The 110,835-nt window shown below is 46.5% G+C and overlaps 3 protein-coding genes across 3 annotated transcripts; 2 read left to right on the plus strand and 1 right to left on the minus strand.

The window, feature by feature from the left end:
- The first annotated feature begins 6,608 nt into the window (after window positions 1-6,608).
- On the plus strand, window positions 6,609-8,806 carry TEX55 (testis expressed 55). The gene is made up of 4 exons (XM_030471492.1): window positions 6,609-6,650; window positions 7,372-7,605; window positions 7,877-7,939; window positions 8,629-8,806. Exons 2-4 carry the CDS (start codon window positions 7,393-7,395, stop codon window positions 8,719-8,721), a joined length of 369 nt encoding a protein of 122 aa, XP_030327352.1. The 5' UTR covers window positions 6,609-6,650; window positions 7,372-7,392; the 3' UTR covers window positions 8,722-8,806.
- Window positions 8,807-19,621: 10,815 nt separating this feature from the next.
- Window positions 19,622-31,485, plus strand: UPK1B (uroplakin 1B). The gene is made up of 8 exons (XM_030471493.1): window positions 19,622-19,682; window positions 24,927-25,014; window positions 25,561-25,761; window positions 27,293-27,367; window positions 28,113-28,235; window positions 28,518-28,697; window positions 29,441-29,524; window positions 30,157-31,485. Exons 2-8 carry the CDS (start codon window positions 24,946-24,948, stop codon window positions 30,205-30,207), a joined length of 783 nt encoding a protein of 260 aa, XP_030327353.1. The 5' UTR covers window positions 19,622-19,682; window positions 24,927-24,945; the 3' UTR covers window positions 30,208-31,485.
- Window positions 31,486-36,698: 5,213 nt separating this feature from the next.
- On the minus strand, window positions 36,699-97,836 carry ARHGAP31 (Rho GTPase activating protein 31). The gene is made up of 12 exons (XM_030471494.1): window positions 97,182-97,836; window positions 61,022-61,124; window positions 60,349-60,493; window positions 55,589-55,671; window positions 54,968-55,075; window positions 53,129-53,274; window positions 51,175-51,373; window positions 49,311-49,435; window positions 47,230-47,289; window positions 45,946-46,572; window positions 45,226-45,539; window positions 36,699-44,321 (listed from the first exon to the last, which is right to left on the minus strand). The coding sequence occupies exons 1-12, from the start codon at window positions 97,279-97,281 to the stop codon at window positions 41,853-41,855; spliced, it is 4,479 nt and encodes a 1,492-aa protein (XP_030327354.1). The 5' UTR covers window positions 97,282-97,836; the 3' UTR covers window positions 36,699-41,852.
- Between the last annotated feature and the right edge of the window lie 12,999 nt (window positions 97,837-110,835).

A 110,835-nucleotide genomic window follows, 5' to 3' on the forward strand; every position in this document is an offset into this window, starting at 1 on the left:
TTGTGTGGGAAAGAAAAAAGAGAAAAATCACTGCCATCTGCATGCCTCCCATGCAGGGACAAATCTTTCCCTGTTTTCCTCCACACTCCCTCCCCTTTTTACTTAAGAGCAGTAGGAGACCTTCACATTAAGATACTGAACCCATCACAGTTGGAACAGACAAAGCCAGAGTGAGGAGGGAGGTGATGGAGGCTGAGACAATGTATTTTTAGTCATTTCAATGAATTATGGAGACGTGAAGTTGATAATTTATTGAAGAAGGGAAATGGGGGACTCTATGTAAATGTTTTCAGATGAATAATTAATGTGCCTCTCTAGCATCAGGGGGTCTTTAATTAAAGCCTCTGTTAAAGAAGGCAAGGCAGACGGGCCCGGCTCCTTGCAGCAGCTAATTGCACCTTTCCTATGTACAGCTACGATTCCAAGATGAAGCATCATTTGCATCAATAAAGAAGGACAGATCCCACCTAAGGTGAGTGGCAGGAGGCTGCGGAGACCTGCCCGGTGACCCCAGGACCGAGGTGGTTTGCATTACATTTTCAATCAGCTTGGCATACAGGCCAAATAGGGGGTGTAGGGAAGTGAGGACAGAGGGGGCACTTCAGCCACAAGGCTTTGAGGAATGCAGAGGACCTCTCACAACCATCTGTGGATTACAGCCTCTTCAAGGGGACCTACTGACAGGGTTATCCAGGGTCTTGCTGTATCTTGTGTGATACATTTGCCTTCCAAAAGCCTGCCCCATACCATGCTTGCCTCCCCATCCCATGGTGAAAGATGGGTTTGCAGCAGAGGCGAGCACAGCAAAAAGTGTCCTTATCCCCAGCATCCTATATAGGCACCACCGCCTCAGGTTAACATCACGCCTGGTGTCTTCCTTCCTTCAGGGATCTCACAGCTGATGGGGAGAGGATTGGATGAAGGCTCGCTATGGACTCAGTCAGAACAGAGCTTCCCTTCCTTCTCATGCTATGTGACGGTGAGAGCCAGCTGAAGCCTTCTCCCCCACAAGGACTGGGCCTCCTAGGAGGTCTATGGTTATTTCCCAAGGGAATATATAAAACCGTAATAGTTTCAGGAATTAGCATGGGACAATCAAGGAATGACAGAAGTTGCCCCCGTTAATGCCACTGAGGAGCGTCAAGTATAATCCCAAATTCGGCTTATTTAAACTCCCAGGGAACAGCAGGTAAGTTTCCAAACAGGGGACTAAGTCTTGTTTTTCTGGAGAATGCTGTCTAAATTAGACACAGATTAATTAGTTTTGACACCTTGGCAAAGCAGCAGTATCTCACATTTCCATTCACCATCAGTAACATTTGTGATAATGTTATAAAGTGAGGGAACAAGAAAGGGACAGCTGGAAGTTTATTTTTAATAGGAAGGGTTAAATCTAAAGTAGGCTAAACAGGTTCCCAAAGCAAATCTGTCCAAGCACAGAAGCTAATAACATGTTCCTTTCCTGCCTTGCCAAAGATGTGGCTGAAGGAGACCTCAAGGGGTTATCTAGCCCATGCCAGGCATCTGTGAAAGAGGTTTGCTTAACCTGCTACAGGTATCTCCCCACTTTCTGAAGTCATACCTGAAGCACTCCCTTTTGGCACTGAGCACAAAGATAATCTGGAGAGCATTCCCTCAAGAAAGATCACTCTGATTTCTGCAAGCACCTTGGTTCCCAGGAAAGCCTGAATCTTTGGGGTTGTGAGCGTGTGTTTTCTGTTTGCTCTGAACAGGTCTGACATGCTCCTGCGAGCTCAGTGATGGTTTGCTGCTGTGTTTTGTGGAGGCGAGCGCTGCCGGAAGGTCTTAGAGGATACACTGGGAGCCCTTGCGAGCACCTACGAGGTTCTGCTGCTCTCTGCTGGGAGATGCGGGCAGAGCCCTTGCAAGAGGCCGTACTGAGGGAATAGCTGGATTTGGCTTGGTCTCTGCACACCAACACTCAAAGCAGTCTATACAAGAGCAGACACCTGAGTGCTCCTATATATCACTGTCAGAAGTGGGCGCCCATCAAAGGCTGCTGGTGTGGGAGCAGTCTGGGTGCAAGCCAGCAGCCCTGGCCACCTCTCTTCCCCTCTCACGCAGCATTCCACCTCTACCTCATGCAGGAGCTGGCTTCCTCACATTGCTCTGATGCACTTACATCTGCTCTCCTCCCAGCCTGTAATGCAGTTCACATTCTCAGGAACAGAGGGCAGGGAAGCCACCCCATCATACAGGTAAGGAACCAACATGCAGGGCAACCACACACGCCTTCCAGAGTCATAGGTTGGCACGTGAATGAAGCAAGACGTCTCAGCATCTCCCTCACACCCTGTCTTTTTGATCATTGCTCTGTGCCACAAAGCTTCTCTTTGCTCACTGAACCTCAAGAAGGCTTTAACTACATCTGCAAACTGTGCAAAACCACAGGCCCGAGGTTCTCGGAGCCACTGCATGGAGGGAACCATGTGGCCATGGATCTATCCTCATGGATCGCATAGCAGGTGAGCTACCTGCTCACCAGTCTGCTCCAGCAACCTCAGCCTGGGAGAAAACTCAAGCCCTGGCAACAGCTCCAGCACAAAGGAAGGGGACTGGTGCTGACCAAGGCCCTCTGCCCCTTTAAGCAATGATGTTTGATTTTCCAGTGTGTTTCATCTCATGCATCCCATTAGGATTTTCAAGTACTGGATGAGGTGACAGGAGTTTAAGATTTGGCTATTAGATAGATATATATATTTACAGTTCAATAAGATGAGAAGAAATATTCAAAGTGAACAGACTGCAGAAAGTGATTTGTTCCAACTCTTCACTGCAGACTTGCAAGAAACCAATCAAAGAGGCTCAGGAGTGGTTTGAGTGTAATTTATTAACCCAAAAGGGGCCGCATTGTTAACCAACATTATTTATAGTGAACAGCTCAACCATCTCTACTGAACAACTGCGTGATACTGCAGGAACAAATGCAATGAGTTACTACACAGATAGGACATAACCAGCAGCAGATCTTTGTTACAGCTGTTAGAAAAAGTGTCCCCAGGAGACAGACACTGAATCTCTAATGGCTATCTTATTTCTCTGACAATTTATGTAAGTTTTAACTTAACAGCAGGAATGATAGCCACCGTTACACAGTGACTCCCAATAAAGGAGCGTATTGCTGATCTGCAGCTGGTGTTTTCTTATTTATTTCAAAGTCTTTAAGTTCCAGACTTAGCATATGGTGCCATATAAATAATGATATAATAATACGGTTTTGCTTTCCATGTGCCTGGCTAGAAAAAAAAGCCATGTGATTTATGTTACATGAGCATTGTATTTAAGGCATTATTTTGCTCCGAATTTTTAATGCATTTAAAACGCATCTTCTGCTTTTTGTAATCTGTTCTTTTGAAAGAATAAACAGAGCAGTGATGCTTATTTAATGGAGTCATTCATCTTACTTTCTTGTACAAAATCCTAGCTTTCCAGCCCCAGCAGCCAGAATCCTGCAGTAGGCAATGGGATTGGAAATGGAGAGATCTGCTGTTTACCAATGAGGCACAGATGAAAGGAAGACATAGGGCTCAAGATTTACCCACAGCAGGACACTATTTGAAGCCAGCAGGCAGCTGAGAACTGCTTAGTCCTGTCCAATAAAGGGTAGAGAGGAGAAACCCATGGGAGAAGTTCTGCAGGGAGTCATGCTGTGGAGAAAACATCACCGGGATGGTTCAGCACACTCAACTGAAAGCAAATGCCTACTTCAGTTAAAACTAACTGCAGTTACTGGAGCAAACATCACCCCCTTGAAGTATGACAGGGATGTAACAGTTTACAGCTTTCCTTTCAGAAATATCTGGGAATTTCCCTGGATTAGGGAAGGGAACATCTCCTAACTCACACCTCAGCTGTTTCTCGACACTGCTGTCTTAGTTTCCGGACTGTCTGGCAGAAAGACCTCATCAAGCAAGAACTTCTTCACAGCTTCAAGGATTGCAAATGTGAGTTTAAATGTGCACAGATCACTGCAGAGCAACAGAGTATTTCTAAGGGGTTACAAGACAAACCAGTGAATATTTTGCCTACAGACTTAAGCCTGCTCCATTGGTCCGCAGCTCCTAAAAGAAATATGTCAGGGTCCACAAATCAAAGACTCACAATCCCAAACACCATGCAGTATACTGTACCCTCTCCCATCATTTGAGGATGGGGATAATCAGTGGAGGTTGAAGAAGCTGGAACCTGAAATTTCCCCAACAATCCACCCAGCCAACTGCCTGAGACCCTTCAATGATTTTACAGATTTCACCCAGCATCTTTCAAGATCTTTCCAAGTGAACACAGACTAAATAAACCCCAAAACAACCCACACTCAAAAAGCCAGCAGTCCCATGCTGTCCAGAACCATTGCAGTGACATGGGAAAGTGGGAAAGGCAAGATGGGCTCAGAGGAGTTGAGGAATAACCTGGCATCCCATGAGTGCAAACAGCAGTGCTCCAGTGCAAGATGATCTGAGTGGTCAGCCCAGCTGAGGATACAGACAACACTGTCATGAACCTACTATTGGGGAAGCTGTTTCTCTTAAAAGGTAAACAGCATAACCTGAAAAACACACACAAACTGAGCTGCTCTGAATGGAAGTGACATCTGTTAGTTCAGCACAGGGTTCGAAGAAATCCTGTATCTCCCTCTCTTTCACCCCCCATGGCAGTTTCAGCCACTCATGTTTCAATCCCAGCTCTTGTCACACTAGAGGCATGAACCAGAGTATTTCAGAAGCTGGTTACTGTGGAAACCCAGTGCAGCTTTTATCCTTATTCCTTTCATCTCCTCTTTGGGGGAAACTGGCAACGTGTTTATTTGCTTTTTCTGATGAAGTTCATCACACCAGCACACCAACTGTCAAGGTCTACGGAGAAGTGAGGACAGAAAAAAGTGCTTCTCACATGGACATGTATGTAAATATTTCTCTCAGTACTCTATCACCCTACCTCTGGCTTCTCCGCTTCTCTTTACAAGCTAATAGACCTATCCTTTTCCAACTGACCCAACACATACAGCTTGTCTCAGCTCTTCCCCTACAAGCTGAGAAAGTTGGGGCTGTTCAGCCTGGAGAAGAGAAGCTGCATAGAGACCTCAGAGCAGCTTCCAGTGTCTGAAGGGGGCTACAAGGATGCTGGGGAGGGACTCTGCATCAGGGACTGTAGCGATAGGACAAGGGGGAATGGGTTTAAACTGAAACAGGGGAAGTTCAGGTTGGATATAAGGAAGAAATTCTTTACAATGAGGGTGCTGAGGCGCTGGCACAGGGTGCCCAGAGAAGCTGTGGCTGCCCCATCCCTGGCAGTGTTCAAGGCCGGGTTGGACACAGGGGCTTGGAGCAACCTGCTCTAGTGGAAGGTGTCCCTGCCCATGGCAGGGGGTTGGATCTAGATGAGCTTAAAGTCCCTTCAACCCAAACCAGTTGGGATTCTATGATTCTAAGCCTCCTCACTACCATGGAACTACTAACAGGTCCAACATGGGCAAAATGCTCCCCTGTGTCCTCCACAGAGCGTGGTAAGGCTGAAAGGATCCTGGAGCTCACAGTGAAGTGACTCAACTCCCTGCAGAACCAAAGGCCAGCGCAGGCTGAGCTATGGGCGACCCTCCATGGCAGCCCTCGCTTGCACCAGCCCACAGGCAGCCGGAGGCACCCGCAGAGGGCTCGCTGGCTGCTGACACGCACCGGGAGACCTCTGTAACTGCTGCAGGGGGGAATAACACCAGTGGCGGCCAGTACCGAGACCAGGACCAAGACCAGGACTAGGACCAGGGCCAGGATCAGGATCAAGACCAGGACCAGGGCCAGGATCAGGATCAGGATCACGGGCAGGGGCAGGGGCAGGGGCAGGACCAGGGCCAGGATCAAGATCAGGACCAGGACCAGGGGCAGGGCCAGGACAAGGATCAGGACCAGGATCAGGACCAGGACCAGGACTGGGACCACCAGGATCAGGACCAGAACCAGGATCAGCACCAAAACCAGGACCAGGACCAGAACCAGGATCAGCACCAAAACCAGGACCAGGATCAGGATCAGGACCAGGACCAGGATCAGGACCAGGATCAGGATCAGGACCAGGACCAAGATCAGGACCAGGGCTAGGACCAGGACCAGAACAGGGACCAGGACCGGGACCAGGATCAGGACCAGGACCAGGATCAGGACCAGGACAAGGATCAGGACCAGGACCAGGATCAGCACCAAGACCAGGGCCAGGATCAGGATCAGGACCAGGGCCAGGACCGGGATCAGGACCAGGACCGGGATCAGTACCAAGACCAGGACCAGGACCAGGATCAGGACCAGGACAAGGACCAGGACCAGAAGGACCAGGACCAGCATCAGGACCAGGATCAGGACCACGGCCAGGACCAGGACCAAGATCAGGACCAGGACCAGCACCAAAACAGGGACCATGACCGCGACCAGGACCAGGACCGTGCTCACGTGACCCCGCGCCACCCCGCCGCCACTCCCGCCCTGCCCCATGATGGCCGCGCTGCCCACGTGACCCCGGCAGCACCCCGGCTGCCGGCGACAAAGGCTGGCGGTTTCCCTGGCAACCGCTCCGGCGTCTTCCGCCTCCTCCGCCGCCTACGGCGAGCGACGAGCGGCACAAGAGTCCGGCGCCGGGGCAAGGTGAAGCGCAAACCCTGCCCTGCCCTGCAGAGCCTCGGGGATGGGGAGGGCGGGCGGCGGCGGACCCGGGCCCGGGGAGCTCTTCCCCAGGCATAACACCCCCCTTCCTGGTAACAGGGAAGGGTGCAGGGCGCGCTGCCTCCGCACAGCGCCGTGCTGCAGGTGATGCAGCCGCACCCGGGAACCCCAAAAGCAGCGAGTGGCTGATGTGGCTCCTGCCTCCTGTGCCCCAGGGAGGATGCAATATACACACAAAGTGCCCCCAGGGCAAGAGGAAACAGCCTCAAGCTGCGCCAGGGGAGGTTTAGGTGGAGATGAGGAACAATTCCTTCCCCAGGGGGTGCTCAGGCATTGGAACAGGCTGCCCAGGGCAGTGCTGGAGTCACCGTCCCTGCAAGTGTTCACACGCCGTGTAGCCGAGGCCCTCAGTGCCATGGGTTAGTGGTGGCCTTGGGAGTGCTGGGGAACGGTTGGACTTGATGATCTTAAAGATCTTTTCCAACCTGGTTGATTCTAAGTAAAGCAGTCAGCAGGCGAGGGCTTCAGTGAGATTAAATGGAGCTCCGAGGCTCATGGGCAGAGGGCAGGCACTGAAATTAAAGGCTATTAGTGCTTGCTCTAAGAAGGGCTGCAATAGAAGGGTGAAGTAATGGGATGTGTCCAGCCTGTGGGGCTACACGTTTAAAACACTTTTCTGTTCTTTATTTGTTAAATATTTCAGCAAGATCATGCAGAATCTGAAATGGAGCAATCTAACACACCACCAGCTGCTGAACCATCTGTGGATAAGACACTTATAGTCAAATCCCCATCTTCACTACCAGGTTCTCAGGACCAGTCACCTGTCACTGAATTTCCTACATCCTCTCCATCGGAACAGCCAAAGGTGTATGAAGACCCCTTTGAAATCTCTGCTAAGTACATGGAGAAACACAAAATCCTGAACATATTTCAGGTGAAATTTCTCTTTCCCTTCTCCTCTTTCCAGAGGCTGGCTTGAGAAGTTTAGCCTAATGTTAGCTTGGACTAAATTATCCCTTCCCCGGATCCCTCCTTGTCCTGTGCTTTCTTATGCGTAAACTGAAGAAAAACAGTAGAAAAAGGACTCCTCATCTCTGGGGACTGAAAGAGATGCTTGCGTTTTAAAACGCAGCTAGTGTTGAAGCAGAAAGTGCAGCCAGCCATCTGCTCAAGGATCAATGCTTCTTTCCTTCTGTCTGTCTCAGGAGATCACAGAAAAACTGGTGTATGAGAAGCCCGATGACCCCTTGCAGTTCATGTTGGTCCAGGTATGGTGCCTTGCTGAGGCTCGGTGAGGACTGTCGTTAAGGCTACAGGAGAAAGCCACTGGAAACATGGTCAAGCCATGACTATTTGTCTCACTCCATGTCTGACCTGTCTGGGAAGAGGAGAAGCACAGGGCAGGAGTAGCCTGGGTGCAAAGGACCACAGGGTGCAAAGGACCACATGTGCTCTAAAAGGAGAGGGAGGAGAGGTATGGGAGGGTGGCTGTATGGAAGAGTCTGGTGGGGGGTTATATGGATGATTGTTATCTGAGAGGTGAAGGAAGTTTAGGGACAGATAGGGCCCCTCTGTGTCGCTGGTGACCCTTCTTCAGCTCCCTCTATCCCACACTTCTCCTGTGCACACATCCCTGTTAAGGAGAGCTGTCTCTGCTGATCCTGCAGGGTATTAAACCAGGAAATTCAAAGTCAGTGGAGTGAGGCAGTAATATGAGAGTTAGTTAGAATTGTGGGGAGCTGCATGGGGAAAGGAGGAGGTTAGAGGAAAGAGAGCAGAGAAAGAGAGTCTTTTCCTTCACTGCCCTCTAATTAGTCAGGGGGAGCACCAGCTTCATGATTTGCTGCTGGGGTTCATGCTGTACTGAATGCAGAACCTGCAGGGGAATGACAAGGTCAGTTCTGGGCATCAGTGGTAAGGAAACAGGCTCCCAAATAACCCTTTTCCTTTTGCTCAGGTGCAGTCTATGATAAATGCCAGGGAGGCAGGCACGTCGGAGGGAATGTTGGAGGAGGACGAAGATGAGATGTTTCTGGAAGAGGTCCTATGAGCTTCTTTTGGCCACTACTGAACCTTGCTATTGCGGTATTGCATGGGACCTTCACATCACCTTGCTCCTATAATCATTGGCAGTAACTTGGAATAGGTCTACTTGTGTCTCTGACTCCTGATTTTTCTGTTCTGCGTGCTTGTGCTTCCCTTTGGGTTTAAATCCTGAAACCAAGTATTGGTTTGGAAGCGCAAACCCAAATCTTACAGCGTGCATGGACCTGTATGCACGTATCTTGAAGAGGCAGGTCTGCTGAACTCCTATGCAGTCTCTGCATGCAAATACATAAATTCCACATTTGGGGCACCCCCAGGCTTTGCTTTTCCGTGCAGAGAAGCCTCACAGCACAGACAATGGAAGCACAAAAGCCAGTAGAATTAAAAAGCAGCCCTGGCTGACCCACAGTCCTCTCCTTTTTCATGCTGCATTGGTGGTTTACTGTCTCCAGCTATGCAGCAGCGCCGGTGCCCATCTAATACTTTGGGAGGCTGGGTCTGTGGCTTTCCCACTGCCCCCAAAGTTCCTCTAATGCAGAAAGCTGTCTCTCTGCCTCTTCCACACACTGGGCGCAACTGCCTCACCCTTAACCGTCCCTGCTGGGTTCCAAAGCTCTGCTTTTTGGGGTTACCTTGCTCGTATCATTGCAAGTACAGTGTCTATTTTGATAACCAGAACAGTCAAGCAACAGTTGCCTGCACCCTCTGTGGCTTCAGAAGACATTACCGCTCAGGAATGTGGGAGGTGAATAAAACTAAACAAACCAAAACCAAGTGCTGGCAGCCCAGAGAATTCAGAGTCAAGGTACACTTTGCAAACATGCCATCTGAACGGCTTTGGAGCCTCAAAACACAGTCTTCATTTTCATACTACCCAAGTGTCTGTTTCTACCCTGTAAAGAAACTCTGTTTTTCTTGTCTCTTGAAAATTATTGAAAATGTGCAACAGAGCATACTGTTATTTTGGCTTCGTTTAATGTGTATGTGCAGTAGATGCCAGGAAGTCTTTTGTCACTCCAGACTTTTCTCTTTTTTAGGCAAGTGCTCTAATTTCATGACGGATGGTAGTGTATTCCCAAATGACTGTCTCTATGGCTATGAAGAGAGCACCATAGAAACTTATCTTCCATCTAGCTATTTTCAGCTAAAAGTCTGATGATGAGGTTGTGTGATACTCCAAGGCAGAGCTTGGGCCCAAAAAGTCTGGGAAAAAGAGAGGCAAGGATTTGGCACACAAATTCTGTGGCTGAGAAGTGTTGCCTTTCTGTCTAAGGTTCTCAAACAGGATCAGTTAACTCATGTGTTTCCAGGTTAGAGGCAGGTAAGCATCCCTGTCACTCATAGGGCAAGAAGGTTTTCAAGGTTATTGTGAGCCTAAAGGTTCAGTTAAGATCTTCATGGGTTTCATAAGAGATCTGATGGAGACTTAGGCATCTGGAGCAGTGAGATGCTTTTGAAAGCCCTACTTCAGCAACTGGAAGAATTGAACACTGAATGAAACAGAGAGACTGGTTCTTTTTCAGCCTGATATATTTTTGATCAGGAATTTATAGGCAGCCATGTGCATACATGCACCGTGAATGCAAGGGAAGTGCTATTTCAGGTCTGTAAAACAGGAAATGCATGGAAGATGAAGATAGTGGCTGAAGCCTTTTCATTTGTATGGTCACCTGTCAGCATGTTCTCACAAGAGATGGAGAAGTTGGCATGTCTGAATTTTGTGCTGGAACAGGATTAGGGTGCTTTGGGGTACAGGCTTAGCTGTGAATTTCCTGCTTCTATCATTGGTGTACTGTATTTTATGTATTATATGTACTGAGAACTGTCGTTCTCTTTTACTTATGAAAACCTGCTGACTTGTAATATGTTCTGGGACTATAGGTGTATGCCCTCAATGTTCTGTCAGCATTAAGGGAGTTATGCAAGGAAAGAGCCTTAATTTCCCTGTCAGATAAGTTGAAGTGAGCTGCAAACAGTCTTCTTTCACAAGAGACGCCCTACCCAGTGCTCCTCAGCAATCTCAGGACCAAAATCTTCCTTTGGTGGGCTGACCACCTTATCTCACGCTGACAAAGTTGCTGAGTGGTAGCAAGAGGTCCTCCCAGTGCATGTAAGAGAGAGCAACTGTCGTTCATGTTTCTCAAGCCTCTCAGAGGATTTGATTGTATTTTGAAGTGCCTTTTTTTTTTTTCAAGGAAAAAGTCCAGGAACTCAGTTTTATGAAAACTAAAAAGCATCCTGCAGAAGGCGTGCAGATTATTGTGTTTAAGCCAGTGCTGCAGAGCTGTCCTTGTTGATTTGCTTCAGAGTTTTGCTGAAAAATACACCTTAGAATCACAGAATCAACTCAGGTGGAAAAGACCTTTAAGATCATCAAGTCCAACCAATACCCCAGGACTGCCAAGGCCACCACTAACCCTTGGCACTGAGGGCCTCTCTAGAAAAATTCTACCTCACATTAAGGCACTAATGCACCACACTGTTGGTGTGTATGAAGGCTTTTCTGTGGTGAAGAAAAGGAGAGAAGTTAGATTTTAAGAGGAGACATTTATCGTAGTCTTCATTTCAGAGTGACGGTGCCTTTTCCATAATTTCTTTCCCAAACCGCTGGATCCATGTGTCTTCTTCGTAAGTGGACATTTATCAACATGACATTAAACTGTCATTAAATTTCTTGCCTTGGGTGCTCCAAAGGAATTAACAGTTCATTGTGTGTAACTGAGACTATTCCATATAAGTCCTTATAGCACACTAGTCACAGTATATTTGAATGCCCTCCAGTAGTGTGCTAAGCAACGTGACTAACATCTGTTGTTTGTTCTTTCTCCTCTCCACCAGGGAGATGCCTGTGCACTGAAGTGCATTCTTTTTAAAAGGCTGGTTTGTGTTTCTTACCCACACCTGTGTATTGCTGCATGCTTCTAATGGACAGGGGTACGTCATGGAGTGGAAGTTAGGGACGTTGGAGGTAGTTAATAACTCCCAAGGCTGTTTCCTCCGTAGTTTGAACTGGGCAACTGAGAAAGTGCAGTATTTTCACAGACAAGATTATTTTGTTGATCCATGGACTGGCACAGAAGCGTGACGTCCAGTTCAGCTGCCAAAGAGCATGATCTGTGGTGCACAGGCCCTTTGTGTTGTACTCACCCACAAGCAGGGTGCGGAAGGGCCAACCAGAAGAAAAGTGTAGTCACCGTGTCTTGGATCAAAACATCCATTTCTTTTTCTGCCATCTCTATATGGAGCTTAAAATGTCTCAGATGCCCCAAGCAATACTAAAGTTGCCTGTGTACTGCTGCTAACCAATGAAAAACAAAATGATGTTGTAACTGCTGATTAAAGATCCTTTGAAAAGTTCACACAGACCCTGCTCTGCTTCTTAGTTAGGCGGAGGACACAAGCAAGGTAGCTCTTCAATGGCCAGCTACTTATAGCATGAGACATTTCATTGTGACTCACTGGGTATGAATCATTGCTAAATAACACCAACTTGAAGTTAGTTTAATGCCATTGATTTCAAAGTTTCACAAGCATGTGAAACTCAAAGCAGGCAGCAACAACTATTTAGGGCTTCCATGTCTGAAATGGAAGAAGTTAACCACTGGTTAACTCTGACAAAGAGCTTAGCTCAAGAAAGAGCTCAAGCTGATGACTGGAGAATGTGGCAGTGCTTAGACAGGGAATATATCAGGGCAAATTGATCAAATCCTGTCTGACACGCCTTCAGTTTTATTCAAGGGAAAGCTTCTCTTGACCATTCTTTCAGCCAGATGAAATACAGAAGAAAAAGAAGAAACATTCCCTTAAGGTCAGGTATCAATACCCATGGCTGCATTCTTGTTTTGGGATTGCCTTCATGGAAAACATTGATGTAGCAGCATCAAAAAGGCACTAGGAAGGTTATCTCCATGGCATATTTATCCAAGAGTCTGGGGTGAACTTTCTATCTTCCAGCACAGAAAACAGGAGAAACTGCTGGTGTCACTTCCCAAATTGCAGTGAAATAATACCAGAGAAGAAACACACTATGAGATGGGCTCACTTGGGTTTTTGTGTTGTTACTTACTTTGAGACCAAAATTGTTCATTGTCACTCATTAAAGCGGCAAGCAATGGAGAAACATGGGGCTACATAGAGACAGTCATATGAAAGTACACAGCTATCTAGCACAGTTCACGAGTAAAAAGGTAGGCAATGTAGCTAAGGGAGTGCAACACCTAGTTTACACTGGCCATAAAAACTTCACTATAAACCTACAAGCTGTTAAGGCAAATCTCTTATTTGGAATCACACTTAAAAATTCTTATGAACTAGGAGGCAGGATCTGTGTTAGGCTTAGGGAGTTTGTAAGAGCAAGAGGTCACCTCTGACTTTCCTCCTTCCCATCCTTCAGTTTATCTTCTAGTGTAAAACAGGAAACAGAAGTGGATAAAGACGTGTAGAACAGCACAATTGTTTGTTACTAGGAAAAAGGCCTGTCATACCAGCCTTTGAAGAAAACCACTTCCCACCTTGAGGAGCTTTTGGTGTTGGACAGGAGTAGACATTAGGGAGAAGGCTATATTAAATGTAGGCAAGTGGTCAGTGAGCCAACAACTTTTAACAGTGACTCCAAGTTGCGCAAACACCACGAACACCACAGGAGTCTCACTTTGAAGAGCAGAGCGATGCCTGCTCTATCCCACTGCTCTTTAAGCATGCCCTTGGGTCTAGCATAATATCCTGCCTCTTTGCAAGGACATGCAGGGAAGGGCAGTGTGCTGGATCCCCACAGTACTGAAAGCAAGTACTGCCCATTGGAGAACCCAGCGTTTGGTCCTCTTGTTTGAATCCATGGTAACACAACAAAGCTATCTTGAGAGACGCCTTGACCATGGTATGATGCCATGATGCTGATATATGTTTGACGTGGCAGATAGGAGTACATACAGGAGAAGCTCAGCCTGTTGCTGGGAGCAACAGCTCCCTACTTTTTGCCCTGTTAGATGTCTAAATGTTTTCAAATGAAGAGCAAAGCTCTTCGGAAAAGTAAGAGATGAGCAGGCTCCAGCACAGCTATAGAAAGAATTACTTTTCTAAGACACCCTTCACAGGTATCTTAGAAGTTGTTCATAAGCCTTCCTGCCTTTTCAGAAATCGTGTGTTGATAAACGGCGCTGGAGTAGTAGGTTAAAAAGCATCTTGAAGAAGGGTGAAACTTAACCTTTCCCATGTGTGCCCATGAGAGGGCAGCACAGACCGGCTGAGCCTTCGCTAAAGGCTAGTAAGAGGCAGGGAGATTAACTCAGACGAGTGTATGTCCAGCCATGGAGTTGAGGAGAAAAGATCCATGTAAAAGGGCTGGATGTCCCAAAGCACCGCTCCATCCATCACCTACCTGAAACCAAAACCCATTTACGGATGGGTACAGGGGTGAGTGCGTCAAACCCCAGGTACATGACAGGGTCCGAGTTTCACGGGCTTCTGAAGAGTTTCCAGGTCTTTATTGCGACCTTAGAAGATAGTTTCAGAGGAAGAACATCAGACAGTGCCTACAGTTCTATCAAAGCAATGAGTCATGTGTGTGAGACATCAACCACACCCTTCCCAAAGCACACGCTGTCACCCCACGGGTACTATAAACTTGCCCAAAGCACACATGCTACTTATTTCCATCTCAGTGCCCCTAAACACTGCACCAGCCAACACCCCTTTGCTATTCCCCTTTCCTCCGGCTGCTGAGGCTCTTGCAATGCAGCTCGAGCTTGACTGTCCTCCTTCTTTCTCTTGGGTGCTCCAGCCCTCTGGCAAGATGGGTGGTGAAGATAAATGAGACATATGCTTGCAGCACTTGGCTTGCAGCATGTTGGAAACTGGATAGTGACAGGCAAGCCTATGTAGAAGGCTCCACTGCCAGCCTGCTACAGCCTCCCACACCAGAAGCAGCTAATGCAGAGGAGGCAAGCAGGATGGATTTGGGAGGGATGAGTTATCCCCAAATGCCCTTCAATAATGAGCTGGAACAATCAATGTGAACAAATTTCGTTGCCCCCTTGCAAACAAGAAGTAAAGGTCCCCAAACAAGACCTCTTCTTTCTAGCAAGTTGTGGCTTGTGACTGACACACGGGATTTTGGAGGAGAGGTTTTTAACCATCAGCAAGAGCAATGCAGTCACTAGGTCCAGACAGAACAGCTTGTTCCCAGTATGTTAGATGAAATTCAACTGAACCACCAGTACCAAAAGTCCATCACAGTGCCAAGGCCATTCAGGAGATGGGACCACATCCTAGTAAATATATTGACACTGACATATGCAGTCTTTCAGAGGCCAGAAAGCTCTCAAATTCACAACTAAGAGCAATACAGAGACACTTTCTAAGCAGACCTTCCCTGCACATTGTCAGCCTTTTAAAGAAGCTATCTAAAACACAAGCAGAAAGTTTCTGTCTTCCCAAAGGTCTTATCTCCTGCTATGTATTTTGTAAGATCTCAGGCAACGTGGCATTTCTAGCCTCCTGTGAGCTTTCCGTGTGGTCAGGCTCCCATTCAGAGTAAGCTGCCCTCATCTGATGATGAGATTCAAAAGGAAGCCACGTCCCATTTACTGACCCTTTTTACGCCATCAAGGGTGTTGGCTGGGCAACGCCACTCTTGAAGGGCTTGGCTCCCCTTCCCCGCCTGGAGAACGTCCATGGTGGGAGGGGAGCCAGAGCAGGACTTGACGTCCAGCTCCCCCACGCTCCTCCATGCTTGTCTTTTCTTCTGGTCTCTTCACGTACAAATACATGATCAATGGGTTGCTGAAAGGCCAAGGTGAGATCAGCTCAAAGATGCAGATCTTTTGGTCTAGGTTTTCCTTTGCAGAAGTTAGCCTCAGGCCTGTGAGGAAGCTCTCTTATGAGTTTCCTTCATAGTCAGCAAAGGAAAAGAGGCATCCTCAGGGTGAGATTTAGAGCCTAAATCTCTCTCAATGCGTACAAGAAGGCAGCCTGAGGGTCTTCTTTATTTAACAGTAGTAGCAGCCAGTAGAGGTTAACCTTTACGAACATCCACTATTTCTCTAAGCTATTGGGTTGAGACCTCTGAGGAAGGGAGCCACAGCAGTGGCCTGATTGTTAACAGTGGGGTACTGAGATTTCATTTGTTACTGCCTTTACCACATGTGCAAATTCCACTATGAGCACAAACTCCCTGGGGAAGCAGTTCCCTGCCTGAACCCAGTTCTTTACCAGCCAGAGCAGCTTTTTCCAAGTTCTTCGTCCTTTCTGCTTGTGAAGAGAAGAAACAGTCCCTTCTGAAAGGCTGAAAGTACAGATTTTCATGCAGTCACATGATTCCGGTAGCTTGGGCTTTATGGAAACACCCAAAATTGCAAGTCTTAACAATACCCAACTACAGCCATGGTTACAAGCTCATGAATAAAAGCTCCCTACAAAACTAGGATAAAAAAAGGTGTATCCCTCTCCTTCCCCAAAATATTAAGAAACCCCAATCTTTGAGCGAATCATAGAAAGTGAGCTTTATGGCACTCGTCTTAGGAATGAAGAGTGCAATGCCATATTCAAGGGTGGATTATGTATTGCCAAATGCAAAATTCCAGGATTACCAGCATCACAAAGATGCCTGTATCTGAGTTTTCTGTACTGCTCTTCACCAAGGTACCTGAGGTTTTAGAATGAAGTTACTTACTGCATTCCACGTTATACTAAATATATACATACAGTCTCGCTTTTCAGTCTATATGTTTGCAGACCTAGCCCAGGGACCCTGTGGTTTATCCTAACCCACTATAATTAGCCCATGGTTGTTGCTAACGGTATGCCATTTGTCTCCCCACACTCAGCACTGTTTGGTAAACAATTTCAGGCGCAGAGTTGCTCTCCCCTGATCTCCCTAGGTGGTGTTCACTTGTTTATCCTGCACACCCTGCAGTTACTCCTCTCTCTTGAGGCTGAGAGGTATAGAAGTGGCAAAGAAAGGGCAAAAATGCTGTAGAAAGGGGGAGGCAGCTGTAGCAAAAGCCAGGACGCGGCTGGGGAGGCAGGAGGCAAGGCTGGCTTGAGGCCAGGCCAGCTGCAAACCTAAGGGACATCTGTCCCCCACGGCTCACATCCTCACCCCCCCAGTGTGGATGCACTGAGACGGAAGAGAAGGCATCTGTGAGGAATTCCCTTCTCCCTCACGGAGGAGCTGGCTCCAGTCCATGGCACATGGAGGGCTTGGGTGGCAGGCACGAGCCTGAGACCCAAATCTGGCCAAGGGAAGGAAGGTTGGACTGCAGACCAGGAAGCAGCTGTTTGCAGCCCTCCCGGGAATGCAGGAGCGAAGCCGGGGGGCAGGAATTGGGGCTGGTCAAGGGGAGGTCACTGGCCCAGGCGGTGAGGATAGGACTCTGCCATGAAAGGTGCCCTTATGGGCATCGCCTGTGCAGCACACTGCAGCAGGGATGCTCGGATGCATTCCCGGCAGTGATGCTCCGCACTGCTGCCATGCACTGCAAGCACCATCATCAAAAAAGCCCTCTCCCCTGGACCAGACAATGTGCATCATGCTGGACCTGTACATGGGTGCACGGGCTCTGTCAGCACTACAGCCACACTGCTGGGATGTGGGATTTCCTACCTGTGAGATCTGATCTTCCCATGCAACATCGCAAATGCAGTTAGGAGCCTCCTATTCATGGATGGGAGTGGTTGAGATGCTGGTATGAGGTGGTCACAAGAATGACACCTGGGACTCTGCTGCTTTGTCCGTGACCTCCTTTTCCTTCCTGTGTGCTCTCTCCCTCCCTAATTCCTCCCTCTCACATTCTGAAATCATTATTTCCATGCTATGTAGAAAAAACCCAAAGTATGTAGGAAGGGTATTCTTAGAGTAGGAGCAGGGCCAGCCCATTGGAATTACCCACAGCATCTCGTCAGCCCTTTTCAGCATCTTTGTTCTCACTTTGGGCATCCTCCAGCATCCCCAACCTGCCAATTTTGAGAAAGCACAGCATACTTTGTGACAGGCGTGTTCTCACATTGCCCTGTCATACACAGAGTACGTTGCTATAGTCAAGTGATAAATCTCCTGAGAAATCTCATTTTCCACCCCCATCTGAAAATGGGCCAGGCTGTGGCCTCAACATCTGACTGTCCCTCCAGTGAAACCCCAGATTGCAGTGTGCCTTCAGTCCCAAGCCCCCACTTTGCCTTTAACTCACATGCAAACAGAGGTGCATGTGGACCTATGTAGGGATACATGTGAGGAAAGCACATACATTAATGGGTTTGTATATGTACATGTGTGTGTATGTACATATGGCTCTGTGAGGGGGAATGGGTGTGCACTCCTGAGTCTGTAGCTTTTGGAAGTGCAAGAGCTTGCACAAATGTATGGGTCTGGTTATATAGAGGTGTTGGCACTGGTCATCTGAAGTATGCCAGCACAGACACAGACCTACAGGGGAAGCTAAAGCAGCCACAGGCACCTCACTGGGAGTACCCATGGTGGCACTTGGGCTTCCCGCTGCATGGTTTGTCACCCCACTGCACGCCCTTGCTCAGGACGCTGATGCTCTGCTCTGCACATGTATTCATGCAAGCTCATAGTCTCAGCCACACCAGGGCTGCCAAAAGGTGGGGTGGTGACTGCACCGAAAGAGACTTCACATGTTGTAGGGAGCACAAATAATGGGCAAGCAGGTCTGAGTTAGTTATGTCCAGACAAATCTTCATCCTTACTCTTGAGCACCCAAATGACAAACTTATTGTCCCTGTCTACTAGATCAGGCTGGATGCAATGGCTGTATCTTCCTTTGCTTACTGCTGTGATACCTCATAGAGCTGGAAATGCCAAAAGCACAGGGTGAAATCTCATGGGAATCTCATGGGAGAGCTGGATCTCTCTTCAGTTGTCTCCAAATACCAAGGGGATCCATAAAAAGCTACAGCTATTGCAGTTCTCACTAATTTCCCACAAGATAGTTGCAAGGCTGGCTACCAAGGAGATATACAGATATTCTTCAGACGTTTGCTTTTGACTCATGAAGGGCTCTAAAAACACAGAGCTCCCATCACCCTTCCCAAGGCCATTGTTCATTTGGCTGTTTTTGCACCAGCAGATCAAGAACCCCAAGCACAAGTATCTGCACTTCTGCCAGAGATGTGCTCAAGGCTCCAGTAATGTGAATTATGGCTTTTGGCAGACCTGTAGTGGAACCAGTGAGGGAGAAGAAGGTGAGAAACATTCCTTTTTGCTGCATGCCTCAGCCTTAGCCCCTCTCAGTTCATTACAGGCCGATTAATGTATGACATATATTAAATATGTCTATGCTTGACTTTATCTTAGGAAGCCTGAATGTGTTAAAAATCCAGAGGGCCCAAGGAAACGCCATAGTCTCCCCACTTTCCATGTTACCCACAGTGTCTTGCAGGGTAGCCAACGCCTACACTTCTGTTTCCAAAGAAAATCCCAAGCTAAATGAAATGAAAATGGATCCAACCCAAACCACTGGATTTTCCCCATGCAACGTAATGGAATGAAAACACTGACATTATTTTACACTTTCTTTTTTCCTAGTCAGCCCATTCTTCTTATACCCACATTCAAGCAGCACGCCAGCAATCCTAATATTTGCACTTACGTCCTTCCAACTTGCCCATCCTCTTTAAAGTTCAAGTATCTCGTACAGGTGAGTCACTCACCCACCCTTTGGAGAGTGTAATAATAGACATTTTTTGGAGCTTTGTGCTTTCGGCATGACGGCATTCCGATACGATCTAAGAATCACAGAGACACCCTCCGGTCCCAGAGGCACTGGTGAACAGGTTTGGCTAGAAAAAAATAGTTTTCCTCATGTGATGGGCACCCTACCAATCACACAGCGCTTTCCTCAAGCCATCCGGGCTCTTTAAAGCCCAGTGGAGGTGTGAGAAAAGGGGCTTTTTCAGCTTTGGAGGTGGGTCAGGATTGCTGCTGGGAGGCATTACATGAAGAGAGGGGTGAGTGCTTTGCTTTGGTCATCATCTTCCTCTCAATGAGTGATAAGTGTCTGTTAGGAGGAAAGGAAGCTTCTAGGTTTAATGTTTGCTATTTTAGCCCCTGGGCTGTGTTTACTATGTGGGAGTCTGATACCTGTATAAGGTTAACTGCAGAAGATAATATTAAGTATTTCATTCTTCTTACCTCAGGCTTTGTCTTCTCTATGGCTCTTTTAATGGGTTTCATATTTTCTCTCCTAAAGACTGGGGAGAAGCAAATGGGAAAATTAAATGTATTGTAAAGATATCTGAGTGTAAAGAAGCAGAAATTGTTGCAGGAAAAGATGAATCCTGTAATTCCCCCTCACTTGTGAAAATAGGAAAGGCAAAAAAAAAACCCACCCCGCTTGTTTTGGCTGTGCTGATCTAATGAGAGAGAGAGGAAAAACCTACCTCCCAGCCCTATTTCCCAAGTAATTATGCTTGATGATGATTTACCAGCCACTCCACCATTCACACAGGCTTCATTTCATAGCAATCTCTCTCGAAAGGAAACTTAATTAGTCTCTGACCCCTGCTTGATGCTGAGCTTTGTTTTTGCTTTGTTTTTCTCCCCTGGTAGCACAAAATAATTGGCTAGCTCTTCCTTTCCTGAGTGTGCTTGACTCCTGGTGCACAAGCCCTTCTCTGTCAGAGGTGGCTGCATTTTGAGGCAGGTGGAGCGATGGGGGAAGTCCAGCAGGGCAGAAGGAATGTGTGCGGTTGTGTGCTCTGGAGCTGTTTGCTTTCAAATAAGTAAACAAGTGATGAATTGACTCTTGTAAAGCATTTGGCTTCTTACAGCAGTGTCTAAGCAACTCGTCAATAACGTATTTAATTGCATCCTCTTTAAAACTGTGTAACTCTGAAGATGGCCCAAGCACTTGGAAATTGTCTTCTTTTTAAGCCCCTTAGGGGATACATTTTCTGCTAAGACAATCAGGGGAAAAAAGGAAGGTTTTATTGCTGTTTGGTGCCTCAGGCCTCGGTGCATCAGAGCCTAGAGCAGGTCAGGTCTGTGTCTCACAGAGGCTTCCCATGGCACTGGCACCAGTGCTGGCACAGCACCTCTGGCAGCAGTTCTACCCCGCTGGCTTCCCTCCATCAGTGCCCCAGCCTCAGCCCAGGCATCCTGCTCCTGCCTGTAGAGACATGCTCTGCAGCCGAGCACAAGGGGCAGGAGATGTGGGGCCCAGGGGGGTATGGGATGAGGTATCTGCCATTGGATGGCTGGGTTTGTTTAGTTGCGCTCGAGTGGTGCAGAGCCCGTCAGCCAAGGTGTGTGGAGCACATGAGTGATAAAACAAATGTGGCCCTTGTCTCTGCCTCCTTACACAAGGAGATGAGTGCAACGCCCTGCACAGGGGTGCTGAAGCAAAAGGGGGATAGCAAGGGGTTAGGTGGAGCTGCTGTAAGCCCCTTCGATGTGCTGTGACCTCCATAAGCAGGGTGTAGAAACAATTGATGCTCACAGGAGTGTTTCTGGACACCCCTTGGTCACAGTACTGTGACACCACCATGAAAACTGGTACAAAACACAAGGTAATCAAAATGCGACCCGCTTCTGCGTGGGACAATGCCAAACCAGTTCTTTCCCACTGGCGTTTTTTGTTTGGAGATGGAGTAGGACTGAGCTAAGCAGGGGGCATTCATCTCTAAGGCTACTGAAATCCTGTCCCAATCTACAGAAAGAGTGTGGAAGCTTCAAAAGATCAACCATCCCAAAGCGTGTGAGGGATGCACAACAGAGACTGAATCCTGCTTGGATCCAGGAGCTGCTGTATGCAGGGCTTCCTTTGAGAGCTTGCATAGGGTTGTCGTCTAAGATACAAGGGCAGAAGCCAGTATCTGCAGAAAGGAGCGTCCTTTTCAGCTCCCAAAGTTGTGCTGCATGTCTTGCAGAGCCACTCTGAGTAGAGGAAGGGAGGAGAGGTCAAGAAAGCTCCTCTGCAACTTGTGGAGGAACAGGGGGAGGCAGGGCTTCCCAGCTCTGATGAGCTCAGCTGGACCCCTACAAGCATCAAGAGTGCATTCAGGGTTTGAGGGGAGCGGAGAGGGGAGAAGTTGGAGCCTGAGTTGTGACCAGGGCATTGGGAAGAGAAAGAACTATGTGCTTCAGGATGGACATAGGTTTTTCTGGTACAATGAGAGCAATAGACATCTTTCCAAAGCTGATTGTATCATGGAGCAAAGTCTGTGGCAGTGATAACTGAATACCTGGGACCTAGACGGGTTATGACTATATTACAAGGTACACAAGATGTGCTGAGGAACACCAGGTCCATGCAAGTTCAAGGCTGAAATCCCAGGAACTGGCCACCTTCTTGAGTGCGGATTCTGGATAACAACTTCATCTGAAGCTCCGGTTTCCTCAGGTGTTTCCCTGAATCCCCAGGAAACTGTATTTGAGTTGTAAAACTGGTATTAACCAGCCTGCAAGGAATGCTCCTGCACCTCCCAACCGAGCAGTGTCCACAGGCAGGAGCTGCTGGCGCCGCTCTCTTTGGGGCTGGGAGGAGGACTTCAACTCGTGTCACACCCAAGAGTGGTTGAGAGGCATACCTGCATGCAGCTCGCCTTGGGCAAGCCGGCCAGGGTTTGCCTCATCACCAAGTGCTGTCCAAGATGTTCTTGCTTAACACAGCTTAGCTCTGAGGCATAAGGATCAGGCGACAAGTGGAAAGGCCCTGATCCCCTGCGGCTTTTCCTCTGGGGTAAGCTGGAGGGTTGGCTCTCTAGCTGCCCAACTGTTGTCACAGCCTTGGAGCACCTCCTCAGCTTCTGGCCAGTGATGCTGATCCCTCTACAATGGAGAAGGGTCCCTTACACCCATGCAAGGGGCTACCACATGTGGGAACATAGTGGACACTGAGGAACAGACCCCTTCAGTGCCAATCACTTGGAGGTAGAGGGAGAATTCGTAGTAATGTGGCAACACCATTACAGTGTGTGTTTTTAGGTCTACATTAAAGGCTCTTCCCTTTTCCTCTTCTTGGACACTCTGCTTCTCCTGCTCTGCAATCCCATTGGATTTAAGTAAAGTACTTGAGTACCTTAGGTTCCTTAGAAGCTTGTCACCATCCAGCTAATACTTCTGTGGTGGTGACTGTGTGCAGCTTTCCTCCCAGCTACAGTAGCCTAGGAGATGGGCTTGCCCTAGGAGAAGAGGCTTGCTAACTCAGGCTGGTGTGACTGCATTGATACCTGCCCAAGGAAAGGCAAGAGTGAGCCAGGTCCTGCCTGCCAGGGAGGAGAAAAAAGCCAGCCTGTGGGGAGGAAAGCACATGGGCTGGGTGGACAGCCCACATACAAGGTGTTGCTACACTTCAGGAGGCTCTGTAGGAGAAAAGGGAAGGGAGAAAGAGCTTTCTGCAACGTTAAGGAAAGAGTTGTGGGTTTGTTAATCACACTTGGTGTGATCTGTCATGCTTGCCACATGGCACACTCCATTCTGCTATCTTCACCTGCTTTTCCATGTAGTGGTCAGAGTTCACATGCCTGCATACAAGCAGGGAAGATTTCCTTGCTTTTTGGACTGCGCCCTGACATGTGGTGTCTCTTAGCAATAAATAAAGGCTTTTTGAAATTCTCTTGAGTTTGTAGCACAAAGATCCATGAGCCAGGCAGTGGTCTCTCCAGCTTTAAGATGAGTAGAGGACTACTGGCCATCTCAGGTTTGGCAGACTCCACAGTGTTGTGTTGTAGATCACAGGTAACCAAACATTGCCCAGACCCAGATTTGACCTGCAAGGCTGCTCTGTGTGCCCCCCCACCCCAGGCATGCTGGCTGGTGAACAAGTTTGTTAGGGACAAAGCTTCAGGTTGACCTCGTAAGCCTATCATTTTCAAATACAGAGCAATACAGCTTCAGGTATCTTAGGCTGGCCTCCAAAGGCCTGGCTGGGAATAAAAACATCTCACCTTGAAAACAATGGCCATTCCCAGTCACATTATCACAGGAAAACATTGATGTGGTCTGCTGTTAGCATAATGGTGAGAGCACTGGAGATGTCTCCATGCCTAACCCTTAAACCACTGCAGAAAGGGTGGTAGGAAATCCTGATTTTCCCTCTGTCACTGTTGGAAGTCCTGCCTACCCTAAAGGGCAGCTGCTGAGGAGGCTGAAGATGGCATTGTTGGAAGGATCCCACTTCCCTTCATTGACAGCTACTCTTATTTTCCAACAACTTCTTTGTAAGAACCACTGAGTCAGTAACCCCAGCAATCACTTACATTAGTGCAGATATTCTGTCTGTTCAAGCTGCTTGTCCTGTTGTCTGCTCAAGTTGAGCCCATCTCAGGCTTTCTTTCACAGCTTGTATTTTCTTAACCACCCAGCAAATGCAACTGTCTTGGGATTGGGTTTCCCCTCCTGCCTCCATGCACACGTGTTCCATCCCTTTGAAAGAAGGACTTGGTTGGCGCTGGCATCTGGGCTTGTTTCTCCAAGAGGTCTCACACCTCTGACTGGTGCCTTTATGCTGCTGTCTGTGGAAGGGGGTGAATTCAATGCAGGGTGCCTGGCCGCAGGCTGCAGGATATAGCACTCCCAGGAATTTGCTGGGAATGCTGCTTGGCCTGGGTCCCATGAGCCAGCTGCAGCCTGAGCTGCTCCTTCACTCCCTTGCACCTGGCTGGGGATGGGGTGCTCAGCTTTAGTTCCCGGCATGGGTGGGAGATGGGGCTACTCTTACACTAAGGTGCTGCCAAGCTGTGTGCCGTAGGTATGTGTGTGTGGTACTGCTAAAGCACTGTGGTTACCACCTTAGTCCTGTGGTAGTGCTGGCCAAAATGAAGAGCCAGCAGGGTGTACAGCATACCCTTGAGTAAAGCCAGCTCCTTTGGAAGAGGAGCAAGGTGAGGGCACTGAACTTGTCCACTGCCCATCTGGGTGTAGCTGGTGTCTCTAACCAGGTGGGAATGCAACACCATGAGCTGATGTTTGCATAGGTGCTGTTGTGATGATGAAAACCCTGCCCAAAAGGGAGCCAAAGATACTGCCCCTGAGTGGTCCCCATATTCTGTAGCTCAAGTATCAAGGGGAGTTTGAGTTACCAGCTTCACACCTGGGGAAGTTTCTCCTCTGAAACTACTACGAAGCAAGAGGTGGGAGGTGTACAGAAAGGCTGGCAGGTTCTGCCCATCCTTCTCCTTAGGGATAATATCTATTTCTGAGTGAAGCCTATTATACTGGTCTAACTGAAGACTGTCTTTGGATTTTCCCAGGTTGCATGAAGAATTGAAGATGGCAAAAAGTGATGGTGGCATACGCATCTTGCAGGGTCTATTAGTCTTTGGGAATGTTGTCATTGGGGTAAGTGAAGTGGAACAGCTATGGGTGGAGGCTTCCTGCTAGTATGACACTTCTTAAAACAGCAGTTCACAGCTATGAAATCCTTCTTCATGCGTGAAGTCCATGCATAAATACACCAGTAAAGCATGAGAGGAGAGGTAAAGGAGAGCTGTGCTAGCTGATCGGTTGAGTGGTAAGGGGACAGCAAGGAACAGCAGGGGCTGATCCACAAGACCAACATGAATTCTAGGGGAAAAGTCCTTGCTGCTGACCAACATCTTCCCAGCCACCTCCCTCCATATAGTGATAGGAAAGGTTCTGTTAATTCTTTGTTAACAGCCTCCAATCCTAGGTCTGGTCTCTCAGGTCTAGGCTGAGTAAGTTTTGCCTGCAATTCTTCTGTGAAGGCCCAATACAAGAGGTTGTAGAGTTGGGCAGAGGAGGAGTTGAGTAGGTCCTGTTTGGCAGGAAGTTGAATGAAAGAAAAGCAGTCTCCAACTTTTTCTCTCTCTTCTGTTTCTTTGGGGAAGTTTGACCTAATGAATTTCCTGAACTTGCACTTTTCAGTTGTGCGGCATTGCCCTGACAGCAGAGTGCATCTTCTTTGTGACCGATCCCCATGGTCTCTACCCTCTGCTGGAAGCCACAGAAAACGATGACATCTATGCTGCTGCCTGGATTGGCATCTTTGTTGGCTTTGTGCTCTTTGCTCTGTCTATCCTTGGTATCGTTGGAGTCATTAAGTCCAACAAGACCTTGCTGCTGGTGGTAAGTGTAGCAATGTTTGCCTACCTATTGCTGCCAAACTGACAAAATGCTGCCTTAGTTTCCCTGCCCACGTTAGTAATCACCCACCAAGCAAAGACAGCTCTTATTAGCGATAAGGAGCCAAAAGTTCGGCTTGATCATGGCTGTGGTGTCCCACCTGGTGAGGACACATGTGTGAGAAGCTCCCAAATCAGGCTGAGGAAACTAATGGTGATAGCCACAATGGAGGTTTAAGCTGACTGGCTTAGCCCTGATCTTGCCCCAAAGCAATGCAGAAGCACTTGTGCAATCAGATGTAGCTGGGATGTGGTTTACATCCTTGTTTCTTCCCACCCCTTACTGCCTTTTGGCTGTCCTACACCATTCAGCGGAGGTGCTGATAAGTAATCACTTCTGTACAAGGCATTATGTATTAGTATACCAAATATGGGTGCAATTGAGAACATTAGACATCAGCAGGCAGGCAGAAATTACAGGGGTGGGGACAGAGAGCTTTGGCTAAGCCAAGGACAATGTTAAGGTGTGAACAAATCTCTGTACAATTTCTCTCTTAGTCTCTTAGGTTGGCAGTAATTGGTGTTTTCATTAATGAAGGGTAGAGCTGAAACCTCTGGAATCAGCTCTCTCTTGGATTAATGTGGGATGGCAGGCTGCCTGTTTTAACCAAGAGACACTTAGAGACATGAACTCTTGTGCCATGAAATGGCCAGCAAGCAACTGAGAGAAGAGAATGCCCTTAACTCTGAATTTTGGTGTCTTGTCTGAAACCCAAGGCTGTGGTACAGGAGAGACTACAAGGGGCAGAAGCTGGGGTAAGAAGGAAACAAATGCCTTGAATCCAAGAAGAACATTGTAAAATGTGGGAGGAGAAATAGAGACATGAGAACACCAAGGGGAATATTGGAAAGGTTAAAGGGATTGTTCTGAGAAGGGAAGAGAAACAGAGAAATAAACTCTGAGTTGATCCACAGGATCTTTTTTCATGAAGGATCTTTGCTCACAAAGTACCAATGCTGAGGAAATCTCATGATTCAAAATCAGGAGGATCTGAAAGACACCCTAAATTGCACCTTCTGCTTCTCAAAAGCACAAGCTCTCCTGCTAGGAGTGAACAGCTTCTTGCTAAAAATCTTATAGCTGGCAAGTGGAAGAGGAAGGAGGAGACATCGCGCAAGCATAAGCTGCTAATGAGATGCAACAAAGAAAAGGGCAAATGTTATTCTAGGACATATCAGACAAAATATTTTCCATGAAGGCAGGCTGGTATTAATGCCATGAGGTGCTGGTGAGATCTTGCCTGTGAGAGGGAGACCAATTCCAGTCATACACCTTCAAGAAAGCTGAAGGGAACGGCTACGTGAGTGTTCCGGGGCATACAGAGGACTGAGAATAGGATAGCCTGGCCTCCTTTGCTTTAAATCATAGAATCAACTAGGTTGGAAAAGACTTTTAAGATCAGTTTCAGCCTTAATCTTGAAAAGACTGCTTAGCTGTTTCTCCAAGAGCTAACTCTGCTGTCTGTCTCCCACAGTATATTATTCTCATGCTGATCACTTACGCATTTGAAATGGCTTCTTGCATCACAGCAGCGACTCACAGGGACTTTGTGAGTATTTCTTTCCTCAAGCATTCTTGCAATCACATTGGGAAACGTTTCAGTTCCAGGGCACACTGTGGTCCTGTTCAGTGTAGTAAATGGCTGGTGTGGTGGTACAATGTAAACTCAAACAACTACTGCTGAGTTAGAGTAAGACCCCACAAGGAAAGTCTCCAACATCATTATTCTAATCAAGAAAATATCTTTGCTCTTTTAAAAACAGCTTTGTTATTTTTAACATTTTAAAATGTTTACTTAACTAACCTTGTAGTTAAGGAAATACTAGTGTGAGCTGAATCATCAATGCAGTGTTTAGTCTTTCAGCTACAGACTGATTATCATACATGCAGAAGACAAATCTTCAGCTTTGCCGTAGGCAGTGTTACTGGTGAGGGAAAGATTACATGGGTTATTGGAGATATTGGTAGGGAGGGAAATGACTTGTGGTGCTTTTGAGTTCCAAGCAACATATCAGATGTAACCCCTAGATTTTGCACATCTGCTGTGATCTAACATCTGGTAAAGCCTCTTTAAGAGTCATGCTCAAGATCTGTGTCTTTGTTGCTCGTCTGCTTCAAATCCTGCTCTTTATTCTCCTGTGTGTAAAACTGGGGGAGAAGCAGCATTCCTGTTCTCCAGGAAGACACTGAAACAAGCAAACAAACCCACCCCAAATAACCCTATATTTGCTTTACATGGCCACTTATTAAGATAGTTTCTGCATTCTTCACCATTTGGGGTTTTTTTTCTATAGCTCACTCCAAATCTCTTCCTGAAGCAAATGCTGGAGAGGTATAAGAAGTCAGAGCCAGACAATAACAATGACAAATGGATGATTGATGGAGTCACAAATACATGGGATAAGCTCATGGTTCAGGTAATAATAACACAGAAATGTCTCACTAATTACTAAATGCTCTGCAGCCCTGGAATTTCAAGTCCTCCTTGGGGCCACTCGGTAATAAAGAGGACGGCATCTGCCTTGAACCTTAGAGAAAGTCCTGCCACACTCCCCACTTTGCTTGTTTATCAGATGGCAGACTGTCAAACGCAGGCACTTCAGAAATCTCCCCTATAAATCTGTGGTTAATGCCTAACCTGCCATGTGGAGGGCTCTGACCTGGGCCCATAAAGACCATTCCCTTCTCTTCCCCTGCAGAACCGGTGCTGTGGGGTGCACGGCCCCTCCGACTGGCAGAAGTACACGTCCGCCTTCCGCGCCACTCACAACGATGCTGACTACCCTTGGCCACACAACTGCTGTGTTTTGGATGCCCAAGGGTCCCCCACCAACCTAGACGGCTGCAAGCTCGGGGTCCCTGGCTACTATAACAGCAATGTAAGATCCTCTCAGCTTTTCCCAGTTAACATATGTTGGTCAAAAGCACCTTGCTGGAAGGGAAGGTATTCAAAAGCTTTCTGGAGGAGAAGCAACGCCTGTAGAGTCCTGGCCATGTTGCTGAACACAGGATAGGTTGTGAAAAGGCTTTCCTGATGGAGAGAGAACTGTTAAGAAAACTTGCCTAATGTCACCTGTAAGAACTGACATCTCCAACATGTAGATGGACAGTAGCTAAATCAAACTTAGCCCAGAGATGAGTGCATACAATATGAGTGAGCAAGTCAATAGTTCTCCTCCTCAAGGTAGAACTTTTCAGTAGACCAGCTTGTCCTATTCAGTCTGATGGGTCACGAGCCTCAACTTCTGCACTAGCAAGCATTTCTAGAAGGTGTTCAAGCTTCCAAATTTGGTTACAGCTTCTGCATTCTGGAGGTCAGCTCTGTGTTGGCTATGTTTGGTTATACATGTATACTCGACAAGTGCATGGCACAGGAGTGCCAGTCCTTGAAGAGTCTGAAATGGGTCTACTTTATATTTGGAACTAGAAACAGGAAGTCTATCTGCAAGTTATCCATAAGCAGTGTAGCTCCAGCTTGTCTTCTTGAGATCCTGCGAGCTACCCAAGTTGCAGTAGGAGAGAAGCCTGGCACCTCAGTCTCTCTCAGAGGTGGATAAGCTCATCTCCCTGTGATACAAGCTCAAAGCTGCTGCTGATTCATTCATTCACGGTTGTCTTACAGGGTTGTTATGACGCTATTTCTGGGCCAGCAAACACACAAGCCTGGGCTGTTGCCTGGTTTGGTTTTGCCATCCTCTGCTGGACTGTGAGTACTTAATATTTGCCTTTATTTCCGCTTCTCTTTTCTTTCTAACCCACACCCAGTTGGGTGGAGGCGGATGACAGGGCTGACGCATTTAAAGGGTCAGTAGATTATAGTTATTCATTCGTCACCAATATGCCTGTAGCCTGTTTCACTGACAGGGCTACATTTACAAGTTCCACTCCATTCTGGCTTCAACAGGTGAGGAGCTAGATGGCCTTCCAGCCTGTTGTGGCCTGCTGCCATCTCGGTAATACAACACAACCAACACAGCTTGCAGATACTTGTTTGTGAAGGGTATTGGATAATCTGAACAGCAATCATGACAGATAATTCAGTTTGTAGTTCAAAGACTTTGTATGAGTGTTAAAAGTACTCAGGGTTCAGCAGCTTCATGAAGGATAATCCCCAGCGAGCTGAGTGATCCACTCAAGTAGTTATGGCTGCACATAACTTCTTTCTTCACTGTGCAGCTTCTGTGCAGATAAAAAGCTTTAAGCTTCGTCTGCCTGAACAGACTTGGCTTACCAAGAATTTCTGTTGCTTTCTCCTATCAGTAGGACTAAATGGAGCTGGGGGAGAGGTGGAGAGAAGGAAAAGGGGAACAGAGAAACTCAGGAGTCTTGTCATTTCAGTTCTTCGTCCTCCTTGGTACCATGTTCTTCTGGAGCAGAATTGAATACTGAAGGCCCGGTAACCTCAGCGCTGCCCTGAAGCACCGTGTGAAACTGCGTTCGTTTGTCTCCTGCTCCATTCTCCTTCTGCCATGGAGGATTTGAAGTTTTCCCGCTACCTCTCCCATACATACTTTTCCCCCTCCAAAAACTTGACACACAGAGCTGATAACTCCAGGAAAGAATCTTCTTGTCCCTTATTTGCCCCTTGTTCTGCAGCCTTAATGCCTCCCGGCTGAGGCACAATCCTTCTTTCGCTGTGCAAGAAATCCTTGGAGCATAAGATTAAGAAGTGATCTGATTTGTTCTGTGATACCATCAGAAAGGAAAATGTCCATATACATTTGCTTCAGAAAAATCTCTCTCTAAAACTATGTTGAATGTAAATCATAATGCTAAAGGCTTCAGCAAGGGCTATGTGAGCAAAGCTGTAACCTCCTGTGACCAATAAAGATAGATGCTGCAAGGGAGAAGACTGCAGACCTCTCTAATCTATTTTGTTGTTCAGATTCTGTTCCTGGTCTCTGTCACCCCTTGCCTTAGAATAAGGCAGATTCTCAAAGAGTTTAAGTGTGTCAGCAGTAAAGACATGTCACAGATAAAAAGTCTGCTGCTAGTCAAGCCCAATAAAAGGCTAGCTCACTCTTCAGCAATATGCTGCCTAAATCCAAGCCTACCTCCTGTCACTGATGGAACTACTGCATGTGCTCCTACCTTCAGAAGTGCCAGTCCAGGAAAAGCTACACTTGCTAACAAGCAACTGCTTCAAAAAGCTGTTATGTACTTCACACAAGATTTGTGCAGAATAAGTGGGGTCCTGTGCTGGAGTTGGCTTTGTGAAAGTGGCTGTCTCAAGCCCTTAGATTACCGTGCTTCTTGTATCAGCTACCTGCATGTATATGGTTACTTCCCCTAAGTACTTCCCCTTTCCACATACCCGGATCAGGTAGGACAAAAGGCAAATAACGACAAGGAATAACTCCTGTGAATAATGCAAGCAAGGAGCTAACTGAACCAAATCCAGTCCTTGCATCAGCAGTTACAGTTCTCGTTCTGCTCAACAGAGGCGGTTTACTTTGGCCCAGACTGATCTGGTGTCTTTCCTAGTGAACACTTCAGTAGTTATACATGTGTCATGTGAAATAATATGCTCCTGTATAGAGCGTTTTAAGGTGAAGCCTCTTCCAAAGGTGCACTGGTTCAGGTCCTCACACTGGCCAGCGGCCTTGATTCTTTGTTTTTGTATATTCACCAAAATACCAATTAAAAAGAAGTGGAAGTGAAATCTTTTTCTTGTTTTAGATTGTGTATTTGGGAAGGTGAAATGGTAAATGTCTGTATCTGGGACATGTGGGGCAGTGCAAAGGCAGGCTTTAAAGTCCTGTATCCCCATCCTGAAGATCAGAGTGATGCATGGTGCTACAGAACCTCTTTAGCTGAATAGTCCCTTGCTGGGGTGCTGGGGAGAGAGAAAGAGGCAGCTATCAGGGTGAATAGCTTGAGGAAGAAACTAGGCCCCTGCAACATAGAAGGGTTTTTCTGTATGAGTGTGCCTTCAGAAAGGAAAATCCCCATGGATCAGCCACTTCACTGGTTCAGTGGGGTGGTGACTGTCCTAGAGATGCTCCACTGTTAGCAATTTCCATAAGGAAGTTAGTCTTCAACACTGTTTTGTGAGACCCAAGGCATGGATAGAGTGTGTGGGCTGTGTATGTCAGTGGTCTGGGGATCTTGGGAGGGAGTTTGGTGGTAGGGTTTTTTGTGTGTATGTTGCTGAAAGCTACAGTAATACCTAGTCCTAAAGAAGTCTAAAGAGAACCACTGTCTGCCTAAGTTAGACAGCAATAGCAAAGACTGGCTTCTCTGCTACTTGCCATGAACTCCAAATCCCCACCAACCACAACAGCAGAGAGGAGAGAAATGGGGAAGGAAGGACAGTGCAGGCACACAGCCTCTGTCCTTGCTTGACCAAACCCCTCCAATAACTCCTCAATCATGGCACCCTTCATGGATAGCTGCATTCCTGTGTAAAGGTCTCTTGCTCAAGTTATTTCTGGAGCTCAGGTGGGTGCAATAACTGGCTATGGGACTAGTAAGGCCTTCTGCAGATGGCTGGAGATAGGACTTTAGGACCATAGAAGAAGGTAATGTCAAATACTATTTTCCTTCTACGGTCTTTTGCTTCAGACCCAGAGGTCACTTCCTTCCTTCTGCATCGAACTGTGGTATGATTATAGCACTGCTCTCAATGTAGAGAAAATGCTGCAAGACTTTGCAGGAGAAGAGGAACTCAGCTAATTTTTTTGCGCTGCTTTGCAAGAAGGTTTTGCGCTATTAACTGCAAAAAGTTGCCATATTAACTGCTCCAACCAGTTGCAAATGATACCATTGACCTATTGCATAAACAGCAGCTTAAGCTAATGAAGTTTCGGTTCCTCACTTTGCTTTCTGCTTCTTAAGTCTTTCCCTCACGTTGCACTTTGTAATTTATGTTCTTAAAACACAAAAGCTGTGACTGACCCGGGCAATGGTGAATTTACGGAGGCGTGCCAAGCATGCCCCAGTGCATCCAGAAAAATCCAGTTTTATCCACCTGAAAAAAGGAGGAAGAAAAGGACTGGATTGATGGCAGAATGATGCTGAGCATACTCGTGAAAACTCCTGCACAGCTTTGTCAGGTTTTTCAGCTTCTGAAGGTTGATTCCAATCTCTGCAACTTCCCTACCTGGGATGCCAGGGGAAGGGTGAGGAAGGGATGGAGTCTGTGATAGGAGTGGTGGTGAACTGGTTTATGTGTTCGCTGAGGCTTGTGAAGAAATCCTGGTCATTCTCAGCTATTTGGATTGCTGCTCAAAGGTATGGATGTATGTTTTATGGTCCTCAAAACAGGCAATATATGCATACGTGCGTGTAAACTGCTGGACTAAGACAGGATAAACTTCTCCAGGTGGAAGCTGTGCGGTTTGTTTGCAGATTTGTTCTGTGCATTTCTTCTCTGTAGGTGTGAATATTCACAGCTCTCTCCTGGCAAAAAAAAAGCATGTTTTGATTCTCCCATGGAGTTACCAACTGTATTTTTAGATTATTAATTTATTGTAACGATCCCAGCTCTGAGAAATGGGAGTCTTGCTGAGAAACATCCTCTGTTCAGACTTGACAGAGCAGCATGGCCTCCAAGCCAACAAGAATCCCAAGTCCTCAGCTGCTCCCCTCCTGTACACACACAGACATAACCTGGTGTCTTTCACATTGCTGAATGTTTGTGGCTGGCAATACTGAATGTGTCTGTTCCTTCAGGCAATGGGGCTGCCTCTGTGTATTTTTCCAACAAGATTTCCTACTGCTTCCTCCTTTGCCCTCACTACTTCTTCTTCTGCATGAGATCTCTTTACACAGACTCTCTCAGGCCCCATTTCTCCTTACCTTACTAGTTCATATACGACATACTATCTCCACTATATACTATATATGACATACTATCTCTATGCTTGCATCTGGCTATCCACCTCACTGCGAAAACCATCAACCAGGCTGGTGGTGGCATTTGGTATCCTCTGACTCAGATGATTTATCCCTCATTCTGCTCGCTGCCCTGGCATCTTAGTTTTTCATATTCCTTAACAGGGACTTGTGCCAAGCAAATGTTTATTGGGACCAAGTATGACCTAAAACTAGCTCATAAATGAAGCTTCCTTCTCCCACCCTTTGGCAGCCCTGCCCTCTTTGGCAACTGGGGAAAGCCTCTGCAACGTGTGGTATGCTGGGAACCTCCTGCAAGAACTCTCCCTGTAATCTCAGGCATCTATCTTGAGGAGATCCTGCTGCTTGAGGAGTTGAGGATGAGTGGTGAGGGTTCATCCTCAAGAGGAATAAAAGGTGAGGGTGTTTCTGGCTGTGTTAGCTTGCACGCGAGGTGAAATTCCAGCATGGGCAAGGTTATCTGCGGTTCTTGCACATTCACTAGTTGAGATGAGATAAGCTCTGCCAGAGAGCTAAGTGATGAGCAGTGAGCTGCTCTGGCTACCCAGGGCTGTTACTGACCATGAGTGAATGCAGGACTGACAACCTTCCCTGTCTGTATATTTTCCAAAGCAATACTCACCTTCAGCAGGGTTCTGTGACTGGCACGGGGGCTGGAGAAGGTAAAGCCATGACACTAAAGCCATGACACTTCAAATAATCCCTGCAAATAACCAGCCTAGTCTTTTTACATCTCTCTTCTGCCTCCACTGTCTTACCCTTAGTCTTTAAAGCAAATTATCTCACAATACAATAAAAAAGGTGAGTAAAACAGTTTGTGAGCAGCTATTCTTTCTGAGGTAAACTATTATTTCTATGAAGGAGAAGGGAAAGAAGTTATCTGGTATTTTTCAGGCTGGTTCAAATCTGTCTTATTGGCTGGGTTTTGGAGTTGTTTTGTTCTTTGGTTGTGGGTTTTTCTTCCCTTTTTGGGTTTTACATATCTGGAAACTTTCCCTGTTTAATAATCATCATGTGTGTTATTTTCCTTTTTCTCCAGCTCTGGTTGTTCCCATATTTCTGTTCCTTGTGGTTCATTCTTAAGCAGCTATTAAGTTTTCTTTGAAGCCATTTCCTCTCACTGAATTCAGATATTTCCTGTTCTTTTCAGATAAGGGATTTAAATGATAGAGAGATATGTGCCCCCTGTAACAGAAGTGCTATGGAAGAAAACAGGTTCAGTTTTAAGATGGATCTGGACCCAAAGTGCACAACGTAATTCCTATGAATTTTCTAAGTTTGCAAAACATCGTTCATCTCTCATTGCAGTTCGCAACTAAGACATGAGAAAATAGCTACCTTCTTTTGTTAGGGAGTCAACCAAATGTTCTTGTTTTAACACTCCTACTGTATCTAACTCTTGGGGGCATCAGGACTTGGCCATGTCTGAGCTTTACAGCTCCCATTCATTTCTAACCCTTAACTCTGAAACAGTTCATCTTTTACCCTTGTAGAGAGACTTACTCTTCATTCCTTGTAGTTTATTCAGCTCTGACAGAAAATGAACTTGTGGAGCTCACTGTCTTTATCATTTTGGCCATTATGATCCTTTTTGCTGTTGTTGATGCCTTGTGCCAGCTTGGCCGAAGTCTCCTTCACTGGGCTCTATTCCCTTCCCTGCACTGCCTTCCCTTTGCTGCCAGTTGACCTTTAGCTCCATCCAGTGGGATACCAGCTAGATGTCTTGTTGCCCATAGCTGGATTCCTGTGTTGCAAGGAGGATGCATGAGACACCGGTATCAAATGCTTTTTGGCACTGGGTTAGCTTGTTTCCTGGTTCACAGCCAGTTTGGGAACTTGCTTAATCGTGGTTTTGGCTCAGCTGAAAGTATCCAAGATGTTATAGCTGTTGCTTCCAATACAACATACACAAAGGATTGTCTTGAGTCAGACTTTCACACTTACGGTGATGGGAAAGCAGGCAAAAGGAATTGGCTGGAATTGTGTTCAAACACTTCCATGTGTTCAAGCACCCTGATTTAGGGAATAGTGCTGACTTGATTTTCATAACCGTGGGAATGCATGGGGAGCAGTTTGAGATTCCGCTCTTGTCTTATGGCCAAGTCATTGCTAGACTCTGTGGCACAAGGAGTACAAAAACAGTGTTTTTCATACAGCACTAATAGTTGGTTATGACTAACAACAATTCCAGAGTTCAACAGACACAAGGTTTTCTCTCTCACTTTGTGTGTCAGTTGCCATGGTAAGCAGGAAGCACAACCCAGGCATTTTCCTAAAGGGAAATTGAAGTCAAGAAAGAGGTAGGAAGGGGAGTCAAGCCCTGAATTCAGCTGCTGAGGAGGAACAAGAAGTATTCCATGTAACCTAATGATTCATGTGGCTTTTAAGGAGAACAAAGAGCAGGCTGAACTGCAGGTATGCCCACTGTGGCTACAACCCCAGGGTAGAATAACAGATAGATACTAATACTATTCACTTGCAGGCTACAGCTCAGAGATTGGGTCAACAAGGGCGCTGCAAGAATCCAGAGAACTAGGGAACTTAATTCATATTTGAGTTCTTGCTTGTCCTTTACAAGCCAACACAAATGCCTACACCAGAGGCTTCATAGTAGCTTCTCTTGCTCCATCTTGGCTTCCCCTCTACAAGAACTGGGATCCCAAAGTATTTCTGTACTCAGTGCTGTTCTACGTTATCACAGGCAAGGCAGAATTCTGCAGGAGATGTGCCAAATAGGAGGATGTGGTTGTGCATCACTGAAACTTCAGCCTGGTAGAGCTAGAAATGGTAAGAAGAAAGGTGAACTCTACCCTTGGAAATTTTAAAGCATTTCAGATGCTTTGGTCATTCTACAGCAAGAAAAGTTTGTGATCAGGCTCTAACCTTCATCCACACAGCCAAACACAGCTTAGTGCCACTCACACGAAAAAAGAAGGGCTCAAACTCTATGTCAGAGACAAATGTGTTTGCACTGCACTCGTAAACCAAATCCAAAGGAAAAAGAAAGTGTTCCAACACATCACTAGGGCACAGGTCTGTTTTTATAAAAACTCCAGTTTAATCTCATGGCTGAGACCTGGCAAAACATCTTTCTTTTGTGGCTGTTGTTTTTCTTTCTTTTTAAAAGCAATAAGGCACAAAGGCAGGCAAGTCCACACAGAGAACAAAGCTTAACAAAAATACAATCCATCAGGGCTAGCAGGAGAAGTAATCACAAACCAGGGCCAGTGGGATGGGGACAGTCCTTTTCACAGTGTCTGACTTCCAGCCCTTCCCTTGACCTGGCAGCAAATAATATTCCAAATGGGACCAGTGCCTGCAAGAACAAGATCTAAGGCCTGGGCTGCTGCATGGAGCCCTCAGGAAGCTCTTGCCTCCTGCCACCTTTCCTTTCCAGGGCTGTTGAAGTCCTGCTCCAGCTCCAGTTGAGCTCCATGGCGAGCTTTCCATTCCTTGCTTGGAGCAGAATTAGTTATCACCAAGCCTTTACATCAATTAGGAGCAAGCCAAAGCTAAACCAAATAGGCATCAGCTACAGCTTCTCCCCTCCCCTAGAGATTATTTTTCCCTAGAGATGGAGAGAACCAAAAGGGACAACTGCAAAACCTGGGCATGCCTGAAGGGTAATACATGCTCTGGTAGATTGTTTGCATTTCCAAGGACTGGCGAGATGTTTGTGGTGGCGAGTTAAATCAGTCCTTGCACTCTTGTCTGCCGTGATCTCATTCCTTCTCTCTCAGGGCAAGATCCTGCTCAGGAAGGCAGATTCAGGCCTTTTGCCCACCACAGGTTAGCTTCTCCTCTGTGGGCAAAAAGCCAGTTGATCTCACACCCTCAGTACTACAAAAGTTGCAGCAGAAACCAGTTCCATGCATCAGCTCATTTCACAGATGTGCAGGATTCTATTTAGGCAATTCCTTCATTTTAATTACATTTCCATTTTAATATATATAGAATGTTCTTTTATATATATATATATAAATTCAACACAATATTCACCACTACAGGCATTTCAGAAATCATAAAGAAAGAAACAATACTTTGATTGCACCATTTGGACTCTGGATGAGGGAAAACGTTGCAGGGTTTTATGGATGCTCTCTAATACAGACCAAAATTCCTCTGAAGCAATAAAGGTGAAAAAAAGAAGTGCTTCAGTCTTTCTGAAGTGATAGCATGGGATGGACAGCCCAGAGGAATGTGCTTCATAAGGTAAAATACAATCCTCCTTTCTGTTTACTCTCCTGCCAATAAAGCAGCTCCCACGTGAGATAACATTCTCCATGTTCCTCCTTTCCATCAGGGGATTCTCATCTTTGACAGCCCAGCCATTTCACTCTGAGTTACTCTTAACAGAAGCTGCACAAACTCCCAGACTACATGGGAAGAATAAGTGTCTCTTGTCTCCCATCGGTGAAAGTCCCCGAGCAACACATGCTGGTGATAACATATCATGACAGACTGGGGCCATCTGCAACCTTGGCAATAGCCTTGACACTCTTCACAGCCTCAGGAGAATCAAAACGTACTGCAAGGTCCCTGAAATGATCCTTGTAGAGCTGCAAATGATGTGCCAGTTTGTTTAGGAAGGTCCTTTCTGTAATGCCAAGAACAACCGACTTACTTAACTCTCCTGCACCCAAAACCTCAAATTCTGGGCAGACTCATCTCCCATAAAATAATCTGTCCCTCTCCATAATACTTCATACACAATAAACGCCCAAACAAACCCAAAATCAAGCAAAAGAACCCAAATCCTTTCTTAAAGGCTCTTGTGTTGCAGGGTTGTGCTGGAGGACAGGAGTTTGGAACCCAGGAAGTACCACTGCAAAACCCTGAACTTCAGGATGGCTTCCAGTCACAAGTTCAGTCTGCTGCTGCAGGACGGCAAAAAGCAACCTGAGGGCTCTGAAGCAAAGATGAGATCGGATCTGACCCTGAAGCTGACCTCAGGAATCAGTAAGGTTGTAAGTAAGGAAGTAAGGTTGGATCTCAGGAAGCTCCAACTACACAGTCAGCATCATTCAATGGGAGATGGCTCCTGTCTTCTGGTTCTCTCCAACTATCAAGTTCTGGTCCTGCAACTATCAGTATTAACATGAACCCACCATTAAGCATTACAAAGTCTGCAGAAGTCTGGGTTTGGAGTTGGGAATGGTGACCTTGGTGCAGTGGTGCACCTTGCACAGTATTCTGAGCAAGCACTCTCTCAGCTTTGCAGGAAACCGTAGATAGAGATGGGATCGAGCTACAACATAGAGATGTCATTGCAGAATCTCTGCTTCATTAAAATCCATGACCTGGCTCTGAGTTCAAATTCTGAAACACCCTCAAAAAGTATAGTCTGGATACGGATTTTAGCTGAGGCTGATCTTTAATATTAAGTAAAGATTTAGAATCACTTTCTCTTGCAGGAATTTCACCACTTATGCCAAAAGCGCAATTACTTACTGGAATGCTGTTAAGAATTGAGACAGTGTATTATATACAAATTGCCAGACCTCATTTCTTGTTCACAGATCAGCTTATATGAGAATAAGAAGGGGGGAAAAAAAAGAAAAAAGAACTGTTTTAAGGTGCCAAGGTTTCATCACATTTTCTTTTCCTTTCCACATTACTCCGTGAGCTTCGCTGGCCCCACTCCAAATGCCTTGGCAGATAAAACTTCTAGGAACTGAGAGAATATAAATCCCTGTCCAAAGTAAACTGTTCTGTTGATGCCAAAAAAACCTGTGCATCATTTCCATACTTTTTACTTTCTCTATATATTACCACAATACCTTGTATCACATCTTCCCAAGTCATTTGCAAGTAACTCAGCCATGGTGATTGAAAGCTTTCCCATGAGGCAGTAAAAAAGGCATTTGGGTGCCATGTAAATGCCACACAGAGCTGTGCTATGAGGAGCATGGAGGACTGGCAACCTCCTAGTTTTAATGGGAGGCTTATGGTCAGGGAGAAGGATAACACGATTGTCATGAAGCTGATTATTCTGGACCTGCCGTCCACGGCTTGCCCAGGTTAAAGCATAGGCTGACCTCTGTGACAGAACATGGACCTGAACAAGAACTCCAGGCTCTTGTCTGGTGTAATATCCTCCCTCCATGACACTGAAAGTATGGGCTTCATTCTCTGCTCTGTTCCTTCTCATATGGCACTATGCACAAGTGAGGAGTACAGCAGGGAGAATCAAAGGCTGCAAGTAGTGACAGGGAAAAGCCCTCCTGTTTTTTCACACTGCCTTTAGATTCTAGGAGAAAATTCTGTTGGAGATATATTCCTTGCATTTGTGGGACCAGAACTTCTCAAAAGTACTCTGGCATCTCTCTCCTTTAGCAATGGAAGAGTGCAGAGAAAGCACCGTACAGGCTCTGGGCCCTCCAGTCACAATGACACATGAAGTAACACATTCAGTACACACCAGAAGCTTATGGGTTTGCTAACAATTTGAAAATGCCAGTACTTCACAAAAAAAGCCCTAAAACATACATCCCTCAGGAAATCCTGACTGACACTCATTGTGGTGGCTATAGCACTTCCTACAAGATGCTCAGTTATTTCATAAACTATAGCCCATAATACCCACCCAAGGGCCTACAGACGCACACCTCCCCATGAATGATGGCCACTGCAAGCACCTTTACAGGGACAATCTCAGTGCTGGCAGCAACACCTAAGTTTCCATCTCCTCTGTAGTCTCCTGTGGCACTTAAATTGCAGAGATAGCACAGGCTGTACCTGCCTCTGCAATCACCCCCAGTCACATACCAGGCAATAGATGAGCCTGCTGTGAACAGAGAGTTAGAGGCTTTATAAAGGAACCTTTAATTCTATTTCTGTGGCATCTGTTGCTTATGTGAACGTGTATTTGCCTGTAACAATAATAATCCTTCAGGAGAGAGTTTAATTCACTTCAAATCCCCCTCTCATTATATTGTTCATTATGTATTCTGCAGTCCTAAACATCATCCTCTTTGCCATAATCTTAACCAATCTGAAAGCAGTGAAGGCCAGGGAGGTGACAACCAGCTGTGGTCTCAAAGAAACAGTGTAAAACCACAAGGAGAGGAAGTTTAAAGGAAGAAGAAGCACCTGGGGACATGCCACACAGTGGCAATGAAAGACCAAGGGTCAAAGATACGTCAGTCAGGGTTAGAGAGGGCAATAGCCCAAGGCCATGCAGATCAGAAGATGCTCTTGCTTTTCCCTGCTGTTGGCAGTGTGAAGCACAGCTGGAGATAGTTGCAGAGGTGTCATCTGGCTTTAAGCAATGATGGAAACAGTTGATTCTGGCTTTTGTTATGATTGTGTCTTTGCTTTCACTGACATCAGCCTGAGAAGTCACTACCTCTGGGCAGTCAGCTTCACACTCATTCCCCAGCCACATGGACCTTGTCTGCCCAAGGGAGGTGTGGTTGAGCACAAAAAATACAACTCATGAGCTGGACTTGGGAGATTAAAACTAGGTGTTTCCTGGCCAACTGCTTCCATTCCAGCCCTTGCACATGCTGGGAAGAGCACATCTCTGATGCAAGGACAGAGATGGAGGCAGCGCCTTCAGGTTGTATGTTTGTCCTTGGGTGTCTTATACCCTGTGTGACTTGCTTGTGCCAGCTTCACCTTCCTCTTCAGCTACGCCCAGTCTCCAGCACTGTTGATTTACACTGTCTAAATCAGACAAGAGGGATGGGGAGGCATTGTTCTTCCCAGCCCTGGTGGCTGGGAAACAATGGAAGGAGGTCCCAAACATCTGGACTTACCTCTTCAGCAGATGTTGTGCCCCTGCACTCTGGGCTGCAGTGCTTTGGAACAATGTTTCCCCCCAGCCCTATTTTCTAATTATGCCAAGATTTATTTTTCTTTTTCTGTTTTTTTCACAGGGAGGATGAGACTTTCACAGGGCTTTGTTAGACAATAGGTATGAGGAAATGCAAGTTCCCTAGGACTGGCTTGCAAAAAAGAAGCAGACAGTGAGGGACTAGGCAGGGGCGAGAAAGGGAAGGAAAATGCAAGACAAAAAGACTATGAACCTCCATAGCAAAATGCTTTGCAGGAAACCCTAAAAGATGTGGGTCCATCTTGCACAAAATAGTTCTAACAACAGCAAAATGGCAACAGAGTTGGTCATGGACACTCCTATCCCATCCACCACGGGAAAGGAATATGAGAGACAGTTGCTATTCGATCTGCCTCACACTTCGTCCATCCAGAATCACAGAGCGCCTCTGGGGCTGGTAAAAGCAGCTGGTGGAGGTCTCCAGTCTCTGGCCATTCTTGGGGATGGTCATTTTGTTCCGCAGCGTCACCCCCTCAGGCGTTGTCCGCGAAGGCTCGGACAGATCGCCACAAATGGGGCTCGAAGAGGTGGTCTGAGTAGGGCTCCGTATGGGTGATAGCAACACCCTGGAGTCTGCTGAAGAGGAGGGGTGGTCCATAATGGGGAAAGGGGGACTGAAGAGAATCAGACTCTGGGGCCTCCCGGGCCTAGACCTATAGGAAGGCTTGGAGAACCCTGATGGCCTCTCCATCTTTGAGGACTGTGGGTTATCTCCAGCTGTCTCCCCCTCGGAGGTGCGTTTTCGGCGCAGAACGGGGGCATCCATAGCAGGATAATGGCTGGACTGAGATGGCTCCATCGGAGAGCCAAGGCTGCTGTGCCAAGGGCAGGCTGAGTCCTTTTGAGCTGGGTCACTGTTTTCTTTCTCTGCTTTGGCTTTCTTCTCTGTCAGGGGGCTCTTGGGGGTCTCCAAGTGGCTCCATGCCACCCGTTGAGTCTGCCTGACTGCCTGCTTGGCTTCTGCTTCCTTCTTCTCAGCTGGAGGAGCAGCATTCTGAGCCTGCAGGGGCTGGGGGATCTGGGTGTACTGAATCTTGGGCGGTATCACAGGAACCGCTCTAGCCTGGCACATCTTAATCATAAAGGAGGTCCTGACTGCCGACACGCTGACAGGGGCAGAGTTACGACGGCCAGTGGTGGCATGGGCTACCGCTAGGTAATCCAAGTCTAGATCCACATGGGCATTGAAATGAGACCCCCAGGTAATGCCTTTACTGGCAGCAGGGCAGGCAGTTGGCAGGGATGGGACAGAATCACTGCTTTTTACTTCCTTCTGCCCGCACAGGAGGTTCCCAGGGGCAGAGGGCATGGACAGGCTTTCAAATGTGAAGAAATCTGGGGTTGGAAGGAGTGAATCCAAGTTGAGTGATGATGGCCGAGTCTTCACTTTACGAGGTGTTTCTTCACCTTTACTACTCAGTTGTGGCTCAGTGGCAGAGCACAATGCTTTAGTAACAGTCTCTCCTCCCAGGGCAGTGTCCTGAGACACAGATAACTTCTCCTCTATCTTCTTTGCCTGTGAAGAGCTGCCTGAGCTATTTTGGTATGGTAAAGACAGCTCAACCTTTGAGCTCCAAGGGTTTTCTTTGCTCACATCCGCTTTCTTTTCCTCTGGCTCTGAAACAAGGATTCTGGAAGGTGCTGCTTTCTCAGCTGGTGCTTCCTCCCTGCTGAGGGGGTACCTCAGCTCATCAGTTTTGGCAGGTTCTTCTGGAGGTCTTGTGCCATTCTCATCTTGCTTAACTTTGCTTGAACTAGAGGGGGAGGTGAGTTTTGTCTTGGGCAGCTCACACGTCACCGGCAGAATGTCACTGCATGGTTGCTGTTGGTCAGTGGCATCTATGAAAGAGAAGGGGATAGTCCACAGACTCATCACTGTGTCTTTACTGTCCAGGGAGAGGCTGCGACTGAATCGTGGTCTAAGAGAAAGGCCTGTCTCTGCTCTCTGGCTCTGTGGCTGAAACTCCTGTATCATCTTCTCCTGAATGTCCTTAAAGGTGGGGGAATGGAGAGGGCTTGTAACCCACTGGTGATCCTCCCATGGCTCCACAAGTTCTAAGCTCTGCACATTATCTGTCCAGGTATCCTCATCATCCTGGTCACCAGCATCATGGGTTCTGCTAACTGCATTGCCGTCCTTCAGCTCCTGGATTCCAGCTCTACTCAGCACCTTAGAGCAGAATGTGTCCCTTTCATCAGCAGTCATGATTTCAGGTTTCTCCTTCTGAGTCTTGCCCCTGGTAAGACCATCCTTGTCCCTCTGCAGCTGGCAAGTGCTATCTTTTTCTCTCCCTGACTCTGGACATGCTCCTTTGGAACAAGAAAACCCATCACTTGGAGCAACCTCATTAAATTCTGATTGACTACAGAGCTTCCAGTCCAGGGGAGGAGTGAGACATTCACTCGGGCTGTCCACCCCTGTGTGGTGGTTCTTTGGAGTGGCTGTGGCAGTTGGAGAAGTACCCAGTTTGGGGAGGGCTGAAGCACAGCTCTGCTGTGCAACCACATCAGACTGACCTCTGTGGAGGCTGTCTTCTTGTTCCATGCTGGTGGCACCAAATAAAGGCACCTGAGGTGTTATCTGCGGTGTTCTGCTTGCAGATTTCTGCTCAGACAGGGCTGGACTCTGTCCTGGGCCAGAGGAAGAACTATCTGTTTGTATTAAAGAAGAGGTTTCAGAAGTCAGGCCCATCTTGGGGACAGTGGCTGGCAAGAGCATAAGCTCCTCTTCAGGTTCAATGATTTTCAGTTCCTGTTGTATCTCTGGCCACAGCGGTTCTAGAAGGGCATTGGCAGAGTCCTCCTCGGTCTGAAAAACAGAAGAAATGCCATGAGCTGACAGCTCACATCTTACCAACCAATACCCCTCCATCTTCCTCAAACAGCTCTCTTAGAATAGGCAGGCTCCTAGATGAGCACTCTTACAGGTACAGAAACACAGACGTGCATAGCGCTACCAGTTCAGGGAAGGAAACACATCTATAAACAAGTGGATTTATAGAGGGGAAGATGTGAGGTGCAGCCAAAATGAGGCCTGGACAGATGTACTGAAAGAGTGAGGTGAATGAGTAGCTGGAATGTCTCAGCTCTTCCCATTCAGGCTCTCTTGGCCTTGCCAGAGGATCTGCATTCCCAAATCGCACACAAACTGGAATGAATAATCTATTCACAGAGCTATGCCAACAGATCTTTAAATAGCTGTCCAGAGACGAGTATCGCTGTAAGGAACCTGGTGAAAAAGCTCTGCTAGAGATACAGAGGAGGTAATATAATAATAATAGTAGTAATAATAATAATAATAATAATGAATAGTGTGTATAGAATGGAAGAGAAAAGGACTGTTCAGGCTGTCCAAGACAAATGGGACAGCAAAAATAGAAGGGGAATTCAGAGACGATGGGTCAAAATGCTCAGACATCCAGACAGTCTCACATCTGGAGAGTTTCAGAGCAGACAGATTGCACTGACTGCAATCATACAGTTACAGAAAAAGAAGACAAGAAGGGGACAGAAGGTAGCTGTGTGAAGGTAAATTGCCTCATGGTGATGTGGACAGAAGGGAAATCGCTACATGGTCAATTCTTGACCCTGCTTAGTCTAGGTCATAGACTTGAGTTTTCGAGACTAGGGACACACAGTGAAAACCTAAGCAACCTCCCAGTCACCACCATGACATTGTTCCCCATATTTTTTCCTCATGCCTTCTTCCTTACCACATGTCTAAAGTGTGACCCTTCTTCCGACTTAGTTGTCTTGATCTCCTGCTGACCACAGCTGCCTTCTGAGGAGACATCCTTTGTCTTGAGCTGTCCTTGCTCTGTCTTGTCTGCAGGCAGCGGCCCCTTGTGAACCTCTGAGGCTGGTGTTTGCTCCGAGGGGGGACTCTGCTCTGAGGACTGCTGGAACATACTGGTGCTGCTGGTGCAGCTGCTTTGCCCACACAACATCTCCTCATTTTCTGCTGCTGGCTGTGGAGTTTCTGAGCACTCGGGTTTCCTGGCTGCCACCAGCTCCTCAGGGGGAGAGCCTGGATCAGAAACACAAATTAATGATGTAACTACTTAGAATCACAGAATCAGCTTAGTTGGAAAACACTTTTAAGACCATCAAGTCCAACCGTTACCCTGGGACTGCCAAGTCCACCACTAACCCATGTCATTAAGACTTGTGACTGAGACTAAGCGGTGCTGTTTCAACCAAATGCCAACTAACAAAGCTAAAGAGCTCCTTCTGGGTGCAACAAGACATTGCCAGGAGGCCACCCATCTCCCCAGTCTCATTACTGCAACAAGCACCAACCTGACCTGCTACCATCAACACCCACACTGCTACAGCTTGGTCTCTTATGACAAGAGCAGGCTGGAGCAACCTCCACACCATCAGGGCACCTCCAGAAGCCCAACAGAGGCTCCACATTCCCTTCCTTAACACACCTCTGGATGCTGCCACTGGCAGAGTGGTTCCCGGGTGCTTCTCCTTCCTCTCCAGTGCCTGCTCTGTCCTTGTGTGGGTCCCTGCTTCCAAGGCAGAGGGGCTCGTGCTCTCGGCCACCAGGGAAGACAGCTCCTCTAGGCTGGAGAGGGAAAGCTTCTCCTTGGTGGGCACACGGCACGGGGTGCTGTTGGTGCTGATGACTGCAGATACCCGCAGCGGGACGGAGACAGCAAAAGGCTCTGAAATGTTCAGGGCTTTCCTCTGGTGGCGAGGGGAGGCCTCCAAGGGGAAGAGGCTGCTTGGGAAGCCTGACTTGGTGGCTGTTTCACAAGTGTAGAACATGCGACCGCCTTTTGGGGAAGTCTGCTCGCTCTCAGCATCCTCTGATGCCCGGAAGACCTTCAGTTGCTCAGGAGGTGACTTTGCCTGTGGTGTCCGAGGAGGACCTTTCTCCCCACTCAGCTCTGTGCTTCCTCTGGCCCCCATGGCTGATCCTTCCCGCTCCCACTCATTCTCCTTGCTGAGGTCATACGAGCTGCCTGTGCCTCCTGTCCGTATCTTCATCACCGGAACAAAAAACCCTCCAGTCGTCACTGCCCGTTTGAACCTGCTCTTCTCATCCTCCCCTAGGGATGGGAAGAGAGGAGGAAGTCAGTGGGAAGCAAAGAACTAGCAAATAACCTTCCCCTGTAAGGAGCCCTCCTCAATCCCTCCAGGGATGAGTCCTGCCCTGGTGAACACCAAGATCAACCCAAAGAGATGGGGACAGAAGGTATTGAAGACCTTCCAGGCTCCAGCCCTCGGATCTCCTTCAAACTGGGCAGGCAGGGCTGGATAGGATGCCCTCCAGTGGAAATCACCTAAGACTTCTATTAGAAGGCCCTGCCAATCAGATGCAGTCAAGTCTTGGGCTAGCTCGCATTGCCCACAAAGGTCACAGCTCTAGGCTTTGTTGGCTTATTACAAGCACTTTTGGGAATGGGAATTCTGTGCCCAGAGTAACCAAGAATGAAATCGAAGCAATCTCATTGCTAATAGAGATGCAGCCAAGCACAGTGGTAACTCTCAGGTGCATGCACCAACGTAAAAGACATAGAAAAGGGCTAAAAATGTATGTACACAAAGGTGAGGGCACGTGTCAGCAGCCATGGCATGAGCATACAAAGATACACAACATGGTGAGATAGGCAAAGAGACCACTTCAGCTGTGCAGGCATGGGGGAAAGCTGAGAATGCAGAGGTGCAATCCTTCACCCTTACAGTACAGGCTCTTGACGTCTCACCTTCCACTGGCAGGGAACACAGCGAGTCCATGCTCTTCGCGGGCCGAATAGTTGCTTTTTCTGTGGAAAATGAGTTTTAGAAGCAGGTTTCAGACCCTGCAACTTTGCCCATAAAGACCAAAGGCCACATATAGATGGGCATGCAGGGCAGACATCAAAGTTATTTTCCATTCCCAAGCATTCCCCCTCTGTATCCACACCACGCGGCTTATTACCCACAACACTTGTGCTCACAGATGGGGATCTCTTAGTGCTAACAACAGCTTTGCACCTGCCGGACATGTGGAGAGCTATACTTAACCCAGCCAGTCAACACCAGCTCCGCTGTGAAGCAGTTCAGCATCCCCAAATCTGTTATGTGCCACTGCCCTTCCCGATCGAGTCAGGCTATTGGTCATGGGGGCTTTCTTACTAAACTGACATAAATGCCTTCTCACCTCTCATTCCTGATAGCAAATGGTAGGTTATTTTTACGTTGCATTCCCAGGCTCTTTTGCTGGCATGAGCAAGCACCCTGTGAAGTGTATGAGGGCAGTAAGCAACCTATTTTCCTGGTCATCCTCGTTGGATTTGCTTGCCCAGCAAAAAAGCTGCCATTTGTCGCCAGGCACTCTACAGGTCTGTTTGGGGGGGTTTTGGAAGTGTGTAGCTGTTACCACTCTGAAAAGGGGAGACTGGGGGGGGAAAGTAGCTGGCAAGGAAGACAAGTTAGTCTCTGGGAGACTAAAAAGGGTCTGAGGAGCTCTGGAAAATGTCTGGGAGCAAAGTCTGCTGTTCATGATGTTGCACATAGTGGGTAAGGCAGAAAGTGAGCAGGCTTATTGGGCTTCACTTGTTTATATAATTAAGGCTTCTGGAACTGACTCTCACATGAGCATAGGAGAAGCTCCAGCTACTCTTTGCATTTATATGGAGTCCTGGCTACCTTTTATGTTCATATGGCATGATGTCTTGAGCATTGGCTCCGCTTTCCCGGAGGAACAGAATTCAAGCTGTGGAGCTCATGCTTTATGTGACTTGCAGACTTGTGCGCACGGACACAAACCGTGTTAAAGCATGTGCTGAGTTTCAACACCAAGTTCATCTGTTTCCTCACATTAGGCTGTAAGCTGGCAGCACACAAAAAATACAACATGGCAGCACTAAAGCACTGCTTCTCCAAGGCACGACTTCAGTGCCTAAATCTCTGTGCACAGTTGAGCACTTCTATGGCCTGCTGGTGAAAATGTACAACCTCCTGTCACTCAGTACTGTGCTTGGAATAAGGCTCAGCACCCACCATCGCTGGGCTCCAGTCATTCCTGGGCATCCTTGGGTTAGCACTATTTTGGGACAGAGTGTTCCTTATCAAAGTGAGAAGGTGATCCCATGATCAAAATAGGATGGAGAGCTATTTTTAGGTCTGCCACGAGCACCCTTTGCGAGGCCATCTGTACATGTAAAACATGGGGGAAGGCAGGGGTCCAAAAAGAGCTGGATCCAGCATTTGGCTTCACACTCACTTCTGATCCAAATACAGCCTCTCTTATATGTGGTGATAGGTAATGTTGCCAACATTAACTGTTTTACTTTAAGTCTTGCAATGTTTGGTAGCGCTTTTCCAAACACCAGTTCCAAAAGTAATAGTTTTCTTCAAAGTCCGGAGAGCCAGGAGCCATAGGAACTCCTGGTGCCTGGTTTTTCACAAAGAGACTGAACACAGTTGATTCTTTAATGCCCTTTAGTGGAAGGACAGCCACTGACCCATAGCCGTGTAAGGAGCCAGGGGCTGGTTGGGCTGGAAAAGTAGACTAATCCAAACCTACATAGATTTTCCTAGTCCCCAAGCTTGATAGCTGAGTTACAGGAGCCTGTTTATCACATGCCAAAATGGAATATTTACTATGGCTGTCTGGCATCTCCTCCTGAAAGAGTACTTCTCACCATCATGTGGAAATGAGATGTGCATGAACCCAGGCAACCCATTAGACTGTCTCAAGTCTAATGGTATTAGCGTCATGTGGATACAGGTCGTCCCATGCTATCACTGCTGCAGGAGAACGCTGCAGAGAGAAATACTTAACTGAAAAGTGTGTTCTTACCAGAAAGCTTCTGTGCCCTTACGAAGACACTCCCGTTTCGACTCAGTTTAGACTTTGATTCTGAGCCAGAACGGCCCAAGTTAAATATTGACTTCCATTTCTTGGACTTGGTAGATAATTTTCTCCTGGAAGGAAAAAGGGCTCAGGAGGTTACCAAACCCTAGAGACTCTTATCTTTTTAATATCCCACAAAAGCCTCTGAGCTATCTCGCGTCGATGTTGTCCTTCTTTTCTTCTCACATCTCCTTTAATTCTAATGCTTGCAGGGCATAGCTACACAACCAAGTCTTGCTTTTCTGGAAGTGATTTATCTGTATTGATGCTTAAACCATGTCATGGATGGAAAGACACCTAAGCCAGCTCTTCAGGGAGTTGACTCTGGCATCATCTACATCAACTGTGATTAACTGAGCGATCAACCATGCTTGTCTCCAGAAGAGAGGCTTCTGAAGCTCAAACTACCTTGCAACACAGTAAAGAAAAACTACCTTTTTAACAGGTTTTAATGACAGAATGCAAGATAAATTCCAGAGAAGCGATGGAACTGGTGCTATCGCTCAGTGCACAAAGCTATCCTTTAAAGTCAATGTGTCTCATAGTTCTTACAAACTTGTGAAAATAGAAGGATCCCTTACTGCAAACTAGCTACTAATGCTTCTTAGACCAACATTCATTTAATCATAGGTGTTATATGATCATATGCAAGTGTAATGTACTAAAAGGAAGAGGCTTAAAGGAATTAAACCAATTTCTCACAAATGTCAGAGGAAGTGGGACACCAGTTCCCTGTGTCTCTTTGGAAATCCCAGCTTTAAACAGAAACTGCTACTTCTGAAACCTGTTTTCTTCTATATGCTTTACTTCATGACACTCTGTTTCAGTTCCTTCACATACCCATTCTGACTCCTTCTTCAATCTCCTCTTTTCCAGAACAAGAGCCCTCTTACCTACCTGTCTTGTTCTCCATAATGGGCTTTCTACCCCTGTAGTTCCACTTTTTTTCAGATCAGTACTCAGCACAAATCAGCCCTACAGAAAGGATTAATATCTTGGGGATAGGACTGTTCGCTTCAAGTGAGGAAGGAAAATGAACTCTAGAGGGGCAATACACCCTTTGTCTTAAGCTGGTTATTCTCTAGCTAGTACTGTTAGATGGCTCCTTTTTGCTTTAATATATCAAGTGCAAATAAATATCTTTGCTCCAGTGCTTTATGGGTCTGTAGATTTATAAGCCTCCTGCTGCAGAGGCTATAATCTCTCAGAACCAGGCAGTAGACTAGCCATACATTAACAGATAGATAGATCAAATAGATAAATACTTATGCTGGGCAGCAGTCCCAACAACTGCAGCAACCTCAGCTGAAATTAGACCCTTCTCCTGGCATAGCTGCCACTATGTAAGTATCTCTCTATGCTAGGGGTGAAAATCTGCCTTACTGCTCAGCTATGAGTGCAGAGGAACGTGGAGAACGATGAAGCTGAGCAGGTCAATGCCACCAGGCGCACCGTGGACCAGCTGCCAGCAGGTGGAACTCATAGGAGAGATGTGGCTGGACCTGCTCCACGTTTAGCCCATGTTTAGCCAGATCCTGAGCTTACACAAGGATGCAAAGACAATTAATTCCTCCTGCAGGAGGTTCTGGCCCATTGGAGGGATGAGGACTAATGGAGCTACGAACTCAGCAACTGCAGTGCTTCTGTGCCTCTTTTGAGAAGGGCACAGTGTTTTGTCTCGATGGCTGTAGGTGGCTGTAGGTTCATGCGTGCCGGTGGGGGGGTATCACACTAACAAAAGGCTCATTCCCGATCACCCTGGGGAACCTGCACTTTTCTCTTTGCACTTTACACTCCTCTTGGCACTTACTTGCTGTCGGGGAGGTCAACGACTGTGTGGAAGAGGGACCCGGTTACAGGCACAATTTCAGGCAAGCTGTTCTCCCTCCTCTCCTTCCGAGCAGGGTGGGATGCAGACAGGCTCCGTGCCTGCGCTTCTTCCAGGCTCACCAGTTTCATGGGCAGGGAGGCCGAGGGGAGGGTCAGGCTTTTCACCACCGATGCGCTCTCTGGAAAGCAAGGAAATACGTTCCAGCCTGGGGTGAGGAGAGAAGGGAGCGAGAGCTTCGCATTGTTATTTGACTGGAATATCTCCTGCAGAGGGGGGAAAGGAGTGGCACGTGCAGGGAGAGAGGCTTTTTGTCAGATAAGCCTTCCAGCTCCCCAGCAACCTTATCCATCCGAGTGCATTCCCAGCAGGGGCCATGCTTGCCAGCCAAAGGCTGAGTTGCATAGAGTTGCTGCCTCTGCTGTCAATGCTTCAGTGTGAAAGAGGCATTGCTGAAAACCACCAGGATTCACACACATTCCCCCTTCTCCTTCCTCTCTGGATTCTGGAGCACTTCAGTCCCCGATCCAAACCCGGTGACTAATTTTTTCTCTCATTTCCACATCTTTCTCCTTGTCTTGTTCCAGGACAGGGGACTGTTCTAAAAAACAGCATTACTTTTATCCTCCTAATGCATTTCAGGGCTATGGAAAGCAGCGTGGCCAATAGTCCTCTCTGTTTACACGAGCACTGGCAAAGCCAACTTCCCATATGCCACCCCAATAACAGCCCTGCCCTAAACAGACTACCTCAAGGTGTATGAAGGAAGCACAGTGGGCTTGAATCTATCTAGTACTTAGCCCTACTGCTAAAAAACAGTGCAAACTACTGCCTGTGCAGAGGGTCTGAGTGAAGGGGCACTTTCCCACTAAGAAATCAACTGGGACCATCAGCATGTTCCTTTCTTGGCTCCATACTGCTGTTAAAGGCCAGCAGTGTTCTGCACTTAGCAAACTTGGGCATGTTTTGGGCCAGTGACCCGCAGTACAACTGGAAGACTTGGAATTTACTAGCCAGTGTTTCGCTACGGTGCTTAAGGCAGTAAAAGAGCAGTTCTTCACGCCACGCCTTCTGCCAGGGCATAAATAAGGGCATAGGAATGGCACCAGCAGAGAAAGATCCAGCAGGGGACCACACTAGAAATGCAGGCAACAGAGAAACAGTAGCAGAGAATGCCACATGTTAAGGGCAAGGTGGATGGAATGAGCTGACACAGGGCTGTAAAGCAGAAAGGTGGCTAATCCCTCGCTTCTGAAGGTATTGCAAGTCTTCCCAGTGCATAAAACTGCAAGACAGAAAGGTGCATATTTCTGAAATGGTATGAGGTCACGGTGGATCCAAGCCCTCTCATTTCCCAGACTTAAAAGCATTCTAACAAACCTGTCACTAAGCAACAAAATCAACATCTCTGAACACTGTTGATGTCCCAGGAAAAAAAATAAATCTCTTTCATAAAATTTCCCCAGGTACAAAACATAACTTTTAAGAACAAAAGCTTCAGTTTTATCCTGGGAGTGTGGCCTCTGACTTGGGTAGGTAATGGTGGCTTCAGGTCAGGTATTCTTGGTATGAGCAATTATAACTGGGGAAGCCTGAAAGAAAAACTGAGACTGTGGTTAATGGACTTAGAGAGAAAGCTTAGACCAGGGATTGAGAAGCAATCCTTCCTTTTGTGGAAATGGTTGAGTGAGATCATGCAAAAAACGAGCCGTAGAGCAAAATGGGAGCACGCTGGAGGAGGCTAGTATTCAAAAAGAAAATGCTGGAGATAGGGATGAAGAGGACAAGAGTAATGGGGGATTGGGCTCAAGGTGTCTTAGGGGGAGTCTGTGAAGATAGTAAGGGTTGATGTGCCTGAGATATTAGTTGAAGGGGATACAGTTAAAGCTGGAGTACATGGCAAGAGACACATGGAGTGGTTCAGGGAGGTTGTTACCAATGTTCTCTGCAGAGCTGGCTTTCCTGTTGTTGTTGAAGATCTGATCCACATGATTCAAGATGAACTCGATCACCAACTGCTGCACTCGCACCTCCAGGAAAGCTGCATCCCCATTGCAGCCAACTGCCTCAATCTCCTTTGACCTGAATGAGGAAAGAGGTAGACTAGTACCCAGCATTGCCACACACAGCCCCTGGGAAGGAAAGACCAGCTTTCTTCCTGCAAGGTTTGGAACAAGGATGTTTGCCCCAGTCTTGCTGCACCTCTTGCTCTCCTTCCCTCGCAAGCCCTCATCCTCATTCTGCCTTTTAACTCTTGTAAAAACGATTTTCCCTCTTTTCTCTGCCATCTCTGTTATTTTTCTTCCCGCCTGTGTTATTTCCCCTACTCAGCTTTTACGTTCTTCAGTGGCAGATAAAGCTGTGACTCTCAAACTCCATTCTTTTCCCTCTTTGCTCTTCTTCTAGCTATTTCAAAGTTGAGCTTGAAAGACAACACAGGAGCCTTCAAACACTCTTTCCAGATCGCTACTCAATGCTTCAATCATCTCTCAGTGAAATCCCTTAGAACCTTGCTCAGGTCTTCCCCATGCCAATTTTGTCAATGCTTTGCCATGTGCCCCAGTAGTCTATTCTCTCCCCTCCTGCACTCCTACATTCTCGCTCTTGCTCTCAGCAAAGAAACATTCCTTATCTTGACATGCCAAAGTGTTGCTGAAGAAATTATCTCTGGGCAATGGATCCTTTGTAAAGTTAATGACTGGTGTGTTAGATAATAGCTTGGGGCATTGCCAAGAGGAGAACCCTGTAAAGAGACTGAAGTTGTATTTGTTGCTTCTTTCTTTTCCTCCCTGGGTCTTGTACTTATAAAAGATCGCAAAAGGAAACAGGCTTCAGGGGTTTTTTTTGACAAGGACGGATGCTAGAATGAAAATACCTCAGCAGTAAAGGTCCACTTTGTGATATTCAATAGAGTCAACATTTGATTAATTTTCAGAACCTGGTTTTGTGTGATTTGTGATTTAGAATGAGATAACTCTTTAGGGAATGCATTTCAGGCCTGCACCTCTCCAGCCATTGTCCCTCCTGCCCTCTCCCAGCCCAGGATTCCCCGACCAGCTCTGCCATTGTCCTTCTGCCCAGCTACAGTCCTGGACTCTCCCTCAATACATGGGTATGGGATGAACAGGGAAAGGAATTTCAACAAGATACGAAATATTTCTTTCTCTTTTTTTCTCCAATATACTATTTTTTCTCATTCTGCTTACCTCTACAGCCTATCAGCCCAACCTCTGCCTGCATCTTATCTGGGCCTCTTCCCAGCAGACTGCCAGGCATAGCAAACACCACAAACCAGCTGACAGTCTTGAGATCTGACACTATATGCCATCTCGAGCCCACCAACCTTATCACACGTCTTCTCAAGCAGATTTGGGCACAGGCCTGTGTTATTATGGCCCTGTTGCTCTCCCTTCCAAGCCTTGCTGTCTCTCACCACCCCACTGCAGAAGCACTGGCGCTGTCAGAAATGTCATCTCCGTTCCACAGTGATGAGCTAACTCCTCGTTTTTAAATCAATGATGTGCTTAACTTGCAAATAACAGCTTTTTTATTATAAGCACACAAACCCACAAGCTTCCTTGGATGCTTCAGTAAAACCTCAGATTATTCAACCTGGAAGAATTTTTTTCTCCTTTAAAAGCTGTTTGTTCTACTGTTCCCTTTAGTTGTTCTGCTTTTCTCTGTCTTTGTACTTCCCTCAGGGGATGGGTCTCCAGACTCAGGTGCTGATGCTCCCACTGGAGCTCAGCATGGTGCTCTGGGCTTTATACTGTACCTGAGGAGATTGGGAGCCCACACCAAGGCCAGGTTTCTGGTATGCATGTTGGTCATGTTGCTGAAGGAGGCCAAGTGAGTCAGGTGCTTGATCAGGTATTCCAGCGTTCTGCAGTGGTTTCACATGAAGGAAGAAAAGTGTGTCAAGTGTCTGCAATGGCATGACAGGCCATTGGATGGGACAGAGGATTTACAGCACTAGTATTTACGAGGGATGGCAGTGAACACCGGCACAACTCTGCTCTGGAGTGGCCAAGGATGGAGCATGAACCAAACAATCCTTAGCATGATGGATGTGAAGAAGATGGAAGATGGATGGGAGACACAATGGGATGCTGCAGAGGTTGACGGCTTAGCTCTTGCTCAAGCACCTCCACAGGGGTCATACACAGGGAAGGAAGGTGATTGATTGATAGACTGAAGCAGGGAGAGTTTGTTTGGTCTCTAACAATGGTTTGTTCAGTGATATGTAAATGCGAGATAAATGGTCAGGTTTGGAAATGGTGAGTCAGCTTTTGGGAATTGACTCCTGGAAATGAACTCCAGTGCCGTTTCAGGCAATGTTCCCTGATGGTGGGGGTCACCACACTGTTCCTTAGCACCTCGGAGGGCACATTCTCACCTGTAATGTGATGGTGGGAGCTCCTGGATGACATTCTGAATCCGTGCCAACTGCTCGTCCTCAGGGAAGCGGGATACTGCTTCCTGTGGAGATAAAGGAAACAGTCCGCCCTGGCAATGCACTCAAGGGAAAAGGAAGAGAGATAAGGAGGGTCACACGAGACAGCCTGTCTCAGAGGTAACGCTCTCTTGTTATCTTACAGAACTATTGGTAGAAGTTAGTTTGTGAGAGATTTGCTGTGCTGTTATTTCATGCCTCAGTACATCCTTCCCAGACATTGGGGCATGGTGGTCAGCGTTCTGGGGAGAGGGGCATTTAAGGACTGAGCTTCAATTGGGAGTTATATTTCTTTTCTTTCTTTCTTTCTTTTTTCTTGTTCTTTTCTCCCTTTTCAACTTGGGCAGGGATGGGTGGAATAGAAGGAAAGAGAGAAGTGAAAATAATGGAAAAAAATGAAAAATTGTGACCCCTTCCTCCCTGAAACTGTGTTAAAAATAAAGAAGACCTTTCAAGCCCAGTGTTATGAAAACAGCTTGAATATACACGTTTCATATCCTTCAAAAGAAGCAATATTTTGGCTGTCATATGAAGATAGCTATAGGGATTGTTTGTGTGAGTTTACATCTTTTACAATGGGTGAAGCCTTAGAAAAATCACTGTCCAGGAGGATTAACAAATTCTTACACTCAGGGTTAGACTAGGTTAGACAGAATCAAGGTTATACATCACTGAGTAAGTGTCTAAGGACCAAGAGCTTAGAGAGCTGCGATAAGCTTTGGTCTGCATTCCTAGAAGTTTACTGCATTGGTATTCATCTGCTCAGCTATTCCCTTGCAATATTTGTGCTGGGGAAGGACAAACCACCAGTGAGTTCAAACAATGCATGACTGTCTGGAAGCTCCTGCCTACCCTACTGCAACTGGAGTTTGGAGCTAGTTCAAAGAAAGATGCTGGGACCCACGCTGCAAACAGAAGCTTTGCCTACAGACAGACGTCAGCACTGCTAGGACAGGAAAGGAAGGAAATAACCCGTCCCAAACCACCCGCTGCTTAAACATTATGAACCTGAAATTACCAGCCACAATGAGAGAAGCATCTTCTTGTAGCAGTCACTACAACATCCACAGTGATGAGGCTGCCATCTCTGTTCTGGTCACTGTCTTTTTCTCAGCAGACCACTTCTTATGTACAACCACCAGCAAACCAAACATTGCCAGTTGCAAGCCCAGAGATGGATATGAATCATGTTTTGTTTCCTAACACTGGGAATTGAGAACTACGACCTCTGGTTTGAACTCCTCACTGGTATGCTGGCAAAAGAAAATAAGTGAGCTCACTGGTTTGGTGTACATGACATGTGGATGCACTTGTTTTGCCCAAATTAAAGGTAGGTTAACTCCTTCTAGTATTTTTACCTGTAACTACAGCTGCTTTTTCAAAGCAAAACAAAACCAAAAACAAAACCAAAAACTATTAAAATCAGCCCAGAAATCCTAAGCATAAGAACTCTTGTGATCTCCATACAAAGTTTCCAGATGAATGGCGTTGCCCAAACATGGGGATGAACAGAAACATGAACTTTAACTGGTGCATCTAAAACATTAAATTTCAACTGGATTGTAAATGATATTTTCTCCCCCAGTGCTAATTTTCATTCTCATACTTATCTTCCAGGTCCCAAAGACCTAATGCTTAGACAGCAAGTGAATACCAGCTTCTTTGAGGTCACGACCCATTCAAACCTCTGAGACACATTTCGAACCCATACATGTTGTTGTGCGTTTGAAAGCTGAGCCCCTTCCAAAACTCAGGATTACAGCAGAACATAGAATTCCGGGAAGAACCAACAACTCCATTTATTACATGTCTGTTAATCAGACTATGAATTTGTGTAATTTGAGATTTTTTTTACTCCACTGGTGATGCTGGGAGTGCACAATTCATAAGCACTGGTTTAGTCCAGAAAGAGAAGGTAGGCTTGGCCTCCTACAGCTGATTTGCTCAGGGAGTACTTGGTCCCTTTATGCCCAGGCTAGAACAAGCTATGCAGAATCAACTTGTCTCTCCTGTGAAACAAGCGCCCATCACTAGAATGGCAAGCTGGAGAGCATGAGAGGCCATCATTTTGCAAAAGTTAATAGCCAGTGAGGTCGTGTCCGGGATGTTACATCCATGAGCTTGGCACAGTGATGACCACAAGGCCAACCCCTCCCGAGTCATTAAGAACTTGACTTTCCTTAGCCACAAATGTCTGAATCACTCCGGTGACTCAAAGTGGAGCCTATCCCATCTCGGAGACAGCTCCGACTGAGTCAGGCTGGGATTAGCATACATCCTTTACTCCTACCAGTGCTCTTCTGCCAAAGCACAGCTGCCACCGTTCCCTGTTCAGACACCCCACGCATATACACGCTCCTAGCAGGTTTGCTGCTCCTTGGGGAATTGGTCTTTTTTCTTTCTTTCCTGCTGGTATCTGACTGTGCTTCCTGTCAGCTGGGTTACCCATTATAAATCCCTACTGAGCAGACTTAGTGAATAATGGATTTCGTGGCCGAGTGGACAAACTGAAAAGCCAGAGATTGAAAAAAAACCACCCTTTTAGGTCAATCCAAAGTGATAACATTTTGGGGAGCTGGCACAAGATGTTAAAACCCAATTGTTCCAGATTGACCAAAGCATCACACTCAAACATGAGTGTAAGAAATACTCATTTAAATTTGGGGCCGTTTAACCCTTTTCTGAAAGACATTTTCTTTAAGAGCTAGATGTGTTGATTTAATGTTGAAACATTTCCTTTAGAAAGCATTTGCAAAAGAAACATTTGGACAGCTACAGAAATGTCTTCCCTTTTGTTTTTGAACAAAGCTATTTACCAAATGTATCTACCGAAAATCTGCAAGTCATCATCCCCAAACTGCACTTTTCAGCAAACATTCTTTCCTAAAAAAGTTTCCATCTAAATCTTCATGTTTCCTTTCGAGCATTTCTCTTTCATAAATCAGTAGCGATAGCCAGAAAGACAGCAGCCAAATAGCTTCAACAAGAATGAGACTCATCAGTAACTGTGAATGGTTGAATAATACCCTGTGTTTTCAAGATCCTATTCATCCTGAATGTCTCTAGGTTAGAGATCCTATATGATATCCTTTGGATCTCTATATCCTAAGGATATAGGTGAATTGTTCATATCTGCTCAGAATTTTGACTGGAGTTTCGTCTATACATCACCTTGAAACACAGACCAATCTTACTTAAATTTTGGCATTGAATCAGCAAGATGTCTAACACTATTGCATATCTGTCAGGAAGCACAGTGAGCCAATTCCCAGCCCATGTTCCCCAGCTCAGCTGAGTCCCTAACAGCTACCTGACTTCTTATAGTAGGTTGCCGCTTGGCTCATCCCATCTGGCTTTGCCCTTCAGCGAGCCCCCTTGCACAGATTTGCCTGCCTCTTCCCATAGCAGGCAACAGGGAGCTTTTGGAGAATGCCTTCTTTTTGTGAGGATCCCATGGATCTCTCCCAGTGCCTCCTGTGCCGTAGCAGTGCCACTTGTAAGCACTTGATTCTGGATAGAGGCGGTGCAGACAGCAATACCTGAAGCTAAGGTTGGTTGCCACTTCCCTTTTCATTCGGACATGAGTTTGCAAAACTCCTCTGCAACATCATTGGTGATGTCTGTCCTCTCTCAGCAAATGGGAAAAAGTAGGATGACAGAAATCCCTAACAAAGGACGGATGTTTCTAACACTGAGGAAACAATCTTTCCCATCCCCCCCAGACCAGTTGTTTTAAAAAGTTGGTGGATTCTCATAGCTGAAAATACACTCTTCTGGCACGAAAGATTTCAGCCTGAATGACTGGAATTAGATTTGCTGGTACCATAAACTACTGAGGGTGGATTTAGAGCAATAAGAAGCAGGCGACTGTAACAACGAGCATAACTTGCTGCGCCACCTTTGCAGAAAATACTATCTGTCATCAAAATTAGCCAACTCTCTGAAAAACTCAGGCTTTATGCTCTTATTTTTCAGCTCCCCCGCAGTCTGCTCCTAGGCTCCAACTGTATCCATGCATAATCTTGTTGTTTTGCAGAATTGAGTAACTACTCTTTGAATTATAATCTCTTTAAACAAGGTTAGAGATGTCTGCTTGGCCAGCTGCCACTTTCCTCTGCCATTTGTACTTATGACATGATCATGATGGTCCTGATATGCTGTAGCTGGCATAACCCATGTCATCATTTGTACTCTGAGAAACTGTGTGGAAAATGCTACAGATGCAGAAAAGTTGGTGCTTTACACATGGGCTGAGCAATTAGTTTGTGCAGGCATCAGGGACTGTTGGAAGGACAGGGAGGAGGAAAGCTCACCCCTGTGATTAAGATAATAAGCCCCAGGTGATCCAGAAGCCTCTCAGTGATGGACAGTAATGAGGAAAAGAAAGAGAATGAGTAATTCTGGGAGGAGATGTGCAGTGGGGAGAAAGAGTAGCAGCAGGGAAGCAATGCAGTGGAAAAATGAGCAAAATGAAGTAGAGGAAACAGCAGAGAAACTGAGAAATAAACATGTAATGGTGGAAAGAAACAAGGATGGGGAAAGAGAGCCAGCACAAGACAAGAAGGGAAAAGCACTGAGGAGAAGTGTTTATACAGATGCACCAGAAGCCAGGACACTGGAGTGAATCCCAAACAGCTATCACGGAGGAACCTGCAGCACATCCACACTGCTGGAGAGGAATGAGAACAGCAAAAGGGTCTCACCGTGAATTTCTTGTAGAGCTCATAAGTGAGGAGAGGGTTGGGCAGTTCCCTGAAGTACAGCTTGCAGAGTGACCCCACGCAGTGGATGTCCTGGAGGTAAACTTCCCTTGTCAGATCCGGGCATTGATCAGAAACAAACTCTTGTCTGAAACAATACGGAAACATAACAATGTAGGCAATACGAGCTGTAGCATCCCACTATTCCGCCCTAAGTCCCCTTATGCAGCTAGAAGAAAAATCAATATGGAGAGCAGAGATGTTTCTGCAGCCTGGCCCAGGTTGTCTCCTGGGATCAGGTCCTGAGGTTTCAACTAGCCTCTGGTTTCCCTAACATAGTCCCATGAGTACACCCCGAATGATATAAAGACATTGCTTTGTCTTGAAGTGAGAGAGAACAACTCAGCATTTGTGCTGAGACCCTCTATGCCTTTCCCATTAATAGATGCAGAGGGAGATACTTCTCTGTCATGGACTAATCCTTGAAATGTTGTATTTCCCTGTTACCAGTTTCAGAGGCAGTTTTTCTTCTGCATCAGTGCAGAGATCTGTTGGCCTCAGTGTATGCCTGAGGGACTATGTCATGGTTTAAACCCAGCTGGCAACTAGGTACCACATGGAAAGGTACCAAGCAATGCGACTGAATCCTTCTGGCACGCAGACAGGTTGCCGTTACCTCAGCTTTTGTATGTTGGATGTCACTCCTGAGAGGCGGTAGATCCCATCCACAATGCCATGAGTCTCAATGAACTCCGCACAGCTCTTCAGCACGTAGGGGACTAGGAGAGGAAAGCAAAACAAGATGCCCAATGAATACACACTGAGAACTTCCACGAGTCACCACAGCAGAGACAGTTTGATGGAACAACAGCAGAGGTTCTCTGCAATGGGAGAAATACAGGGCAAACCAAAAATAAACCCCACAAACTGCCCATAGCCAACTTGCAAAGTAAGGATACGCTATGGTTGTGCCGTGCCATGCTCATTGGCACGGCACGACTAACCCTGAAGTCACAGAAACCTGTGGGAAGAAAGGTAGGGTTTCTCTCTCTCGGTTTTCCTTCCAGAAGAAGTAATTTCATTCTAATTGAAAGCATGAGGTAAAGCATGAAGTCCTGAGAACCTTCCCCCTCCCCAAAATAGAGTTCCAGCCTCGCTGGATTGTGCCAAAAGGTCTGATTGGCTTGGATAAAAATCAGAGAAGCATTCACACTTCCATATAAGCCTACAAACCCACAGTTTAGTGCTCATAAACCCTCACAGAGGGGGTATAAAGTTCAAATATTGACGAGATCTGCACACAGACAAAATCTGACATTAACTTCAAATGAACTTCATCAGCATAACCAGCCAAAGACTTTACCAGTCTTGAAGCTGAGAGGAGCCTGGGCACAACATTTACATCCAGGCCTGGACCCAAAGCATATGTATATTTTTTCCTTATTATAAAGGTGTAGGAAACCCTCATGTCTTGGTCAGACCAAGCCTCTCTGTCCCCAGTACTATAACAACCCTAGCTATAACAATAACACTAAGAGAGCCCTTCCTTATTAGGTGCTAGAAACTACTGTGTATTTAATGCAATGCTTCACACAGCCGTAAGCACAAAAGTCAGTAAATGCAATAGTTAAAGTTCCCTGCTGTAAAGCTGACTCTGCTGCACTGCGCATTCAGAAAGCTGTATGGAAGAACACAGGCTGAGCCATACATTTGGAAAGCCAGGCATAGCAATTGCTGCATCTTTGTGACACCATAAAGATAATGCCTCTGGCTGGACCTTCCCTGAGTTCTTCTGCTCAAAGTTCAGGACCACACTGACATATTAACATGTGCTTCATGAGGCGGCATGCAAAGACAGCACTCCAAGGACAGCCTGAACAAAAACCAGCTGGTACATCATTGTATTTCTCTTGGATGCCACTGAAGCCAGAGCAAGCTCAAGAGTGTACTTGCCCCTACCAAGCAGTCCAGGGCACAGGCTCTGGTGAGGAGGGCTCCCAAGCAGGTGCCTGCCTATTGATACACTATTACTGAGCCCAGTCAGTCAGGGAAGTGCTACCTTCTGCTCCTGGCTCTTACCAAGGGAGGTCCTTCTTGTGTGTCGCTTCTATTTTGGCAGGGATACATAAGATGACAGTGATTACTTGGAAGCCTGAATGATCCAAGCAGACTAATAATCCTCAGTTAAAGCAGCCTCTCCAAAACAACAGGGAAAATTTGAGTTTATGGTTTCTTGAACAGGGACTCATAATGCAGGTACATCAGTCATCCTGTGTCACACTCAAAGCCTTGGGCTGATTTTTAAGACCCTCAACTTGTTGGTCTAAGACTAACAGGACCCAGCCTACAACAGCAATGTTCATGGGAAACCATGAAATCACCAAGAGAACAGGTGAAGTCTACACAGTCAAAGCTTTGTCCACAGCAATCACATAGCTTATGATCATCTCCTCAAGGACATTTGAAAAGGCACTTCAGTGCCTTCCAAAAGGAACATGGGAAGTATCCCTTTCAGTGCCTAGAGCTCCTACTTCCTAAGAGGACTAGATGATGTGGAAGGATACACAGCAAAATAAAAGCATGACATTTCCTTAAAATCCTACCAAGAAAAGCCCAAGTTTCACATCAAGAAAAAGGACCTTCCTATTTCTGAGAAAGACCTGATTGTAACGGCAGTAGGGAACTCAGACCCATATGATGATGAGTAAAATACATAACGAAAATAGAAAGGCAAATGACTTCAGGCTACTTCTTCAATTCTGGGTGGTCAGGCTGTACCATCTTTGTGGCAGGAGCTATACATACATGGCATGTTAATATCTCTTTCTTGGTAGGGGTATCTGGGAATAAATCTAATGTAAACAGCAAAAAATAAAGCTAGGCAGATCCAAGTTCACTTCAGATCTGTTTGGGTGGGAGAATGGGTGAACCACACTATGCTACCTTGGAAAAGAAGATATAATTGAACAGGAAACCTATTTGATAAGGACAGCCACATGAAAAAGTTTGTCTTTATACTGACAAAGTTCATATGATGCTGCTGCAAAAATGGGGTCCCCGCCCACAGTGTCCTTTATTAGATAGAAACCTCGATGTTAAGAATAAGCACACTGACTAAAACTGTATAGACTGATGTTTGTTGTGACCGACTTGACCTCTTGAAAGTAAGACCTGTTAAATCACACTGGGTTTTTTGCTGAGTTTGAAGTTTCCTTGGGATAAATGAGGTCAAGAGGCCTCAGGCAGGTAAGCAAACCTCTTCCACACGAAGCAGAGAAGGGTAGATCCATCTGTTGAGGACTGGTAAGCAAAAAAAGGGGGCCTGAGGGGAATAATCTGTAGCAAATATTTAAGATTCATCCCATTTTTAAAAGTGGGTGAAGACTCCACAGTAGAGACAACCTATAGACTGCAGATATGCACTGAGCTCTGCCGGTATCTCTTACTCCAGCCCTGCATTTTTCACTACTTTTCCAGCCCTGAGCTTCTCACCTGCCTCTGCCAGTGCTCTTCACTCATCATATATGAAGCCACAGAGCCAGATACACCAAAATGTGTGGCGCTTTTTTGATGTCAAAACCAAATCCCACATAGGACACACTTCACTTGGAACTGAAAATCACAGGCTTTGACCTCAGATCCCTGGAGGTGAAGGGACTGCGTCGGCTTCCTGCAAAGTGAGCCCCTAAATGCAGCGCTTGTATGAAACTGGAGCACAATAAATGTTTTCTTTGAGCAGGACCTGCAGCTCTGAAATTCCTGAGCAGCTCTGATCTCCTACAAAGCTGAGTCTTTCAGGTACTTGGGGGAAGGTGAGGTCAGAGCAGCAGTGAGCAGCTCCTTCCCGTTTCCAGGGGGTTTCTGAGGTGGTTTGGTTATTTCAGACATGGCTTTTGATGAACCGGAACAAAGGCTGTGGTCAACCCTGAATGTGGGGAGGTACAGATTCAAGTATGTGCTTTACAACGGGATTCTATCAGTGTTACACATGTAAATCACAGAGCTAGGTCTCTCCTGAAGGAAGATTGGGCATGGATGGGGGTTATAGCAGGGACTCTGTGTGTCCGTGCAGGCACAGAAAGGGGTGGGTCGGGGGGTGTCCAATCTTAACACTTCTATAATTAAAACTGTACTGGAGGCTTAAGAGTTGGAAGAGGCAGCTGGTGTCACACAGACCCTGCTTGTTCTGCCAGACAGCCAAACTGTCCTCATTTAAAAATACAATAGAAACCAGATGGAGGAGGAGAAGAGAGCACAGAGCAAGGCATCAGTCAGAAGGGAAACTGAGTTATAAACACACTGCACACAAAAGACAATACTTCTCTTCCCCTAGACAAAAATAAACCAGAAGGGCAGTCACAGTAACTCGTTCCACTCTCGCTGGATAGCACCTCAGTGTACACAGACATTCACCTTCCCCAGAGTCTTTTCCATGACTGCAGCTCATGCCACCTTCTTTACATGTGTGTGCTACTCCTGCTAGGTCAGGTATTGTGACTCATTCCCCTTACCAATTCCTCCAGCTTCCAGTGCCAGCAATGGGCACTGATTATCTCTCCTCCTAGCATTACAGGAGGGAGAGGGAGGGCCGTCCCTTCTCCTGTCCTTCCCAGCCATGGTGCTACCACCCAGCAAACCTCCCCACCAGCAAACAAGGTGCTCACTCTTTGCCTGCCTGACAAAGGCTTCATCTGGCACAAGATTGAGTGGTTTGGATCAAAGCTTTAAGCATGTACCTAACTAAACCACCAAGCAGCCCAAGTAGGAGGGAGTCCCACCATCTAATGACCAGTGGGAGGATGGTCTCTGGGTGTCCCACCAGAGCATCAAAGCACGAGAAAGACCCTGGTCTAGCAGGAGGTGCAAGCAATGCCCTATGGCTTTCAGTGTTGCCTTCTAGAGCAAACTGAGTCTCCATGGGCTACAGAAGGAACCTAGGGAGGAGGTTGCAAAGTCAGCTACCATAACTAGCCAACGTGAATACTGCCTAGTAAGACTGAGCTTAAAGTTAGGTAACCTGGACTGGGCCATGTGTTCAGGGTGCACTGGTCTGAACTGGACTGAATAGCAGCAGGATCGATTTGTTTTACTTTACCCTTCTGTTGTTCTCCCAGAGGGCTCCTCACAAGGATAAAAATGAGTGGCAGAGCTACTCAGGTCCTACTTAGTGGTTGGTTTATGCCACATGGAGGATATTTCACATCCTCTCTAATTTTGTTTTAATTTTAGGTCAAGTAAAGGGAGGATAAAAGCAGACCTTTCATTTCACCTGAAATACCAGCTTTTTGATGTTTGACTTGCAGGAAATAGTTTGGTTGTTGGTTGGTTTTTTTATTTCTTAAAAAAATGAATCCTGTGCCATAAAAAAAATAAGTGAGCATTTGGTTTTGTTACATATTAGTATTTTTTAAACTATCATCTCCCATTGCCGTCAATAGCAGTACACACTTCCTCTCACGCTATGTCAATAGCATGACAATAAAGGTCAAAATAGTCTCTTGTTTCAATTTAAATGACTAAATTAGGAAATACTTTTTCCTAAAAATGTTTCAGTCTGTACCAAACAAGAGTTGTTATTTTGTACAAACAAATCCAACCAGACAGTACACATTATAGAACATACTGACAGATCGACTTGGCCTTCTAATCACAGGAAAGGAACAGCATTGTATAAATGGCAACATACTTGAGAGTCAGCATCTCTGATAGGACATTTTTCTGTATTTCCTGATGCTTCCTACTTTAAATCACGAGCTTTGATGCTGATTCACTAGATTTACTTCATTATTTTTTTTTTGCTGATCTTGTCTGATTTTCATTAGGCAAAAGGTAGGATGAGAAAGATTCCAGAGAAGATCAAACCATGCTCTCCTTCCTGCAGCAGTCACAATTCCAGTTTGCCTCCCAATGCATAGCCTTAATTCATGGCAGCTAAAGGTAAACCCTGCCTTGCCCCCAGGTGTCATCTCCTTTGCCTTCCACCTCCTCTTTTTCAGCAGTGGCCAGGGATGGAAGGGACCACAGCATTCCAAAATCACTGCAGAGGATCTCTCCTGCTCAGAGATGAAGTTGGCAGAGGTGGGGAAGGGGAGGGTTTGCCCTGCCTGGACGTAACTGCTACAAGGACAAACAGAGGGCTTCAACCTCCAGGATGTCTACACAAACTTTTCACCAGCACTAAATTCATTTCACAGAAGAATAAAAAATAAACTGTCGCACCACCAGATTCCAGTGTTTAGTTTGGCTGTTAATGCTGAGCTACCACAACCCCCTATGCACACACACACACACCTGTGTTTGAGTAGCGTAAGATGGCTAAACAATACCAAACAGGTTTAAAAACAACTCCTTTTCTCCTCGTCCCCCTTAGCTGCCATAAACACAGTTAAAAAGAGAGGAATAGCAGGCGCCAAGGTGATCCTGTCTGCATGGACAGCACAACTGAATCACCATGTAAGTTACACGCTTCATATTTGTTTTCCCCTCTGCTTCTGTGGGAAATGTCTCTGCAGTGTCACAAAGGTTAGCACAACAGTGCCATTCCCTGCGATGAAAGCGCTGTCCTGAACGCATTGTGATTCTGGTTAGCGAAAGCATAGGAAAAATGGATTTCAGATCTGCCAGATGCTGTGAACCATCACTCTCCATGGCCTGGCTGGGAAGTGGAAATGCTGAGCACACTGGGATGTGGCACGCTGATGCATTTCAACATAGCCTGCAGGCCCAGCCTGAGTTTGAATGAAGTCAGTGGCACCATATCAGGGGGTTTATTTCCCACTGATGTAATACCCAGCTTACATCTCACATACCTAAATAAAACACAAAGGAACACCCAATTTTCCAAAGCAGATCTGACAGCTGTGATGTTCCAGGGAGAAATGAAAGAGCCCATGGCAGACCTGGCCAGCTCAACAGCAACACACATCAAATTAAACTTATGAGAAAGCACTGCACAAGCAGGCGTTGAATGCTGACTCTCAACCCCAGTGGTCATCATGCCTCTCTGAAACCTCACTAGTACCTTGACATAGCTGGCAAATTCTGTCATGCAGGCACTTTTGAAAAGAGGTTGTACTAAATAAGAGAATAGTTTTGTTAGGAAAACATCCTGCTGTGGGTTTCCTGCAAAAAAAGACCAGATAACCGAATAGGATATCTCCACTCCTAACTTTTATGACTCTGGTACAGCCACCGCAGAAGACAGTGAATTAGGTTCTGCAGGGCAGGTCAATGGGCTGTGCATGTCCTCAGCTAACCATTGGAATCGTAACAGCTCTGATCCACAGCATATTGTACAGCATCTTGTTCACCACAGCACAAGCAATTGAGGTAATTCATCCTGGAGGTAGGAGAAATGGAACAATTTATGCTGTCTCAGAAAAGGGACTTGGGTATAAGTATAGAAAAGATCAGAATAGTTTTGAAGCTGCATATAGCAAACTGACCTGTGTCTTGGTAAATGACTAGAGACTATGAGGATAAGCAGGCTGTGAGACAGAATTCTGCTGCTAACCTCATTTCTGATGACACATACAAAAACCACTACCAAATCCAAAGGCTGCATCAGCGCTGATAAAGCACAGGAATGAGCAGGGCAATGCCGATGCTGCAGCTCAAGGGAGCCAGGAGAAGCCATCTGCAAGGGAAGAGTGTGGCTAAATGTGGAGCACTGGGATGGACAGCCAGTGATGTAGGCTCCATTTGTAGTCTTTGGACTGCCTTCTGTCTTTCATCCAGATCAATAAACAAGCTTATGAACTGCAGGTGTTACACTGTATGACGTTTTCCTTCCTATCCCTGCTCACTTCTTAAGCATGGACACCAATGTAAGCCATGCTAACCTACTTAACTGCTGGCAACAAAGCAAGGAAAATATATGGACTTCATAAGGGTTTTTTTCCCTCTTCTCAACAAATTTTGACCTATGTTTTCATTTACAAGGGCTTCAGAAGCAAGTTAGAGAACAAACAGTGTGCAGTCTCCATCTTTTACGTGATCCTGCTAGCTGATGCAGACTTGCTCTGTTTCTTACAGTCCCAAAATTACTCTAGAGCTGACTTGTAAACTATTACACCCATTTCTTGACTGTAAAAAGAGTGTAGAAACCAACATCTCCCTTGACACATGGGAGCTTTTACATCAGGTTCTTGGGATCCCAAAACCTGGAGAAAGGCAATTCAAGGGGATCAACACATACTCCCTACCTGGCTGTCAACTGTTAGTTTGTTCCTTATTCCTTCTTGATTCTGACTTCAGTGTCTCAGACAATAGGGATTCCAGGTTTCTCTTTATAAGGAAGCCTTTTGGGGCTGTTAGAAAGGAATTCTTGGTGCTTAGATCTTGACATGCGCCTGAAAGAGACCAGCTTGTACTTAAACAGTTTTGAAGTCCTTTGTAGCGTGCCTTTCACAAACACCACCTCCATACACTGAAATCTACAGCAATCTCTATAGGATACAGAGTTTGTCTGTAGTTTTTGTGCTGCTCTGTCATGCTGTGTCACTGTTAGAGAAATCCTTAGTCCATTTTCATAGTGATGGCATGCTGGTGACAAAGCAACTGGTTCACACATATTCTTGTGAGCCTTCAGGAAAAATGCTGCTGGTGGTGAAGAGACCAGGTGAAACAAGGAGCTGGGAAGTTGTCTCATGAGCTCTGGTGCTGTTGTTTCCCAGGAAATTTCTCTTGTCCCTTTGAAGGTGCAAGGATAGGCTGGAGGTCCATCAACACTCATGGTTCTCTTTCCACACTTGCTGCATTAGCAAGTCATTTACAAGCATATATAACAGCCATTCCCAAGATTTAAAGCACACATCCAGCTGTGCCAGCTAATGCAGAATGGCTGTACCAGTGAGCTCAGGTGTGTGAAAAGGAGAGCAGGGGCCAATCACCCCACTGAGAGCTGTTTGGTGACAACGTATGAATTAACTAAGAAGCTGGTCCTGGACCAAGCTCTCATATGGATGACACATTGCATGGCTGAATCTCACAGCACATATTTATATCTCTTCTGTTAGTTTTATTTTGCACTGATGGACTGATGCAGACTGACACTAGATTATGCAGCAGTGTTCTTCCACTCAGGCCTCTCTCTGATATTGCCTCTAGGGTTTTTCCTATTGGAGAGTGGTACAGCAATTTCCAGAGGTTATCCCAAATGGGCTGTTTTACGGATAGTCAACAGCTTAGGGTAAAGAGCAGGGAGAATTGCTGAGGATCGTTATGTATCACAGACAGACAGATGAGGAGAGTAAACACAACCCAGTAAAAGCTGCAAATGAGAAGTGAAAGGCAAATGAAAACAGACTTTTGAGAAAAAGTAAATAAGCCTTTATGATGTCAATCCAATTGAAAACAAACACGCAAAGGCACTAGCAATAATCAGTCATTATCATTTGAAGCCAAGCAGCACAAAATCCTTTCCATCTTTGCTCAGTTGCTGAGCATGTATTTAGTCCCAGCGTTTTCATTACAAGGCTGTCTGGGCCTGACCCAAAGAACTGCACTCATACAAAAAACCTCATTGAATTCAGCAGGGTTTTCCACAAGAGAAAAATAGAAATGAATCTGTTTGTCCTACTCTCTCTTACCTTTTCTATGGCATGCAAATACTAGGTGTAGGAACGATAGAAGCATTCTCACCAGCTTTACAGGGGCATATAATGATGGTTTGAGGTTCAACACAGAGTAGAGAAGTAAGACTGCTGCTGGCAGTGGAAGGTCACCTCAAAATGCTCCTCCCAGCTCTGCTCAGAGGAGGCTGGAAACAGGTCGGTCTTTATTTGCAGAGGATTAAGCTGTGGGTGACTTGGATTGCTGATATTTGGTGAAATGAGGTGCTGTTCTACCCATCCTAAGTAACGCCCATGGCATATGGGCAACACAGCCTCTGTGTCCCAGCGGCATGGAGAAAATTCTGACAGAAACAGCACCAGTCATATATACATAAATAAATGTATATCTATGTATATATATGTGTGTGCATATATATCTATGTAGAAATACATACATATATGCATGTATTTTTACATATACAGCTATATTCATTTATGCATGTATGTATCTATGCATGTGTAAGAGGTTTCATGTGCGTTACCAGGAGATTCTTCTTAGAGAAATAGCTTTTTTATAAGGTGTCAATCAAAGCCTAACACCTAAAGGTGGTATTTACAGAGTCAAAAGCTGCACAAGTCTGATGCGATAGATGGGGGGGATACATCAGCACACGCTGGTGCTCGTGCTTGCTGAAGCTTGGTCTGCCAGTCATGAATAAGCCATTGGCACAGACACTTTCCCTGCTCTCCTGCCCCAGGCAAAGTACATTTGGCTACTGCATTGCCCTGTGTGTTGTTACTGTGCTGAAGGCATTTCTGAGAGAAGTATTTACTCTCTGCCAAGGGAAGCTGTTGGTTTGGGATGGATCCCTCAAACACGCATGGATTTCTACATCAGCAAATCCAGAACCAGCCTCAGTGGGTTGGTCTCACTTGGTAGCTAAATTAAGAAGGATAGCCCATTGGATTATGGGTCATTTTGGCTACACCTTTTCATCTCCAGAGGCTGAAGTCCTCTAAAGTGTACCTTATAGCCTCGATCACAGGGATTGTATTTTCCTTTCCATACACCAGGGAGGGTAAAGAGCTCTAAAAAGAAGCTGCTGGGCAGCCTGGCTCCAGCATCTGGATGTGGTGCTGCACCTTCAGGGCTTCTTTCAGAAACAGCAGGGGATACAGCACTGCTCCATCTGCCAGCCTTGTGGCAGATCAGCACTTCACATATGTTGCAAGAGGGCAGCTCCCCTGCTCTCCAAAGCCTGTGAGAGCCATCAAGGACGGCAGAGGAGGCAGAACAGCATTTGCAGATGGTGTCACACAACCTCCTAGCCTTCTGGAGGCTGATGCTGGGCTGGGATTGTTTAGAAGAAAACATTTCCTGCCATGCTGTTTGTGTCTACCTCCACCCCAGGATGTCGGCACATGACTACCGAGATGCACTCAGAGCATACAGCATGGTTTCTCCAAGGCTGACCTGCAGGGACTGGACCTCTGCAACTGCCTGCCAGAGGGGTTAAGGGCATCAGAAACAGAAACTAGTTCTGTTGGCTTAGTGATGAAAGGAGGCATGATATGGCTTTTACAGGCGAAAAGAAATAAAGCTGAATAAAACGTTACAGCAGGATGGTATCTTCTTATTTCCCAAACAGGCTTGTAACCCCTCAGCTAGCAGGGACAAGTCAAGAGAGATATCTACCTATACCTATAGAAAAATATCTATAGGTATCTATCTATATCTGTCCTGGATAGGACAAGGGGTAATGGGTTCAAACCTAAACAGGGGAGATTCAGGTTAGATATAAGGAAAAAGCTCTTCCCTGTGAGGGTGCTGAGGCGCTGGCACAGGGTGCCCAGACAAGTTGTGGCTGCCCCATCCCTGGCAGTGTTCAAGGCCGGGTTGGACAGGGCTTGGAGCAACCTGGCCCAGTGGAAGGTGCCCCTGCCCATGGCAGGGGGTCGGAACTGGATGATCCTAAGGTCCTTTCCAACCCAAACCATTCTGTGAGTCTATGAGTCTGTATGCAACTCTTCTCTGTATTCTCAAGGCCCTCCTGCCCTCGGCAGGAACAGTTGTCCCCATGGCTTTCCTCCCTCACAGAAAATCCCACCAGTTCCACATGGGATACGGGCCTCTCCCTCCCTTCATCTCTCAATAAATATGCATGCCAGGGGTTATCAAGCTGAGGGTCGTTCTCAGTGCTAACAATGGAAAAAGAAAGCAATATCCAGCTGTTACTAAAGTAGTAAATCTGGTCACTTTGCAATCACGCTCCTCGGTTTCCAAGCCCCCCAATGGATTCCTGATATATTCCATATTTTGCTCTTTGTTTTCCATTTGGCAAAGGACAGACTCCAAACCAATGTGCAGAAAAACAACCTTTCTACCCCCCACCACACTATCTCTGCTCCAAGTCAGGCCAGGTAGTGCTTATCATTTCCTCTGCACAGCAAACACCAGCGTGCCTGCGTTTCCTGCCACCAAGTCCTACACTGCAAGCTGACATTGTTTTCAAGGCCCCCCTCACTTGGAGGCAGGAGCAGCTCTGCTTCCTGTTGATGTCAGGCCCCTCTTCCTCCCAAAGCAAATGGGCTTCCTGCCGGCATCTGTGTCCTTTTCCATGAGGACTAGCCGGAGCCATTTTCCTACACAGCGGCTGCAGGGGGGATGGAAGGGGAAGGTGGTGGAGACAGGGATATAATGGGGAGGAGCAGTGGTGGATGGCTTTTCTCCTAGCAGCGTTGAAGACCATCTGGGCCCCCTCTCAATGAGGAGGAGGGAGAAGAGATAAGAGGTCAAAACAATAGAGCTATGTCTAAGGGATGCTGGTATTTGCAAGCACCAGAGAAATCACTTATTAACAGAGAACATCAGAGACTAATTACAGCTGCCGATTTCCCACTGCTAAGGAATGTAAGCTCACAAAAGAAAAGCTACAGCCACGGCCCCTTTGCTGCAGCGGCACTGTCATAAGCTGTGGGAGATGCCAAGACCTTTACACCAGACCATTGCCTTCATTTTTATCCTTTCAAACGGAGGAATCTCTACCACTTCCAGCACTGTATAACCAACAGTGGAGAAACTGGCTGGCGACTGCAGAACATGGCTTACACCAAGCTGAAGACTGCCATTGCGTGAGCCACTGTTCCAGCAGAGAAAGGGAAACCTAACCAGACACCATTTCGGGCCTCCCCCGGTCCATGGCATTCAAGGTTTGCATTTCTCCCATTAGAGAAGCTGATGGGCTCATCCCAGCTTCCACCAGGAGGTTATCAGTTCACTGCACAGTGTAAGAAACAGCTGGGAATGTGTGATTCCAGGATCTGTCATGGTGGGGACACACAAAAGGGCAAATCACAAGGAGCGCAGCCAGACGTGGCAGTGGCGTTGCCTACCCTCTGCAGTGTTTCAGCCACATGGGTACCACAACTTTACACCAGGGCAAGGAGCTGGCTTGCATTAGGACGTGTTCCCCTGAAAGCGGAAGTTTACCATGACTGGGGAAATACAGTCCCCCAGCATTTTCTATACCACATCTAAAACTGTGACCAAGAAGGTGGAATGGGGAAGGGGTTTACCAAGGCATTCCTAGCAGTAACCAGAACAGGACCTGTCCCTTAAAGTCTCAACTACTGCTCACAGTGGTCTTCTGGAATGGATTTCATGTATATTTCAATAAAATATATTGTTATAATGTGGCTTTTCCCTTCTTTTCCTAACAGTTGCCTGGTCACCTTCCTGTGTCACTGTAGGAACTAAGCAAAAGGTTATGTTTCCAATTTCAGGCAATACAAAATTACTCCAGCTTTATGCAACCATAGCCAGCAGCAAATGTGGCCCCAAGTCTGGCAGAGCTGTCGGAGTTGCAAGAGAGTGAACTGGGGCTTAGTTTTCCTCACCAGAAGAAATTCTTACTCAAGGTCCAATTGCAAAACCTGGATGGCTGGGTGCGGGTGTGAGATGCCGGGGAAAAAAGCCCACATTCTCACAGCAGAAGTTATCCAGGGCTGCTGAAATACAGAGTGCTGACATTTAGGCATTCCTGGATGCAGAAGATGTGCCCTGCATGGCTAAACTCAGCTGGAGCAGTGCCACTGCTCCCACATGAGTGTGGGATAGGAGACTGGGAGAGGAAAATTCCCTGTGCTTTTTAAGGAGTTCCAGCCTGTAGAGTGCTAGTGGCTTTCCTGGAAGGTGCCTAACAGCCGGCAGCTCCATCTAAAACCTATAAATGCTTTGTTGGGACCCCATTTCCAAAGGTGCTTTGGGAGCAAAACCACTCTTTGAAGGAGCATGCAAGAGAAACAGGCTCCACCGAGCTCACATTTTCCTGTCACACTCTCTTTTAGTACAGCTTGCTATTCGTGAATGAATTACCTCAATCCCTCTTAAGCAATGCTCTGACCAGGAAAAGGGCGTGGGGATTATTAATGGAAAAATCCTTGAATCTTTTAGCCCTGTAGCATGGCTACAGTTACAAGGAAAACAGAATACCATGCTGCATGCGGGGAGGAGGAAGAGAAAAGGAGCAGAACCTCTAATGACCTGCAGGGACTGACTCTCAGGGAAGAACAAAGTGGTGGTGGCATATAGGCACAGCTGGCCCACATTACAAGGAGAGGAACGAATATACGCAATAGTAGCCTGCACAGGGTATAAATACCACCGAGGGAAATGGCTTGTTCTGGATGATCAAGAGGTGGTAACTAGGAGTGACTGGCTGAAATAATGAGGGGAAATTTAGGTTGAACGGTAGGAAAAACCTCCTAAGAGCGAGACGTAGCATCATGTCGAATTGCCTTCTCAAGGGATGGAGTGGGAGCAGGAGATTACCCTGACGGGAATGGTCCTGCACAGGCCGCTGTGACAAGGACAAAACAAGCTCACTGGCCTTCCCATGTCACTATCAGGCAATGTCACAGCGAGATCCCCTGGAAGAGCTTGCTGTGTTCGTTATAAAGGAAAGCATATAGTGCCAGGGCTCACTACAAGAAGGGACAACCACAACCAGCAGCTGGAGTTTAAATTGGATACTAAAGCGTGCGGGAAGAAAGGCTACTTGAAAACCTTCCAGCAGAATGATTTTCCAGTGGGGAACTGTGCATTTCATGGGATCAAAATGTTTCACTGCAATGCAGGGATTCAGTTCGATTTATTAACCGAAGAAACACTCAAATGTATTGTTTCTAGAAGGTGAAATATGTTCACTTCCATTTCATTATTTTCAACGTAATACAACCTTCGGGGGAATTTTTATTTACGAGAAGTTTTTACTTCTTTATTCCAATTCCGGATGAAAGGAAGTCTTGTGGTAGGGGAAGATGGAGCTCAGTGCAAAACAGGAACTGTCTCTAATGGATATCAAGCGATATCATCAGTGACTGGCTAGTGTTTGCTCCTCTCTGCACACTTCTGAGGATGGCAGTACTGTTCCTTGCAAGCTGAAGAGCAGAAAACATTGTGTTTCTTGTCAATGAACAAGAGAAAAAAGAGGTGAGTGTCTTAGGGTTTGCTTTTCAACCTCAGGACACAAAAAAACCCTCATTTGAAATCTTGCTTGTATCTCCCGTCTCCCATTGTTAGGATAAAAACCCAGCGCAGTCTCACAGAATGTGCTTTGCTTCCGTCAGCAAAAATCTAAGCCCTTGGCAAGGAATCATGAATTAACAGAGGATAAGTATCGTTCTTGTCCCATAGGTGCAAAAAATGAGAAACAGAAAGGAGCTGGCAGCCTGAGGTCATGCAATTAGTGGAAGAGCTAAGGTTAGAGCCCACGGCTCTGATTCCCACTCTATAACTAAACCACACAGCCAGTTTTCTTGTATCTGAACTCCTGGCAAATAGAAACTTACCTCCAGAGGTTGGTAAAGCTCACACAGATTGCAAAGATCACTGACCCAGGAAGGCAAGGTGAAGCTTTCACACAGATGTGTTTTACTGGGAGAGGCTCCATTCTTCCAAAGCTCCTACCAAGCCAGAAAGACCCTCCCTACCCAAACTTCTAGCCAAAATCTGGGCACACGAACTAAAACCATAGAAGTCCCTTTGACTCGTAGATTATGGACCAGATTCTTGGAGCAACATTTTGGGTTGGCTGTCCTAAAAACTGGACTTGTAGGAAAAGAGCATACTTCAGTACCCCTGTGCCTGGGAATGTTTGGAACTGGATCCATGCTTTGTGGCTTGGTCTCACTTCTAATTCTTTTCTTTTTTTTCCCCTCTTGAATGGTTCTCTCATAACTAAATACCACAATAATGGAAAGAAGCTACCCAGAGGCCATCTGGGGAGAAACTGCATTATTTCTGATCATTTCAGGGAAGAGAGGTTGGTAGGGGGTGGGAGGAGAGGCCAGAATTCACTGGAAAAGATGTCCTGTCTATTCACACATCAATTATACCAAACTTCTTGCATTCTCTCTCTTCTGACTTCTTCCATCTCCTCAGCCATCCATTGCTTTCCTTTCTTTACCTTTCATTTTCATTTCACAGGGCACTCCATTTTCAGCACCATTTTCTTCCCATGAAGACCAAACTCAAGCCCCACCTTCAGGACCTGGACTGAGGTTTAAAATCCCTCCCCAGCAAAAAGGCACTTGGATCTGGCATTTACGATTCAGGCCCGTATCTTCCAACTGCAGCTCTAAGCCGAATCAAAGACTTTTGTTCCTAGCTTTTGTTCCCAGCTTTTGTTCTCTTCTCTGCTGCCTTGAAATGTCAGCAAACATGATGGCTTTGTTGATGCCATCAGGGTGGTCTGACTGCTTCCCACGCTGGGCATGCAGATTGGGTAGCCGTGGAGCAGTCAGCAATTCACTGGGTGTCTCCTCTAGGATGTTGTTCCTCACACCAAGGCAGTGGCCTGGAGCACCAACGCTGCCATGAAATCGACAGAAAATAAATCCACCTCCAGCTGCCCTGGCTCACACAGGGACACGCAGGCTGTTTGTTTCAAACCAGCAGCTGCCGATGCTGCCAGGAGGACAGGAAACCATGCTGGGAACTCAGGGCTCTCCTCGGATATTGGGATGGATATCCACCCCTTCAGACATTCCTCGCTTTGTCTGGAGGAAGGCTCAAAACATCTGCGTTGCTGCTGCCTCCTGAGCCAAGAGACTGCAGGGCTGTCAAAGCGCATAGCCCTCACGGCTGTTCTAGCTCTCTGCTCACTTCCAAGTGGAGATGGTTTCTCTCAAGCCCAAATGGGGGATACAGGCATGTTCTTCCACAGACACCCCCTGTCACCCTGGGGCTGCGCTGAGATGACCTGGCACCTCCCTGGCTACTGGCTGTTCCTCGATCAGCACTGGCTGCACTGCAGGGTAGGGACAGACAGCACTGCTGGCCATCCTGATCAGTGTTGTTCCCTGCAAGGTTATAGAAGAGATATATGTATACTGTGGGAAGTACCCACAAAATGTGTCTGCCTGCTGCCACAGCACCACAGGGCAGTTCGCAGGAGGGATGGGGGTAAAGATTGGCTGTGAGTCAACTACCAACCACAGGCCATATGTCTCTGCTCCATCACAGGAACCACTTTTAGCCTGTACTGCCCAGCATGGGTTGCCTTAGCATCATCACTCCTCTGCCCACCTAAAGTGTTTGCATCAAGGGGGATCCTCAGGGATTTCAGGACATTTGTCCTGGCATTTCTGCTGCTCTGAAATGATGTGTATGGCTCCAGCCTAAAAAGCCCGAGTAGAGCTGCTCTACTGCACCTCCCTGGCAGGTATGATGTTAAGGATGTGATCGCACTTAGGAATGAGCTGAGGGTCTTCCTGCTCTCTGCTCTGCACCTCTCAGGTTCGGTAGATCTTTTCCTACCACAATGCTTTTTCCCACTGTTTATTATTAATTCATTTTGTCCAATTACAGAAGACAAGGCCGTGGCCAGGAAAGAATTTTGCAGCATGTCTCAAAAAAGATCGTATTTGTCTGCAGCTTGGCTTCATTTAAGGAAGGTCATTCTGTGGTCAAGCACTCTCAAAAGAAAAAATGCCTTGTCTCCAGGTCTCCAGAACCTCGCATCCAGGCACTGTCATTGAAGCTTTCAACTTGAGTGCTCCTCTGATACATATCCAACCTCAGCAATACTCCCTCAGCAGTCTGTCCTTCAAAAGATTTAGGCCAACATAATCTACTTAGTTGATGCTACCACCACCTCCAATGCAGCAAATGACAGCAGTGCTACATGCTGTCGACAAATACACCTAAAATTTGGTTCTTTCATTTTTTTTCACTCTTTAGACCAGTTGTGTTCTGGTGCATTCCTTGGACTTCCCCGGAGCTCATTCATGGCTCACGGGTGATAACAGGGGAAGTGTGGATATTGTGAAAGCACTTTGACACAGGGCTGATTCTCAAGTACCCACGTCATGCAGACGTTGCTTTTGTTCTGCTGTTTCATCATAAGCCCCTTTACAGCTGGGAATACTTGCTGTATATGCAGATTTGAAGTACTTCCACACTAGTTGGCTGCAGCATCCCAGATTTATACTAGTGTCACTGAGGTCAGAGGCTGGCCCGATGCCATGTAGCCTGTGCTTCTGGAGGAGCTCAATGGTAAAAGGCAGTATGCTGAAATGGAGGCAAGGTGTCAGGGTGCTGCAAGGTACTGGAGAAACTTCTCAGAGCCATAGTAACAAAATGAAGACATTCCTTCTCTGCCAGCATGTGAATCCCTTATACTTCTTGTGCTCCACCGTGAGCAGAGACACTGTGAGCAGGGACACTGTGAGCAGGACACTGTGAGCAGTGTCCCCCACTTGAAAGGACACATGGGATGCCAACAGCAACATAGGGAAGGCCCGTGGTCCAATGTTCCTAACTGGACCCCTTGGCTAGGACAGCCCTGTATGTTCCCTTTTACCCCATAGCTTCATACACCAGAGGACAGTTGGATGTGAGACATCCAGTCAGGCCAGACATCTTCTGGCCTACTTGAGCAGAATAGGAAAGGAGGGAGACACATCAACACAAATCCATGAAGTATAGATAAAGCTGTCATGAAATATAGACCAATTCCCATGTGCCCTGGGCACAGCTGCTCCCAAGTGGAGTTAGAGCCTGGTTTCACACGCAGCACTTGGGCCATCCCGGGTTTCAGGATGTCTTTAGGTAGAGCCTGGAGTCAGTTGTATGAATACCAGACATAATGCACTACCCTTGATCTGAAATGCTGGGCATAAAGGCATGACTTAGCAGCATAGCCTGGTTCATAACCACCTTGGGTTTGCAGTATGCAAGCAGACATTTGGGTGGATAATGACTTGTTGGACTCAGGCTGGAGGGGGTGATGGCAAAGTAGATGGGAGTCACACTCCGGTGTACATCAGCAAGCTTGTCCTGCTCAGGAGAAACAAAGGAGGCATTGCAAAAGATAACAGCATTACCAGGGAATCTGCTTTTGAATCTGGCTTGCCTGGCCATGACCTGAGACTTCTTTATAAATTGCATCAGGAAGGCAGTACTGGCCAACAGAACACAACAGCTAATCTTAAAATGCAAAGAATATCCATTATGTGCTCAGCTAGTGACATTTTAAAGCCTATAATTTTTTGCATCTGTAGTCTCCTGGCCTGTAGTATTTTACTGCGCCTTTCCTTGGAGCCAAGCTAAAGACAGACTTAGATAAAAATCCTGCAGATGAACACCCTGGATTTCAGGGAAATTGAACTCAGGCATCTGTACTTCATAGCAATCGGAGAAGAACCAGTTCAAAATGAACTGGACATCTTCATCTCCCACTTTGGGCAGGAGGTAGCAGAGGCCAGTGCTGGACCTCCAGAGCATAATCCAAGCTGGCTCTTGAGATATTGAAAACTCAAGTGCAACTCAGGTCAGCTTTGTGGACCTGTAGACCTTTGTGAACAACAGACACAAGGCCTTTTTCTTCTGATTTCAGCTTTTGTTTGGGAAATTACTTCGATTTGGTAGCACTTGGGTAACCTCAGTCCTCTTTTACACAAAAGCCTGGTCACTCTTGACAAGAATCTTTATATAGGCAGTTAGTAAAAGAGAATTAGGAAAATATGAATTAGGGAAAGAGGAATGTTATAACCTTGCTAGCACAAAAGCAAAAGCCACTGTGCACACACCAATTTAGAAGCAGCAACAGTGAAATCTTTTGAAGGGAAACAGCAGTGATTTTTGTTATTGCTTTATATGAGTTCAGAATGTTGCAAAGTTAAACAAAGCAATTATAAAGCTATGTATTTAAAAATGCTTAATGTTTCACAGTCTCCTTTGAGCTGAATCAGGTATCCAAACATCTGGGGACTGCAAAATCTATCAGGAAACATAGACAGATGAGACACATCAAGACAGGAAGGTTCAGGGCTGCCACTGGAGAGACAAGGAACAGCAGGAGATTCCCGCAGCTTCTTTTGGGTAAGAAATGTTAGTGCTACATGGATGTGTGCACTAAACAGAAAGAGGAAGAAAAAGAGAGGGCTAAAAAAGGTTTTTACTAGTCTCCCGCTGTTCTGTGTCTTTCTCACTTTGCTCTGATCTCTCTGTACATGTCACTGGCTGGCAGGATGACTGCTTCCTGATTCATGATTTCATATTTAATTCTTTCTATAGAAAAGGAATTTAAAGGAAATTATTACAAATGGTTTGGCCACACTGCATCAAGTCATTGGAAACTATTTCATTACCCCTGATGGGGTTTTTTTTCTCCTCCTTTTTTCCCTCCTTTAAGAGAAAAGTTAGATGCTTTCCTAAACGCTTTCCAGACTTGAGCTATTCACAGATTGCATGTGGAAGGCAAACACAGCCCAGGCCTGGAAGAAAGAGGCTCTCATAGAAAGAGGCTCTCATACTGGACACCCCAGTAGCTTGGGGCGTTGCAGGCGGTGTCCTCGGCAGCATTTCCTTTCAGAGGGCTGTTGCTGCATGAAAATGCTTTGGGTGTAGCAATCCTGTGCTCATCCCACAGGCACTTCATGAAAGAGGCGACTGTTCCATGTTGGGAATTCAGAGAAACCTCTGGCCAGCAGCGGCTGCTGGAGGCGCCCTGATTAAAGCCCCATTGTTTTGCCCACTCCAGCAGTCCTGCTAAACCACTCCCTGATGAAGCTTCTGTCTGTCCAGTGGTTAGGGAAGAGGCAAGTGAGTAAATATGGTCGTTGCTGGGAACAACAAAGATTGGGGGAAGCAAGGAAAGAGGAAGCAACAACAACAACAAAAATCCTTTAATGCACTATGTTTCAAAGGCAAATGCCAAGGAGCTGGGTTTCTGGGCTGTGTTTCTTTTGTCTTTCTGACTCCTGGATCTTGCTGTACTAAGGGTTTTGGGACACTAACAAACACATTGCAAACACAAGAAGGGGTGTTGCAGGAAAAGGGCGTTGAGATCATGCTTAATCAAACTTCCTTACATTTTGATAGCTACAGCACTGCTGTATAAGTCAGACATCTCTTTGCCTTTGCAGTTCTCTGCAGCCAACGCAATTGAGCCACACACTTCACACTAAAATCTGTATCCTGATGTCAGTACATGGCTGATGGATTTCAAAGAATAAAAAAGCCAGGCTAAGTTCATCTCCTTGCACAGGTCTATCTCAAAGGGGAACAAACTACATGATCTAAAAGCAGGAATTTACTGGAGACTGTAAAAATCAGAGAAGTTTTGCTTCCAAAGCAAAGGAAGCTGAAGCACTGCATGCCTTCAGCAGGCAATGAAGCTGAACACATTTGAACGTTAAGTATTGAAAGCTTATTCAAGCGAGACAAAGCTGCTCTTGCTCACACCCATAGACTCTGGAACTGATCAGAGACTGAAGCTCATTTTAACACCATTTAGGCACCAAAGGAGGAATGAAAAAAGGAGTTAGCTGATGAAAAATGCATCACTTGCAATGCACTAACTCAATGGCATCTCCTTGTACTTTCCAAAACCAAACTTGGTTCAAGGGCTGAAAGGAACCAGAAAGAATTCCCTCACCTCTCACCGTGACTCAGTTTTGGGTAAGAATCTGAAGGAGGAGTTTTGGATAACATGAGTTGTTGTCACTGTGACCATCTTCCTTTACGTTCCACTGTTTCTGATGAACACTATTCCTGTCTGTTCTCTGGCTGTCTGTACCCAGAAAAGCATCTCTTCATCTACTCTGTGTCTACTAGCAAAGCTGCCAGGATTTGAATTGTAGTCCCACTCACAGCCCTCTCTCTTCTACCATTCATTGGCAGTCTCCAGTTGTTCCAACACAGTCAGTTTTGCTCTCAGACTAGTTTTTCCAACCTTTCCCTCCTCTGTTTCAAGCATATTGGAATTTCCTTATATGCTTTCTCCACTCCACCTTTGCCCTTATTCCCTTTGCCCATTTGTTCCCTCCAATCTCTTTTCACTTCTCTGCCACACTTTTCCCTGCTAGCTGTTACTTCGGATGCATTATCATTAGCTTTTATCCATAACCTAAGGTTGGGCCTGGTCCAAAAGCCAGAATCAATTGAAATTGTGGCTGGTTACTTGTAAGGGGCTCCTTTCCATGAGCCAGTAATGACCCATATCCTACGGTGTGCAAAGAGAGAGTTGTGTTGTTGTATATTCTCTCTTCTAAATCAGAGACTATAAAATGAAGATTGCAGTCTTGCAGAAAGTCTTTGCAGCACTTTTATTCCCCCCCCCCCCCCTTGTTTTATTTTTGCAAGATTAGCAGAACTAAAGGCAGCATCCTGGCCAAATTCCATCTTAGGATAATCTCTCCTGCTGTTTCAGATAGATGCTGCATTGTTTTTCCATTTCCTAGACCCAGAGGTTAGGTGGTAAATGGCTGTCATGTTCCCTTCAAAGCTAAAACATCACGTATCAAAGCAGAGGCCTCACTAACTCAGAGGGAAGTCCTAGCGACCTTGCTCTCTAGGTATATAATGCCACATTGGTGTTCCTACACCTCCCTTTGAGGGTCTTGGTATGGACCTGCCTGAGACAGGCAAGCAGGGCGATCACCATCCTTTTCACTGTCATCCAGTGTGGCAATCCCCACAAGAGCAAGAGCTGAGACCCTCCACATTTGATAATAATAGTAAGCCCAGTAATAATACTGAGGACTTTGTACCAAAAAGAAGATGATATCAGCATCATTTAACCACTGAGGGGAGTAGGATGTGGGAAAATAAGGTTTCTCACTGAGTCAAGCAGAGCTTGAGGAGCAGAGCTTGCCATAGCCTGTGGCACACCACTGCTGTGACTCCTACCACCTCCTCTGCTTTATGCAATTCAAGCTCCAATCTGAGCAACTCACCCTTCATTCGTGTACAAACACTGGAATGTAAAGAGAAAAGCAAAAGGTGTGCTCATAAACTGCTTACATCTCCATCAGGCCACCAAACAGGATGCAGGCTAAAGGAAGCCAAGCTGAGAGTGTTCACATGTGAACATCCATGCTCCCGTTTAGCCAGCGGTACCACTTTGGTGTGGGACATGGAGAGGGCAGCACTTCCCAATATTTCAAACAACTGGTGCTGCTGGTAGTTCACAAAAGCACTGAGCCAAAACCTCTGTCATGTGTCAAATCCCCCCAGCAGCGTTACTGGCCCAGCCAAGTGAGTTCAAGGAGCCATCTGGCCAGGGACATGGAGCCCACGTGCCAGGGACCAGCCTCTTGCTCCCCGGGCCAGGATAATGGGATATTGTTCTGCTGCTGAATCACAGCTCTGTTGGGCTGAGGGCTTGTCTCGTAGGGATGATCTATTTAACATGCAAACTGCCAAGGGAAGGAAAGGGTCAGAGATGGCCCTCACCCCATCTTCTCCCCCATAATAAACAGGAGATTCATGTGCAATCCCAACACACCAAAGCAGAGAGAAGGGAGAATGGGCAGGGAAAGCAACGGGAAGGGGGAAGCCCTTTGAGCATTTCCCATTCAAACCTAAATATGGGACCACTGGTCAAGCACGGGAGAGGGTTTTCCTGCTATACCAGGTTTTTGTTTGCAGTTGGCCCCCAATGCCACCCAGAGATCTCAGCAGCATGCAGTGACACACTTACTGCCTTTCTTCCTTGTCCTGCATTGTCCAAGGTCCCACTTTTCACCACCACAACCCAACCAAAGAGCTGATAGCACTGCAGAGACAGGGCTGCACTGAATGTCCCAGCCTCCACACTGGCATCACCATGAGGTAAAGCAAGTAGCACTATTGCTATCAGCCTCTTTTCAGGGATGCAGAAGTGGGGAAAGGGATAGAAATAAAGCACTTTACAAGCTAAAATATCTTTCCTTGAGCACAAGAATTGCTGTCAGTTGCACCTGCACTGTCCCCTGAATCACAACTGTACAAAATCTTTTCAGATCCTGCAAATATTCACATGTCAAGAGGCAGAGCACATTTTCCTGATTTTTCCCATTCTCCCAAGGAAAACACGCATGTCTCTTTCCCCTTTTTCTACCAATTCCTACTTACACATGCTGCATAGGTATATAATGTCACAAAGAAAAGCCTTGCTGCCACCCTTTGTTCATCTACTAAATCCTTCTGCCATCCTGCAGTGAGTTCAAATCTGTAGTAAGAGCTGCATGAAAAATCCCAAGCAGGGAACCATTATTAGGGCAGGGATAAGCCCCCAAAGCCCTTAGGATCCAGAGCTGCAGTTCATGCCTGTCCTTAACGCCCAAGAGCTAAGATCAATAATTTAACGAGTGGCTTGCATCCTGAAATACTTCACAATCTGTAAAAACAAGGCTCACTCCACCTGCTGCTAGGCTGGGAGGTGGCAGGTTTTGAGCTGGCAGAGCAACGCTGTGTTTGTTAGTTTAGGACACTGAGTAATAAAACAAACCATGACTCCAGCTGAAGTTGCTTGTGGAAAGGAAAAAATGCAGCACATACACATGTAAATAAGCCCTTATCCCCTAGGAAAACAGATAAACCAGAGCTTTTTCTAAAGGATTGGGCTCCTTGTTTTACCCTGTGCCCAAATGGCAACATTCCCCCAAATGATGCCAAGGCAGCAACTTGACTGGGCTGAGCTTGCCATCTTCTGAATCACCAGCTCCATTCCTGCAGCAGGATTTATTAGGCAACTCCCATGCAAACGCTAACCAGACACAAACCTGCTTAGGGTGTAATTGCTGCAAGCACGGCTTAGGGCTGAACAGCAGCACGCTTACTGAGCTGCCATGTTCAGAAGCCTAAGTAGTATCCAGTTAATCTTCTCCAATCTCATTACTGCAGCAGAGTGACAGATGGGTATTTTAGCAGGCTAGAAATGAGGACTAATTAGGACTCGTAGCTCTTCTTTGTATTTATTACACTGGTTCCTTCCCTGCTGCTGAAGCATGTTTGCAAGCAGTGCCAGGGGGGTGCCTCCACCACTGTGCTCTGCCTGCCACCCCAAGGACAGCAGGGACTGGGTTACCTGTGCCTGGCTGCTCTAGAGGCAGGGTTGGAGGAAGATGTCGTCCTCATCCAGGTTCTGACATGTCTAAAGGGGGACCCTAAATTCATAGAATCATAGAATCACAGAATGGCTTGGGTTGGAAAGGACCTTAAGATTATCTAGTTCCAACCCCCCGCCATGGGCAGGGGTTGGACCAGGTTGCTCCAAGCCCTTTTCCAACCTCGCTTTGAACACTGCTAGGGATGGAACATTCACAGCTTCCTTTGGCAACCTGTGTCAGTGCCTCCCCTCCCTCACAGTAAAGAACTTCTCCTTATATCTAACCTGAATCTCCCCTGTTTAAGCCTGAACCCATCATGCCTTGTCCTATCGCTACAGTCCCTGATGAAGAGTCCATCTATTGGGATATGGAACTGAATTTCCTGACTCAGTACCTGTTTGTGGCTTTACACGCAAACCTCGGGCAGCAGTATGTGACCAGCGCTCGCTATCGAGCCAGGAAGGAAGAATAATGGACTCAATAGATCAAAACCAGCTCTTCCCATTTACCTCTGCTAAGCCCACCTTAGGTACAGACGCTTGATGTATTGACTTTGGCAACACATGCATGCTGCCATCCTGGCAATAAAGTCATTGAAATGGGAGAAGGGAATAAAAAAGCCCAAACGAGTATATAAGGGGAACTGAAAACACTTGAGGGAGTGGAGAATCCCCCCGCCCCCACTGTAACCCTGAGCCATTGCCTCAGGCCAAACCCCACGCTCCTTTTAGAGATTCCAGGACATTTGTTTTAACTTTTTTTTGCTGCATTCCTCTATCTTGTTGTACTTCTGGTTTCCAGCTGGGACTGGAAGGGAGAGAACAGGATTATAGAAGGAAGTCTGTTGCTCTATTTTTCTGGCTTGATTAGAAGCAGAAGATGCAATAAATCTCATGAGAGAGTTTGTTCTCATTTAGCTTCTCATGTATCTGAAACTACCTGACCAGAGCAAGGGTAAGGAAAATGCAATACCAAGCAAAGCACAGTTGGAAGGTGAAAAGAGAAAGAGCAAAATGGTGAAGCTCTCAATGGTCCTAAAGGTCTTTTCCAACCTAAACGGTTCTATGAATCTATGGTTTTGCTTAAGGAAAGGAAACAATTCAGTCCTGCTGACAGCTTCTTTCAGACACAAAGGATCCAGAAGGAGGCTCACCCTGCCCAATCACACCTCTGAACCTCCTGAGGTGTGACTGCCATCACCATCAGAAGCACCATATTGAGATATGAATAGAAAAACAAGCACCAGTTGCACATGAAGCAAAGAGTTTTCCACGTGCTGGTTGGCCCTGTTGTGCTGCCAAGCTGCCTGTCTGCAACAGGACTGACGGTCACATTCACTGCTGAGATGGCAAATACAACAGTAACAAAAATACCCTGAGTGAAATATTCAGATCCAAACACATGCACCCCCCCCTTTTCTCCCAGTGTTCTGGGTTTGCTAATCAGCAGTTTTTAACGAGCCAATGAGATCAGGCACAGATCTAGCCTCGATTCTCAGTCCTGTATTCCACACGTACAGAAAGTTTGCAAGCATGTCAGCACCTTTCAGAAAGAAAGGCAGCACCAATGCTGCTGTGTTTCGTGAAAACCAGCAGTGGTATCATAGAATCACAGGCTGGTTTGGGTTCGAAACGACCTTAAGATCATCCAGTTCCAACCCCCTGCCACGGGCAGGGACACCTTCCACTAGGGCAGGTTGCTCCAAGCCCCTGTGTCCAACCTGGCCTTGAACACTGCCAGGGATGGGGCAGCCACAGCTTCTCTGGGCACCCTGTGCCAGCGCCTCAGCACCCTCACAGGGAAAAATTTCTTCCTTATATCCAACCCGAACTTCCCCTGTTTCAGTTTGAACCCATCATCCCTTGTCCTATCGCTACAGTCCCTACTGTAAGAGTCCCTTCCAGCAACCTTTAAATGAAGTTTGTACTGGAGAACCTGACTGGTGTCCTGTCTAACACTCTTTAGGAAACAAGTCACACAGTTTAGTTATAGCAGGAGTGTCTCCTGTCCTTTGGATGTTCAATCCCTATTTTAGAGATGCAGGTACATCTCATTTAATCATTCCACCATGTGAACTGTCACATCTCACAGCATTACAAAACCAAACACACACACATTCCTAGATGGCAGAGAGCAAAGAAAGGACGTGAGATGTAAAGAGAGCTTTGCATTTGGTTTGGGGTTTAGGTTTTGTTCTCCCTTTAACTGTTCTGTGCTTTACAGCACTAAACAAAGCATCCTGTTCCAGATGATAAATCTTGTAGCTGGTCCTGGCCCCAGAGAGCACAGGAGATAATAGCATTTCCAAAGGCATTTAGTTAGTTGAGCCTTCAGTGTAGGAGAGGGCAGAGAGAGGAGCTGGAGATGAATGGTTCTGAATCCAGTTCAGCTGCTCAGGGCGTATTTCTGAGAGCAGCAGCCACAGCTGAGAATCCTGCATGGGGATGCACTTTTCCTTCTCATTGCCCAGTGCCTACAAGAAGAAGGGCATGTAACACAGCCACCACGAAAGAAACAAGTCCGGCCACAAGCCCCCACTTCAGTGCACAGTGCCTTGGCAGGGGGCTGTACAACCACAAAGGTAAGCTGCTTCTCAGCGTTATTTGTAGGCTTTCTACCAAGCCAAGGCTCTGAACAGCTTTCATAAGGTGCAGCATATCAGCGTATTATATAAAGCATACATTAATTCATTTGAGCTGGCCAGCAGCAAGACTGCAGAAACCATTACAGAACAGGGGCCCTTGTGAAAAGACGTGAAAGGGTGAAAAGACAATTCATTTTCAGCATTAACCAGGGCAGAAAGGATCCTTTACGCTGTCCCAGTTGCATGTAAGTTATTGACTGAAATTGCCAGCCTAGGCTGGGAGACCTAAGCCAATTTCTGATAGAAACTGTATACATTACCAAGAACATAAGAAGAATTAGTAAAAGCATTGTCAGCAGGTTGAGTGAGGTGATCTTTACCCTCTGCTCAGCACTGGTGAGCCCACACTGGAGTCCTGTGTCCAGCTTTGTGCTCTCTGGTACAAGGCAGACTTACTGGAGTGAGCCCAGCTCATGGCCACAAAGATGTTTAAGGGACTGGAGCATCTCTCATATGAGAAGCTGTGATTGTTCAGCCTGGGTAAGAGAAGGATCAGGAGGGATCTTATAGCTGTGAATAAATACGTGACAGGAGGGAATGAAGAAAAGGGATCCACACTCTTCTCAGTGGTGCCTATTGACAGGACAAGAGGAACAAATTAAAACCTGTGAGATTCCATCTGAACACAATTCTTTTTTACTGTGGTGGTGGTCAAAGGCTGGATCAGAGCAGCAGAGCACTCTACAATCAGAGCAGAGGTTGTAGAGTCTCCATCTGTGGAGATATTCAAATCACAGTCCTGGGCAGCCAGCTCAAGCTGACCCTGATTGAGCAGAGGGTTTGGCCTCAATGATCTCAAGAAGTCCCTGCTCATCTCAGTAATTCTGTGATTCTGAAGCATTTTCTACTGCTGTTGAAGTAACTCTTCCTATATGGAAATTAAAACACTAAGTTGAAGTGGCTATCCAGCCAACCCAGCATTGCTTGGAACTGGGGCTGTCACACAGCATCAGCCGCTGGCACCAGGATGGAGGTAGGCTGGTTTGAGCTTAGGCCAAGCTGTTGTTCCCAAGTGGGAGGGCAGTAACTGAAGCAGAGGAACCGAAGGCAAGAGCAAAAAGCATGGGGTTTGCTGTATCCCTTTTGGTGCACTGTTAAGATCAAAAGTGCCTCCACCAGGCTGAAAATGGGGAATCTAATCCAGCTGCAGGCTTGAGTTCAAAGCAGGAGGGTGAGACAGAAAAAGACTGGGACTTCCCTGTCTGTTTATGTGGTGTGTGCCAAAAAGACTTGTAGCATTCGGGACTGAACTCCTCACTCTCACACACAGTGACAGATTGATCTGGCACTTGAGCGTGGGTGAAGTTTAGTACTGGTTTCTATAACTTCATTATATGCATGGGCCTAAACATTTGACAACAAGCTAGGTCTTAAACTTATGCTAAGTACTTTCATATCTGCAATCACACTGGTACAGACCAGAAAGCCTGCTTGTGGTTTCAGATAAATATGGAAAACAGAAGATACATTATTGAATTAAGTACAAGAGTTAGTAATAGTCAGCACAGTTGCCCCACATGATTTAATTTAACACTAAATTCAATTTATGTTACACTGTTCTCTGTGTCCATTGTAAACATGCTGCAGATTTTTTTGTTGTTGACGATGCAAAACGCATTCACTGAAGTTAGCAGCAGAGAAGCTGAGGGCTCTGGCACATGAACAAAGGACAGCTGGGGCTTGAGGCTCTGGGAATGTATGGAAAGTAGACACTAGTCCACAACTAACAACACTAGTTGCCCTTAAAACAACCAGCAGTGAAGCCAATTAGCAGCCTTGTATTGGTATAGGGTATCTGTAGTTTCCATGTCAAAGCTCTGTGCGTCTGGCACCCTGTTGGTGGTTCTCCATCCTTTAATCACCCTCCATTTATATTTCACAGTTAGGGGAACCGCATACAGCACAGATCAGAGATCCAGTCCAAGCTGTGATATGGGCAGTCAGTCTGACAGCCCCCCCACCCCAAGCCCTTCAGAGCAGGACTGGGTATGCTGTTACTGACAGGCTGTTTTCATTTCCCCTATTACTATTAAAGGAGAAACATTGCAACATAAATCTTTGGCACAAGCCTGATTGCCACAAACGCTGCTGCTGTACAACTGCGTCATATATGCAAAGCCTGACTTACAGATGCAAGCTTTCTAGTACTCTGTTGGTGTCACGAGCTCTCCAAACTAGAACCAGGCCTACAACAAAACTTCGGATCCAAGCACTGCAGTCAACGTGGGATCTCCCAGACTACTTGTTCACCATGTCTACATCAGCCTGTGTTGTACATCCACCCCATGCAGTGCCAGCGTTTCATCCACTGCAGTTATTTCCTTGAACTTTTGAGAGCTGCCATAGCACAAGCACCCAAACTCCTTGGTTTCCCAGGATCAGATGAAATCAGCTGTTGCCAACAGAGAAAACATTTGCTAAATCAAAATACATTTTCTAATCTAGAATCTGCAGGCAAGACATGATTCATGCTGTTCACAGGGGGTGGGGGAGAAGGCAGGATCAAAGTGTGGCTTAGTGCATGCAAACAACACGTGTGCCTCCTGCAGTGATGGGTGAGGGAAATGTAAAGCAGGAGACAGCATGGAAGAGCTCTCTGCTAATCACACAGCGCTAGCAATGGAAAGTCAGCACAGAACAAGGAGCTGAGCTCGCAACACGAATGTTTAACTGCAGTAACACTGTGCCGCAGAGACACAAAAAACCAGCTCCCAAGAACCAGAAACAGATTGAGAAAGTAACACAAACATCATCCAAAACAAGGAGCAACAGCGGAGTAACAGAAGCAGACAGATGGCTTCTGCTCCCGTTGTTCCCAGTGTCTTTTTGCTCTCACTTTGTTGCCATAGAGGCTGATATCTGGGACTCATAACGTGATGCTCCGCATGCGAGAGCAGGTGGAGAATAAGCAACCTTTACGTTATTAATAATTTCCCCCACACCATCCATTTTGGCAGCAGAGCTTCTGCCACTGGACATGCCTTGGCAGACTCTGAAAGGCCAAATTGCTGCTTTCCCCCCAACCCTAGCCCAGCTCCTCCACCTGCCAATTCATAGACTCAGCCCTCAGGGCCCCTCTGCCACAGCTCTCCTCCACTGTACAATAATACAGTCCCCCTTCTTTTGCTCCCAAACTTCAGAGTCCAACTGTCCCTTATGCTCCCATCACAACGATGAGGGGATGCAGCCTTAAGCATCCACACAGGCTGCATGACTACAGCCAAGGGTAGACCCCACAGAGGGTTTATGGGGCTTCTTAGTATATCAGCAGTGTGAAAATGTAAAGCAGACTGCAGCAACAAGGCAGACAAAAAAAGAGGACTAAAGCATTCCAAGGCAGCCCAAGAGGCTGTTCTTGTCCTGTTCTCTTCCTAGTCCCTGCCACTTCCTTCCTTGCAGGGAGACAAGTGTTTGCATAGCCTCAGAGTGAGGTAGGTCAGAGAAGAGATCTGGATTGAAAGCAATTTTGGCCACAGAAAGAGAAAAAGGTTTCTTTCCAGCCTCAATCAGTTCTTGAGACAGAAATCCCCAGTGCCACAGTTTCTAATTTTGAGAGTGGGATGAATGCATTCTTCATTCTTCTGCAGCGCATTAAATAAGCGTGTGGCATTTTCATTTTTCCAAGGGGACTTCAACAAAAAGAGGAAAAAAAAAAAAAAAAAAGCCTTGTCTTTTTCCTCCACATTGCCATGAATGATCCGTCAGCAGTTTTCCCAGGACTTTCTGCAGGCACCACTAACCAAAAGCACCTACCCAAAAGTATGGGCATGCGTTCACTTCAGAACATTAACCTAGAATCATAGAATGGTTAGAGTTGGAAAGGACCTGAAGATCATCTAGTTCCAACCCTCAAACATGGGAAAAGCAGCTTAGAAAAACCCAAAACTATGTGGACACAAATGCATCTTTATGTGGTACATATTTACATGTGCTACAGACTTGCATGCACCCTCACACACACCCTTTCCGACATGCAAGTGTGAGGAAGGAAAGCCACACGACCCAGAAAAGCTGCTTCACATCTGGGTAGCAGGTTTAATGTCTGGCTCCAAAGGGAGTCTGTTCTCAAAGCAAACTACTTTCTTCCTGAGCAACCGGTCTCCTCATCCACCTGAGCATGGTAGCTTCATAAGGAAACACGTAACATCAGAATCAGGCAGAAGATAGCATGCTAAGGGGCTGTACCAAGACAGTATCCAAAGCCACCTTTCCTTTGTACAAAGTGTATTACCACTGAATTATCATCACTGTTTTCTCTCAGAAATACTTGCCTATCTTACAGTAAAATCTTGACCTGCTGCAGCTCTCAAAAGTGGTTAAGATCCTGCTTGGGGAGCCAATGCAAGCCTGAGCTACTACGTTCTCAGACTACTAACACTGCTAACACTTTCCTCACCCTTTCATTCAGATGCAGTTGTGACAAGGCAGAAGCAGTCATGGCACAGCCACACAGTGTAGAATATCATATAGGTTACCTATATTGTTGCCTCCCTCCCCATTTTAATATCCAGGGGCTTCTAAGAGTTTCCTCACCCATCTCCCTGTGCTATGGTTGCAGACATAGTTCCCTCTCCCTCCCTGGCCTCACGGGGTGCTGCTGGCCAGCCCTGCTCTCTGCCATAGCAAGAAGGAGCCTCAAGAGGAGAGCACAGGGGAGTTGGTGACATCAAAGCTCCTCAAATGAAGCAGCCCTATTTCTACAGCAAATAACAAAGCCAATAAGCACCATTGCACAAAGAGGAAGGGCTTTGGGTGCTAGAGACTCAGGATGAGAGCCATTGAGGGAGCTGTGAGGAGTGTGGGAGGGGGTTAAGGGGAAAAGCTGAGCTCATTGCATCCCAACCAGACAACATGAGGCAGGAAACAGATGTGCAAGGAACCACAGAGGGGTACAGCAACAGCTGAATTAACTCTGTAGCAAATAGGGGAAGCTCAGATCCACAGAGCTGACCTACACCCTAAGAACAAGGCGTCTGATCTGAGATTTGGCTTTTTGCAGTCCTGGTAGGACATCCTATCCCAACATTTAGACACCATCATAGTAAAGATGAAGGAAACAATTCAGCCTTTCTCCAAGTCCTGCCTGACTCTAAGCAAATGAAGCAAAGATAGGTCTGAATCAGTGGCAGTTCCCATGAAAAAAGACTGGATTGCCATTTACCAGCAGAATCCGACTGTTGTAGATGTATTCCCATTTTAAAAAGTGGAAGTTGTACCTGGTTGTGTACCTGAACTCCCACAGTTAGAAGTACTGGGAATATTAAACTCCATTTTGACTTAGTCCCTCTCACTTGAACAGCTTTGACATTTTCAGCCTGCTCTTACAACACTTCTCTGCTATAACCAGAAGCAAGACTACTCTTTGTGACTGTTTGAAGCGGTTCAGACTGTCATGCCCCAACTAAGGTTTGTGCACAACCTTGCGTCTTGTCTTCTCTGCTAGCTCATCCATGACTAGAACATTACACTGTTGTTATTACAGGAACTGGGGGCCTGACGTGCAGCTCCCATTGACTTCAGTAGAGGCACTATGTGCTTCTCTCCTCTGGAAACCAGGCTGGTTATCAGGAATACAATGCACGGCTCTAATGTTAATCCTTCAAGCCCAGTATCTGTTACCTCCATTGCACCCATACAACACTTCATTTAAATTTGACACAGGAAAATGTTTTAGTAAAGGGCATTAGCACAAAATTCCTCCTGCATGGTACCTATCCATGTGGGCTCACACTGCTTTCTAGTGAAGCTTTGACACTCCAAAGGATCACTTGCCTCCATGTGTGGATTCAATGCTGGCAGCAACAGAAGAGGGACTGTGTGAAATCAGATTACTTCTACTCATTGACATTGCCAGCCACCATTCTTTTATGTTTTATGTGAGCTTTTCCTCAAATCCCCTGCTATTAAAGTCATTGTTTGAGAATGTTAATGGGAAGGAAGAAAAGCTAATTTCCTCACAAGTTTCTAGCCCTCTTGCCAGGAGAAAGACTTGAAAACATAACTCAGATGCACACTGAAGCTTCAGAAAACAGAAAGCAGAAAAAGAACCCAGCACTGATTTTTATTTTATCTCATGATGTTTGGGGCCTGAGTCATGATTTAAATGCTTGGGAGCACCGATAGCAGTCTGCCCCCATAAGGAACATGTGTAGATTCTGCCAGCAGGAAAAGGCCAAGTAGGGTCAAATGCAGTAGTGACAGGAAGCGACTTGAAATGCAGTAAATTCAACACATTTGAGCTTCAAACCAGCCACCAGACAGCAACACCTGTCCATCATCACTGACCTGGCTCAGATCTGGCTCAGAAGAATCAACTTAGGGCTAAAGGCTTTATATCACATTTTTAGTCTCCTGACCTACCCCACTGTACCCACTACATTTACACTGCTCTTAAATACTTTGTAGTTCTGCTGCAGCTTTTGTTGTATTCTCATAAAGCACTTTGTAACAGAGGGTTAGGTACATCTGTCTGATAAGGGAGGCAGCAGGATCTTTTCACTCTTGCACTGAAACGCAGCCATCTCTGAAGCAGACCATAGTAGGTTATTAAACAGTTAAATGACAGGAGAGGAAATGCTGATACCTTAAGCAGAATATAATTCTCTCCACTGGAATTTGGCAAGGACACAGGGACTAAGGTCTTTGCAGAAAGCACAAGCTGCTCTTCAACAACCACAAGCATGTAGGGACTCAAGTTGTGCATCTCCTCCACAAAGCATCGCACAAGTAGTGCAGCACCCCCTAACTGTAATGGCAGTGTACTAATCCAGAGGGAAAAAAGCCAAATTGAATTGTCTACTAGCCTTGGACGTCCCCTGTGCTCCCTTTGCCATTCCCAGCACCAGCAAAGCAGGTCTCTGCTTCCCTTCGCCTGGCTGATTTTGCAGGACCAGTCACACAAAGCAGTACTGCAGGATGGAGTAAAGCAGACCTGAGCATGAAAGCACAACCAACCTGGCTTGTGCCCTGCCTGTCCTACAGCCTCTTCTTCTTTTCTAGCTAACCCTTATGGGTGCATTTTAAAACCTGCTTTCACAAAGGTTCTCAACAAACCATTTTCTGTACAGCAGCCAAAGTGCTCTCCTGCTCCTCATCACTCCCAGATAGCACGAACAGTCTTACATCTTCATTGCTTCCAAGTAGGGAACAACCAGAGCCTGCATCCCACCATTTAAACACATAGTGCTATCTAAAACAGGGAGAAAGTTACTGCTTTACGTCTCTTCCAAAGCCCCTGGCTTGTCACTGGAAATAATTCTTAGCAGGACAATTCAACTATTCCCAAATCAACCACCTAAATGCTCTTCTATTTTTGTTTCATAATTACAGGTTGCAAGTTTGTGATGTCCTGGTGGCATTTGAACCTTCATTTCTTCCCAAGACATCACTTTGGCAATACTTAGTCACATTCCTACTGATCCCAAGAGCCCTACTAGCAACGAAATTACTATCTCTAATACCCTCATTTCTTCTCCCCCTGTCCTGAGGAATTGAATTGTACCAATCTAACTTACACCCTTCCCAATAAACCTATAACAATTGAGTCTTTTATTTCTGGATCCCATGGCACTGGGCAATAGGATGTGCTGTTCAACAAATAAAGGGAAAGGAACTTCATATTCTTCCCCACTGCTCCTCAGCACAGAGAGATAAGTAGATTGGAACTGTGAACCATTCCATAAATGAGACTTGAGACAATGTCCTTCTTTCTTGTGTCCAAAAAAACTGTTTTAAAAAACGATGGGATTTCGGGTAATAAATGTTGCTGTTCTGGTCTAATTTCAACTGCAGCAATTATGTTTCTCCCTTTAAAATCCCTCTTGCTGCTTCAACTGAATATACTGCCTTGTGCCTGCCTTCCCGGCATTGTTTTTCAGTGTTCCTGTAAACAGCTGTAAATAGTCCCTCCACCATGGCAGCTCCTGTTAGCACTGGATGGAATTTATCTATCTGTACCTCATGCTGGCAAAGCGGTATCAGTTCATTAAGTCTGGGGGTTTTTTCTGTATCAATTCAATTGCTGTTAAGGCCTATATAAGTTAAAAGATACAATGATTGTTATGGACGACTCACAGTGCAATTGAATGCCTGGTTTCCCCCCATGTGTAAGTAAATGCACATATATAACATTTTATCTTAGTGATATATTTACTGCCCTCTTCACTGTGCAATGGAAAAGACAACTGTTTTGCAGTCCATCCCTCTGCCAGTGCAGTTCCACCCTGTAGTTCATCAGCCATGCTCCTCAGCAAATGAAGGACCTGATTGTACAGCCCTCCCTGTATAAAGCTGACATTGCTGCTAGAAGCCTTTTTATTTGCTTGGAGTAGCCTGACATTGGTAAAAGTTAGTTAACTCCAAGTGGAACATAATGCTAAACCTGGCACATAAAGGTAACATCAGGGATGGTCACAGGCATGTATTTCTTTTTCCTCTGGCTAAACTGCAGGTCTTTCTTTATACTAGACTCACAACTGCTTCTCTTGTCATCCAACCCTCTTCAAGAAAAATCTTTCTGCTCCTTCCCTCACCAAGGGCCGACCAAGCTCAGGACCCTTTCTTATTGGAGTTGCCTCTTGTCTGAGCTACCATGTTCTCACCCAATACCTTGGGGGCACGGAGGTCAGTTAGAGGAGGAGAGGAGAGATAACAGGCACAGTAGTGAAAACATTAGCTCAGCTTCCCCCTTACACCTCACACACAACCCTACTCCACCCCCCTGTCTCTGTCCTGTCTCCAGCCAGCACTGAAAGGACAATATAGGAACTGTACTGGAGTCCAGGTGGGGCAGATGGGACATTCCCAGTTCCTCCCTGCAGCCCTGCAACACTCTGTAGTCTCATGGACTTCAGGAGGATGTCGAAGTCCAGGAGGAGGCAACACTGAGTGCAGGCTTGATTTCCAAACCTACCCCCCTGAATGCCTGCTACTCCCTTCCACTGGCAGGCGGATGGGAGAGGGCATCACAACATACGGACGGCCACCTCTGTCCACACTTAGGCATCCCGGGAACCTTAGCCCAGTCCTTTCCCCACACACAGCACTACTCATGCAAAGGTCATGCAAACGCGTCACCAAAGCTATCTTCCGATTGTTCATTCATTGTAAGTAACTGGGCAATGACTCCACTTCCCGGGGATAAACCAGTCCCAGGTTGTCTGGCCCTTAGAAAAGGTCTGGTTTGTAGCCCTACCGGTAAAAAAGGGGGGGACGCGCGCTCTACTCCTCCACAACCAGAGTGAGAATAAAGAGACATTTACCATCCTGCCCAGAGCTCTCCAGATACTCCGTCAGGTCGCAGCCGAACGCGCTCGCGGCTCCCTTCCTCTTGAGTTTCTGTTTGGCTCCCTTGTTCTTCATGAGGTTAGTCCCAAAAGAGGTTCTCCTCCCTCCTGCCTTGCCCCCCACCCCCCCAGCCTCACGCTGGGTGACAAGAATCTCGCTCTTCTCCTTAGACCACCGCCCGTGTCCTGCTCCCAAGGAGCAACATCGGGGGTCCCGAGCAGCTTCCAGCCAGAGAAGTAAACATGAATCCCCTCCAGATGTTGGGCTGCTCCTGTGGCAGAGGATGGTCAGGGCGAGAGGAGGCTGCCCAGCCAGCAGCAGCAGCGATCATAGCCTGAGCCCGGAAGGGTTCTCATCAGAGGGAAGTGGGTGGTGGACGGGTGCCCGCATCGGAGTTGGCAAGTTGGGGGCAGGCAATGGTGAAGGGGGGGGACGTCTTTGCTTCAGCGCAGTCCCGGGACCCTCCACGGCCACCTTCTGGGTTTCATCAGCTGCACTGTCGACACTTCCAGCAGCAGAAAGCGTCCCAGTGTGGTTTGTCCTTCTCTCGGCTTTCGGAGGAGACTGGAAGTTCAAACGGACTAATGAAAAGGGACTGAGGGAAGAGTCTGCACAAGGCTCCTCTTTGGCTCCCCCCCCTTCCCCTCCTCCTGCCTTCGGACAGTTAGAGGAATGAGAAACCAGCTTCCTGCCCTGACTCCCGCTCGCCCGCTCACTCCTTTCCCCCTTTTTACAAATCCTAGGATTATCCAGCTCAAAAAAATGCTGGAAGGAAGTTAGCTGAGGAGGGGGGCGGAGGACGGGGTTTGGCAGTAAAGTGCATGTGTATGTGTGTGTGTGCGTGAGAGAGGGAAGGCGGGGAGAGGAGTTGGGGGACTGGGATGGGGACGGGGAGGGGAGGAAGAGGGAAAGCCTGTCCTGACAGTCGACAGATAACGGACTGCCTGAGACGGAATCAGTGCAAGCCGAGCGGCGCGGTCAAACGCTTCCTGTGCTACCAGTGCTTAGAGCTGAAAAGGCCCAAGGAGGGGCCGGTGAGGAGGAGAGAGACTAGGAGCTGCTCCAGTAAATCTCTGCCTCTGTTCATCAAGTCTTCTGTCGCAAGACGCCTTCCTGCCCTCGAACATGACTCTGTCACTGCAGGGTTTGCCTTCCTCTACAGAGGCACAGGATGGAGCTACCGAAGGGCAAGAAGGGGGCAGAAAGTTGAGAAACTAAACAAGCGGAGAGGAGGGAAACCTTCAGCTCTCTCCTCCCCGGCAAGCAGAAACAGATGCTATCCGGGCATCTAAATTCATGTAGGCTCCCTTAACCAAGGAAGGGGTTTAGAGATAAGGAACAGAAATCACGCAGTAGCAGCAAGAAGGGAAATGGGACGGGTCTGCCCTCAAGCCCTGAGTCTTGTTCCCTTCCACCCCCAACACCTTTCTAGTCTAACTTTCAATACATGCATATCTCTGCTTGTAAGAGCAGTCACTTGCACTGACTCCATGTTTTTTATCCCAGAAATTCCGACCTCTTTACAGGGCTGGTTATGCTGGTGGGCTGCACACTTCACCTAGGGAGGCAAACTGAACTCTGCTAAGGCTTCACTGCCCCCTCTTGCTCCATGCCAAATATAACTGTATGGGTCTGGGTGGAAAATAAACAAACAAATGAAAAACAGGAAATTGTGGCTTTTCACCAAAAATCAGACCAAAGACAAGGAGAGGAGTTTTATTTTGGAGGAAAACTGGCCAGGAAATGGGGTGAAGGACTGGTCCCAGGCTGAAGGGTAGACCTGAGCTCTCACCACCAGACCAGTGGTTGTTCTCAGGGACCTTCAGTGCTCACGAAACACTTAAAACTTCCTTGAATTTATTGAGGGCTTCTCACAGCACCTTGATATAAAGTCAGCACATGGGATCCTGCCAAACCCATTGCGTGCCGCAGCGCATCCTGCCTGCCTGCCAAGGGGCAGACTTCAAACGGGCCGGACAGACAACAGGACGCTCAGAGCTGAATGTCTCACCAGGGCATCCTTCTCCTGCCCTGCCTTCTGTAGGAAGAGAAAGCCTTCTCCTTGCCACCTTAGGGAGAAGGCAAGTTCTCCTGCACATGCCAGCCTCCTTCAGCTTCACCATGGCAAGAAACCACACCACTTTCTTCAAAGTCCTGAGGGTAGTAAAACACTGGCACAGGTTACCCAGAGAGGTGGTGGATGAACCATTCCTGGAGACTTCCAAGGCCAGGCAGGATGTGGTTCTGGGCACCCTGATCTAGTTGAAGATGTCCCTGCTCATCTCAGAGGAGGTTGGACTAGATGAGCTTTGAAGGTCCCTTCTATGGGATTCTATGATATATGGTTCTATGTATAAATTCTATGTATAGAGCTTCCTCATGTCACCAGCAAGGGACCCACAGCCCGGAGCACAGCAGGGAGCACCCTGCCATGGCCACTACACAGCATGAGCCCCACACACACCTTGAAAAGCCCTGCTCTAAGGGGCCTTGGTGGTCCATGAGCCCAGATAATGGGGACTCAGCAGCACAGCTGGGTCAGCCCATCACCCTCTCAATATTTCTTACAGGCCAGTAGGCATTTTCAGCTGAAAGCGCTATTTATTTGTGCTTTCAGTGGCAGTTCCCTGTAGCTGCTGAGAAGGTGCCATCTTTGGGAGCCATGGCTCCATGCAGAAATGGAGTGGTGCCATCTGATTTTGATTATCTGGGGGTCTTTGCTGTGCTTCCCTGACTCCAACCAGGCTATGGGTGGGCAATGCCTGTCCAGGGCTGGGACACAGGACCACCATCAGCCATTGCCGGCGGGGTGCCATGGTAGGGAGTGGAGAGAGATTGCCACCACCATGCCAAATAAAAACAGTATTTGAAGCAAAAGTGCAGGGAACTGGAGCTAGAAACACAACAGGGAGGATTCTCACTTTATTCATAGAGTCCCTTTCAGGTGTTGGTTATAGTTTGCCGCCCTGTGCCAAGTACTCCATGGAGGGAAGAGAGAGCCAGAGAAAGGAAATGGTGTGGCAGGCGGAGTGAAAGAAGGCTTGAGGAGCTCCATGAGAGCTCTTGCCAGGCAGGCTGGGCTATGGGGGTGGCTGTCCCCATGCCAGGATGAGGTTCAGTGAGAGGACAGAGGGGAGGTCACTGCGGGATTGCTTGGGGAGCCCAGGGCCAGGAGGAGGAGGAGGAGGTCAGGCAAGGTGAGCAGGCAGCAAACAAGGGAGGCTTTACAAACAAAGCACTTTCCTATCGGAGCCTGAAATCAGTGCTGAGCCAAGGGATTTTTCTGAGGGAAAGAGGCGATGTTCTCCTCCTTAGAGTTAAAAGTAAGAAGTCTGGATTTGTGCAGCCTGGGAGGCAGGGCAGGGCTCTGCAACAGTGAGGGTGACCAGTAGGGCCCAAGGAGTAAGCCAGGTCCCTCCTGGAAAAGTTTTCACAGGCAAGAAGCAAAGCTGGACAGGAAAAGAGCTCAGGCCAGAAGCATGGAAAGCAGAAAGGAGTTCAAAGCTGAAACAGCTGGAAAAGAAGGGGGAATTTCTCTCTCTCCTAAAAAAAAAATAGAAGAAATAAAAAGTGAGTCTGCAGAATAAGAGCAACACCAAGCCAAGCTAGAGCTCTCTTAGCAGCACTCTCTCTGTAGAGATTACTGCCCCACGGTACCACAGCCCAAATCAGGAAGCCATGGCCCACGACACTTACTTTAATTCCTTCCCTTTGAACCTGTAAAAATAGGTCAGGATTTGAAGCTGGACACAAAGCCCTCCCTGTCAGAGAGGGCCACAGGTTCATGCAGGAAGGTGGGATGCCTTCACTGCTGATCTGCATATCCACCCTTTGGCTCGAGGGTGGATATGGGAAGCCCGCATTTTTGTGTGAATGAATGTGGGATGGATAATGACTTTGCAGTTCTATCCGTTCTCACAGACAAGGTGCCAGTGACTCCAGAAGCAGTCAGAGAGCCTGGGGAACAGTTTTGGCCATTAGGACTAAGTGTTTCTTCCCCTTCTAAGAGCCAGGGGCCACGGCAGAGGCGTCACACAGGCTATTTCTGGGCACCCATCTCTCCCCTCCCTGCTGCATTTCCTTCATTGTGTTTGAGCTCTTTCCTATCCATGGCTTTAAAATCTCCACCAATCTGCCAGGCGCCACTCAGCACAAAAGAGCAGGGGGGGCCGGGGAGTGGAAGACTGGGGGAGGGGGGGCTCTGAACCCCTAAAAATAGCCCTGCCGAGTACAACTCTTTTCCTGACACAGACAGTTCATTGTTAGGCCCTGACACGCCAGTTCACCCTCCCTCCCCACCCCTCGACATACTCTCTTTCCTCTCCTGCCCTCTCCAGCCCAGTTTCCTGTCTACTCCCATCTCCATGGTCAAAGCTGGAGTGTATTGTGAAGCCTAAAGCTTGGCGTGGAGGCTTTTGTTTCTCCGAGTACACATCAGACCACAGGCTATGAGGCTACCCTTCAGCTTCCCTTGACACAGAGCACCCACCGCTCTTGGTTCCTAATTCCACACATTCCCAGCTATAAGCCCTGTCTCCCCCAGCTCTAACCTTCTTTTCTGCATTCCAGAGGACCCTCTTGTCCACATCATGACATACTTTCTTCTGTGTGTCCATCTGCCCCATGCCACCTTTTCATTAGCTACTTCTCAGATCCCAGCACTTCAGCTACGAATGAAGTAGGCACATATCACTTGCACACTACCAAGTTTCTTTAGTGCTGGCTGCCTACCCGCAACATGCTGGTGTAACCAGGAGGTACAACAGACCTATGCCCAGAAGGCTCTAGTTATGAGCCTGCACAATGATTTGATGTTGTCACAGTGATGTCCTAGAAGGAACCACACTAGAACAAATGGACAACAAACCCCTTCTACTTGGTAGAAGGGGTTTGTTCCCGCTTTCTGGTTAGGGCATAGGGTGAGGATCTATGGCTGGGGGATGAAATGTAGTCACTGATGGATCAGGAGCAGACATATACACCTGCCCATTCCACCTCCTTGAGTATCATCCCAGATGCAGTAAAGACTGAGGTACATAAGTAGCCTAATATAGCATGATATTCTGTTACTGACTACACACACCACAACTACAAAACACACAACAGCGCTTTTAGCCAGATTGCCTTCTCCCCTTGTTCACAGTCATTTCAGAAGTGTCAGGTTTTCAGTACAGAAAAGCAGATGAGGAGCATATCTCACTGCCCTTACTCAGAGCACAAACTTGCCTGAACAGTGATGGCTGCTCAATCTTGTGTTTGTACAGCATCTAGCACAGAGGAACTCTTAATTCTTGACAGGGGACTCCAATTGTTCTTTATTTAAACAATATAAAGACCGTTACAGAAAGGTTTTATGTCTCCCAGTGTAAAACTCTATTGATAGCGCAATAATATACGATAGTATTATAAAACAAACATTCAGAGACAAACTGTACCAGACAAGCCACACAGCTAGCAAAAGCTTCCTTCATCTCAGAAGCATGTTCTGAACCTTCTCCAAGCATCTTACCAATGAGGCGACCCATTTGGTGAGGCAAGAAGACACAAACCTCACACCATGGAGCCATCCCAAACTCACACAGGCCTTTTAAAGAGCATCCTGTCAGCAGCTGTTTAGATTACATGGAAGAGGCAGCTGGAAGCACTGTGCTGAGTACAATCAAGACAGTATGTCAGAGAGAGAAGTGTTTTCTTCAACACATTGCTCCACTGCAAATAACAATAAGGATTCCCACTAAACTAGGAAATGGTTTTGCTTCCTTTTTCCTCCTCATCAGGTAACCAAAGAGACCTACAGAACTGAAACAATCTGCTTAAAACTACATTGTGAATTTATAGCAAAGCAAAAAGCCAAATCAGTGGCACCTATGAACTTGGGAGATGCCTCAACCATAAGCCCATTCCTTCTCAGGTTTTACCAGCCTGTGAACACAAGTGATAACCAGGATTCTCAAGCACAGCCAAGATCTCTAGGATGTGAGAAAACTCAATCAGGGAAGAAAATCCTGAGCAGATCTATCTGTCACTTCAAACACCCATTGCTTAGCCGTTGTGTCCAGCAGCTATACTACCACCACCTAAGGGAGAGCAGAAGACTTTCAGGACCTCCACATTTGTATCCCACTGGTTTTGTAGGCGTTTCACCCGCCCTTTATTCTATAAAGGCTGTTCTAGCAGAAATGAGAACTCTGTTGAGCCAGAGGTGTATAATGTGAAAAGAGAAACTATTTAGTCTCTCCTGCTCTCGATTTTGCCAAACATCATCATTGGTAGTATATTATAAAGGACACACATGTATGATTTCTGACAAGCCCAGCTCACCTCCACTCAGAGGTCACTGACACCAACACCCACTTCACTGTATTTCCACCTTCAAATGTCCTTCTCTTCTTGCCCATTCTGCTAATCACATTGCCATGGGAGAAGGGAGTTGTGGGTTAACCTGACTGCATAAAACCAGCAGTCTATTGCATTTCCATTATTTAATGGCTAAGAACTGAGAAAGAATCTCTATTATAAGGAATGACGAAGCTGGAAGGGAGTTTAGGAGTTCACTCAGGCAATAATCTATTTTGATCACTTTGTGTAGAAGACCAGGTCTGTTTTGTAACAATCTTATTTGTTGGGAAAAAAAACCCAAAACAAAACCACCAAACAACAAATAGCTCGGGGGATGTTCCCTATTTTAGGGATAAAAGCCAGCCTGTTACATGTTATTTTTAGAAGTCACTTAAAACCTGACTTCTTTTATTCTGGGGTCCTCTCTTGATCACATATGAGAGTCATCTTTTCTATGGGAGAGTTATGTCTGATTTCAGCAGAAGCTTTCAACTAAGACTCCTTTTATCGTGTCGGAAAGTCTAGCACCACACGAAGGAGTTCCTATGAAGACTCACCAGCTATGATGTTGGTCTGCAGCTAGGACAGACTACTGCCTTACCCCTTCTCTCTGTCTCTAGCAAAACAAAGAATGATTTGGTGTCAGGAAGGGGGAAGAGTGAAAATAGAAGTTTGCAAAAGCCACATGTTCCCTTTGCAAACACCTCTGCAAGAGGGCTGTGAGCTGTGATGGGCAGAGTGCTAGCAGCTGTGGCAGGCAAGGCCGGGTGTTCTTGCAAGTGGCAGGCTCCGGCACATTTGTTGTTTCTTATTTCTACTCACTGAGCTAAGCCCCCATAGGGAAAGCACTGGTGCGTCTGCACTAATGATCTCCTATTGTCTTCTCTGCAAGGCTGACCATATCTCCTCTTCCTTCTAGGCTTACTCTTCCTGCCTTGCACCACATCCTTCTTCACAGTGCCTCGGTTAAATGGAAAAACAACTTGCCTTTCGACTGTCCTCTCAAATGCTGAAGCAGGGAAATCAGCTATGTGCAGAGATTCCTTCTGCCTGAGATTTGAGTGCTCTCTCTCTCAGGAGGTATAATATTAAAGCTCTCTGTATACTTCCTCAGGGAAAGCCAAATTTCTCCTTTAACATTTCCTTACCTGAGCCCTGGCTGTTCTAGCAGGAGGTGTTTTCAGTGGGGACGTGCCAGGTTGTGGAGGATGTTTTTAAGCTTCTTTGGCACGCTTGCTTTCTCTTTTCCTTTGTTTTCAGAAACGTCACCAGCCCTGCAGTGCTGTCAGAAACATTATTTAGTTTGAATCCTGCTGAGCCTCAACACCTCCAGGCAGAGGTGGCACCAAGTTATCTTCCTTCCATCACAGGCCAAAAGGGCTTGGCTTGGCTTCACTCTGACACCTCACTGTCTAAATCTGTAGTTCAGATTATTTCCTGACTCAGGATGAAGTTGTACCGGGTGTGAATTACAGCAGAAAGTACCCAGAAGACTTCAGGCTGGAATGAAAAATATTCTCTCTGTGCTTTGATTTAAAACAGCCTAACGGGCTGCTTTCAACTTTTTATGGCTAGTGCAGCATCGTTGCAGCTGGCCAATATGATTGGGACATTTAGGGATCCCTCTCCTGAGTAACTGGGGTGCCTGTAGCAGAACTGGTGTCTTTTCTCTAGACAAGCAGAGGGGTTTTGTTATCTTAAGAGTAAGCTTTGCCTAAGAAGCCTGGCTCCCTAATGGTGCCCTACTATATTTAGACCCTCTTCTGGTGTGCCCACCCAGTGCTGTTCCCCTTGTTTGTTTCCTACCAAACAATGAGACCTGAAAGAATTGCTTGGAAACGGGCCAATGCTCTTGCAAATGAAACTGTCAGGCAGCCAAGCTCTCCAATGGCCCCTTGTAACATACTGTACTGGGAAATGGGAAGCAATTGTCCCTCCTGCTTCAACCTCCAGCATGTGCTTTTTCCCCATGCTAAGACCCCTGTGGCATGGCCCTGCTCCAGGGACTGTCTTTGAGGAGGTGTCAGAAGACATGGGGGGGGAATGCCAAGAGGCAACAAATCAGGATGGCAAGGAGCAATGTAAGATCTGCTCTCTGTTCTCCCTCACCCCTAATCCTGTATTCCTGCCAGAGCATGTTTTAGCAGCAGGTTGTTCCTGGAAAGCCTTTGCTATCTGCCCTGATTGTAGTAGAAGCTGCTCATGTACATATAGGGTTGCAGGTGCGGTCAGATGCCCTTCTCACGCACCCCGTGTTTCTTTTCTGTGCTCCTGTGGTGTTTGGCTACCGCTTTCTACAACATCAGCACTGTAGAGGGAGAGAAAAAGCGGCCTCAGCCCTAATGGTGTGCAGAGCAAGGACTGCATTAAGATTCCTTTTACTTGCTTGACGCAAATGGAGCTAAAGGGAAAAACAGAGGAGGAGGGAGAAACAAAAAAACAACCACACAAACAAAAAGCCAACAGAGAAAAGAGGGAATAAACAGAGATTTCTTAAAGACAGAGGGGTCTGCCTAATCCACAGCAGCCTAAATGATGAGAGCCTGGAGATCTCAGTTTTGCATCCAACTCTGTTGCTTCTTTTGGCCTCCAGAGCCAAACCCTCCATCGCCAGAAAAGGACAAGTGTATCCCTGAGGGAGATTCCAGGAACATCCTTCAGTTAGATCTGGTTTGGGTTTTCCTTTAGGCCCATAAGCATTAGAGAGGTCAGAGCTTGCAAAAAAATTCTCCAAAATAATAGTTGTCAACATTTCCAGCAGCGAAAGAAAGGTGCTGAGTACCAGAATCAGAGCAAAATTTAGGCAAGAGAAACAGCAGCTAAAAACGTATCTGCCCAAACCACACAGGCATCTGCTGGTCCTGCCTGAGGAAAGGGGTATAAATCTCCTGTGGGAATAGGGGGAGCTTGTGTACCCCCCCAGTGCCAGTGTCACACTCTCACTCCGCTGATTGCCACGTACAGACTGTTCTCTGGCAAGTTTAACAGATGCTGGGAATAATCCAATGGTATGAGTTACAGGTTTTGGTAATGATATCAAGTATTTGCAACTTGAAAATGGAACCAGCTTTTAAGAACAGCTTAGGAGAACGCATGCTGGCAGGAAAAATGCAGCTAAGTGGAGAAACAAGTAGATAGATAGTATTTTGACACCATGGGCACATAGCACTGATTCACAGGCACTGTAGGACAGCAGTCTTAGGCAGAAACAGTAGATGAGTGGAGGGTACAGGGAGTGCTTCAAGTGTTATAGCAGGTAAATCAGGTAAAAGGGAGGAATTATTGCAGCAACGGAAGGCTGCATTTCAGACTGACCCCTATCAGGCAGGGTGTATAGGATACAGTAAGCAGGACCCTGCACTGTTTGCACTTCGACATATCACTTGAATAACTCTAAGGTCACTAATAAAACTGAAGGAGTCAATTTGGGATGGCCCTTGTCATAGGAAATAAGGCAGTTTCACGGTCGTTGGGTTTTCTGGGTTGTAATATTGTTGTCATACATAGCAACTGTCTGAAAGCCCCAGCTCCTGGATCAGGGGATTTCTTGTAAGACTCTCAGCTTTCAATATAAACTAGTACCAAAAAAAGCTACAGTCTTCATTAGTGTAGAGGGAAATTTTAAAGATGCAGCCCCTAAAAGCTTGGAAAAATTGAGATGGCTAAAAAACAAAGGCCTGTCTCTATAGCAGCTCCTGATTTGGTGCACGCAGGCTGGCCGAGAAATCTGGGATCCTTTTGCTTCATGCTGCGATAATATAGGGGGTTATTTCATACTTGCTGTTTATTGCAGAACACAGATCCACTGTGCTCAGTGACTAAAGATCATTTGTGGAGCTTTAATAGTCAACAGGAAATTATATTCTCGTTTTGCCAAATCACTTTATCATGATGCCAGTATGAAAAGACTGTTCATCTATTTTAGTGGTTGCTTAGGAGATGCGAGAGGGATTGGCCTGCAGCCACTTCCCTCTTCTGACTCTCCCCAAGATAGCGCTGCAGCCCCTTATCTATAGAGAAACCCACTGGGAGGCTGCTTGAATGGCCAAGGAGATTTTACACGTGGCCTTCTTTTGTGGCCAGGTGGAGGAAGTCCTGAACTCCAGCTGAACAGGAAACAGACAAGCTTACCAGCAGGGAGGAGCAGGGGAAGAAGAAGGTGGATTAATGACACACTGAGAAGCTCAGGGATGGCAAGGAAATAGCTGCTGAGGTGATGCTAATTCTCTGAGGAAACCTGTGGCAAAACCTGCCTTTGGTGGTCTCATGGTGGACCCTGTTCTGGAGGAGCCAGAACCATGAGAAAAATCATGGGTTTAGCCTTTAAATGGAACAGATTTTCCTTTTAGAAAGTGAAGCTGTCCAAAAATATATTAATTTTTGACACAGTGTATTAAATGCCTGATCTCACACCAGCAACGTGACGCAAGTCACCAGTGCAAAGTCTAGGAGAAGTCTGCTGAAGCCCAAGAGCTCTTTTCCCTACAATTTTGCAGCCTTTTCTGGCTGTTCTAGGAGGTTTTGTTCCATTTATTCATTATTAGTATTTTTTGATTCAATACCTAATGTTCTGATCGGCGCTACACAGTTCAGAGCAAACTAAAAAACCAAGAAAGACTAGATTTTCTTCTTTGGTCTCACTCTAAATGAGGCTTGAAAGGCTGAGATCTATTAGCTCTAAAACCTTGTAAGACATATTGACCAAAAAGAAACAATTCAATTCACTACCTACAGATAATATGTCCCTTCCTTGCCTAATCAGTTTTGATCAACTTGCCGTGTATATCCTGCACAGCTACTGTGTGGCTTCATTATCTAATAAAAAGCTGAATTAAAATGCTGGCTTTCTGCATCTTAATTGAATTCCAATTCTCATCCCAAAATAGCTTGACACAAATCAAAGGGGAGAAAAAAATAATTATCATGTAAATAAGCAAAGCCATTCACTATTTTCTAACATAACTAAATGCAAATTATGGATCTGAATAATTGCGAGCGATTAGATTGTTCTATTTACATGTGCAGAGAGCCCAGGCTAGCAAAAACTTACCAAATTTAGTGGAAGGGCTATATTTAGTTTCAAATCAGGATGCTTTAATTCCCAGCTAACAGGAAACAACCTTTTTAGTTTTGTTTAGTTTTGTTTTCTGGTAATTTTTAGGGGGTTTTGGAAATAACTACAAATATGAAGCATAATTAAAATAGATTGCTCCAATCATCCTTTTTTTTCCTGCTATCTGGTATTTTTAAATCACTCCATCTTGAACAGACATTTATCACACATCAGTCATGTGGAAACTTTACAAATGCTTTTCTAAGATACCTCAGTTTGTGCCAACTCACATTTGTCTCCCTTTTTAAACTGTCTAGGCTACTCACAAATGAGTTGGAGCTGGATCATCTCTTTTTAGGTTAACCTTTGCAATAAGTAACACGGTTTCTCATGTGTCTGCTGGTTTCTTCATGGTCAGAGCAGAAGTAGATAGAGGAGACCCCCAACTCTTAGTATGTGCTTAGCAGCCTGCAAACAAAAGGGAAAAAAAACAGTGAAACAACACTGTTTCTGTTCACTACAGTCTAACACTACCTACTGCTTATTACAGGCATGTGAAACCACAGTCACTCAATACCTGAGGGTTATAAACACATTTTGAACTCGCTGCTTTGAAGTGCCACTGCATCTGAGCACAGCTCTTGAGTCAGGGTTAGTTAGGCGCCGCATTTCCAGAGGACCTTGGAGCCTCTGTCACCCCTATCAGTCCTCTTGCTCTGCCCTTTCCTGGTACACTGCTTCCCCTCCTTTCATGCCATCCTTGGGTTCTCAGAGCCCATTTGTAGGCTGCAGAACAATAGCAATTGCTGCAAACATGAAATGGGAGAAAAGAAAACATCTTGGTAAAACACTCACACACTGGGAGTAGGATATAAAAAAACAGAAGTGACAGCTCAGCTCAGGGGCCCCAGGATCTATGGATTGTGGATAAAAACCGCTTCAGTTTTTCTTCTGGAGTCTTACCTCTTGTTCTGTTCCTGAAAAATGCCAATAAGGAGGCAGATCCTCTTTGTCATCCCTCCTAGGAAATACACTCCTACTGTGCCAATACCACCATACCTTCTATTACTTGTGACATCTTCTGGATCCTTCTTCCTCCTTTTATTTGGCTGCTAGAGCTCAGAGAATAACTCTTTATTCAGCAAATCTTGCTTCTTTTTCCATTTTTGGAGCATCCCAGAGCAGATTGTCATTTCCTTGAGTTCTTTATTGTTATCTGGCAAGTTTTTTGCAGTTTCTTCCTCTCCTCCATGGATTTACTGTGAACTCTGAGGGAGGTACTTGGCTAGTTATGGTTTCAGGAATACAGTTCGGTTGTGATGAGTGAGACTGCACAGCTTGAGAAAAATCAAGAGCATCATCACATGCCAATGTTTGACTGCAAGAAGATCATCATTATTACTTTAAGTTGCTATTATCTTTACAGCTGTATCTTTCACTTAAGAGAAGTGAACCTGAAAGAAGGACCAGAGGGGAGGATCGTTTAAATACAGGACTACACGCCATCAAATGGGAACAACTTTCTCATTATATTCAGAACAGTGTATAGCCTCAGATATGAAACTCAGAGAGAGAAATGATGACTGAGAAATGATATCATCAAGCTGCCCACAGCTGCCTCATTTCATTGCTATCCTGGGGCACCTTGGTCTTTGCCATGTCCCCATCCCAGCCCCTACCAACTTGTAGAAGGTGACTGTGAAGGTAAGCAGAGCAGGTAGTTACACAGGAAAGAAACGAAAGGACCCTGCCTCTAAACACCATCTAAGTGTGGGTTGCCACAGTAAGGAAATCCCATGTAAGGCTGTCCTGACGTTGGTATGGTATGAAGGAGGGCCCTCAAAGGGAAGTGCTTGTCTTGGCTGACCTTCGGCGTTGTGTGCTGGCCGCACCTTGCTCTAATGAGAGGGTTGGTGGAAAGCACAGGTTAGCTACAGGCTCCCATCAACCCTGAGCTCCTTCATTTACCTTTCCAGTGAAAGGCAGGGAATTGAGAGGAATAGCAACAGTTCCTTTGAACAGGCACTGTTTGAGAGCCAGAACACTTTGGGGAAAAAGAGGAAAATAAGGGAACTAGGGAACTCCACCCTTTTACCACAGAAACATCACAACCACATCCCAAACCCAAGCTAGCTACAGCGTCCTTCCTCGCATGGAGAAGCAGGCCAGAAAGGAAGCCAGGAGAAGTGGGATGTGCAGAGACCCAGAGATATTTTTAAATGTGCTGGAGGTCTGGT

Source organism: Strigops habroptila, chromosome 2 (genome assembly GCF_004027225.2).
Source record: "Strigops habroptila isolate Jane chromosome 2, bStrHab1.2.pri, whole genome shotgun sequence".
In the NCBI taxonomy this organism is placed as follows: Eukaryota; Metazoa; Chordata; class Aves; order Psittaciformes; family Psittacidae; genus Strigops; species Strigops habroptila.

Bases quoted from the DNA above. Each gene is read 5' to 3' on its own strand.
- UPK1B (XM_030471493.1), top strand. From the start codon at position 24,946: ATGGCAAAAAGTGATGGTGGCATACGCATCTTGCAGGGTCTATTAGTC. The intron at 25,762-27,292 runs GTAAGTGTAGCA...TGTCTCCCACAG, and splicing joins ACAAGACCTTGCTGCTGGTG to TATATTATTCTCATGCTGAT. The intron at 28,698-29,440 runs GTAAGATCCTCT...GTTGTCTTACAG, and splicing joins CTGGCTACTATAACAGCAAT to GGTTGTTATGACGCTATTTC.
- ARHGAP31 (XM_030471494.1), bottom strand. From the start codon at position 97,281: ATGAAGAACAAGGGAGCCAAACAGAAACTCAAGAGGAAGGGAGCCGCG. The intron at 55,076-55,588 runs GTGAGAATGTGC...AAACCACTGCAG, and splicing joins CTCCCACCATCACATTACAG to AACGCTGGAATACCTGATCA. The intron at 47,290-49,310 runs GTAAGAACACAC...CATTTTCCACAG, and splicing joins AAGGGCACAGAAGCTTTCTG to AAAAAGCAACTATTCGGCCC.
- TEX55 (XM_030471492.1), top strand. From the start codon at position 7,393: ATGGAGCAATCTAACACACCACCAGCTGCTGAACCATCTGTGGATAAG. The intron at 7,606-7,876 runs GTGAAATTTCTC...TGTCTGTCTCAG, and splicing joins AAATCCTGAACATATTTCAG to GAGATCACAGAAAAACTGGT. The intron at 7,940-8,628 runs GTATGGTGCCTT...CCTTTTGCTCAG, and splicing joins TGCAGTTCATGTTGGTCCAG to GTGCAGTCTATGATAAATGC.